At 40.0% G+C, this 144,179-nt stretch overlaps 7 protein-coding genes across 13 annotated transcripts in view; 2 read left to right on the top strand and 5 right to left on the bottom strand.

Annotated features, from left to right (window-relative positions):
• The window catches only part of rpl24 (ribosomal protein L24), a 6,269-nt gene extending 3,338 nt beyond the window's left edge, over positions 1-2,931 (bottom strand). Inside the window, exons 1-3 of the mRNA XM_062068930.1 lie at positions 2,850-2,931; positions 2,648-2,723; positions 2,288-2,398 (exon numbers count right to left, since the gene is read on the bottom strand). Of these exons, the coding sequence (XP_061924914.1) occupies positions 2,288-2,398; positions 2,648-2,723; positions 2,850-2,854 (192 nt within the window). The 5' untranslated portion in view covers positions 2,855-2,931. The remainder of the gene's footprint in view (positions 1-2,287; positions 2,399-2,647; positions 2,724-2,849) is intronic.
• A 199-nt stretch (positions 2,932-3,130) lies between these two features.
• On the top strand, positions 3,131-14,346 carry cep97 (centrosomal protein 97). Its single transcript, XM_062068929.1, is given in 12 exon segments — positions 3,131-3,285; positions 4,620-4,762; positions 4,839-4,997; positions 5,071-5,172; positions 5,253-5,366; positions 5,444-5,610; positions 6,604-6,768; positions 6,867-7,045; positions 8,858-9,410; positions 11,422-11,497; positions 13,633-13,890; positions 13,892-14,346. Coding segments are annotated over 12 exon segments (2,142 nt in total). The 5' UTR covers positions 3,131-3,251; the 3' UTR covers positions 14,084-14,346.
• Positions 14,347-15,222: 876 nt separating this feature from the next.
• Positions 15,223-32,761, top strand: nxpe3 (neurexophilin and PC-esterase domain family, member 3). Of its 3 annotated transcripts, XM_062068920.1 has the most exons (6): positions 19,445-19,829; positions 23,138-23,260; positions 25,921-26,699; positions 30,316-30,386; positions 30,462-30,650; positions 30,709-32,761. In XM_062068920.1, the coding sequence occupies exons 1-6, from the start codon at positions 19,494-19,496 to the stop codon at positions 31,248-31,250; spliced, it is 2,040 nt and encodes a 679-aa protein (XP_061924904.1). In that variant the 5' UTR covers positions 19,445-19,493; the 3' UTR covers positions 31,251-32,761. The 3 variants fall into 3 exon arrangements, with proteins under 3 accessions (XP_061924905.1, XP_061924903.1, XP_061924904.1); XM_062068921.1 differs by lacking the exon at positions 19,445-19,829 and adding an exon at positions 15,223-15,452 and having other exon boundaries at positions 30,316-30,650; XM_062068919.1 differs by having other exon boundaries at positions 19,440-19,829; positions 30,316-30,650.
• Positions 32,762-35,468: 2,707 nt separating this feature from the next.
• Positions 35,469-61,804, bottom strand: me3 (malic enzyme 3, NADP(+)-dependent, mitochondrial). Its single transcript, XM_062068927.1, has 16 exons — positions 61,672-61,804; positions 60,051-60,253; positions 59,610-59,784; positions 56,243-56,376; positions 49,991-50,140; positions 49,826-49,901; positions 49,581-49,742; positions 46,069-46,172; positions 45,897-46,006; positions 42,373-42,470; positions 42,188-42,301; positions 42,021-42,126; positions 40,835-40,977; positions 39,818-39,991; positions 39,415-39,513; positions 35,469-38,503 (listed from the first exon to the last, which is right to left on the bottom strand). Exons 3-16 carry the CDS (start codon positions 59,781-59,783, stop codon positions 38,342-38,344), a joined length of 1,806 nt encoding a protein of 601 aa, XP_061924911.1. The 5' UTR covers position 59,784; positions 60,051-60,253; positions 61,672-61,804; the 3' UTR covers positions 35,469-38,341.
• An 868-nt stretch (positions 61,805-62,672) lies between these two features.
• On the bottom strand, positions 62,673-79,531 carry LOC133664365 (immunoglobulin-like domain-containing receptor 1). 2 transcript variants are annotated; one of them, XM_062068918.1, is made up of 9 exons: positions 79,202-79,531; positions 74,830-75,000; positions 68,157-68,306; positions 67,962-68,081; positions 67,732-67,878; positions 65,132-65,257; positions 63,812-63,981; positions 63,104-63,730; positions 62,673-63,003 (listed from the first exon to the last, which is right to left on the bottom strand). In XM_062068918.1, exons 1-9 carry the CDS (start codon positions 79,248-79,250, stop codon positions 62,965-62,967), a joined length of 1,599 nt encoding a protein of 532 aa, XP_061924902.1. In that variant the 5' UTR covers positions 79,251-79,531; the 3' UTR covers positions 62,673-62,964. The 2 variants fall into 2 exon arrangements, with proteins under 2 accessions (XP_061924902.1, XP_061924901.1); XM_062068917.1 differs by having other exon boundaries at positions 63,104-63,981; positions 79,202-79,529.
• A 3,720-nt stretch (positions 79,532-83,251) lies between these two features.
• Positions 83,252-132,149, bottom strand: LOC133664368 (immunoglobulin-like domain-containing receptor 2). Of its 4 annotated transcripts, none has more exons than XM_062068922.1 (10): positions 132,018-132,149; positions 117,963-118,286; positions 104,476-104,595; positions 99,555-99,611; positions 96,541-96,687; positions 96,302-96,463; positions 92,481-92,597; positions 87,935-88,139; positions 86,090-86,717; positions 83,252-83,625 (listed from the first exon to the last, which is right to left on the bottom strand). In XM_062068922.1, the coding sequence occupies exons 1-10, from the start codon at positions 132,055-132,057 to the stop codon at positions 83,590-83,592; spliced, it is 1,836 nt and encodes a 611-aa protein (XP_061924906.1). In that variant the 5' UTR covers positions 132,058-132,149; the 3' UTR covers positions 83,252-83,589. The 4 variants fall into 4 exon arrangements, with proteins under 4 accessions (XP_061924906.1, XP_061924908.1, XP_061924910.1 ...); XM_062068924.1 differs by having other exon boundaries at positions 92,481-92,531; XM_062068926.1 differs by lacking the exon at positions 92,481-92,597.
• Positions 132,150-139,739: 7,590 nt separating this feature from the next.
• Positions 139,740-144,179, bottom strand: part of LOC133664370 (cell surface A33 antigen-like) — a 16,177-nt gene continuing 11,737 nt past the window's right edge. Inside the window, exons 6-7 of the mRNA XM_062068928.1 lie at positions 140,623-140,746; positions 139,740-140,526 (exon numbers count right to left, since the gene is read on the bottom strand). Coding sequence (XP_061924912.1) covers positions 139,989-140,526; positions 140,623-140,746 — 662 coding nt within the window. The 3' untranslated portion in view covers positions 139,740-139,988. The remainder of the gene's footprint in view (positions 140,527-140,622; positions 140,747-144,179) is intronic.

Below are 144,179 nucleotides of genomic sequence, written 5' to 3'. Positions count from 1 at the left end.
AGTCACGATTGGTTGAGATTAAGGCAAAAAAGTAGGGACAGGCCAATCAGAGGCAAGATGGTCATCGAACCAGGAAGGGAAAATCACAACAGACATCCCAAATGACGTCGAGAGAGTCTTAGAAGAGAAGAGGGAATATTCAAGCGGGCGATTTATATATTAAAAAAACGGGTGGAACATGGCAGAGGGATTCTCTTCTGTAGATTTGTCTTTTAGCGACGTAGACCACGTCCAGGAAACCCACAATGCGCCTGGATGAAACATTATTTTGAGTTGTTTACCATGCAAGCCCAAATCAAAACTGTTCCCGAGATGGCATATTGCGCACGAGAATCGCTGCCAAAAATGTATGCCTAAGTGAGGAAGATCATAGCCGCACAATTAAGTCAAGTCATTTACTTGGCGCTGACCAGAACCGTACATGTGTGACAATCCATTACATCGTCGACTGGAAATTAAAGAGTGCCTGCCTACAAATGTATTTTTTATCTGACTTTGATACATTTTGTGTATTATTTGCACAGCCTTGTTATTTATTTTACGTAGAAAGAATATTTTTCCATTTATGTTGTGTAATTCTGTTTATTTTCTGTGCTGTTAATACCCATCTTGACTAACCGGGTTAATAAAAGTACAACTGACTGTTTACAAGACAGTTGTCATTCACTTCAATTTCAGTGAATCTCGCTCAAAAATGAATATCTTTATATGTATAGTTTCACTGGAAAATACATCAAGATATATATCGAATATCGAGTTTAAGTAAAAATATACCGAGATATACTTTTTCGTCCATATGGCCCAGCCCTAATACAGTGTATAATACTACAACTTTATTTACACAAGTATTTTATTCAAGACAAAAGTTTCAAGGTTTTACTCTATTATTCTCAATGTTGGAGATTATTTATTTGCATGCAATGCTACATTTTGATAACAGAAGTACTTTATTCAAGAGAAGTGTTACGTTTTCACTTCATTAATCTCAATGTTGGAGATTTATTTGGATGCAATGTGCAACGCTACATTTTTGCTGACAGAAGTATTGCCTCCCAGAGAAAAATATTTTATTTAGTTCTTTGAAAACAATTCCATGACATATACAATTTAAATCTGGTCTAAAAAGAGATTATTCAAATTATACATTTTCTAAGAGTAAGATGCAGTGTCGTTTCAAACTACTGTATTTTTCGGATTATAAATCGCTCTGGAGTATACCTCGCACCGGCCGAAAATGCACAATAAAGAAGGAAAAAAACATATACGTCGCACTCGAGTATAAGTCGCATTTTTGGGGGAAATTTATTTGATAAAATTCAACACCAAGAATAGACATTTGAAAGGCAATTTAAAATAAATAAAGAATAGTGAACAACAGGCTGAATAAGTGTACGTTATATGACGCATAAACAACCAACTGAGAACGTGCCTGGTATGTTAACGTAACATATTATGGTAAGAGTCATTCAAATAACTAACATATAGAACATGCTATACGTTTACCAAACAATCCGATTAAATCTTCTTCCTCGTTGTCGCTCCTGGTATGCGCCGCTAGCGTCCTTTCTTTCTGCTGCTCGATCGCCATTTTCTGCTGCATTTTTCACTACGTCCATCTTGTAATCTGCAGTATATGATTTCCTTTTCGTGCCATTTTTGTTCAGCCCTTCTCAGTTTTTAGAAGTTACCGCCAATGTAGAAATGAACCATTTTTAATAGCTACGGCAGTAGCATATAGCAGTTAGCATCCCATGACCCACAATGCACTTCTGCCATGACCCTCCCCCGCCGAACTCTTATTGGTTGACGGGTGTGTGACGATTGCTGACATTTTGCTTCTTCTCTTCCGTTAAATTTTACGGTAATTTGTTAAAAATTTCACGCATAAATCGCTCCGGAGTATATGTCGCACCCACGGCCAAACTATGAAAAAAAACAACTTATAATCCGAAAAATACGGTACTAGTTTTTGATTAAATAAAATACAATCATGTTTTAAATTTCTCTTTCATTTGTACTCATTCATTTCTTTAAAAAGTAGGGGGAAAATGTTTTTATCTTTAGGCCATATGGCCCAGGCCTAATGTATTGATCATATACATTAGTTATACTGTAACACTGACAACATCTACTGTGAAGTTGTACAGTAACATTGTGTACACCATGGAGGGCTAACAGTCTGGATAAAGCAACTGCTATCAGAGAACTGGGATTAGGGTACACACTTAAATGTAACCGTAAAGAAACAACCATTATAAATTAAATACAAAATTGTGCTGTTACTTACAGATTGTCCCTTCTTGTGCTTGCGTCTGTACAGCACAGTCCAGCAGACCTGTCGAGGATTCCTCTTGGACAAAAACGCAGACTCGCACTTGGCATTCAAGAACTGGAACACCTTAGAAATTCACCAAATATATTTGTTAATATTTATTTACAGCGTTGAAATCTGAGCTAGCTGCAAGCTACGTGTGTGCTAGCAAGGATGGACGCTAGCATACAAGCCGCTTGGGCCTGCTTCAGTTTATAAAAGCCAATATACTATGAATGGAATATTACACACGCATATCATTTATACAAAACCACATAAATACTAACAGGGGTAAAAACAGTAGTGTACCAAATGGAGGACAGTGCTAACAATTACCTTCCCGTCTATCCTGGCGTATCGGCGGCCATGGCCGGGGTATATTTTGTACCCGCTGAAACTGCACAAATCGACCCTGGAAACAATAAATGTAGGGCATCGCTGTGAGAAACTACATTATTTGCACAATATAGGATCAATTTGGAGCAATGAAATATGTTCAAAAGTTCAGATGGAAGTTGATTGTAAACCGTAAACTCACTTCATGTCGGCGACGAGAAGGGCGCACAACCGGAAAGAAAGATGGCGGAAGCGGAAGTTGAATTAAGAGGTGACAAGTTTAAAAAAAATGTTTTTATTTTTTTTTGTTTCCGCTTTGTAACATTATTAATTGTGTAAATATATTTTTGTGTAAGATATTACACCCAATTATACATTAATTGTTGTTTTTAGCGTAAAGAAAATGATCGGTGGTGGAAACGACAACCGGAAATGTAGTGCTTCACAACGCAACATACTGTGCGAATTGTATGCGTAAGCACGAGGTGAACTGCATTTCCCATAACCCCCTCTGGTTACACTGTTTGGACTTCTTGCTAGCGACCGATTCAAGAAAGGCTGTAACTAATACAATCTCAACATCAGTCGTTTATGTAGCGGCACGATGGGGGTATCAGACTTAGAATTTGATACAAATGGTGAGCTTGTGTTTTAATCTAATCTCTATTAACATGTTTTGTATTCCGTGGTTAGCTAACGTGCTTTGAGTTCTACCGTTAGCTAGCGTCAGGCGATACAAACCATGGACGAAAACAACGACAGTTTGTATCAGAATATGGTGTTATATTATCCCAAAAAATATAATTTCTAAATTTTGGTCGTTTCTAACTTTATTTAGGTACATACGTTGATATGATCATGCTTGTTTTACCTTCCTAGTGGTTTCAAATACCAACACGACCTAAACGAGATAATTGTTGTTCATAACTCTGCTATGCTAGGTTTTTTTTCTTAGCCCAAAGCTAATATGATAACTAAAAAGTTAAAGTACCAATGATTGTCGCACACACGTTAGGTGTGGTGAGATTGTCCTCTGCATTTGACCCCTAACCCCCTGGGAGGTGAGGGGAGCAGTGAGCAGCAGTGGGGGCCGCGCCCGGGAATAATTTTTGGTGATTCAACCCCCAATTCCAACCCTTGATGCTGAGTGCCAAGCAGGGAGGTAATGGGTCCAATTTTTATAGTCTTTGGTATGACTCAGGGTTTGAACTACCGATCTCAGGGCGAACACTCTAACCGCTAGGCCACTGAGCAGGTCTACGTTTAAAATGCATACCACCCCGTTTGTTATAAGGTAGATCTTTAACATAACATTGACCATTTATTGAAATTCAGGAAGTCTCCAGTTTGAAGATTGGAACCTTAAACTTGTGGTAAATTCCCCCTTACATCTGCGCTGCTTTGATTGATTGAAACTTTTATTAGTAGATTGCACAGTTCAGTACATATTCCGTACAATTGACCACTAAATGGTAACACCCGAATAAGTTTTTCAACTTGTTTAAGTCGGGGTCCACGTTAATCAATTCATGGTAACCGCTCGAGATGGTCTCCTGCTGGCCCCACTATGGACTGGACTCTCACTATTATGTTAGATCTACTATGGACTGGACTTTCACAATATTATGTCAGACCCACTCGACGTCCATTGCATCCGGTCTCCCCTAGAGGAGGGGGGGGGGGGTTTACCCACATATGCGGTCCTCTCCAAGGTTTCTCATAGTCATTCACATCTGCGTCCCATTGGGGTTGTGAGTTTTTCCTTGCCCTTATGTGGGCTCTGTACCGCGGATGTCGTTGTGGCTTGTGCAGCCCTTTGAGACACTTGTGATTTAGGGCTATATAAATAAACATTGATTGCCCCCCGCGACCCCGAAGGGAATAAGCGGTAGAAAATGGATGGATGGATGATTGATTGATTGACATTGTCAAGTGTTAAGTTAGCCATTGTTTGTTTTCTGCCATGCAAAAGGACCTGTGGTGGATCTTTCTGCAAGAGGCATGCAGAAGCTCGACTCCAGTTTTGTCTGCTCTGAGGAAACTCACACTCTCATCCTGGACCAGAACCAAATCATGAAACTGGACCACCTGGAAAGGAACCCAGGCCTCCAGCAGGTGCTTTAACGCTTCATCCCTACCCTTGTGCGGACAGAGTCACAGCAATGTGATGATTTTTCTTCTTGGAATTTAGCTGTCTGTAGCCAGCAACCGACTGGTCAGGATGATGGGTGTGTCGCAGCTTAAAGAGTTGCAAGTCCTCAATCTTCCCAGTAACAGCATTGGCTACATTGAGGGACTGCGGGATCTGCCGAGCCTCAAATGGCTCAACTTGTCTGGAAATGCAATTAAGGTTTGAAAAAAAAGGTGGTGTCAACCCATGGATCAAATATGCATTCTATTGCATTTTTTTTTTTTTTACACAGGTCATTGAGCAACTCAACAACTGTGTTTCACTCCAACACCTGGATTTGTCGGATAATAGCATATCTAGTATTGGGGATCTCAGTAAGCTTGTGGCGCTAAAGGTGAGATAAGGATCATAATATCAACATGATGAATGACAGGACCCATCTTTTTGTTTGTGAATAATTCGCCACTTTTGCAGACACTACTCCTGCACGGAAACAGCATCACAACACTCCGCACCGTGCCTGCCAACCTCCCAGCTCATATGTCGATCTTGTCTTTGGCCTCCAACGAGATAACAGATCTCAACGAAGTAATGCTGAATATTAATAACACCTCCTTACTCGGCCGTATACGTGCTCACGGTTGTTGTCTTACATCCTCACTTAGGTGGCATACCTGGCGCCTCTCCAGGAACTGGAGCAGTTATCTATTATGAACAACCCCTGTGTAATGCAGACTCCTTCGCTGCCGCGTTACGACTATCGGCCGTATGTGACGAGTTGGTGCCTGAGCCTGAAAGTCTTGGATGGCTTTGTAGTGTCTCAAAAAGAAGGGTTAGTACTTTTTGTAAAATCATGTTGCTATTTCCTTTTAAATATAGAATACAAGAAAATAAAAGGGGCTGATGAACACATGTAGAAAATACATAACTAGGGCCGCTAAAAAAGGGACAAGCGGTAGAAAATGGATGGATGGAAGTAGTAGTTGTGGTAGTTGTTTACTAAAGATATAAACATGTAGAATAAACACACGTAGCATATTTCTTTAAATAGTGTAGTATTTACGTATGTACGCGTCATATATGATATATTAAGTGTGTACTAACTTCTCTTGATGCTGTATTTGTCTTTATTAAATGTTTAGATAGCATTTAGTTAAAAAAAAAACAGTTTAAGTAAATTATCACAGCTGTTTGTATATTTTATGGAGAAATGTAGTTACCGTAGATATAAAACTTTTTTTTTAAGTATTGATTTTAAGTCGATTTGAATCAAAAATCCATTTTGAATTGAATCGTGTGGTCCCCAAAGATTCACAGCCCTAATATACACATCATATTTTCTCAAATTTTGGCATATGCTCTTATTAGATGCCATGTGCCAATTAATATCTGATTGGGGAAAAAAAGATAAACAAATGCTGCCCCTTAGGAAAATAAATACCCGGTGGCTGTAACAAACTTTACTTTGACTACTGCTGCCATGTGACCACAGAGCAGAGGTGGAACCTGCAAAGCTGACATTTGGGTTCGAGTTAAAAGAAAAAAATGCAAAAGCGAATACAGTACATTTTTTTTAAACATTGAGCCAAAAATTTTAAAGAAAAAAAGAACAACAAACTAACAATATATATAAATATATGCTTTTCAATGGACAGCAATATAACCATATATATTAATTTTTATTATGTATCATCTTAAAAATATTTATTTTTATTTTCAATTAATCTAAACGTGCATCCCTAATAAATACAGCTCTAATAGACGCTGCTATGTGAGGAGATGTGCTGTTGAAAGTATTCTTTTGAACTTTTGTCACCATCACCAGACTGAAAGCAGAGTGGTTGTACAGTCAGGGCAAAGGTCGTTCCTATCGACCCGGCCAGCACGTGCAGCTGGTTGAGTACCTTTCCACCGTTTGCCTCCGGACCTCGTCGTCGCCCCTGGTGACGGGGGAAGATGCCAAACTGGAGAAGATCCTGAATAAGCAGAGGTTAGAATCTTGTCTTTGGGTTTAATGAAATACACGACAACTTGGCTTTGAATGGAAAATGGTGGAGTGGATCACACGAGGCCATTTGTCTTCTTGAGGTTCCACCAAATGCAGTTGCTGGAGGAGACCCGGGGAGAATGTCCTAGCCCTCCTCGGCCCACTCAGCTGGCTGTAGAGAAGACCCGTCCTTTGCATACATCGCCACAGCGGGGCGCTATAGACAGGAGGAACATGAGCACTCCATCACCAGCTGCTGTTCAATTAGACCAGGAGAAAGGTTAGTAGCAAGAAACGCTGATTAGGCTCTTTTTGCATGAACATTTACTCATATTTGTTAGTACTTTACAACTCGCTTAACTGCGTTTATTCTTGAGGGGTTAAAATGTACCAGCACATTTTTACAATAATGGTAGAATAAATGTTTTAATTCCTGATTGAATATTTTTAATGAAATGCTCTTGGATCAGAAATACTTTCTCTTTTAATGTTAGCTTTTTTTTAGGAGAAGGTGTTTAAAATGGATGAGACCTTTTACTGTCCTGCACCAGTGAATTTTTGTAACAATTGGCCATTTTTGCTAGTACAAAAATAATACATATTATTACTACTCAATAATAATCATGGGTTCCCTCCGGGTACTCCGGCTTCCTCCCACCTCCAAAGACATGCACCTGGGGATAGGTTGATTGACAACACTAAATTGGCCCTAGTGTGTGAATGTTGTCTGTCTATCTGTGTTGGCCCTGTGTTGATGTAGCGACTTGTCCAGGGTGTACCCCGCCTTCCGCCAAAATGCAGCTGAGATAGGCTCCAGCACCCCCCCGCGACCCCGGAAGGGACAAGCGGTAGAAAATGGATGGATGGATGGAATAATCAAGGGCTGGGCAATATGGCTGAAAACTGAATCACCAATTAATGTTTTATATCGGTCGGTATCAATACTTATTGTTTTTTATGACATATCAAGTAAGGGCTAGGAGAAACATTTTATTGAAAATGTAACCTGCCTCTGATTATAATCCACTCAGCTATCAAAGCAGAAAGGAAAATAAATGTCAACACAACCATGGAAAACGCTCAAAACAATTTAAACAAAATTCTAAAATCACATTTGAACACTTAACAACAACCGCTTCAAATGAAGGTGTAAGAAATGCTTAATAAAGTCTAACAAAATAGTGCAAAGTGTGAAAATGTAAAACATAGAAACCTGAGAAGAAGTATTTTCTGCAGGTTCTAGGGCTCTAGGGCAGTGGTCCCCAACCTTTTTGGAACCGCGGACCGGTCAACGCTTGAAAATTTGTCCCACGGACCGGGGGATTTTTATTTTTATTTTTTTGCCTACAAACTGTATTGATATATATTGATATATAATGTAGGAACCAGAACTATTAATAACAGAAAGAAACAACCCTTTTGTGTGAATGAGTGTAAATGGGGGAGGGAGGTTTTTTTTGGGTTGGTACACTAATTGTAAGTGTGTCTTGTGTTTTTTATGTTGAATTAATAAAAATAAAAAAAAAACTTGTGCGGCCCAGTACCAATCGATCCACGGACCGGTACCGGGCCGCGGCCCTGTGGTTGGGGACTACTGCTCTAGGGCAAGCGTGACTAAAGTGGTGTGGTATCACTGATTACGTGCGCCACGGGGTGACTACTGTCCGTTTTTAAAAATCCTAAAAACTGCCTTACTGCCGAGGTAAGTTTTCCAGTTTAATCGACAGTTTCTCTGCTTTCTGCAGCACTCATTTTTAGTTTCTCTTCTCACTCCATGCAAAGAATCAAGCGTGAGATGACAAGATGGCCGCAACCTAACGGGATAGTTGATACCGTTATGTGATTGACTGTTAGTGTGTCACTCCCACTCGCTGATCACTTCCTGCGTTGCTCGGTTACCAGAGAGCGAGTGCTTTCGATTTCATCCGGCCCAAAAATAAATGTCCATCAAATATCGATTACGTGTCAGGGTGTGGCGTTCATTTTTTTAAGTGCCCCGGCGATTCATTGAGGCATGGCATCTATTAGTGCGGAGACCGGTATTTGAGGAAATAGTGTGTTCTAAGTTTGATCGCCCTTCTTTCCCACTTAGCGGCAGAGGTGCTGTTCAACACCTGGGTGAGCTGCAACTCCTCCAGTGCATCACTGCCACACATTTGCAGCCCCATCAAGCTCGGAGAGGAGAGCCTCCTTTGTGTGGAGGACATGCAGACGGAGGAGGACAAACTGAACAGCAGCATTCTCTCCTCGGAGTCATCCTTCACGCCCGACCCGGAAACCCAACCGCCTCGCTCGGACAGCGAGGACGAGACGGAGACGGAGACGTTCGAAGCCGACTCCTTGGCGCCCAAGCGTCCCCCAACAGCAGCACCGCCACAGCGGCCGGACAAGGAGACGCTGGAAGAGGAGTCTGCAACCATCAGCTCGCCGGCGCCACACCTGGAAGGCCCCAAAGGTGAATATCTGAAATTCACGACAAAACAATCAACTTGTGAGGAGGCAAATAGAGCGGCGGTTAAAATCCAGTCGTGGTGGAGGGGGCAGTTCACGCGCTGTTGTCACACCGTGGCCAGAGAGGTCCGTGCTGAGATTCGCCTACGCAGGATGCAAGACCACATCGTCTTCTTGACGGACAAACTGGACAGGTACATGACTACTTACAAACCACAACTCTCTTTTTATCCTTTAAGGTGCCCCATCCTACTTTTCACATTTATGTATGTTGACTTATACTTGACATATGCAGTATATGCTGACTTGTACTTATACTGCATAAGTCAACATACAAGTACTGTATAAGGTACCGGTAGTCAACGTGTATAAGTCAACATATGCTGCACAAATCAACATAAGTCAACGTATAAAAACTGTATAAATTAAATTAAGTGTAAGTCAACTAATACTGCATAAGTTTATACTTATATGTTGATCTTCCACTCCATGTGAGACAGGCCCCTTCTTTGGCTATTTTTAAGACCCTTCTTAAAACCCATTTTTATTCACTGGCTTTTAACCCAGCATGAGACTTTAAACTGTTTTTAACTTTTAACTTTTTTAACTGCTTTTTATCTAACAAAATTGTTCTTAGGGTAATTTTGTATTTGCTTTTTAATGTGTATTTTACTTCTGTTTTAAATTTTATTTTTTAGTCTGTCCTTTGCCTTTATTTCTTTGTGGTGTACAGCCCTTTGTCTTTCAACTGTGGTTGTTTTTAAAGGGCTTTATAAATAAAGTTGGTATGGTATGGTATGGTATACAGTACTGTATACAGTACATGCCAAAAGGTTGGACACACCTTCTCGTTTTAATGTGTTTTCTTTATTTTCATGTATATGTGGGCTCTGTACCGAGGATGTCGCTGTGGCTTGTACAGCCCTTTGAGACACTTGTGATTTAGGGCTATATAAATAAACATTGATTGATTGATTGATGACTATTTACATTGTAGATTGTCACTGAAGGCATCAAAACTATGACACCTGTGGAGTGGAAACCATTTCAGGTGACTACCTCTTGAAGCTCATCGAGAGAATGCCAAGAGTGTGCAAAGCAGTAATCAGAGCACAGGGTGGCTATTTTGAAGAAACTAGAATACAAAACATGTTTTCAATTATTTCACCTTTTTTTTGTCAAGTACATAACTCTACATGTGTTCATTCATAGTTTTGATGCCTTCAGTGACAATCTACAATGTAAATAGTCATGGAAAAAAAAGAAATCACATTGAATGAGAAGGTGTGTCCAAACTTTTGGCTTTTACTGTATGTTGACTTATATATTGAATTATACTTATATGTTGACTTACACATTATAATACTTAAATAGTATATATTGACTTATACAGTATATATACATTTGTACTAATATATGTGACTTATATATTGCCTTGTACTTGTATATGTTGACATACAGTTTATGTTGGATTAAATATGTTGACTTACTCTTAGGCAGCACGGTGTTACAGGGTTTACTGCATGTTACTTCACAATACGAAGGTCCTGAGTAGTCCTGAGTTCAATCCAGGGCTCGGGATCTTTCTGTGTGGAGTTTGCATGTTCTCCCCGTGACTGCGTAGGTTCACTCCGGGTACTCCGGCTTCCTCCCACTTCCAAAGACATGCACCTGGGGATAGGTTGATTAGCAACACCAAATGGTCCCTAGTGTGTGAATGTTGTCTGTCTATCTGTGTTGGCCCTGTGATGAGGTGGCGACTTGTCCAGGGTGTACCCCGCCTTCCGCTGGAATGCAGCTGAGATAGGCTCCAGCACCCCCCGCGACCCAAAAAGGGAAAAGCGGTAGAAAATGGATGGATGGACTTACTCTTATTTATTGAAGTGGGCAGCGATGGAAAGATTTATTTGTTTCCAGAAAGCTAAAGACCTCCCTCAATGTCTTCTTTGGCAACTGACCAATAGCAACAGAGTAGGCGTGGTCAAAGGAGCAGGCTCTAAATTCTGTCGCCCACACAGAGAAAAATGCAGATTGACTGTGTCCAAAATTTGAGATTCATGTAGTCTTATTTCGTCCCCACTTGGACCAAACAATATTTCCCTGAAAAAAGCAGACAATAATTTATGACATCGAATGTGTTGTATCAAATAACATTCTGCACGTTTTTTGACTTGCTCTCAAGTGGTGCATATTTCAAATTTGCAGGGTGCAGAGGCTGTGCGAGGAGGAGAGGTTACAACGGCTGGTACAGGAGGACGCTGTCAGGTTTCTATGGAAACAGGTCAGACAAGTTACGTTTTAAAGGTCCCATATTCTACTACTAGGTTGTGTTTGTCCACGCCTGTCTCAAAAAGCACTATTGTTCACTTTATGCACTTTTTACATCGACACTGTAACACTTGTCCAGCGTGATAGATGCCATATATTATTGTAACATACCATGTGCAACACTGTAACAGTAAGGAGTGGGACAAGAGGACACAACACTAACTTAGCGATGTTTGCTACAATGTAACATTACACTTACATTGTTACATTTGAACAGCAACATAACATTAGGTTAGCCCAGTGGTTCTTAACTTTGTTGGAGGTACCGAACCCCACCAGTTTCATATGCGCATTCACCGAACCCTTCTTTAGTGAAAAACAAAATGTGTTATTTTTTTTTAAAATTCAAGACAAAGTTATGTTTTTTTTACTGGTGCACAAAATGAACCATGCATGAACATCACCTTGTTCAGAGGAACAAAACCAAAACTGCATGAACTCACAACAAATGACACACCTGCAAATCAGTGTGACTTCTGCTGTTGCCGTATCCATAATAAACCGATAGGGAGAAGTTTTTATTTACACAATTAGTCGGGTGTGTCTAGACCTCCGCGGCGGAGGTTGCGCCGAACCCTTAGGGTTCGATCGAACCCATTTTAAGAACCACTGAGTTAGCCTATTCACTAAAAAAAAACTAAATGATTGAACGTTCTGTAACTGACGGAAGAGCATTAGGCTTTATTTTAGGATGTTTAGTGAAGCCTACTTTTTTTTTTTTTTTACAAAGTTATGCCCTGCAAAATATTTATATAGCCCTAAATCACAAGTGTCTCAAAGGGCTGCACAAGCCACAACGACATCCTCGGTTCAGAGCCCACATAAGGGCAAGGAAAAACTCACAACCCAGTGGAACGTCGTTGTGTATGACTATGAGAAATCTTGGAGAGGACCGCAGATGTGGGTGACACCCCCCCTCTAGGGGAGACCGGATGCAATGGACCATCGAGTGGGTCTAGTATAATATTGTGAAAGTCCAGTCCATAGTGGATCTAAGAGTCCAGTCCAAAGTGGGGCCAGCCGGAGACCATCCCGAGCAGAGACAGGTCAGCAGCGCAGAGATGTCCCCAACCGATGCACAGGCGAGCGGTCCACCCCCGGGTCCCAACTCTGGGCAGCCAGCACTTCATCCATGGCCACCGGACCTGTGTCCCCCCCCTCCACAAGGGAGAGGGGGGCAGAGGAGAAAAGAAAAGAAACGGCAGATCAACTGGTCTAAAAAGGGGGTCTATTTAAAGACTAGAGCAGTGGTTGTTAACCTTGTTGGAGGTACCGAACCCCACCAGTTTCATATGCGCATTCACCGAACCCTTCTTTAGTGAAAAATAAAAACTTTTTTTTTTTTGCCATTTACCATTTTCAAATTCAAGACAAAGTTATATGTTGTTGGTAACACTTTAGTATGGGGAACATATTCTAAGTAACAAAGACTTAAAGTAACAAAGACTTAATTTAGAGTTATTTGGTTAGGGTTAGGGCCAGGGTTAGAGGGTTAGGGTTATAATAAGGCCATGCCGAATAAGGCATTAATAAGTACTTAATAATGACTAGTTAAGAGCCAATATGTTACTAATTTGCATGTTAATAAGCAACTAATTAATGGTGAATATGTTCTCCATACTAAAGTGTTACCATGTTTTTTTACTGGTGCACAAAATGAACCGTGCATGAACATCACCTTGTTCAAAGAACAAAACCAACACAGTGTATAAACTCACAACAAATTACACACCTGCAAATCAGTCTGGCTTCAGCTGTTGCCGTATCCGTAATACGCCGATAGGGAGAAGTTTTTATCTACACGATGAGTCGGGTGTGTCTTGACCTCCGCCGAACCCCTGAGCCCGACTCACCGAACCCCTGGGGTTCGATTGAACCCAGGTTAAGAACCACTGGACTAGAGTATACAAATGAGTTTTAAGATGGGACTTAACTTCTTCTACTGAGGTAGCATCTCTAACTGGATGGTGTGTATGTGTGCTTCAGAACACCATCAAAAAGTCAATGTTGCATAACGCAGCTTTTACCACAGTAATGGATCTGTGTGCATTATTAAGAAGAGTGCTCCCTTGTTTGTACCTCTTCCAGGCGCAGTCCATGCTGCAGTGGAAGCAGTCTGTAGAGAAACAGCTGCGGGATCTCTCTCACATCCCCGGTGGTCCGTGCCAGGCGGCGCCGCCGCCCCCTGCGGCTTGCAGCACCACAAACCAAGCGGCCATGGACGTCTCCTTCCCGGACTCGGGCTTCCAGACGACGGGCGAAGAGCTGGCGGCGCGGGAGGACGGCTTCCTGAGCAGCGGGACGGGAGAGTCGGTGACGACGGTGCGAGCGCCCCAGCCCAAGAAACGGCGGTGCGGACAGCACGGACTGCAGCCTGCTCGAGCAGTATGCCTCCTCCCTGCAGCAAAGGGAGGAAGAGGACGAGGCGCAGGAGGTGGTTAGTGATCATTCGGTGACATCGCGGCCTTCCTCGCCTGGAACGACAGCCATGCAAACAGGAGATGAAGTGCAAGACGAAAGGCACGGAAACTTAAGATGAGAAAATACCAATATAAATGATAATAATATCTACTGAACTCTGCACTTGTATTTATTGTTCTGTTGTTCCGCTCACATGCCTTTTTTACTGCACTCATGAAAGGCAAATAGATACTTTGAATGTAACTTTGTTTGACAGAGCATTCATTCATCTGTCAAAGCAAGCATTGTGATGTTTGTTCTAATTGTCTGCATCTACTGTTGCATTTCTTTCTTCTACCTCTTCGCCTTACTGACGTGTGAATAAACTGCAATAAACGCAGATCAGCACGCATGTTTTCACTGCATCGAGCGAATACAGACCATTCATTCATAAACAAAATCTTACTTTGTTCATCTTTGGTTGTGTAAGATGACCTCTGCTTTGAAAGCCTGCACATGCACAAAAGGGTGAAAATGTGTCCAAAAATGTAGCATTACTATGTAGCTTGTGCCATTTGTCTGACAAATATACAACAATTTAACCCCATAAGTCGAATTAACTTGAAATTTCTCACACAGCTCAGTCCTCTCCAAAACACCATTTGTTTTCCCAAAAGGAAATAATGTAAAGTGATATTCTCATATTGTAACTGTCGCCATTATTAAACGTTATGTAAGTGTAATGATGTAAAGTAAATGTAGAGCATTTACAAATAATTTGCGTGTACATTAACATTGTCCAGTCTTAAGTTACCAGCAGAAGTTGATCTTACAAAATAAAAAATATAAATGGGATAAAAAGACACAATACAAAACCTACAAATGTTTAGTTTTATTTAAGGTTGACATCAATACTTTGTATTCATCTAATTCCATCCATCCATCCATTTCTACCGCTTATTCCTTTCGGGGTCGCGGGGGTATTCATCTAATTGTATGTTTTTATTTTTAAGTTAAAAATTAAAAAAAAACTTCAGTAATTTTACTTTTAAAAAATCCTGACGTATCTATAAATATACATCCAGCATGTATGCTTATAGATACATTTTTTATATATGTATATTTTTAAAAAAAGTTCAATCAAATTAATTAAAGGACAAATGTGGAAAAAAAATCGAATTGCGCTGAATCGCGTGCACTTGTAAGACGCTTCTAATTGGTTCAAAGGAACACGGAAGTGGAGTAAATAGCTCCCAATCACGGTCGACGATACTTGAATGGGCGTGGCTTATTAATAAATCTGCAGCCTGACTTGGACTTGACTCAAATTGTCGACCTATTGGCTCGCCTTTTTTTGAGTTTCAACAAACAAAATAGAAATGTGTCTTTTTTTGCCTCCTTTTTCCCCCGAACCAGGCTGTCCTCGTCAACCGAACCCGGGCTGCTTCTCTCCCTGCCCCCTAATGGACTGAGCTCATGCTGCTAAATAACAGACCGGCCATCGTGATGTAAGTTAAATAATATATCTATGTTTATATCTTTGTGTACATATAAATACTGTGTTTTACCATACTTACAATTAATTGAAATGGTTCGACTGCTGCATTAGAGGTTGTTGTTTTTGTAGGGTTATTTTTTGTGTTCGGAAGACAAAACGGTAAAAAAAACAACAACAACCTTAAACTTTAAAAGACAAATGAGCTCAACAAACGTCGCTTTATTTTTGTGTTTATCACAATATTGTTGTTTTAGTTCAGCATTCATGACCATCTTGAATAGAGCGTAGACCTCCCGGTGCAGATAGATATTACCGATACGTGCATCGTGGTTATATGCTTATTGTATATTTCAGACATGTTTGGTTAGTTACATTAAGGAACAGTGGTTACATTTTCACATTACAACATATCTGAAAAGGAGTAGGAAGAAGCAGCCAATGAAACACAACAGGGCCAGTTCTAGGCAGGCATATACACTAAAAGTATTTGGCAACCCATCCAAATGATCCGAATCAGGTGTCCTAATCACTTGGCCCGGCCACAGGTGTATAAAATCAAGCACTTAGGCGTGGAGACTGTTTCTACAAACATTTGTCAAAGAATGGGCCGCTCTCAGGAGCTCAGTGATTTCCAGCGTGGAACTGTCATAGGATGCCACCTGTGCAACAAATCCAGTCGTGAAATTTCCTCGCTCCTAAATATTCCAAAGTCAACTGTTGGCTTTATTATAAGGAAATGGAAGAGTTTGGGAACAACAGCAACTCAGCCACCAAGTGGTAGGCAACGTAAGCTGACAGAGAGGGGTCAGTGGATGCTGAAGCGCATAGTGCAAAGACTTTCTGCGCAGTCAGTTGCTACAGAGCTCCAAACTTCATGTGACCTTACAATTAGCCCACGTGCAGCACGCAGAGAGCTTCATGGAATGGGTTTCCATGGCCGAGCAGCTGCATCTAAGCCATACGTCACCAAGTCGGATGCAGTGGTGTAAAGCACGTCGCCACTGGACTATAGAGCAGTGGAGACGTGTTCTCTGGAGTGATGAATCACGTCTTTCCATCTGGCAATCTGATGGACGAGTCTGGGTTTGGCGGTTGCCAGGAGAACGCTACATCACAGGACTCCAAAAACACAATAAGACTGTAAAGACCCTCTCCATTAAAGAAGAGGATGTACGCCGGCAGTTCTTGAAGCTGAATACGCGGAAGGCCCCCGGGCCGGATGATGTCTCCCCCTCCACTCTCAGACACTGTGCGGACCAGCTGGCTCCTGTCTTCACTGACATTTTTAACACCTCTCTGGATCTATGCCGCGTGCCGTCCGGCTTTAAGACCTCTACCATTGTCCCTGTCCCCAAGAAAGCACGGATCACAGGACTAAATGACTACAGGCCGGTCGCGCTGACGTCTGTGGTCATGAAGTCCTTTGAGCGCTTGGTCCTGCACCACCTCAAGGACATCACCGCCCCCCTCCTGGACCCACTGCAGTTTGCCTACAGAGCCAACAGGTCTGTGGATGATGCAGTGAACCTGGCCCTCCACTTCATCCTGGAGCATCTGGACTCCCCAGGAACCTACGCAAGGATCCTGTTTGTGGACTTCAGCTCTGCCTTCAACACCATCCTCCCTGGACTGCTACGAGACAAGCTCTACCAGCTCAGCGTGCCCGACTCCCTCTGCAGTTAGATTAATGACTTCCTGACAGACCGAAGACAGCACGTAAGGCTGGGGAAGATTGTCTCGGACAGTCGAACCACAAACACTGGTACTCTTCAGGGCTGTGTACTCTCCCCCTGGGTCTTCTCCCTGTATACAAACTGCTGCACCTCCAGTCACCAATCCGTAAAACTGCTCAAGTTTGCGGATGACACCACCCTCATCGGGCTCATCTCGAATGGCGATGAGTCCGCCTACAGGAGAGAGGTAGACCTGCTGACGTCCTGGTGCAGCCTAAATAACCTGGAGCTGAACGCCCAGAAAACAGTGGAGATGATCATGGACTTCAGGAAAGTCACAGCCCCACCATCCCCCCTCACCCTGATTGACTCTCCCACCCCAGTCCCCATTGTGGACTCCTTCCGTTTCTTGGGCACCACCGTCACCCAGGACCTCAAGTGGGAGCTGACCATCAGCTCCCTCATCAAGAAGGCCCAGCAGAGGATGTACTTCCTGCGGCAGCTGAGGAAACTTAAGGTGCCGACCGAGATGCTGGTGCAGTTTTACTCGGCCATCATAGAGTCCATCCTGACCTCCTCCATCACAGTGTGGTTCCCCGGCGCCACAGTCCAGGATAAGAATAGACTGCAACGCATCGTACGTGCTGCGGAGAAGGTGATTGGCTGCAAGCTCCCATCCCTCCAGGACTTGTTCTCCTCCAGGACCAGGAGGCGTGTGGGTCGGATCACAGCTGACTCTTCTCACCCTGGACACACACTATTCTCCCCTCTCCCCTCAGGCAGGAGACTACGCTCCATCCAGACCCACACCTCCCGCCACCTGAACAGTTTTTTTCCCCTCGGCCATCAGGCAAATGAACAAGAACTCCTAACAGCAGCTCCTTGAATTCCTTCTAAGTCTATCTGATAGCTCAGTCACAGCTCTTTTTATACCAAATATGTGTTATATGTGTTTTATGTCGCACGTTTGCACCAAGAAAAATTCCTAGTTTGTGAACCCGTTCTCAAACAATGGCAATAAAACTATTCTGATTCTGATTCTGATATTTACACCAGTGGCGGACCGTGCGTTTCCCACCTAGGCCTTCAGAGATTTCCGACTTCAAAGATTACCTCTCAAAATACCATAAGTGATGTCCCCACATGACCATTGCTGGAGAAGTACATTTACGCCCTACTGGGCATTGGATCACATCAACTGCACCTTGGTACTCCCATACCTTACATATTGTGTTGAAGTATGGGGGAATACTTACCACAACACAGTTAATCCTCTGATCATATTACAGAAAAGACAAGTGCGGATCATTCACAACGTTGTTTTTTTTAGAACATACTCATAATCTGTTTATGCAATCAAAGTTGCTCAAATTTGATGACTTTGTTAAATATTGATTGATTGATTGATTGAGACTTTTATTAGTAGGTTGCACAGTGAAGTACATATTCCGTACAATTGACCACTAAATGGTAACACCCGAATAAGTTTTTCAACTTGTTTAAGTCGGGGTCCACTTAAATTGATTCATGATACAGATATATACTATCATATATACTATCATCATAATACAGTCATCACACAAGATAATCACATTGAATTATTTACATTATTTACAATCAGGAGTGTGGAGGGGGGGTGGGGTGGGGGGGGGGGGGGATATGGACATCAAGTAGTGGACATAGAGAGAGAGAGAGAGAGAGAGAGAGAGAGAGAGAGAGAGAGAGAGAGAGAGAGAGAGAGAGAGAGAGAGAGAGAGAGAGAGAGAGAGAGAGAGAGAGAGATCAGAAGGCATAAGAAAAAGAATCTGCATTTGATTGTTTACATTTGATTATTAGCAATCCGGGGAGGGTGTTAGTTTAGGGTTGTAGCTGCCTGGAGGTGAACTTTTATAGCGGTTTTGAAGGAGGATAGAGATGCCCTTTCTTTTATACCTGTTGGGAGCGCATTCCACATTGATGTGGCATAGAAAGAGAATGAGTTAAGACCTTTGTTAGTTCGGAATCTGGGTTTAACGTGGTTACATTAATAATCTTATATAAAGCATTTAACAGGCATGTGATTTTTCCGTCTAAAGTCGGAATTCCGTCTTTTTTAATCTCGGGGGAAAAAAAAATTATCTCCCGTTTTTCCGGGTTTTTTCCGACCCTAAATCAAGATTCGAGACGTAGTTTATATTACGCCGTAGTTGATTGGTCGATATGTTCCTTGTGACCAATCAGGACATCTGTTATGAATGATGACGTTAATAACGTCATCATTCATAATGGTTACTACGGCCATTTTCCATATGTAAACAATGTCGGTTCTCGAGAGAAAGGACGCTTTACGAGTAAAATAAATTGATAAACATGTCAAGAATAAGTTTCGATGGGACTGGATGGAAAGGGAAATCACTGATACTGTTGGGAAGAAGAAAGTTACGACTTTGTTCGGAAAATCGATCGTCCCGGAAATGTTTTGTGCACGTGGTGTCATGGTAATATTGACTATGGATCACGAGGTTTCAAGGCTTTGGAAGTACATGCGAAACGCCAAAAACATGAAACAACTTGAAGCAAAGAAAACGAACTTTTCACTAGCTGGTACTTTTGGATGTCAACCGAAAGTGAGCAAACCTTACGGACTTCATCCTTTGTTTACATCGACAACTGCCGTAGACATCGAGAGGAAAGATCCACCCACTTCAGTTGCAGACAGGGTTGTTAATAATGAGGTAAGCTAAAAAAATATTTGCTTGCGAAATACGCATGTTTGTTTTAAATATTAACCAATTATTGCTTAGCGAAATATAAATGGGTTTTTCTAAAAATAAAAAGCCACATGAAAATACATTATGAAATTACAGAAATTCAAAGAGTCGCATTATTGATTCCAGTTAACAATTTATTTGAAATAAATTTGCATATAATACTATTTTGTAATATTAAGTTCTTATGTAGTCTGTTGAAACTATTGTCAGTGGTGTAACAATCTTGAAGGTAAATATTTTCACACTTGTTTCATGCAATATGTCAGTGTCATCACATTATTATTTCCTATTTTCAAATATGAGTAAACAATACTAAACATGTTTAATTATTTTCATAAATGTATATCCTATTTTGGCGAAAAGAATGAAATGTTTACATTACAAGAACTGAAGTAATGTGGTAATACTGTAAATAAACTGTAGATAATAACACTGATCAATGTGACACCTGTGGATGTGAAATGAACACAAGATGTAAATATTAGTGACTAAATACTGTTGGGACTGAACCATATACAGTGATTCATTAGGATAATTGGGTTATGTATGTTCTATTAATGATGTTTTCATGTCTTTAAACACTAAAATATTTTCTTCACATGGTGCTGTCTTTGTTAATTTTAGCAAGGTAAATTGGTGAAAAACCAGGAGCTTCGGGGGGCGTTCCCCCCCTTGTCCCCCCACCAGGGACCTGGCTGGGGGCCTTCGTCCCCCAGACCCCCGGAAGTTTTTTCAGTCTTTTTCATTGTGGTCAAATCACATGCCTGATTTAACAAATCATTGCCGCCTAATCTACAACGTTTTTTTATAAGACGAGTGCAGGCTCATAACTTGAGAGGCTTTGGATATTTCTCATTGCTGAGAGCTCAAACCACTCGTTAACGTTTTTGTGTGTCTGTATGCGGAGTAAAACTATGGAACAAACTGGACTTGCAACACAAGCAATGCCAAACTATTAATCGATTTAAACTATTATACAAACATGGGGTCTGGTTCAAATATAGAGATGAGGGTCTTTAATTTGACCTGCTGCTGTACTCTGTCTCAAAGTGTTAACATGTGCTCAATGTTTCCTTACCATTATTGCTATGTTGTCTATTACCATTATTGGTATTTTGTCTATTACCATTGTTGGTATATTCATTCTTCCTACATTGTTGATACAAATTGTTGATCCAGTGTTATAATTATTGTTACCTGTGGTAATGCCCCTATGATACAACATTTGTATTATAATCCTTAAACAAAGTAACAGTGAAACTCAATGGAATAATCACTGAATGGAGAACTGGGGGTGGGATTAAATAAATTATCTTCTTCCCACTCCCTTTCAGGCAAAACTGGACAGTCATGCTTACATACTATACATTGCCTTTTGCACTTTATTAATTTACATTATTATGTATTGTCTACCTTGTACTTTATTTTTATTAAATGTCATTGCCTGAAATAAATGAATAAATGAAAGTGAAAAAATGAATGAAACAGTATACAAAACGTGTTATTTTGTGGCGCATTTAAAAAACTATTAAAACGCATCAGCAATTAAAACATATCTTATGTGGTACTGTCAAAATTAAAATAGCAAAAAACTTTATTAAAAGTGAAAAACTAAAATAATTGAACTCACAATTAATAGGACCTACCGTATTTTTCGGACTATAAGTCAGTTTTTTTCGTAATTTGGCCGGGGGTGCGACTTATACTCAGGAGCGACTTATGTGTGAAATTATTAACACATTACCGTAAAATATCAAATCATATTATTTAGCTCATTCACGTAAGAGACTAGACGTATAAAATTTCATGGGACTTTGCGATTAGGAGTGACAGATTGTTTGGTAAACGTATAGCATGTTCTATATGTTAGAGTTATTTGAATGACTCTTACCATAATATGTTACGTTAACACACCAGGCACGTTCTCAGTTGGTTATTTATGCCTCATATAACGTACACTTATTCAGCCTGTTGTTCACTATTCTTTATTGATTTTAAATTGCCTTTCAAATGTCTATTCTTGGTGTTGGGTTTTATCAAATAAATTTCCCCAAAAAATGCGACTTATACTCCAGTGCGACTTATATATGTTTTTTTCCTTCTTTATTATGCATTTTCGGCCGGTGCGACTTATACTCCGAAAAATACGGTATTTGACGCCGTTCCCCATTTCATCGCCAGAACAGCTGAGCTAGATTCCGGGGTTGCCCGACATGGTCTCACAAGATGTAGTTTCTCTTTAAATATCCTTCCGAAAATGACCTTGCAAATATATATCTGCCACCTAATCAACGTTTTGTTCTCCTTCTCTGCTATCCCCGTCTGGCTACGGCGCAACACTTCCTGCGTGTGAGTATCCGATCACAGTCTCGTTAACATCAGGCTACTTAGATAGGGTACTGTCAACAACTTGTGATCTGATTGGCTATCGCAACTGTCTCTCAACTCTGTGTTCTCAAATTCATCCGCTAACGGTCCCGATGAGTATCCAATCACAGGACGCGTAAATGTCATGTTCAACGTGAGGGCATCTAGAAGGCCTTACTGACAACAACTCGTGATCTGATTGGCTATCGCAACTGTCTATCAACTGTACGTCCCCGTTCACTTACAGTGCACGGACGCCCCCATTGTTGATTCTGAAGACCTCTGGTAGATTTCATAAAGCATAGCAACATAAGCTAGCTAAATTCTGATTGGATACAAACTAAAACTAAAAACGACCGCACTGGAACAAGCATAATATGACATGAAGAGAATATGAATACTTTTAGATATTTAGGGAAAGTACATTAAATTATGATCATGATTTGTGGTTATGTTAGGCCAGTAGAGAAGGCCTTGCTGGCCCTGACGGCCCACCACTGGTTTACACGCTGCTCCATCGTGCTCCAGCACCCCCATTAGCCGCATATTGCAAGCGTTTTTTCAATCATCTTTAGGATAATAAAATAAAATAAAAAGACGTGTGTTCTTGTCTCGTACAGATTGTGAACAGTAGGCAAAATTCCCCCCAAAAAGTGCAGTTAGATCATTGGGTGTTTCTGCCTTCATCCTCATACACCCTCACTAAATGCGGCCATCTGCAGGTTGATCAGACCTGAGCATGCGTCAATCCAATTGAATCCATATTTAATCCATTTTTACCATAACTTTTACATTTTTCATTAAATCAATTTCCTGTTTGAAAGAAAGAACCGTGTTGGGAAAAAATTGACACGTAATAACTTAATGGCGATAGTACATTTGTGGTGTTTTGGTCCTCTTTTTAGGGTGGAATGACGATTATGAAGACACGAGGGTCAACCATGTCGCCAAATGTTTGGAAATACGGCCTGGCCGTCCTAGCGCTGTTGGGCCTCGTCTTCCTGCTGCGCAACATCAGCATTTTGGAGGTGAGGCGGGTTTTGTTTATGTTCATGTCATTGCTTGTAGCCTCTGATTGTTGATCGTTCACTTTGACCATATAGACTTTAACAAAATGAGATTTTCTGCATGTAATATCTACTCAAAGGACAACACTGCATACAAAATTTACAGTAGTACCTTAACTTACAAACTTAATTGGTTCTGTGATGGAACGCTTAAATCAAAACACTCGTATCTCAAATCAATGTTGCCCATTGAGATGAATTGAAATTAGGGATGTCCGATAATATCGGACTGCCGATATTATCGGCCGATAAATGCTTCAAAATGTAATATCGGAAATTATCGGTATCAGTTTCAAAATTATCGGTATCGGTTTGAAAAAGTAAAATTTATGACTTTTTTAAAAATGGGGCTGTGTACACAAACAGGGAGAAGTACAGAGCGCCAATAAACCTTAAAGGCACTTCCTTTGCGTGCCGGCCCAGTCACATAATATCTACGACTTTTTACACACACACACACACACAAGTGAATGCAAGCCATACTTGGTCAACAGCCAGGTCACACTGAGGGTTGCCGTATAAACAACTATAACACTGTTACAAATGTGCGCCACACTGTGAACCCACACCAAACAAGAATGACAAACCCATTTCTGGAGAACATCCGCACCGTAACACAACATAAACACAACAGAACAAATACCCAGAAACCCTTGCAGCACTAACTCTTCCGGGACGCTGCAATATACACCCCACCTGTGGGCAGGTGCCAGATCATGCTGGAGAATGAAATCATCATCTCCATAGAGCTTTTCAACAGATGGAAGCATGTAGTGCTCTAGAAGCGTCTGACTTGGGCTTTGGAAAAGAAGCACTGGACAGTTGCAGAGTGGTCCAGAGTCCTGTTTTCAGATGAAAGCAAGTTTTGTATTTCATTTGGAAGTCAAGGCGCTAGAGTCTGGAGGAAGGCTGAGGAGCGAAATCCAAGTTGTTTGAAATCCAGTGTGAAGTTCCGACAGTCAGCAATGGTTTGGGGAGCCATGTCAGCTGCTGGTGTTGGTCCACTGTGTTTCATCAAGTCCCGAGTCAATGCAGCTGTGTACCAAGAGATTTTAGAGCACTACATGGGGGGGGGTGGTGATTCGGTGAACAAATTTTTTGAACAAATCAATTTAAGGAACTGATTCTAGTGATTCAGTACAGTCAAAAGAACTGCCGATCCCATCACTAGTACCGAACGAGTTTCTAAGCTAAAGCTAAAGTCTTAACAAGCTGCTTTGCTCCTTCTGCTTCTGTCTCAGCACGCAGCATTGTCCCACCCACACAACCATCTGATTGGTACACACACAGCATTATCAGCCAATCAGCAGTGCGTATTCAGAGCGTTAGCAGCCAATTTTTGGTACTAATGTGACGCCATAGCCAATCAGCAGTGGGTATTCAGAGCGCATGTAGTCAGCGCTTCAGCGTCTAGCAGATAGGTGTTTAGCAGGTGAGCATCAGGCAGCGGACTCTCCCCAAATGATAATAAACACCTCCCAGTCAACTACTAGTAACATCACTATGAGCACGTTGACCTTCTAGAAACTTAAACTGGAGCTCAGCTCACTCGCAGTCCTGGCTTGAGGTGAAGGCTAATTAGCTCTCAGTTCCAGCCACATCGACCCCTTCTGAGCGCCTATTTTCAACTGCTGGGAATATTGTAAACATGAAAAGAACCAGAGCATGTAGACATGCTAACCTTTCTTCATTACAACTGTTAGTCACTCACTGGAATGAGTAGAATTGGTTATTGTGTACTGTGTTGGACTGGATGTTTATTTTGCACATTTTAAAAGCAATACTTAATGTTTACAGTGCGCCAGAATATTTAGATTGGCACTTTTTTGTATTGGATGTTTATCTTTATTTTTGCACATTTTAGCAAATAAGCAATACTTTCACTTTTGTTGAAATGTTTCCACTGTTGTTACAGAATATTTCGTTTTGCACTTTTTTTTATTGGATGTTTATCTTTATTTTTGCACATTTTAAAGCAAAATAAGCAATACTTTTACTTTTGAAATGCTTATACTATTGCAGAATATTAAGATTTGCACTGGATGTTGACTTTTATATTTGCACATTCAAAAGCAAATAAGCTACTTTTAATTTTGTTAAATGTTAAAAGTTTTAAATGTTTACATTGTTACAGAATATTTAGTCATGTTGTTGTCAATGTTGACTGAGTGGCCATACTTCTTTTTTTTTTGTAAATAAAAGCCATGCCTTTTGAAAAAACTGGCCTACATTTATTTTTTCATCTTCATTTTGAATAAAAAAATAATCGGCAAAAGGAAAAATAATCTATAGATTAATCGAAATTTTTTTTTTTTTTTTTTTTTTATAGATTAACCGATTAATCGAAAAAAATAATCTATAGATTAATCGATAGAAAAATAATTGTTAGCTGCAGCCTTACTTTGTAGCAGGTTGAAAAGGCTCTGATGTCATTTACGTACCAAATTATATATTGTGATATGTATCGTTATCACAGGAGAATGCAATATATATCGCGATATGGATTTTCTGTGTAGGCATGGATTACATTACACACGTCATACATTTCTATCATATCGAAATGAACAATTCAAAAAGGTGTTCTTACCGCTGCTATGTTGCATGTGTTGGTATGTCTTCAGAACTGGAACTGTAACACGGTATCAGCGCTGTCGCAGCTCCAGAACCGCATCCAATCCTCCTTGTCTGGACCCGTCCCGGTCTACCACCACAATCACTCCTTCTGTGCACATCTGGGCCAGAAACCCTCGCTGGAAGAAGAGCTGGAGGAGCGCTACTTGTTGAGTTCCATCGCCTGGCCCGGGCCACCCTCTGGCTCGGGACCCGTCGCCCTTCTGCAGACCAGCGACCCGGTCCACAGCCTCTTCTCCATCCTCCCCCCTGAGAACGAGGGGCGGCGGTACGTTGGCGAGCAGCTCGAGATCATCGTCCAGATGTACGACTTTAAGGGCCGAGCTAAAAGCTACGGTGGCGATTTTCTTCTGGCTCGACTGCACTCGCCGGAGTGCAGGGCGGGCGTGGCCGGGGTGGTGCTGGATCACGAGAACGGATTCTACTCCGTTCGATTCCCGCTGCTGTGGGAAGGCTCGGCTCAGGTGGAGGTCACCATGGTGCACCCGAGCGAGGCGGTCGCCGTGCTGCGGCGGCTGAGGGAGGAGCGACCCGACAGAGTGTACTTTAACAGCCTCTACCGCCTAGGCCTTCGGTTTGAGACCACCGTATGTAACGTGTGCCTGTCGCCCAACTGGGGACCGCTGTGCGACTACACAGACCCTCGCACTGGCGAGCCGTGGTACTGCTACAAACCTAAGACGCTCGGCTGCCATGCCAGGATCAACCACGCCAAGGGAGGCTACCTCAAAAACCTCACAACAAACAAGGAAGCTCTGCTCTTTCAAAGGTAATCAAATAATCAAGCTAATCATACTACAATGATTGATTGATGTTAGCTACACCTGCACAAGCTACAGGAGGGAAGGGATTCATATGGCCCCCTTCCTGGGTGGCTCTCGCGTGAGAGGAATGGGGGGGTTATTTATTTTGCAATGCAGTCTGCTGAAAATGATGGAAAGCGCCACTCTATACAGCAACAAAACACATTTTAAGATATGTCTTACTCTACTGCCATATTGTGGCCAAAGTGAATAGAGCATGCCCCACAATTGTCACGTTTCATGTGTCAGGTAAACCGTGGCGAATGGGCCCGTGTGAATCCGCTTTCTACTGTAATCATACTATAATCATAGTCAAAGTTTAAAGTAGCTGCACTATTACCGTATTTTTCGGACTATAAGTCGCAGTTTTTTTCATAGTTTGGCCAGGGGTGCGACTTATACTCGGGAGCGACTTATGTGTGAAATTATTAACACATTACCGTAAAATATCAAATATTATTTAGCTCATTTACGTAAGAGACTAGACGTATAAGATTTCATGGGATTTAGCGATTAGGAGTGACAGATTGTTTGGTAAACGTATAGCATGTTCTATATGTTGTAGTTATTTGAATGACTCTTACCATAATATGTTACGTTAACATACCAGGCACGGTCTCAGTTGGTTATTTATGCCTCATATAACGTACACTTATTCAGCCTGTTGTTCACTATTCTTTATTTATTTTAAATTGCCTTTCAAATGTCTATTCTTGGTGTTGGGTTTTATCAAATACATTTCCCCAAAAAATGCGACTTATACTCCAGTGCGACTTGTTTATGTTTTTTTCCTTCTTTATTATGCATTTTCGGCCAGTGCGACTTATACTGCGGAGCGGCTTATACTCCGAAAAATACGGTATGCATAACATTTATTTAGCCTTTTTAAAAGAAGCAGAACAGAATATGATAATTATATGCTAATGAATTGTTGACCACGCCCCTAACCACCACAACTATATTGCAGTGAGTACGATAACAGTTAGCCACACTTGCTCAGTCGCATCCACTAAACTGGAGAATAAAACTCAATTCTATGCTTCTTCATCGCTCACTGGTGTTAATGTTTACGTTTGTGTGCGATTGATGTTCATTGTTCCCATGATCGTAGACACACCGAAAGGAGATTGGCTAAGAATGAGGAAGTGTTGTGTGTCTGAGAATGAAGCACAGAGACGGACGTGTGCGCTAGGGGAATATGTGGTGGAGTTGGTCCGGTTGTTAGCATATGATTGGCAATAAAAGTAAAAAGAGACTTGTATGTGACTTCTTCTGGAGGCTACAATACAATTACTTTAATCCTATTTCCCGGGCTATGGAGTGCATGGGTATTTAAGCCGCACCCAACACATTTTAGAAGAAAAATATTTTGTACATATATAAGCCGCACTAGACTATAATACTGGTACGAAAATTTTTGTAAATGTTTATTTACATACCTTAATTGTTTCCAAACAGTACCTGGACCCACTGGCTGCGGAAGCTAGATCTCCAGTCAACTAAACAGACTCAAAAAGTCCACGGTAACTTATTGGTGAATTTACAAAACTGAAACAATACAAAAAGCATTGTAAGTTAATAATACTAACACAGACACTTGTTCGCATATTGGCTAATGCTAACGACACTAGCTTGATTACGATAGCATGTACAAATATGCATAAAAACACCCCTACAGACATCACACATGAGACGGTTTAGTAAGTATGAATTGTTTTAGTTATATTGTAAAACTTACTAATGTTGCCTGGAGTGATGATGGAAGAATCCTTTCGTGCAGAAACACAATGGACGGTTATACTTCCGGTTCGAGGCACGAAACGGGAAGTACATTTTCAATCTGCAGCACCTGCAGTGAGCGAACTTGTCTTAAAGATGGCGCCATTGCACAAACAATAACACACCTTTTCAGTGTGTCTGTAATATTAAAACTATTTGCTAACGGCCAGAATGTTTTGTATTCAACAAAGAAAAGTCCATAAATTATCCAAACCGTTAAAACTATATAGATTTTTTTTTTTTTACATGAAAACAATATTTTTTGGACTATAAGCCACTACTTTTCCCCACACTTTGGCTTAGCAAGGGTGTCAAACGTACGGCCCGTGGCCTGGATCAGGCCCGCGAACAGGTTTTATCCGATGTTTGCTAAGTATGAAAATGAGCCAACATTTTTGAGTGAAAGAAACTGCTGTTGTAAATGTGTCCACTAGATATCGCAATAGCAATTCTTTGATTATGCTACATTTGTAAAAAAAATAAAAAAATAAAACCACATAATGTTAGTGCACCAGTCGAGGAAAATGAGTACCGTATTTTTCGGAGTATAAGTCGCACCGGCCGAAAATGCACAATAAAGAAGGAAAAAAAACATATACGTCGCACTGGAGTATAAGTCGCATTTTTGGGGGAAATGTATTTGATAAAATCCAACACCAAGAATAGACATTTGAAAGACAATTTAAAATAAATAAAAAATAGTGAACAACAGGCTGAATAAGTGTACGTTATATGAGGCATAAATAACCAACTGGTATGTTAACGTAACATATTATGGTAAAAGTCATTCAAATAACTATAACATATAGAACACGCTATACGTTTACCAAACAATCTGTCACTCCTAATTGCTAAATCCGATGAAATCTTCCTCCCCGGTGTCGCCTCTGGTATGTCTTTTCTTTCTGCTGCTCGATTGCTGTTCTCTGCTGCATATTTCACTACGTCCAGCTTGTAATCTGCAGTATATGATTTCCTTTTCGGTGCCATTTTTGTTCAGACCTTCTCAGTTTTTATGAGTTACCGCCAATGTTGATGTGATCCATTTTAATAGCTTCGGCAGTAGCATATAGCAGTTAGCATCTCCTGACCCACAATGCACTTCTGCCATGACCCTCCCCCGCCAAATTTTTATTGGTTGACGTGTGAGTGACGATTGCTGACATTTGCTTCGTCTCTTACGCGAATGAGATAAATATTTGATATTTTACGGCAATGTGTTAATAATTTCACACACAAGTCGCTCCTGAGTATATGTTGCACCCCCGGCCAAAGTATGAAAAAAACTGCGACTTATAATCCGAAAAAATACGGTAAACTACATAAATAATATCCTGATTGGATTGTGATATTATTTTTTATCTTGATAGATTGAAAATCACATAACATAATTTATTCAGAAAGTATAATTAACGACAAACAAAGATAGAATACTATTACCCGCGACATGTAAGTGTGAAAACCCCCCAACAACATTATGATTTGTAAATTTTTCAGAATGTGCTAGTTCTATTTTTAAACAAAGAAAACAATCTGAAGTTGTCTTTATTTTTAAGTTATCGTGCCGTGATTTAACCAGTCCGGCCCATTTGGGAGTAGATTTTTCTCCCTGTGGCCCCCCCATCTAAAATGAGTTAGACACCCCTGGCTAGGAGTGTTTGTATCAAAAAAAAGAAAAGAAAAACAAACTAATTTTTAAGGTGTGGTGGCTTTTATTTTGCCGTGGCACGCCGCCAAAAACCACGACATGTCGGGGAAACCCTGCACTGTTGTCACGCTGAACCTTCTTGTTTTTGCCGTCAGTGGAGTCAACATCAAAGTTCCCATCCTGGCTTCGGGAAAGAACACGATCAAGGTGCTGCCTTCAAGGACAGGTAGGACCTCCGCTGCGCCGCCCGAGAGCTTGATTGTTTTCAGGTGTTTCCATGCCTTTCATTGCACGGCCGTAGAAAGTGCCATCAACCTGGAAGAGACGTCTGGGTATTACTACCAAGACTCGTGGAGACCTTTAGGCGCCGTCGCCATGCGCCAGTTCGACTCGTCCGCCATCACTCGGTGTTTGAGCAACAAGGTGGTGCACATGTACGGCGATTCCACCGTCCGCCAATGGTTTGAGTTCCTGGTGGAGGCGCTGCCAGGTGAGCGTCCTGGCGTCTCGCTCTCGCCGAGCGTCCACTCATTCTGTTCCCTCCGCAGACTTGAAGGAGTTCAACCTGCAGAGTCCTAAAAGGGTGGGGCCCTACATGGCGGTGGACAGCGGCCACAACATTCTGGTGACGTACCGCTGCCACGGGCCGCCGATACGCTTCACCACCGTCATGGCCAGCGAGATGCGCTACATCTCCAACGAGCTGGACGGCCTGAGCGGGGGTCCCAGCACGGTGGTGGCCCTCAGCATCTGGTCTCACTTCAGCACCTTCCCCGTGGAGGTGTACGTGCGGCGCCTGCGCCACATCCGCAAAGCCGTGGTGCGGCTTCTGGAGCGGGCGCCGGGGACAATGGTGGTGATCCGCTCGGCCAACCCCCAGGCCCTGGACCAGCAGGTGAGTCTGTACAACAGCGACTGGTTCTCCCTGCAGCTGGACGCCGTGCTGCGCGCCATGTTTAAAGGCCTGGACGTCCTGCTGGTGGACGCCTGGCAGATGAGCGTGGCGCACCGTCACCCTCACATCCTCCACCCCTCGCCCGTCATCGTCAAGAACATGGTGGACCTCATTTTGTCCTACGTGTGTCCCTAGAAATACCAAAGATGGCCATGATGGACGCGGGCCACCATTTGGCTCTGGAGTTAAAAACGGCCTAAAACTATGACATCACTGACAAGGATGTACTTTTAGGAGAAAAGTCATACTACTAAAGTCATTTTTACAACTAGTCGCAATACCTGAGGATAGAAAATAGTCATCCCTCGCCACATCACGCTTTCTTCAACATTTTGGCCCTAAATGAAGCACTTCCTAGACTAAAACGCCTAAATAAACTACAAAAAAATGTAAACTACAGTTGTATTGGCCACTAGATGAGAGCAAACCAATCAGATCACGCTGTTCAGTATCGTGGCCACTGATTGGCTCAGCCTCAAGCCGCATTACTATATTGGATTAAACAGTGTAAAGGTGACTAGAGGGTGCTACCGTATTTTTAGGAGTATAAGTCGCACCGGCCGAAAATGCATAATAAAGAAGGAAAAAAACATAAATAAGTCGCACTGGAGTATAAGTCGCATTTTTTGGGGAAATTTATTTGATAAAACCCAACACCAAGAATAGACATTTGAAAGGCAATTTAAAAAAAAAGAATAGTGAACTACAGGCTGAATAAGTGTACGTTATATGAGGCATAAATAACCAACTGAGAACGTGCCTGGTATGTTAACGTAACATATTATGGTAAGAGTCATTCAAATAACTATAACATATAGAACATGCTATACGTTTACCAAACAATCTGTCACTCCTAATCGCTAAATCCAATGAAATCTTATACGTCTAGTCTCTTACGTGAATGAGCTAAATAATATTATTTGATATTTCACGGTAATGTGTTAATAATTTCACACATAAGTCGCTCCTGAGTATAAGTCGCACCCCCGGCCAAACTATGAAAAAAAACTGTGACTTATAGTCCGAAAAATACGGTATTTCATGTCTAGAAGAACTTATTTAGAAGGTAGTTAATACATTTTTTTATGCTCAAACAATGAAAATATTCCATTTATAATTCATAATTCCTACTTTGCAGGAATTCATTTATTGCTGTCATGTCAGGAAGCAATAACAGCGATAGAAGGGGCGATTAGTGTACTTCGTTTTAGGATTACAATTTAATTTACTCCCTCACGCAAATGTTGTTGTTGTTGTACAAGTTACGGGAAAAAAAGGCTCAGACTTATACAAGCGGAGAATTTATCGCAAATGTTGCCGTTCCTCCATTGAAAAGTACAACTTGAAAAATTCAGATTTTTCTGGCAGGAACAGAACTTTTTTGTTGCACAATTAAAGTGTAAAGTTACAGGAAAAAGTTAAAATTTCTGACTAAAATCCATTATTGGGAGGATGAAGATTTAGAATGCTGAAGAAAATTAACCCGGTTTTGTTGAACAATGGATTAATAAGGTAGTCATTTTACGAAAAAAATGTGAGAGAATACGGGAATAAACGCATAAAAAAGGCTGCTTTAGACGTATTTAAAAGTACGACTTCTCGGAAAATTACAACTTTGTTTTTTTGATAATTCAACTTTGTTTTTTTTTAAATGAACAAATAAGTATTAAAACTGCCATTTTACAAAAAAACTGCAAAAATAAACATTAAAGAAGGCTGACTATCACTAATTGTATTTGATTAAAAAATTCATAAATTTGCACATTTGTCCATTTAAAAGTATGACTTCTTGTAGAATTATGACTTTTATTCTTCCGATAAGATTTTTGTTGTTGAAAGGGGTTGAATAGTATGTTACGATAAATATGTCAGGATATTGCGAGAATAAATGCATAAAAGAAGCTGTTACTGAAATTAAGGGGTACAAGAAATGGTTGGGCTAGCATGCTAAGTTGCAGGAACATTCTAGCTCTGTTAGACACGATCATAGACTGTATTGGACAATGTAGTTTACCTACCAAATGTCCATTTCCATTTATTTCAAGTAATAAGAACATGTAAATGCCTGACTTACCTATCAAGGAGGAAATTAGCAAGTTTGGCGTCAGATGAAAATATCTTCTCCGCCATCAATCTTCTCCATCTTTCAAAGGCATCCCCGATACAAATCCTCCTTTTGTTCCTGGCTTTGTCATGAATAAGTTGAGAATCGTAACGACACCTTTTAGATTTACTAAGGTCTGACATGTTTAGTGACTTTACCAGTGGCAGTAGCCAGACGTGGATGGCGGTGCGTAACTGCCAACCTGGATGTGACACACTCACGGACTTTCTAATAGGTCAAACAATGGAGGGCGGGGCATCGAAATGAAAACAATAAGATTTCGGGGCTGTAAATCTTTTTTTGAAATGAGCATATCCCGGCTGAACTACGGTTATCAGTTATAAAGGTATTCGAAAAAAAACATGATTTTTTTAATGCCTTTTGACATATCAGGGCCATTTAATGACTTGACATAAAATTATTACATATGGCTCCTTTAAAGTGCAAGTTCTTGTAGAATAACGACTTTGTCCACTCTTGCGATGATACAACTATTTTTAGTTAAGTAGTAATTTAAAAAAAAAAAAAAAACTTATAACAAGGCTGACCATCACAATTCTTACTAACTTTTTTTAAATTGAACACATTTTACAAAAGATTTAGCAACAAAATCATTTACTTTTACTGTTTAGCATTCGGCTGTTAAAAACATTGACTTATACGATATGATTTTTTTTGTTGAAAAATAAAATATCGAAACTTAAATATTACGTTAATGTTGGGACATGGCGAGAATAAACACATGAAACCGTTTAACTTCAACATGCAATATTTGTTTTTGGCATTTGTCCATTTAAAACTACAACTCCATTCTTGCAATATAATTTTTCTGCTGAACAAAAGAAGTATTAAAGCTTGAATTTTACGAAAAATGTTTTGCAAATTAACGTAAAACAAGGCGGACCATCACTGTGTACGTGTATTAGATTATTGTATTACATAAAGAATGATCAGAAAATGTTACATTTGTCCATTTAAGAGTACGACTTCTTGTTAAAACAGTTCTGATTTTCTCGATGTGACTTTTCTTTCAAAAAGTATTAGGGTTTTTTTTTTAACGAAAAAAATGTTGGGATAAACGCATATAAGAGGCTTATTGTTGTACTAAATTTAAAACGTATATGAAAACAATTTAACTAAAAGTACAACTTCTGCTAGAATTATGACTATTCTCGCGACGATACGACTTTTCTGTTGACAATGAAGTATTACAAAAACATTTTTACTTGTCTTAGGTAAGTCGCAATGTTGCCAATGATTTATTTAAAAGTACAACTTCTTGAAGAATTACGACTTTACTGTATCGGTATTATTTGAGTAACTGGACACAAAAAATGTCGGGATATTGCGACAAACGCATAAAAAGGCTGCTTGTCTTACCTGACATTAGGACGCATAAGAAATGTTGCCATTCGTCCTTTTAAAAGTACAAAGACTTGTAGATGTACGAGAGTTAAGAGGGAGAAACGGTGAAAAATGACGGCATTCACCCTTTTAAAAGTGACTTAACGCAACAGTTGAACCTTAACCAAGGTTATCGTCATGGTGGTGTAATGAGTCATTTACCACTCAGGCCTTTTCTACGTTTGTACAGCAGGATCGAAGATGTTGTCTGTGGACTTTTATGTCGGAACAAGCTTTGTGTCTTCAGTGTTTCGCAATGACATGAAGGAGGAGGTCATCATGTGCCTTTTACTGTCTGACTTGGTCCCGCTTTAACTGAGCTTTGATTGTTCTTTTCTCGCCAATCTCACGAATAAACGTGTGGGAACTTGTCTTCTCAAAACCAAACCTCTTTTGACTCGTCTTTCCCTTTTAAAGAGAGCATGCATGTGATGAACTTGATTGTTCCCCAGTCGGCTGGTCGTCCACGGCAACCACTGAGACAAAGAGTCTTCTTACTTCTAAAGGTCATGGCAAAAGGAGAAAGCACACTTAGCACATAACTCTAGACATGGGCCTTGCCCCCCTTAAAAAAGAAGTGAAAATAAACACTAAAAACAAACGGTAAAATTAATTCAATACATTTTCCTCCAAGGTATAAATATTTACAGAAATATAACTGTCAAAACTTTAAAATAAATAAAAAATATTGAATATTTACATAATCAAAAATATTAATTTATTATTAATATCCACACTTTCCTGTTAATGTGAAACGTTTTGTGTGTTGCTTACCAGATAGATCCAGTCCAACTCCACAAATAAATTATCTTTAATTAGGTACAAGAATCTTTTTTTTTTTTAAAAACATTTTCTATTGTATTTTTAGGAATATCACATATGTATTATTTTTTTTACCTCTTTTCATCAACAAAAAAATTTAAAAATCTATTGACATGTACTTAACTTTAGTGAAGTGAATTATATTTATATACTACTTTTTCTCTAGAGACTCAAAGCACTTTAACCCATTATCTACATTTAAACCGGTGTGGGTGGCACTGGGAGCAAGAGTGAAGTGAATTGCCCAAGGACACAACGGCAGTGACGAGGATGGCGGAAGCTGGAATCTAACCTGGGACCCTCAAGTTGCTAGCATGGCCGCTCTACCAACCGAGCCACGCCGCCCCCAGATTTTACTATTATTTATTATTTTATGTTTAATATCCTTTCTTTACAGTCTTGGGGCATTTCCACCTAAATATACATTTTCAAAAGCAAAATATCCCTAACCCAAAGTTGTATAAATAAGTAAAAAAAATGTAATACAACAATTATAGATTTGTCTATGCTACTCATATTCTTGAATATGTTTTTTATAACTAAATTATTAAATTTAAATGTTTTTTAAATGCTAGTGTTAATATTTTTAAGTATTTTTCCATCATTTAATTTTTTTTGTAATTATGACCGATCATGTTTTATTTGAAAAATTATTAATAAAATATATCAATAAAAAAAAAACATCTATTTACTTTATAATTTTAGGCTTACAGTAACTGAGTACAGTATATCCCAAGCACGTTTGACACACAAAAAGGCAGATTCCTTCAAAATGTGTCGTGTTTCATGCAAATGAAAGCCATTCTCATCTGTTTTATCTTCACTGGACTTCAAACATAAACGTCCACCATATAGCAGGAAATATATATCAATATAGAGTTTAATGTTCCCTTGGAAAACTTACACCAGTCACACTCAAATCAAACACTTTCACCCAAACTTGAAGGCGCACAAGAAAAAAACACACAATCACACTCCCTTGCAGTACAAAACTACACTAACATCACAAACTTGACAAAATCGAGTAGAAGTGGCAAGCGGTTAGCTTAGCATGTGATCGCAGTAAACACGATAACACGCAGGGCTTCTAAGTAGGAGTGGTCGTGGGATGGAGTGTGACCTTGAGAGGTTCCCAGTATGTTGCTCTGCAGCAGGAAAATTAATAGCTAGTTGTTTATGTTGTACAGTATTTAAACCAACATCAGTTGTTTATGTTGTACAGTATGTAAACCAACAGCTAGTTACATTGTACAATATTTACATCAACAGCTACTTGTTTGTGTTGTACGGTATTTAAATCAACAGTTAGTTGTTTATGTTGTACGTTATTTAAATCAACAACTAGTTGTTTACGTTATTTAAATCAACAAGTAGTTGTTTATGTTGTACATATTCAAACCAACAGCTAGTTGTTTATATTGTATGGTATTAAACCAACAGATAGTTGTTTGTTGTACGGTATTTAAACCAACATCTAGTTGTTTATGTTGTACAATACTTACATCAACAGCTAGTTGTTTGTGTTGTATGTTATTTAAACCAACAGCTAGTTGTTGATGTTGTGTGTTATTTAAACCAACAGCTAGTTGTTGATGTTGTATGTTTTTTAAACCAACAGCTAGTTGTTTATGTTGTACAGTATTTAAATCAACAGCTAGTTGTTTATATTGTACAGCACTTACATCAACAGCTAGTTGTTTGTGTTGTATGTTATTTAATCCAACACCTAGTTGTTGATGTTGTATGTTTTTTAAACCAACAGCTAGTTGTTGATGTTGTATGTTATTTAAACCAACAGCTAGTTGTTTATGTTGTACAGTATTTAAACCAACAGCTAGTTGTTTATATTGTACAATACTTGCATCAACAGATAGTTGTTTGTGTTGTATGTTATTTAAACCAACAGCTAGTTGTTGATGTTGTATGTTATTTAAACCAACAGCTAGTTGTTTATGTTGTACAGTATTTAAACCAACAGCTAGTTGTTTATATTGTACAGCACTTACATCAACAGCTAGTTGTTGTTGTACGGTATTAAACCAACAGCTAGTTGTTTATGTTGTACAGTATTTAAACCAACAGCTAGTTGTTTATATTGTACAATACTAACATCAACAGCTAGTTGTTTGTGTTGTATGTTATTTAAACCAAGAGCTAGTTGTAGATGTTGTACAATACTTACATCAACAGCTAGTTGTTTGTGTTGTACGGTATTCACACCAACAGCTAATTGTTTTTGATGTACACTATTAAACCAACAGCTAGTTGTTTATGTTGTTCAGTATTTAAACCAACAGCTAGTTGTTTATGTTGTATGGTATTAAACCAACAGCTAATTGTTTATGTTGTATGGTATTAAATCAACATAGTAGTTTATGTTGTTCAGTATTTAAACCAACAGCTAGTTGTTTATGTTGTATTGTATTAAATCAACATCTAGTAGTTTGTTGTTCAGTATTTAAACGAACAGCTGGTTGTTTATGTTGTATTGTATTAAATCAACATCTAGTAGTTTATGTTGTTCAGTATTTAAACCAACACCTAGTTGTTTGTTGTATGGAATTACATCAAGAGCTAATTGTTGATGTTTTTCAGTATTTAAACCAGCAGCTAGTTGTTTATGTTGTTCAGTATTAAATCAACATCTAGTTGTTCAATAGTTAAACCAACACCTAGTTGTTTAGGTTGTACGGATTTACATCAACAGCTACTTGTTGACGTTGTACGGTATTTAAATCAACAACTAGTTGTTTATGTTTGTTTGTATGGTATTCAATGCACTTTTTTTCTTTGCTGCCTTTCAGACCACTTGTTTCACTTGCGCTGTAAAGATGGCGAGTCAGTAGAAAAGTACCCAGAAGAAGCGCAGCAGGTGTACTGGTCGCACGTGATGACGTCACACATCCTGTACGTTAATGGCTTCCTGCGGCCAAGAGTACGTGTCCAGCGTGAAGGAGTCGTAGTCGGGGCTGTAGATGTGAGAGAGGACAAACGCCTCCTTGTCCTTGGGCTCGGGGTACAGCGACGCCATGTTGTGTGTGTACGCGTGGTTGACCACCTGGAAACACACACACACTTGGAACATCAACATATGTATGCAGTATTTCCTCATATATATGATGGGTTCTACATGTAAAGCGACTTTGGGTACTTAGAAAAGCGCTATATAAATCCCAGGTATTATTATTATTATATAGCAGCAGAGGGGTTTTGTTTACATTCTGTTTGCAGAAAATACGAAAGGTCAAATAAAAGCGAGCTCTAGCTGTCTTTTAATATCCTCCATTGTTATTATTCGTTTTATAATCTCAAGTATTTTTTTTACCAATATAACCGAAATATTTATTCAGTGCGTCACCTTCTACTGTCATCTATTTCAATACTTTTAATGACCAAACACATTAAACAAAAATATAAATGGTATACTTTGTTTTATTATTTTAATACGTATCAACTTAAATATGAATATTATCAGATATATGGATTTATGTTTAATACTTTAGTTTTATAAAACAAAAATGGTAATACATTACACAATTTAATATCTTAATGCTAAGAATAGTTATGTATTTTTGCTCAAATTTCACACTTTTGTTTATTATTTAATATGTACAACCTTAAATATAAATAACATCTTTATCGTACATTTTTTTTACTTTTATTTAATAACTATGCACATTGAACACAACAATTGTATTTATTTTTTAATTTGATGCTTACTAAATGATATAGAAAGAACAACATATGTAATATGGATTTATCGTGTAGGTTTAATTTGCATGCCTTTGTTTAATAACCTTGCACATAAAACAAAAATATTATTCTTTAATATTTACAAACCTAAATATAAATAACATTTATTTTGGATTTATTATGTTTTTAAAACTTTTACTTAGTATATTTTATCATCTGTTATTTTTATGGTAATATTTTTGCTGATGCACTAAAAAATTAATATACATTTTTTACCTTGACTGCAATCTTAAAGGACACCTCCCTGATGGAGTTGAGAGGAGGGTAGAGTCGTCCCTCGGCCAAGTGCTCCTCCGTCACCATGTCGGCGATGGCCTGACAAGCACAACACATATTTTTGTCCATAATGTCTTTATTCTAAAAATATGTATTACATACAGTATGTTATATCCAATGAACACCTCTATTTAATGAGCTGTTGAGTTTCCTCTAATCAGCAAGAGTATTCGACAGAAGCAAATAACCTAAATTAATTGGCATGGTTGTTGTAAAAAGACCCATTAGAAAAGAGTTACATCCTAACAGGTGAGATACAATATCATGCATTAAAATCATAAAAAATAGGTACATCCTAACAGGTGAGATATAATATAATGCATTACAAATCATAAAAAAGGACCTCTGCTGTAGTCAGGAAGATGTCGTCTGATATGTGGCGAACTCCGCAGGCTATGACCCCCAGCGCCACCCCGGGGAAGACGTAGGCGTTGTTTCCTTGTCCGGGGTAAAAGGTGCGGCCGTCGGCCAGCGTCACCTTGTCGAAGGGACTCCCGCTGGCGAAGATGCCTCTGCCCTGATTTTATTCAAGAATAAAACTCAAGTGAAATACAAAATAGGTTTTTAAGGATCTGTCATCGTCCAAGATCCAAAAATCACCCTATTAATTCCATTTCACCTTGGGAGTGGTGGCGCTTGTTCAGGGTGCTCAAAAATGTATCTCTAATGTTCAAGAATCAATTTAAAATATATATATATTTAGCCATTTAAAAAAAAATTGTTTTTAAAGAATCAATGTTTGATGATTTTTCTCTGGGATTGGGTTAGAGTTGCTTTATTTTTATTTTTTTATCAGACTGATTAAAATTCTGTGATTTTTGTAAAAAAAAAAAAAAAAATTTTCCCCCAGGCCAACAAGTTATATCATGAGCCAAGAGGAGCTTTTGTAACCTGTTACCTGTTTTGGAAAGGTAAAATTTATATACCAATTAATATATCAAATTATGTTAATTCGAGAACTGATTCTGAATCTAATCGTCACCCCAAGAATCGGGGTTGAATAGTGAGGTGCCCGAAGTTTCCCACCTCAATTGCTTCTTAAATAAAACAGACAAGTCTGTGTGGAGCAGGCTGGTGCAGTTTCACCTACCAATGAGCGATGAATGTCATTAATAGCGCCTGGAAAAACCCCTGTAAAAATTTCTATTGACAAATGCTAGAAAACCTTTTATGCCAATTAATTTCTAAAAACATTTCTTGCTATTATTGTATTCTATTACAATTATACATTGTCATATTTTATTAAAACATTTGTCATTATTACCCTATTTTTTTTCTCAAGTGATTTGCTGGGAAAATGAACAGATCAATTACAGACAAATGATTATGACTGTACTCCAACCAATGTAGGCTACATCACCTGGGTGAGCGTGTAGCATTGCTCCGCCGTGCACTCGGCCTTGCTGGTGGGGTTACTCAGGGCGAAGATGATGGGCCGCTCGTTGAAAGACGCCATGTCTTTAATGATCTTCTCGGTGAACGCCCCTGCGATGGCGGCGACTCCTTCGCGGCAACACGACACAATGAGGTCTTGCTCGTTTGGCAGTAATACGTTGGTTTATTTACACCGGGATTGGAAAAAGTAACACTTCAAATCAAGTCACTCATGCAGATTATTACGAGTACACAATTACCGGTAGTCTTTTCACCAAATTAAATACCATAGTCTAATACCGTATTTCCTCAAATAGTGGCCTCCGCACCAACAGATGCAGTACCCTCAATTAATTGCAGTCTTGTGCTTGAATAAACACTAACTCCATCAATTACAAAATATCACACTTTTTTTTTTTTTTTTTAAATGGTCATTATACTATATTACATACAATATTATAAAGTAAAAAATACACAATATTATGAAAAATATGATAGTTGTTTGGTTGTTACAAGTATTTTCATTAATTAAAAAAAAAATTGTCTCCAGATATATGTACATTTGGATAGTTTAATTCATTTAACCACATTTTTAAAGATCATTTTATTCAATTTGTAAACATTCTACTACTTATCCTAGTTATAGAGTACCACTGAGCTGGAGCCGATCCCATCTTACTTGATCACAACTTATAAAGAACTATTTATTCAGGAGAACAATATTGATTTTTTGTTTTATTCTGATCTGACATGTAATGATGAAGTGGAAATATGCGACGTACCATATTGTAACTGTTTGCATGTTTCCAAATAAATTACAACCATAACCACTTGGGGCGAGAAGGAAGTACCGGTACATGCTCGTTTTAAACTTTATTTACAAAACATGTTTTTTTAAAACGTTGAATAATAATATAAAAATACATAGTTATAAAAAAATACACATTTAGAAAAGTGCCTGGTTCTCTCTGCAGTTGAGTAAGCCACTATACAAGGAAATAGGGTCAATTACCAGCTGATGTTTAAGAGCAGAGTTGAAAAAAAAAACAAATATCACCTTTAATAAGTTTCTCTGCTTTGCCTCAACTGTTTTTCCAACAAATGGTTGACAAAAACAATGTGAGATGCGCACGGTTGTGTAAAAACCACAATGAGAGACGACTACTACGTACCGATGATGGCGGTGGGTTTGATTGTGTGCACCACCTCCTCTAGGGTCTTCAGGTGAGGATGCTCATGCGCAAACTCCTGCTTCTCGTGGTTCAGATGACTTCTCCCCTAGAAGAGAAGACTTTTCCCTAAGTCTGCTCGGTTTTCGGGATGGAGACGCGTGCGTTACCTTGACGATGAGACCTTTGGAGTCCACCATCCAGATCCTTTTGGCGGCTTCTTCCTGGGACACGCCCTCTTTGGCCATGGCCATTATCAGCAGGTGAGCGATCCCCAGAGCAGCCTGGCGGGAAGAAAGCAAATATATATTTCCCTACTTCCTGTAGGATTCAAGTCTTGGAGAAGACTCGTCACCTCGCCGGCGCCCTGGAAAACGAAGGTGTGGTCTAGCAGTTTGTTTTTGGTGATCTTCAAAGCCGCCAAGAGCCCGGCGACAGCGACAGAGGCCGTGCCTGTAAGAAAAGAAGAACGACGATAAAACAGTCGAAACGACAACATCAACCCGGTTACTTGACCCCAAGCTAGAACTCCTAAAAGCCTTTATAGACGGTGCTTTGTGCGCGAAGAACAGAAACCGCAAGAACCTTTACAGGAACTTTCCCATTTGCCTGGGTAAATAAACTTCCCTCTAGCGTTTCTCCCCAAAACTACCTTCAGGAACTATTTTTAGTTCCTAGGAGCGAGGTGGGACCTTTGGAAATTGCCTGGAAGCTTCGAGGGGGCGGGCTGTGTTGTCAACCGCTGATTGGTTAGACACAATTGGAGCGTTTCTAATACTTAGTATTCAAAGTTTGATCCGCCATTATGCGGGGAAAACTTGTTTATTTCTTATTTTTTGTGTATTAGAAGGTCAAAGTAAATTTTGCAGTGTTTTTCCTCAGCCATAGTCTTTAAACTATATGTTTATTATTTTTTACTTACTTAATTTCAATACGCAAAGCCCCGAGAAGTGGACAGACTCTTTTAAACACATTTACAGAAGAATATGAAATATTTAGCTGAACTTCGACCCCGTAGTTTGGCGAGAAATGTGAAATAAAGTGGAACAAAGGTAAATCAAGGTAAATATTTACTATTTACTTTGTTACATGTTGTTAAAGTAGTCAGTGGCATGTCATTTTTGTATTGTGTTTCGAAATGTAGTCGAGGGTTCTTGAACACACCACAGTTATGTGATGCTGCCACAAGTAGATTGATCATATTTTGACCTTTCTTCTATCGCCTCATCCTTGTTCCAAAATTTGAGAATGCTTAAAGGCGATCTTTGATGGCATTATGACGTCTGTGTTGAGTGAACAGTGAAGTGTTTCATGCTGGGTTTTTTGCTACCAAAAGGAATAAACCATTTTGAAGTATTGTAATATACATGATTTTTGAAGAAGTTTTTTTTTTCATGTTTAATTTTAACATTTCAAAAAGGTGTATGATACACTGGCAGTTATTCAACAATAGCCTAAAGCCAAACAGGACATTAAAGTCTTATTTTTCAAAGGGCACTATACATTTTGGATTCTTTTTGTTTTTTAGTTTTAGTTTTTTTGCTCAGATCTCTCAAACTACTTCAGTCCTACACAAAAATAGCAAACATATTATCATTAGTGGATAATAATTATCACAAGAATACATCATTATTATAACTATTAATGCATCTACTTGGAGTTAAGCCTCCCCTGTCTTTAAAAACTATTGACGCCTCTGTTTCTAACATTAATCTAGGTTGTATAAACGCACTACAGTTATGTTCTTTGAGATCCAAAAGTGAAACTTGAACATAAACTGTGTTCGATGCTGCCACACAATTTGCAATTACAATTTTTTCTAACAATCAATTTTAGTAAAAATCACATTTTATACATTCCATTTTATTGACCACATTTCTTAACTGCTGGATAGTTTGATGACTGCTTTGTTGATTAATACTATCTTAAAATTAGCATCATAACTGCTGTTGTTTCAACTTTCAAGACACTTATGTCTCCAGTCTGTCTGTGTCACGGCTGCATCTATTCAGTGGTGTGTGTGAGTGACAGAAAGAAAAGCTCTGACACACTTGGAATGAAATCGTTCGGCGCACCGTGTTGGTTTGCATGTATTGTAAACATTTCAAAACCATATATATAAGCACTTTGGAGGATTTTTTTCTACCCACACTATTTACCCAGGGTGGAAAAAAATACCATCTTATAATATCAATTGAGGTGTGTGTCTCAATTAGTGCTGTCAAAGAATTATTTTTTAATCGGATTAATCATACTTTTGAATTTTGATTAATCACAATTGTTCCTACAAAAGTGTTGCTTAATTTAGCTGTGGTACTTTTAATGGCAACATTGCTGTGGGTATACTCCGACAATGTAGTTTGTTGTGGATGTACTAGTAGCATTCTTGCTAGCAGCTGCCTCAAAAACTTGTTTTACTTTAGATAGTATTTTAACTTGTTGTGCTTTGACTGTAAGATCATTTATTGCTGCAATACCTGCAAATGACTTTGGTTGCTGGCGTATCCTCACTCATCTTTGCGCTGGCGTATGCATTGACCAGATCACTGACTGTATACCAACCTGAGCCACCTTTCAGGTAACCATCCGCCATTAAGATAAAGGCGCATGTGCGCTCAAAATAAATTGCATGATTAATCTGCGTTTATACATGATTAATGCATGAAGCTCTTTCACACTGGCACTCATCGAGGGCGGACGCTCCCCTTTCCTCTCCCTTATCTCTCCTGCTTGCTTTTTTGTCTTGTCTTAACTTTCTTGTTGCCTCTTTTTGCACTGCTCTCCAAATCTAAACATTGGAACTAATTAACTGGCCTCAACGAAATTGACAAGATCTTGGGTTTGGGGGAACCTGTTTGTCGTGACGGAGCGGTTGTTGCCGGACACACGACGGACTCTTGGGAGAATAAGGAGTGCTGCGTGCCCGGCGAGCCTTTCAGTCAAGGACGTGAAGATATCCATCTATTCGGAATTATGACACCAGGACATCTGCTGATTGGAGTAAGCGTTGCTCTGGTTTGTCGACAAATTGGAAGTTGCTGGCAGTCTTTAAAGTACCCCAAACCTGCCACAAATGATTGGAGGATGCAGGAAGAACTTAGGACACTCTTGTGATTTGGATAACATCGGACTGTCTGCCCCGCAGGATGAATTTGAGGACCACTCATAGACAATTTAGAGTGAAAAGCAACATTTTATTTTCACTCGCATACAAAAAATTCTAACTTGGATTGTTTCCCTGGCTTCGAGACTTTCCCGAAGGACAGTGCGGTGAAGACACAACAAACTCCCTTCTTGTCTCTCATGAACACACACCTGTTGTTGTTGATTTTGGACTGACTGGCAAGAACACAAAGGCCGCGGAACAGAGACACGCGGCAGGCTTACACACATGCATCCACAAAAAATATACACCACACACACATACCCCACCCCCCATCCAACGCCCTTGACGCGAATCCCTTAGGGGTGATGGACGGCTGGGCAGTGCTTGAACAGCTGCAGCCTGCCACCGTAGCCCTCACTCCCTCCCCTCTGTTGCAAGTCTCGAGATGTATGTTGTAATATGTACAGTATATGTGCTTTGCTACGGAGTTTTTTCCCCACTCCAGACTAGGTTGTATTTTTTTACTCATCCTCCCCCAGCGTTTACCTTTTTCTCATCTTTTACGGGGCGCCTTGTGGCGACCCATCAGCGTTCCTGTTCTGCAACCCGGTACACTGTTTGTGTAATCTTGAACGGGTTTGTGCTGAAAATCTAATTTCCCCTTGGAGATTAATAAAGAACTATCTAATCTAATTTTTGGATTAATCGCATGTGTTAACTTGGACAGTCCCAATCTCAATAAATGTGTTCATTTTTATGAGACCTGTGCTTACCTTGGATGTCGTCGTTGAAGGTACAGTAGCGATTCCTGTACTTGTTGAGGATTCGGAAAGCGTTGCTGTTGGCGAAGTCCTCAAACTGGATCAGGCAGCTCATGCCGTACCTGCAGCGTGACAGTAAGACGCGTCAGACGGAGAGCTCGTAACACCTTGCCTTTTAACTCACTTGTCCGTCACCGCCTGCATGAACTCGTCGACAAGTGCGTCGTATTCCTTTCCCCGGATCCTTTTGTGCTTCAGGCCGATGTACAAGGGGTCGTCGAGCAGGTTCTGAAGACATATTGCGTTCAGCTTAACGGTTCTCAAACGTTTTACATCAAGGACTACGACCCCGAGGGTATTTCACTTTGCTAACACGGCTTAGCTTTCAACATGTTAGCTTGTACTTGCAGGTTAATTTGGTTTAGCGGTTTCGTTTAATTTGTGTGCCCATTTCTTTTCTTTTTTTTAACTTAGTATTTTTTTGAGTTTTAAAGGAACACGTGCATTGACTTGACTGAAAACAAAAATATATATCCAAGCTCGAAAAAAGAAAAATAGTGGAATGACTACACCCTACCTATAAATAAAAATACATTAGAAAAAAATATATATAAAAAAACAGAATAATAATAACCATTAATAAACATAACAAAACATGTTTGTGGGAACATACATATTTTTCCAGTAGGTTACTTATCATCTCAAGAGGTATTTCTTTACAAAGAATAAGTATCATGAATGTTTTTCTAAACAAATTATCTACTTCAACCATCTTTTGTTGAACAGGTCTTCCCAAAGATTTAGTATATGAATAATTTTCTCCATTGTCCATATTTAGTTGATAATGTCCAGCCATAGTTTTTCAGTAGGAGGTTCAGGTTTGAACCAGAATCTTGTGATGGTTTTCTCAGAGGCTGTTTAAAGTATCTTAACCAAATAATGACCTTCTGTCTGTACAACTGACACTATGTGTCCCATATTGGAATGGTATATTCCGGCACTTTACACATAACTGACTGTACTTCTTCCCAATATGATTTTAGCTTTGTACAGCTTCAACAAATAGGAGTATGATGTGAATTGAATGAGTTACATTGTCTCCAACATGGCTGAGATGTTAATAATATTTTACTTTGAATCTTATGTCCATCCATTCATTTTCTACCGCTTGTCCCTTATGGGGTCGTGAGGGGTGCTGGAGCCTATCCCAGCTGCACATGGGCGGAAGGGGGGGTACATCCTGGACAAGTCGCCACCTCATCACAGGGTCAACACAGATAGACAGACAACATTCACACTCACATTCACACACTAGGGCCAATTTAGTGTTGCCAATCAACCTATCCCCAGGTGCATGTCTTTGGAGGTGGGAGGAAGCCGGAGTACCCGGAGGGAACCCACGCAGTCACAGGGAGAACATGAAAACTCCACACAGAAAGATCCCGAGCCTGGGATTGAACCCAGGACCCTCGTATATTGAGGCACACGCACTAACCCCTGTTCCACCGTGCTGCCCTGAAAGTATCTTAAAAGTATCTTAACCAAACCAAACTAAACCTGGTAAACCTGAATCTCATTTTCTTCCAATTAAAAACGCTCCATTGTTGTGTTAGTTGAATTAAGCTGGGTTACACACATTTCATACCATTCCTCAGATGTAATATGCACCTCTAATTACCCTCCCATTTGACTTGAAATGCAACGTTGAATCTCCCTTACAGTCCAAAACTCTCAAAAAACCTAGAAATAACTTTATTACACTTAGTTTGGTTTATGTGTACTCAACATCACATCAATCACTGAATTTGTTTGTGTATTTTGCATTTTTACTTCCTTATAATAATAGTCTCTAACTTGTAGATACAGTATCTAAACAGATCGCTGTTATGTAATCCAAATTTGTCTTTCAGTGTTAGAAAACTCTGCAATTCCTTATTTTCAATGACGGTACCTATTGCTTTAATACCTTTCCTTGTCTACTGTTTAAATGTGACATCTCCTTCTCCTGGCTTGAATTGGGTGTCGAAGCCTATCCATCGGAGCACTTTCTATTCTTTCCTTAAATTAAAATGTTTAATAAATGTAAACCACAGTTCCAATACTCCAGAAGTTATTGTGCTTATTTTATCTTTGAAAACTAAGGGAAGGCAAGTTTCGTAATAGGTGTCTTTATGTCTAAGAGCAATTATTTTCTGATTAACTTTCCGCCTCTTTTAAAGCCCTAGCAGCGTTCCTCTTTAACTATTTTCGAACGGCGGACATTTATCCACAAAAATATTGTGAAGCTGCTGATGGACGTGTTTGACGGAGAAGCAGCTTGAAGGAGATACCGTAGAAGTCCACTCTCCAAGGTAAATACTGTACATTAGTATTACATTACTTCTTAAAACTATTGTAGTTGTTAGTACTACAACCTGATGTCTTGTTTTCATGCAATATTTCTGATCTAAAAGTTTGTTTTTTCTTTGAAAAGGCATTTTACATGTTCAAGTTGTACTGTTTTGTAGGCCAAGCACAAAATTAAATTGATTTCAATGAATTTCAATTGCAGACGTTGATTTGGGATACAAGCGTTTTAGTTAAGAGTTCCATCACAAAAACAATTAAGCTTGTAAGTTGAGGTACTACTGTACTCATACCATATTTAGGTCTATTTGCTTACAAAAGGCGCACTGGATTGTAAGGCGCAGTAAAGGGGTCATATTATGATTTTTGTCAACATTTGAAATGCTTTCTTGTGGTCTACATACCATTCTTCAGTCAGCATTCTGCATAAATTATGTTTTACAGACCGTGATGTGACGTCAAACCGTTTTCTGATTGTCTCTTCAGGATGCGCCATTTGGTGGGTGGGTCTTATTTAGTTTGGGGGCTAAACTTCGACAGAGTCTTCTCCCCGACATCTTTTGTTGTCGTTTTAGCACTTCCATATGGAGTCTACTGACAGATAAAGTTAGAACTCACGCTACTTTGTATTACAAATAGCAACAACGGAGGATAAATGCCCCACAACAAGTGGAGAAAAAAAGAAGGCGCTTATACACTACGGCGCGGACTACAATGGCGGATGTGGGCAAATTTTGGGGACTTTTGCAGACCTACACAACGGCAGGTACCAATAGGTAAAAAAAAAAGTTGGTTTTGCGTAATAGGTCAAAACAAAACGCCAGATAATGTGTCTACTTATAGGTGCCATTTTGGGGTCCTTACACGCACAGTATAATAATACCCGTATGTAGAAGCACAGCTGTCTACGGTAGCCGTAATGCTCGAACAACCCATTAAGCTGTGCGGCTTCGTAGTTTACCAAATTTGTACGAAAACATTCTGACAGATTTTTGAGCGCCGTGTGTAATGTTCTATATTCTCAACGACACATCAAAGTTTTGGTCTTACTGGTGCTTTCTATAGTCATTTATTGAAAAGGCTTCATTCAACCTGCAGTCCACACATATCTCTTATGTGTGACTGCCATCTATTGGTCACACTTATCATCACCATGTACCAAATAAAAATTGGCTCCAGGTCCGCATAACCAGAAACAATTCATACACAAGTCGCACTGTCGATTTTTTTAGAAAATGAAAGGATTTTAAGTGTGCCTAAACAAATCTGAACCATTAGATGAAGCAGTTCTCATACCACATTTTGGAAATCCATGGTTAGGTTGATTAACTTCTCTAAGAACAAGCTCACCTGGTTGTCCGTGCCCACGTCCAACAACACGGGAAGGCACTGTTGCGGCCGTACTCCACCGCAGGCCGTGTAGAGTGCCAGCTTCCCGACGGGAATGCCCATGCCGTAGCCGCCCAGGTCGCCCAGGCCGAGAATTCGCTCGCCGTCTGTCACCACGATCGCCTAGACGCACACACACAAGAAAAAAATACAATAAAGTTGACCAACAAGGATGGAAAGAAGCGAGTAGGATGAGGGAGACAGACCTTAATATCCTCTTCAGGCCAGGAGTTGAGCACGGTGGCAATGTGGCCTCTGTCATGAATGGTGATGAAGAGTCCTCTGTTGTCGTCAACAACAACAACAACGTATGATTGGCATTGTAGAGTTCAGTGTTTGTGTGCGTGCGCGTTAGTGTGTAATAGTCTTACCGCGGCCTCCTGAAGGCCAGGCCGTACTGTTGGCAGGCCAAGCCCACAGTGGGCGTGTACACGATGGGCATGAACTCCTCGATGTCAGAGGTCAGCACTCGATAGAACAGCTTCTCGTTCCTGTCCTGCAGTGTCATCAGCAGGATGTACCTGACACATCGATGGAGGGGGAAAAAAATAAAACATTTCAGCTTAAAGTCTTAAAGTGACGCAGGTTAGAGAGCAAGCAGCTACTGTTTCCCACAGGACTGTAATCGGTTTGTGGCAGTGTGTTGGTGTGCCGTGACGCATGTGCATGTCATTTTTATCGATGCTGTTGGAGACAAAAAGTGAGCAAAAAACACAAATATGATTGGAAAAACTAACTGTCTGCTCCTAGCACCCAACGTGTCCTATTGCTTGGATTCAAAATGACGTCACGTCCAGCTCACGTATGGCTCTTTGAATACGTGCGGTGGTCAAGCCAGCGTCTGTTCTCAATGGGTACTAGGTTCCATTTAGCCTTTCTCGAAGAAAATTTCCCTATGCTTGCGTTGTTTTCGAGAAAAGGATAAACGTTTCGTCAGAGTTCCTAGAGAGGTTATCAAGAAAGGCGGGAGAGTGGAAGATTTTATGAAAAAAGACAACAAAAGTACCACACACAAGTTTGCAGTGACCACCTTGTTAAAAGTTTGTTTGATATACCGTACTTTTAACGTTTAGTGTTTCCCATTAAATGGTAAATGGGTTATCCTTGTGTAGCGCTTTTCTACCTTCAAGGTACTCAAAGCCCTTTGACACTATTTCCACATTCACCCATTCACACACACATTCACACACTGATGGCTGGAGCTGCCATGCAAGGCCCTAACCACGACCCATCAGGAGCAAGGTTGAGGTGTCTTGCTCAAAGACACAACGGAAGTGACGAGGTTGGTAGAAGGTGGGAATCGAACCAGGAACCCTCAGGTTGCTGGCACGGCCACTCTCCCAACTGCGCCACGCCGTCCCCCCCGTCTTGATATTATTTGTATTTCTTAAAACACATTTTTGCCACGAGTGTTCCGAATGTCTAAATAAAATAAATCAAATGTGAGCAAAACCTGAAAGAGTTAAACTTTTACCAATTGCAGCGATCCTAAATGAAGCTTTCAGCACACACACAATATTGACATCTACAGTTATATTTTGTTAAAGACAGGGAAAACACACTACTCGTAAACGGCACATGCAACAGCAACAAACATGACTGTCGACACGAAGTTAAATCATGAAATGCAACATTACCCAAGCAAAAACGATGCATGATTTATCCAGGAGAGTCTTGATAATAATTTCCTTGACCCAGCCACACACAAAGAAGTTGCAAACCTCCATGCTTTACCAAGTTTCCATCCGTTTTGTTGTGTAGAATGGCATTTGGAGCACAGTTCGATATGTTTGGGAACTGCACCGACGAATAATTCTTGAAATCAATCGACAAATCTTTTTTTTGATAAAGTATACGGATCTATTCCATTGCATAGTTTGATTGTTTGCTCATGTCTGCTTTTCACAGGAAGATATAGGCCCTTTGTGTACTCAGATGGTGGGCGCGCTGCTTGCTGCACAACAGCCATCTTAGCTTGGTTCACCATAACTGGTTTTCACTTCCGGGAAGAAACCACTTGTCGAAATACAAGCAATTACACAAAGTCACGCAATGTGTCACTAGTCGCCATTTAAAACCCCCCCAATATTTTTCTAAACAATACTTTAATTCAGTCCTTCTCAAATAGTGTTGACCATGCTTTTTTTGCCGTACCAGAATATGATGAAGCGTATGTAACACTTGGCTTCACTGTAACCACGGTGGGGGACGAGGAAAGACCGGTGTGTTTTCTTTAAAGGCCTACTGAAACCCACTACTACCGACCACGCAGTCTGACAGTTTATATATCAATGATGAAATCTTAACATTGCAACACATGCCAATACGGCCGGGTTAGATTAGTAAAGTGCAATTTTAAATTTCCCGTGAAATATTCTGCTGAAAACGTCACGGTATGATGACATTTGCGCGTGACGTCACGGATTGTGCGGACATATTGGGACACCATTGTGGCCAGCTATTTAGTCGTCTGTTTTCATCGCAAAATTCCACACTATTCTGGACATCTGTGTTGGTGAATCTTTTGCAATTTGTTTAATGAACAATGAAGACAGCAAAGAAGAAAGCTGTAGGTGGGATCGGTGTATTAGCGGCTGGCTGCAGCAACACAACCAGGAGGACTTTGAGTTGGATAGCAGACGCGCTACCGTGAGTACAGCTTTGGCTTCCAAACATTTGATCGCTTGCCCGTACGTGCATGCCGCTATGTGCATGTCACGTACGTAACTTTGGGGAAATATATGTGCTGTATGAACTTTACGGAGGTGAACGGTACTTTGGGCTGTGGGATTGAGTGTGTTGTGCGGGTGTTTGATTTGTATTGGCGGGTTATATGGACGGGAGGGGGGAGGTGTTTGTTATGCGGATTCATTTGTGGCATATTAAATATAAGCCTGGTTGTGTTGTGGCTAATAGAGTATATCAGGGGTGCTCACACTTTTTCTGCAGGCGAGCTACTTTTCAATTGATCAAGTCGTGGGGATCTACCTCATTCATATATATAATTTATATTTACTTATTTATGAAATATACGTTTTGTTAACAAGTTAAAGGTGTTTAATGATAATGCAAGCATGTTTAACACATATAGTTAATATTGTTAATAAATTAAAGGTGTTTAATGATAATACAAGAATGTTTAATACATATAGTTAATATTGTTAACATGTTAAAGGTGTTTAAAGATAATGCAAGCATGTTTAACACATATACTTAATATTGTTAACAAGTTAAAGGTGTTTAATGACAATACAAGCATGTTTAACACATATAGTTAATATTGTTAACAAGTTAAAGGTGTTTAAAGATAATGCAAGCATGTTTAACACATATAGTTAATATTATTAATAAGTTAAGGGTGTTTAATGATAATACATGCATGTTTAACACATATAGATTCCTTTCTTTCATGAAAACAAGAATATAAGTTGGTGTATTACCTGATTCTGATGACTTACTTTGATTGGAATCAGACAATGGTGCTGATAACGTCCGCATTTTCAAATGGAGGAGAAAAAAAGTCCTCCTTTCTGTCCTATGCCACATGAAAGTGGTTGGTTTTTGTCATCTTATTTGTCCAGCTTCCATACTCCTTTGTATACACTTTACAAGAAATACATTGGCGGCAAACTCCGTAGCTTGCTAGCTTGTGCACACCAGCTTTCTGAGACTCTTAGCGCAGGCAGGATGAAGCAGAGCTTTTATTGTGAAGGCAGGAACTGTGCAGTCGGTCTTTGGAGTTTTGACGACAGGTACGGCGCCAGAGTCTGTTGAAATAAAAAGTGTTTCTCGCCTTCCTGTCGGTAATTTTTTTCTTAATAATGAGCTGGCAGCAGCCAGCGTCATCTCAGAAGACCCTCGGGTGCCGTGAATGTCAATCAAGTGACGAAAGTGACGTCATAGTAAGTGAAGATTTATGATCGCTCATTTTTAGGACTATTTTTTTAATGCCTGGCTGGCGAAAGACTGACACACCCTCCGCGATCGACCGGTAGATCGCGATCGACGTAATGAGCACCCCTGGAGTATACATACTGTATGTCTTGTGTTTATTTACTGTTTTAGTAATTCCCAGCTGAATATCAGGTCCCACCCGCCTCTCACAGCATCTTCCCTTACTGAATCGCTTCCACTGCCCTCTAATCCTTCACTCTCACTTTCCTCATCCACGAATCTTTCATCCTTGCTCAAATTAATGGGGTAATCGTCGCTTTCTCGGTCCGAATCGCTCTCGCTGCTGCTGGCCATGATTGTAAACAATGTGCAGATGTGAGGAGCTCCACAACCTGTGACGTCACTCTACTTCCGGTACAGGCAAGGCTTTTTTATATCAGCGACCAAAAGTTGCAAACTTTATCGTCGATGTTCTCTACTAAATCCTTTCAGCAAAAATATGGCAATATCACGAAATGATCAAGTATGACATAGATGGACCTGCTATCCCCATTTAAATAAGAAAATTTCATTTCAGTAGGCCTTTAATGTTAATAAGTTTAAAATGTTATGCAGAGGTATAGTTAACTTTAATTTGATAGAAAAATTATACTATTTATAGTCACAGTGGAGAGTGGGGGGCGGGAAATATATCCTTCTTCTTAGGGTGGGCTTAACAGAAAATATTTGAAAAGCACTGCTTTAATTCAACCACGTGATAATAGCAAGTTAAATAAAGAAGCTTTGTTTTGTGACCACAAGATCAGACATGATGCTCTTTTAGGCTAAAATGGTTGAGGAAAGATCCCAAAGCTCTTCAATCTACAGTTTGTACGACAGTTTAGTGATCAGCATGTAATGTACTGTCTTGGATAAAGAAGCCATCAGATGTGAAGCTGTATGTGACAACAACTATAGTTCAATCGTGTGATATGGTACATTCAGTTTTTTTATTTTCTTTTTAGTTTCCTTTAGTTCGTTGAGCAATAGCCGCAAGCAGCATATCATGCACTGTCTTGAATAAAGAAGCTTTGTTTTTGTGCAACAACATCACATGAGATTCTCTATTAGACTACTACAGCTGAGTTAAGCTCCCAAAGCTACTGTATTTGACAGTTCAGTGAGCAGCATATCATGCACCGTCATAAATAAAGAAACCATCAGATGTGAAGCTGTATGTGAGAACTATATTTTAATACTGTGATATGATGATACATGCAGTTTTTCAATGTTCTTTTTAATGTTCTTTAGTTCAGTGAGCAATAGCAGCAACCTGCATATCATGCACTGTCTTGAATAAAGAAAACATCATTGATTGATTGAGACTTGTGATGCTGTATGTGACAACCAGAGTCGTGTGTAGAGAGAGTACGGACAACCCGGTTTCAAGTGATATCCTAAATGATTGGTCAAAAGGCACTCACGTGACTACAGCGCGTCATGTTTAATACCAGTTTAAAGCCACAGGTTAGGGACACTGCACTTCCTCATCATACATTTCTTTTAAATGAAGAGTGTTTGCCCTGCAAACATGCTCTGTTGTGCGGGATGCGCCACTTGCAAAAAATGCAGGAAGCATTTGCATACATTTCGCGCAACCCAGAAAGGACAAAACTATGGGAAGTAAAGTTCTGCCAGGAAGGCTGTAGAGCCAATAACAATAGTTTCTTGTGCAAGGTAAGCAAGCATACATACACATGGGAAACATGGTGTATCGCACTCTCAGTAACAGTGAAGTAACACACTTTGCCTGACTAAAATTTGCTTCAAAATTGCACCTTTTCTGCATGTGTCACTAATAAACCAAACTTAACTAATAAATATTGCAGTAAAAAGCAGCATTGGTTCTGTATTCAAGTTAATATGCTGATAATGAATTCATGAAGCCATGACTTGCCACAGTAAAACCTATGAAAAATATTGTCCAAAGTAAAAGCACAGGCATAAACATATAGCGCAGTGATTACAAACAATAAATTGGCCACCAAAGTTGATATACTTTACACAAAAGACATATTTTTCCATAAGTGTTCGTCCAAAGCTAATGAGGATTTTGGCTAAATGAGGGTAATACGTTTATTTTTGGTTGTTGTGTATTTTCTGGCGTACATTTTGGTGGGAGTGTGTTAGGACGCCTGGACACGAAACACTGCATGAATATAGCGGTGGCGTAAATGGCTGAAAAATTGCCCCAAAATTATTATTATGTATACTACTTTACCTAAATAAAAACATGTTGTATTGTAAGTTTATTAGAACTATATTTAGACTTATTTGTTGGGTTTATTTCGTTAGGAAAACTAACTTCAGAACGACTCACTTGCATGTTTCCCGGCACAGCCGCACACGTCATAGGTACCAAAAACGGCGCCTGTGGTTTAGTTGTCCATACTCTCTCTATACACGACTCTGGCGAACACTACTATAGTTTAATCATGTGATACATGCGGTTTTTAAATTCTCTTTTTCATATTCTTTAGTTCAGGGAGCAATAAAAGCAGGCAGCATATCAGACATTGTCTTAACTAAAAAATAATATGTTTTTTGTCAACATATAGCATCAGCACATGGCACTTTTAAGGCAGAATATAAAACTATTTGTTTTTCCTGAGAGTTGAAAAAGATATTTGTGATCGTCTTGTATTCAGGTCAACATGGAGTGAAGTCACAATATGAAGTTGTGGTCTTACTTGTCCAGAGGATTCGAGCGTGTTTCGTAGCTCTTCATGACACGGAGCACTTGGACATCCTGGGACAGGAAGCAAGGGGGCAGCAGGCCGTGGATGCCCAGCTGTAAGCGCTCCTCTAAGGTGAACGCCATTCCCTGCAGTGAGGAAGTGGAAGTTACAAGGAGTGTCCTGATCATGTTTCTCATAGTCTAGTTACAAAATGCATGTTTCCCCACATGCTATACATTTACATTTTGTTTTTGGTTCTTAAGATAAGATAAGAACCTGTCTGGCTACCTCCTGGGTGTCAGCAGACGTGTGATATTGACGCTATTTATTCTGTCCAATGGCAAGGGAGGTTGAACTCACTCCCCCTCAAATACCCCCTCATGCTCAGAGCCCCTACAACACATATTTACTTCACTGTTGAAAAACGACACCATCATTCACCGTGAAAAGCTGCCAGCCTGCAGTTCCACCATTGGCCAGTGGAGGGCGCAAAGTACATTTTGACACGAAGCCAGTAAAGTCAACACATTAACATTGTCCTTCCATGTAGGCCAGCCATTCTTCCACTTTCTACCGCTTGTCCCTTTCGGAGTTTCAGGGGGTGCTGGAGCCTATCCCAGCTGCACTCGGGCAGAAGACGGGGTACACCCTGGACAAGTCGCCACCTCATTGCAGGGCCAACACAGATAGACAACATTCACGCTCACATTCACACTTGCCACGTCCTTTAATTAAGGACACTTCCACGTCGTCCAATACAGCAACACTTGCACTATTGTGTTTTATTCAATTCAAATGATGCCTTAAAAGTAGCATCCTTCACATCATCCATCTAAAAAGGTCTAATTCTACCCAGAGCGCTTTACATTATATGTCACATTCACCATTTCACAGACTAATGGCTATGTATATCGCTATTGTATCAAAAGGCTGGATCGGGACACCCCTACTTACCGTGTTTATAAGGATGTCCAAATACTTACGAGCCAAATTACGCTTCTTTTTTTTTTTTTTTAAATGCTGTAGTTTCAAAATGGTAAATATCATATTTTTGTGAAACCTTTTAAAATCAAGACAAAAGTCAGCAACTAAACCCCAAGGTGTCTGTAAGTCTATGTCCTGACTCTCCTGTGAGTCACCATTTTAATGCCGACTCCAGCAAGAACATAGTGGCCTTCCTCTTATCAACGGAAAGTAAAAGTAATAATAATTGCTAGCTCTGTCCTGCTGAACACACTAAAATAATAACAGAGAGAGTAGAAAAAAAAAAAAAAGTATTCCCCCCTTTTTTTAAGGTTGGGAAGAAAAACAGTCTAAAAAGAGCTGATGAGTCACTGTGGATGTTTGGTTTGGATCGGTTGTGGTCGGAAAATCTTTGCCGAGAGGAAATTTGTGTTTGAGAGCAGTGTTCTGTACTGTTCGTGTGTTTATAAACGACCCGCCTTTATACTGTACATGCCACACGATATGCACTCCACTAAGACGCCTTGCCGTGTCAAATTTGATATCATAATACACTTCCGTATAGTGCTTTGTTAAACATTCACTAGCCATTAACGTGTACTTTGTTTTAGTACATGTGAATAGTGCTTTTATAGGATCAGATTATTTTTCTAGGCCACAGCTAGGCAGAATTTGTGTGTGTTACAACTACTTGTGCCCCAAACCTAATACAAAACATATTTTGTATCGTATAGCCTAGTTTTAGACACCAGGGCCGCTCAGGGGGGCTAAAAATACATTTCTGTTATTTTACAGTATTTCAGTAATTAGAATGAGAATCAGGTTTATTTGGCCAAGTATACTTGGCCAAATAATTAGTCTTCGGCAGTTGTTAGCTCTCTAAACATACAACAAATAGACAAGTATACATTCACTGAGCAAGCAAGTACTCTAGGTGCATACTTTACAGCAAGACAATAGACAATATACTAGTTACCTATCAATTATTATATATAAGTAAGACTATAACTGTATAATAGTATATTATAACTAATAATTAGTACTTATTTCTTTATTTTTTTAGCATGACACATTTTACTGGATTCTGTATGCTAGCATTTGAAACATGAGCCTTATTAAAACTACTGACGGAATGTTATGCTATTGACGGTTTTATAGTCCCTTGCTTACACACACTTGGGGGGATTATGCCATACAGCAGCAGGGAAAGGGACAGGGAGAGATGGAATGGATATCAAATAACTAAAAAAATGTGTTTTCATTGAGGTCCAGATTACATTTATTTTCGTAATATTTACGTTGTTGTGATTACCACTGTTTTCTGATGGTAAAATCCTGGCAACTTGAGATGCCATTTTTTTAACGTAAAATCTACAGTGAAAAAACGGTACCCCTGTTTTTACTGTAAAATATACGGGTGTTGTTTTTATAATGAAAAACGTTAACACTATCTATTTATGGTAAAATTCTACCGTCTGACCTGCCAGGTTTGTTTTTGTTTTTTTTTAGCGTAAAATCTACGGTTGTTGTCTTTACAATGCATTGCTGTAAATGGAAAAATGGTACCACTGTTTTTTTACGTTAAAATTCTGGCAACTGAGCTGCCAGTTTTTGTTAGCATAAAATCAAGCCGTTGTTTTGGTTTTTTCTTGCTGTAAATTTAAAAAAAAATAACGGTAACACTGGCATTTGAGCTGCAAGTTTGTTTGTTTTTTTTACAGTAAAATATATGTTGGTTTTAAAACGTATCACTGAAAATTGACTAACGGTACAACTGTTTTTTTTATTAACTCTTGGCAGAGGTCATTTTTTATTGTAAAATCTATGTTTGTTATTTTTACAATGTACTAGGGTAAATAGAGAATTGGTACTGTTTTTTACGGTACAATTCTGCCGACTGAGCTACCTTTTATTAACTGGTAAATCTATGGTTGTCGTATTACTGTAAATAGAAAATCTGTGCCACAGTTTTGTTACGGTAAAATTCTGCAGACTGAGATGCTAGTTTATTTTTACGTAAAATCTACGCGTTTTTGTTGTGGTTGTTTTTTTACAGTGCCAATGGCAAAACGGTGCCACTGTTTTTCACAGTAAAACTCTGTCGACTGAGCTGCCAGTTTTTTGTACCGTAAAATATACTATGGTTATTTTTACAGTGTATTACTGTAAATGGAAAAAACGGTACCATTGCATTTTATTGTAAAATTCTGGCGACTGAGCTGGCAGGTTTTTATTGTAAACTCTATTGTCATTTTTACAGTGTACAATTTGATGACTAACTTGCTTTGGAAATAACAACAGACGCCTGATACTCTCTGCAGTTATGTCTAGGACTGGCCAGGCTACAACACAATGGGGCACTCTCCCACTTTGCCCCACATGCCAACATGATGCATGTAATATTGGTGCAGCTTACCTTGTTCAGGTGAGGGTTCCTGGTGATGTCATAGCCGCGCTTCTTGGTGCTAACGCTGCGTTTGCGACTCGCCTCGCCATGGCAGACCCTCACCGCCTGAAAGGAGGGCACACTGGCCGCTGTCGCAGCACGTCTGAAGAGAAGCGACGCGGTCCGTCCTGTAAGGGAATTCATGCTGCAAAAAACAACATAAAAACAAGTCACTCCATCAGTAACATGAAGCCGCGCGCCGTGCTGGACAAACAAGATAACTGTAAGCAACCAAAAGCTATATCCAATTTGTAACATTCATATTTATACCAACAACACTAAATAATAAACATACGGGTATTTTTGGAGGCTGTATAAAAAGATAGCTTGTTATGACAAAAACAGCGTTTTCAGCGCCAAATGCTAGCTGGTCGGCTAACTACTGCTAGTCTCCAGCTATATTCTCCTTACCTGGAAACGGTTGTGCTCTGTGAGTGATTTCAATCCTCATTAGCGGACTTTTCTCGCCGGCTTCCTTATCCCAGTCTCGGCTTTCTCCTCCGGTCTGAGTGGATTTTAGAGGTAGACCGAGCGTATACCGCTGATCCAGGATCATTTGACATTGACACTGGAGATGTTCTACGATGGGAGATAGCCGCCTCCTGTGTAAACAGCTAAAGAGTTGCGACGATGAAGTGGCACGGCTAAAAAGATCACTCGTCCTATAATTACCTAATTAGTAACATTACATATTCTACTGTATTTCATAATTATATATACAACCCGTGTAGTAAAATATTTAACAAAAAAGCACCAGAAGGTCCGCCCTCGACCTACGTCACTTCCGCCTACCAATCCCCTAGCAACCTAGAATTCGTTGAAAACAAACCAGCTCACAGCGGACACAGCATTGACAGAAAAAGCATTTAACGAGCGTTGTGGCTTGGAAGTCGGCGTTAAACGCATTTTTACTTATTCGCATATCGTGTGAAAAAACGAAAATGTATTATTTGCGTCAGACTCGTCTCAGTGAACTTTAAAGCTTCTCAGGCTTAGCTTAGCTTGCTAGTTAGCTTAGCCTGCGCGCTACTAAGAAAGAGACGCGGAAGTTATCAACAACAAGATCAAGTGTTAGTGTATAAAATATTGAGAGATTTGAGGGCTACATGTATTGAATGGCAACATGACAATTATAGGGTTTATTGGTTTTTAAAAACCCAATTGTTAAGTGCAAATTTAAACGAAACCGGTTTTCGAAAATAGCTAGCTAGGCTATAGACTATATAGTATATTACTTACTTAACTTAATCCTCTTCTTCCCGGATGGGAAATAAGGCTTCGACGACTCGACGCCATTCATCTCGCTGCTGTGCTCGTCTCTGTGCCTCGCCCCATGTAAGCTTCATCTCTTTCAGCTCCCCTTCAACTGTTCTTCGCCATGTGTTCTTTGGCCGCCCTGGCTTACGTTTTCCCGGTGGTGTCCATCTTAACGCTGCCTTTGGTATCCTCTCGTTGTCCGGTTTTCGAAAATAGCTAGCTAGGCTATTGACTATATAGTATACCGCATGTTATTTTTGTACAACAACTTCAGCTGTCGAACGTTATAAGGTACAAATTCAACAAGTACAACATTAGCACGGACGTATAGCCAAGTTGTGGTTAAGAAGGTGGATTTTTGTTCCTTATATTTACCAGAAACGAAGTGATCCGAATACACGACCCGCCGGGACTTTGGGGGACTCCAGTGAGAATCGTCCTCGTTTTCCCAGTGTAAAGCTGCGAGCCATTTGTCTCGTCTCTGTGGGCTTTTATCACGCTTTGGCAGAACAAAATACAACCTTTGTTTTCCCTGTTTCCAGTTGTGGTTAGCACAACCAAAAACAACACAGTTTTTCGGCATTTTGGAGGCAGAATGACGGGTTTAACCAGCGTAGGTCGACAGGTTAAAGAGTAATGGCAACGGTTTGTTTTCAACGCCAGTCTGGTTGCTATGGCTCGAAGAACCCGTATGTAGCTCAGTTGCCCGGATGTCGGCCCTCACATTTTTACGGCAGTTCACCACAGCCTATCACCAAATAACTAAAATACTTACTTTACTTGCTTAATAGACGTTCAAATGCGCCTAAATAAGTAACATTTTGCCCATGTTTCCCCCACTCACAATATTTTTCATTGGACATAATTTAACCAAAGTAAGAGGAAGAAGCAATCTTAACTAAACATCTCTGGATCTACTTCCTGGTCAGCACAGGCTCGCTAGACCAATCAGATTGCAGGACGCCAGAGTCAGATCCGCCCTAACCCCGCCTTTATCTACAAGCTACTCTTGAATGCTGTTAAGAGTTACTGTTATTAGAAAGTGCGCATTTTAGCAAGTTACTAATACAATTTGTCGATTCAACCATCTTTAAACTAATCAACGATCTCGAACCAAAGTCGTGGACTATTGTTCCCTCTGCTGTACGTCTGGAGTTGTCCTTGATTTTTTTGACTGATTGAGACTTTTATTAGTAGGTTGCACAGTGAAGTACATATTCCGTACAATTGACCACTTAAATGGTAACACCCGAATAAGTTTTTCATCTTGTTTAAGACGGGGTACACTTAAATTGATTCATGATACAGATATATACTATCAGATATATACTACCGGTATAATACAGTCATCACACAAGATAATCACATTGAATTATTTACATTATTTACAATCCGGGGTGTGTGTGTGGGTGGGGGGGGGGGGGGTGGGGTTAGGTTTGGTTGATTATCATCAGACATCAACAATTGAGAACAGAGAAATGGATATTGGAACAGTGTAGGTCTGACTTGGTAGGATATGTACAGCAAGTAGTGGACATAGAGAGAGAGAGAGAGAGAGAGAGAGATCAGAAGGCATAAGAAAAAGTATCTGCATTTGGTTGTTTACATTTGATTATTAACAATCCGGGGAGGGTGTTAGTTTAGGGTTGTAGCTGCCTGGAGGTGTACTTTTATTGCGGTTTTGAAGGAGGATAGAGATGCCCTTTCTTTTATACCTGTTGGGAGCGCATTCGTCGATTTGTTTGTTCACATGGTTTTACAGCGAATGATCATTGGTTGGCACATCATTTACATAGGTTTTATTCAAAACATGCACAATTCACATATTTAACACTCACTACAAAACATTAAAGTTACAGTAAAGTCCTGTAAGGGCCATATAGCACATGTCTCATGGTTGTCAGTCAAACAATGTTACTCAGACAGATACAGTATTTTGATAACGCACGTCATTCTAAGACTGCCTATTACCTAAAGAATAAAAACGAGTACCCCCTTAGTTGAGATTTAGGTAAAGAATGTCTTCATTTTGCACCATTCAGGAAAGGTTTGAAAAGAAAGAAATGCTTCAGATGACTACGCTGGTGTTGCTACGGGAGCTTCTATCCTACGGAGAGAAGTGACAGACATGGGGTTAGAAAGAGCCCACAGCCAAAAAAAGTGTAATAGAAGAAAGTTGGTCACGTTGAGTGTTGGTGGGTTCTTACAGAAAGAGGGATGTAGCTCCTTCGACCGTTGGTGTGTGCAGTTTGGAGCTCGACAGAGGAGTAGCTGGGAGGCTTCTCGGGCCAATCTCTCCCTCTGCCCCCCAGTCTCCTCCGGCTGTCCTCTTCGTCCGAGCTCGAGAACCCTTTCCGTTGGGTAGGGGAGTAGCTCCTCTCCCTCCGCTCTCGCCGCGCAGTTCTGCTCTGCAGCTCCTCCATCAGGTCGTCGCGGCTGCGTGCTCGAGGCCTGGACCCACCCCGTCCACCTCCACTCTGATCCCTCTCGTTACGGTGGCTCGTTCTTCCTCGCCTCCCCTCCCAATCAGAGTCATCGCTGTAGTCTCGCAGGATCGCCCGTCTTGGTGGAGAGACGTCTCTGTATCCACGAATGTTTCGTTGAACACCTCTTCCAGAAGGGTTTGTGCTCCCACTGGACTCGCTGGAGAAGCGCTGCGCCCCCCTGGCCTGCTCGCCACCTCTGGGGCCCCTGTGCGAGGAGAAGCTGGGCGCACGCTGGATGATGGGAGGCAGGGTGATCACCCTTCTCTCTGTTCCCCTTACGCCCATCTCATCAAGAGCTGACAGCATGCTGGGCGGTCCGGGCGTGTACGGGACAACAGGAGGGGGAGGCTGGGGCTGAGTCGCTAACATGTGCATGTTTTGGACAGGGTGCATCGGCATATGGGGCGCCACAACGTCTAGCCCTCTCACCTGGTTCTCCAAGTAGTCCAACACGTGTCTTGTGTTTTGGACGCGCCCTGAAGCGCTGCCGTTCATGTGGTGGGGTGGAGCGGGCTGCTGCGGTGGCAGTGTCATGGGGGGCATCTGCATGGGTGCCATTGGAAAGTTCGGTTTGCCAGGGTCAGAGTACGTGTACGAGCCTGAAATGAAAGTGGGCTTACTTAAAGTCTTGCTAGAACACTAGCTCCATTAATAGCACATTAAAAACAAAGATTTTAATAGTCCAATCTGATTCGTAACATTTTGCCCAAAGTTGACCATCAGTCGATTTTGTGACGTTTTTTTTTCTAAGAAAGAAACGAAGACAGGGTGACATGTGGTGTTATATACTGACTGGTCACTAGGGGTCAGTAACATCACAGGGATAGGCTCTTGCACCTATACCGTGAATCTTCCATTAATCAATTAATTGAGAGTACTAAAGTGAACAAAATAGAGATCACATTTGCGACTTTTTCAACTTCAAAAAAGGCTAAACCCACTCTAAAAAAGAAAATAAACATGGTAGAGATTGGATAGTTAAGTGATAAGAAGACATCAAACCTGACTAAATAGAGAAAGTAAAAGTCTTCAACTTGCTCAAGGATCATTACCTCTGCCAAAAGAAAGCTACACCTACACACCACCTCACTTTGTACAATTTTCGGCGAGTCCCACAAGTGCCGACGGTGAGATTCAGCCTGCAGGAGGCTGACTGTGGCACGGCGAGCTCCCTAGCTGACAGCAGCACGTCCCCCCATGTAGAAACATCTTCCCAAAACTAATAATAAAACATTATTGTTTGCAGACAAACAGATTTTAATGAGCAAGAGATTTGGGAGGCCAAGCACGGCCAGCTGTTTTTAGACACGTCACACCGCAAAGCAGTGACAAGTCTGAGGAAGGTTGAAGTGACAGTTGCAACTGTAAGCAGGTAAGAAATATCTCTTATTCTGAAAAAATATATTAGTCTGCACACAAGAAAATGTTGAAAATATTTAAAGAAGACATCGATCTATCCTTCCATCACACCTGCTTTACTCAACTCACTTCTTTCCTACGGCGAGACCAACTGGGTTTGATGTCAGACTATTTGACTGCTAGGTGGATAGTTGAATCAAACTCCTACGAATCAAATTGTTGAAACTTCAACTACACTTTACTCCAAGTTAACCTCGACTGCAACAAAAATAAAAGTTTTTTTTACCAGTGTCATTTGCTGGATCTTGGGGGCACTGCCACATTTGCTCCACGTGCAACATTGCCTCAGATTAAAGTAGACAGCCATTCATTGAAGGTAAAGGCGCTCACCTGTGTACAACATGGGGGCGCCCTGGATGGAGTTGTTAGAGCTGATGGGAGCATAAATGGGATGGCCGTTCATCCAAGGCGCCATGGCCCTCTTGGCCTCACGAAGCATCCTGTGTTGCATCACAGCTACGAGCCGAGAGAAGAGATCATCAGACAGGGAAATCTTTTGACGCTTGAGGTTGTCACTCCACTTCCACAGTAATAAGGTTCCTGCATTGACGTCACTAGCAATCAGTGGTGCTGCTACAATGATTGACATGTAGACCACTCAATGACCATGCAATGCAGGAAGCCAGGACTTAAAACCAAAACCGAAGCCACAGTGTAGTGAATAGAGATCGACCGACATTTTTTTAAGGAACTCAAAGCGCTTTGACACTATTTCCACATTCACCCATTCAAACACACATTCACACACTGATGGCGGGAGCTGTCATGCAAGGCGCTAACCAGGACCCATCAGGAGCAAGGGTGAAGTGTCTTGCTCAAGGACACAACGGACGTGACTAGGATGGTAGAAGGTGGGGATTGAACCAGTAACCCTCAGATTGCTGGCACGGCCACTCTCCCAACTTCGCCACGCCGTCCCCACATGAATAGTATACGTCAGTAAACAGCTGGAGTTTTTTTTATTTTTAGAAAACGTCTTACTAGTAGCAACACAATGTTAAATGCAGCGGTAATGTTGTGGTTAATTTAGCAACAAAAAACATCAGGCGGTTTCACAGAGAACTTTATTACCTGTGTCTAAAGTTGCGGGTCAGAGAAGCATCAACATTTCGTAATATCGCAAAAATTCGTTCCATTTTGTCCACTAGCGACGCTGAGATCATTATTCATGCGTTCGTTACATCTCGTCTCGATTACTGTAACGTATTATTTTCGGGTCTCCCTATGTCTAGCATTAAAAGATTACAGTTGGTACAAAATGCGGCTGCTAGACTCTTGACAAGAACAAGAAAGTTTGATCATATTACGCCTATACTGGCTCACCTGCACTGGCTTCCTGTGCACTTAAGATGTGACTTTAAGGTTTTACTACTTTCGTATAAAATACTACACGGTCTAGCTCCATCCTATCTTGCTGATTGTATTGTACCATATGTCCCGGCAAGAAACCTGCGTTCAAAGAACTCCGGCTTATTAGTGATTCCCAGAGCCCAAAAAAAGTCTGCGGGCTACAGAGCGTTTTCTGTTCGGGCTCCAGTACTATGGAATGCCCTCCCGGTAACAGTTAGAGATGCTACCTCAGTAGAAGCATTTAAGTCCCATCTTAAAACTCATTTGTATACTCTAGCCTTTAAATAGACCCCCCTTTGTTAGACCAGTTGATCTGCCGTTTTCTTTTCTCCTCTGCCCCCTCCCTGGGTTATTCCGGTTCCGGTGACCATAGATGAGGTGCTGGCTGTCCAGAGTTGAGACCCGGGGTGGACCGCTCGCCTGTGCATCGGTTGGGGACGTCTCTGCGCTACTGATCTGTCTCCGCTCGGGATGGTCTTCTGCTGGCCCCACTATGGACTGGACTCTCACTGTTATGTTGGATCCACTAGGGACTGTACTTAGAGGGGGGGTTACCCACATATGCGACCCTCCCCAAGGTTTCTCATAGTCTTTCACATCGACGTCCCTTGTGTGGACTCTGTGCCGAGGATGTCGTTGTGGCTTGTGCAGCCCTTTGAGACTTTTGTGATTCAGGGCTATATAAATAAATATTGATTGATTGATTGATTTGCATTTCAAAATATGGGAAATCTCCTGGGAAAAATGGTAAAGATATAGGAATTCTCTACATCACAATAACTCGCCATCTACTCAGTTTTATAGCAGTTTATGGATTTAATACATTGTAAAGTTTTCTCATGAGGAACCCTGAAACTTGAAATATTGTGCTCCTTTAGTGAGCCCATTCTCCGAGAGATGTGGACAATGGCTTGTCGAGCGACTCGATCACTGCAGTAGCAAAAACAAACAAAACGGAACCGAGAAGAAGTCAAAGAAAAAGGACATAAACTGGATTTCCTGGCAAATATTGAAAGGTATTCTGCATACCTTTCAGACGTACTGTAGTAAAGAGAGAAAGTGGCGGGCGTGGACACGTGAGCGCCACTTTGAAAGAAGCTGAGCACACCGGAGAATAATTTTCACAAGAATGCAAATAAAGGCCCTGTCAGACATCAAAACATATTTGGAGATAATTATTGACAATGAGAGTAATTTTTTTCTTCTTAAATGAATAAACAAATAAATTAATTCAGTTAAAAGGGAACTTTTCTCATTCAGGGCAAAAGGACTGGTGCTTGAGCAGTGGTTATAACTATGTACTTCACTCATCTTTTTTGTTTTAATACTAAACACTGGTACCATATGTGTACATATTATATCTGCTGATGTAGTTATGTAATAGTTGTAAACATTTTTTTTTTTTAAAAAGCTGATACTAATACTGTATACGTCAAAATGCCAAATTTCGGCGCCAATAATCAGTCAAACTCTAGTAGTGAATAATACATGCTGACTGAGGCCAGGGGCATTTTGTAGATGAACATTAGCAGCTAAAAGGGGATGTCTGGTTGAAAACGCACATCTAAGAAAGTATGTACCTTTTTCTGGGCAGCAGCACGTCCTCGGACAGCAGGGACAACGCACGTAGCAGCAACACTTCTGTGGGCAGCACTGACAGCAACATATGCAGAGCAGCATGAGGAGCAGGAGGGCGCCCAGGATGATCAGCAGCACCGTCAACCAGTCTGTTACAAGTAGAAGCGCTCATTCGTTTGCTTCCAGCCGCTGTTGTGGAAATGGAGCTTGTGTGTGACAAGTGGAGGCTTACGATAGACAATGAGTTTAATTTCTCGATCCGAGTCCCCAGTGGTGTCGCCGGCAGCATCAATGGTGCAGAAGTACACGCCGTTATCCCACCACATGACTTCAGAAATGACCAGGTCAGCCTCTGATACACATACAAAACCACAATAATGTTGTGTATTCATTACTGAAACAATCAGACAGTGCTTAGTTGACTCACTGTTTTGGATTGTGATCTTGCGGTTTCGGTAGTCCGCACCCAGCATGGGCTCGTTTAGGCCTCTCTTCTGGATCACGGTGCGGAGTGTGCGCTGGCGGTCAGGGCAGTCGTTGGCTGGGTCCTGACCTAGCTGCAAGGCGGCTTGGTAGCCTGGCGTTCGTAAAAAAATTGACTTTAGGCCCCAGTCTACATGTTGGCTGCAATTTGCTGCTCTAACGTGTAGAAATGAGACCTAAGAGAACATACTATAACACCTACATCTTAACACACTGGAAAATATAGCGGCACATAAATTTGTGCCAAAAATTTTCCAAAAGTTGCTGGGACGCTGAGCAAATATAGACTTGTAATTGTAAAATAATTGGACGTCCACATATCTCTCAAAAACTGAGCAAATAGGTTGCCCTCAAGCTGTTTTGCGATGCTACCACAGATGGGCACCAGTTACAGCACAAGGCAAAAGTGCGATGACCATAAAACTGAAAAAAAAATTAATCGCAGCGTAGAAAAGCAGCGTCAGCACCTACGTTTTTTCTGTACTAATTAATCAGAACAATATGGTTGGAGTAACAAAATCAAATCAAATCAACTTTATTTATAAAGCACATTTAAAATTTACCACAGGGGTAGCCAAAGTGCTGTACAATATGCAGGTTAAAAGATAACACAAGAGAAACGAGCAAACACAACACAACACAAACAGAGCACGATAAAAAATAATTAAATAAATAAATAAAACATAGAAACAGGTTCACAGCAGGTGCATTATGGGACGCCATAGCAGGATGGAGATCACAGGAAGAGAGGAGGCCTGTCTAACATGCAAGGGTAAGTTGATCCAGAGCTCGGGAGCAGCAGCGGCGAAAGCTCTGTCACCTCTAAGCTTCAGCCTTGTGTCAGGGACCATCAACAGCAGCTGATCGGCTGATCTTAGGGATCGGGGGCGGGGGGACAGTAAGGCTGAAGGAGGTCGGAGAGATATGTTGGAGCGAGGTTGTTTAGACATTTGAAAACAAATAGTAGGAGTTTAAAGTTGATTGGGTAGCGCACAGGGAGCCAGTGAAGGGACGCTAGTATAGGGGTGATGTGTTCACGCCTGCGGGTCTGTGTTAGCAGACAAGCAGCAGAGTTCTGCTCGAGCTGCAGGCGGGCGAGGGAGGCCTGGCTAATGCCTACGTACAGGGCATTGCAGTAGTCAAGACGAGTCGAGATAAAGGCGTGGATTAATTTCTCAAGATCATGTCCTGACAGAAAATGTTTCACTTTCGCTATTTGGCGTAGTTGATAAAAGCTTTTTTGTACGACGCTGCTGATTTGTTTTTCGAACTTAAAATCTGAGTCGAACTTTACCCCCAGGTTTTTGACAAAGTCACTGAGATACAGGGACAGAGTGCCGAGGTCAACGTTGGGGGAGGGAGAGCAACTTGGACCGAACAATATAACTTGTTTTGTTTTCATTTAGGCTCAGGAAGTTAACTGAAATCCAGGCTTTGATGTCGTGCAGGAAGTCAATGAGACGTTGGACCATGTTATTTTGTGCCATGGGAAAGTAGATCTGGCAATCATCGGCATAAAAATGAAATGCAATACCGTACTTCCTGAAAACAGAACCAAGGGGGAGAAGGTAAAGCGCAAATAAAAGGGGGTCAAGGATTGAGCCTTGGGGGACTCCATGTGGTAGAGGAGCTGTGGAAGACATAAAGCTGTCTATTTTTACACAAAAACTTCTGTCAGTAAGGTACGACCGGAACCAGTTGAGGGCGGCGCCCTTAATGCCCACACAAAAGTTCAACATCAATAAAGGAAGAACAATATGCACACCGCAACAACAAGCCCTTTTTCACCACAGGAACTTTCCCATTTACCTGGGTAGATAAAGTTTCCCATGTGTTGTTATTCAGGAACCTTTCGGAGTTCCTGCCTGCCAGGTGGGACTTTTGGAAGGTTCGCAGAACGTTTTCGGGGGCGTGCTCTGCTGACACACGCTGATGGATTAAACAAAGTTGGGGGCAGCCCTAAATTTTCTTTTTCAAACACACGCCCGCCGCCAGAATCTACGCGGCGACTTGTTAATTTCTTATTTCTTGTGTATTTCTATTACAACAAACATGAAGGAGACAAAAAAGTATTCGAGGAGCTATCGTGTGTGTGCGTGTGTGTGTGTGTTGCGCATCTGCCTATTTAGTTCGACAATGCTATTTGTGAACATAAATAAAAGGCTGGCTTGTTTTAAGACATTCTACCTCCTTCATATCATCTCCACTACTACAATACACTTTACTTCAATCTGCCAGAAAACATTTATGTAGGTAAAAATATCACAGAATAACGATACAAAATATATTTGACAAAGAATGATCGTATTGTAACACAATTTTTCATTGTTTTGTTGGTTAGACCGGATGTGAAGCGTAGCACTATAATTGTGAAGCCGGACGTGTGTGTTTGGTATGAGAAAAGACTTGACATATTTTGATGAAAATCTCAAACTGAAGTGACTTTAGACTCCCTCTCTACTGTCTTTTTTTGTTGTTGAGCTTTTATACCATCTTACTAAAACAGTTTGAGTAACAATGTACATAGTGACTAACAATCTCTGTGAACCTTTTCAATCCGGTTTCAGGGCAAATCACTCTACGGAGACAGCCCTCGCAAAAATGACTAATGATCTATTGCTAACGATGGATTCTGATGCGTCATCTATGTTGCTGCTTCTTGATCTTAGCGCCGCTTTCGATACCGTCGATCATAATATTTTATTAGAGCGTATCAAAACACGTATTGGTATGTCAGACTTAGCCTTGTCTTGGTTTAACTCTTATCTTACTGACAGGATGCAGTGCGTCTCCCATAACAATGTGACCTCGGACTATGGCAAGGTAACGTGCGGAGTTCCCCAGGGTTCGGTTCTTGGCCCTACACTCTTTAGTATTTACATGCTGCCGCTGGGTGACATCATACGCAAGTACGGTGTTAGCTTTCACTGTTATGCTGATGACACTCAACTCTACATGCCCCTAAAGCTGACCAACACGCCGGACTGTAGTCAGCTGGAGGCGTGTCTTAATGAAATTAAACAATGGATGTCCGCTAACTTTTTGCAACTCAACGCTAAGAAAACGGAAATGCTGATTATCGGTCCTGCTAGACACCAACATCTATTTAATAATACCACCTTAACATTTGACAACCAAACAATTAAACAAGGAGACTCGGTAAAGAATCTGGGTATTATCTTTGACCCAACTCTCTCCTTTGAGTCACACATTAAGAGTGTTACTAAAACGGCCTTCTTTCATCTCCGTAATATCGCTAAAATTCGTTCCATCTTGTCCACTAGCGACGCTGAGATCATTATTCATGCGTTCGTTACGTCTCGTCTCGATTACTGTAACGTTTTATTTTCGGGCCTCCCTATGTCTAGCATTAAAAGATTACAGTTGGTACAAAATGCGGCTGCAAGGCTTCTGACAAAAACAAGAAAGTTTGATCATATTACGCCTATACTGGCTCACTTGCACTGGCTTCCTGTGCACTTAAGATGCGACTTTAAGGTTTTACTACTTACGTATAAAATATTACACGGTTTAGCTCCAGCCTATCTCGCCGATTGTATTGTACCATATGTCCCGACAAGAAATCTGCGTTCAAAGAACTCCGGCTTATTAGTGATTCCCAGAGCCAAAAAAAAGTCTGCGGGCTATAGAGCGTTTTCTATTCGGGCTCCAGTACTCTGGAATGCCCTCCCGGTAACAGTTAGAGATGCTACCTCAGTAGAAGCATTTAAGTCCCATCTTAAAACTCATTTGTATAATCTAGCCTTTAAATAGACCCCCCCTTTTTTTAGACCAGTTGATCTGCCGTTTCTTTTCTTCTCTCCTCTTCTCCCCTGTCCCTTGCGAGGGGGAGTTGCATAGGTCCGGTGGCCATGGATGAAGTGCTGGCTGTCCAGAGCCGGGACCCCGGGTGGACCACTAGCCTGTGCATCGGTTGGGGACATCTCTGCGCTGCTGACCCGTCTCCGCTCGGGATGGTTTCCTGTTGGCCCCGCTGTGGACTGGACTCCCGCTGATGTGTTGGATCCACTGTGGACTGGACTTTCACAATGTTATGTCAGACCCACTCGACATCCGTTGCTTTCGGCCTCCCCTAGAGGGGGGGGGGGGGTTACCCACATATGCGGTCCTCTCCAAGGTTTCTCATAGTCATTCACCGACGTCCCACTGGGGTGAGTTTTTCCTTGCCCGTATGTGGGCTCTGTACCGAGGATGTCGTTGTGGCTTGTACAGCCCTTTGAGACACTTGTGATTTAGGGCTATATAAATAAACATTGATTGATTGATTGATTGACATTATCTATGCACTCAACTGTAATGTTAACATGGACATGAAGCTCCTCTTTAATAGCGGCAAAGCGTGCCAGCAGCGTTCGCTCCATTGATGTCGTCTCACCATACTTGCCAACCCTCCCGTTTTTAGCGGGAGAATCCCGGTATTCAGTGCCTCTCCCGACAACCTCCCGGCAGAGATTTTCTCCCGACAAACTCCCGGTATTCAGCCGGAGCTGGAGGCCACGCCCCCTCCAGCTCAATGCGGACCTGAGACTGAGTGGGGACAGCCTGTTCTCACGTCCGCTTTCCCAATACGCTTGCAAGTTCCAAAACGAATGGAAACAAGATACACTTCCCTACTTGGTAAGCAAGCATTATTTTTGTGCCTTCTAAAACGACAGGATGTCAGACACTTTGGCCTGAGGGTCAAAGACGTCGGGTATCTCATTCAAATATCTGACAGACGTGTTGCAGTACTGTAAGGATATTATTGTCTTTCCTAGCTTATTAATCTACTTGTTTATTTCCTCTTCTTAGCTGGTTACTCTCTGCTATAACATGGTTCCTATTAGCATACATTATTTTCTTGTTTCACTACTTCACATTCAAGCTAGCTTAGCGCCACGGCTACCATAGCTTGTCCTCTCCTCCTCCCTACTGCGTGTGTGTCCGCGCTAACCCATCTAAAACATAATGTTAAAAGAATGTTAGCTACTGGTTCTTCCATGGTTAGTTAGAACCAAACCTGGAGCCAACCTTTAGAGAACATTAGCATTAATGCTCCATTTTAGAACCGTGTGTATTATTTTATTTTAACATACGTAAATAATTGATATTTGGACATTTGTTCATCGATTCAGAATTGTCCACGTTCTAATCATGATGCATTGGAAAATCTAAAAAATTTTCCCACATCTATCAAAATAGCAATAGTTTGGTACCGGTATCAAAATGTATTTAGATACTTTTCGATGCTTTTCAAAATAAAAGGGACCACAAAATAATAGTTGGCTTTATTTTAACAGAAAATCTTACTATACATTAAATATATGTTTCTAATTGCAATTAAAGAAGAATTCTGTGATAAAATAAAATAGTGAACATTCAATCTAGACAACTACTCTTATATTAGTCAGTAAGCAAACAAAGACTCCTTATATGGCTGCTGCCGTATGAAGTAACATGTGCAATTTCCCATGCTATTGTTTTGTTAAAATTATGAGGGACAAGCGGAAGAAAATGGATTATTAATCTACTTGTTCATTTACTGTTAGTATCTGCTTACTTTCTGTTTTAACATGGTCTATATACACTTCTGTTAAAATGTAATAAGCACTCATTGCTTTGTTGTTTGGATACTTTACATTAGTTGTAGGTGATACTACACATTTTGGTATCAGTCCAATACTAAGTAATTAAAGGATCATGCATTGGCTATAATTAAACTTTTCCTGTATCCAGGGACATATTTAATTTTTTATATACAATAAAAACAATTACAAAGATTTTGTGATAGTAAAACAATATCGATGTAAACATTGTAGTATCGACTAGATACGGCTCTTGTACTTGGTATCGTTAGAATCGATGTATGTATAGATCCACCCATTTGTTTACATTGAGGAGAGCTAGCTTGCTGTTAGAGGTTAGCTATTGTATCCTCCTACGGTGTGCAGTGAAGCATGTTGAGCTATTCCTCATCCTGCAGGGATGATACTTGTTAGAAACTTACTTTATTTGTCGCCATGGAGGCGAGAATTAGTGATATAGAAGTATCCAAAACACTGCCAACTGCGAATGGATGTTAGCCGCAAGCTAGCTATGTTTTAAAGCACATTCAGTGATTAAAAAAATGTGTCTATTCTGCCGCTTATGTCTCCACACTGTGTCTGCTTGTAAGTACTCAGTATGTGTGTGTTGCCATTACCAGCAATGTCCCAACGTGACGACGGCGCGCCGACATGTCCGTAAAAAAAACAAATGCCTGTACTTTTTTCAGAAGCAGTATGGTATCGTTTTTACTTTATTAGCACAGGTATACCATACAACCCTAGTAGGTACATTTCAGTTTCAGTACACATTAAGTGGTCCTCCAATTTTTATATTTGTAATCCAGTTAAAACGTTAAACAGCATTACAAATGAAGTCTACCCCCCTTTCTCAAATATGCTATGCCTCTATGAGTATCTTCTTTAATACGTGACAATACATCACCTGTGCAGTCAAAGGCTTGATTAATCCCAGAGCAGATTATTTATATTTCCATTATTTCCTATGGCACTGAAGTTGAACTTGTTGAGTGTTTCTTGGCCTATTAAGAAAGATATAACAGGAATACTCACTAGTGGAGTAGTACTCCAACACAGGGTCTTTACAGAAGGATTTGTATCTCCAGGTGACCAGCACATCCTGAGGGTTTGCAGAAGTGGAGAAGTCGCAGCGAAGGGTCACAGACGCAAACAAAGTCGTACTTCTTTCCGTCTCTGAAACAATGACCTGGATGGACAGCAGCTCTAAAAAAAAACAAAAAAAACCCCACAAAAATAGAATTAGTTGAATACAGAAAATTCTCAGGTCAAATGCTCAGTACTCTTTAAATGAAACGACGCCACCCTGTAGTGTTTACTTTGAGATACAGCTCTTACATGCTGAATCTCCACAAATGTGACTTAACAAGTTTACACATATTACACCCTCTCATTAGAGGTAATAACAGCTATCAATCATAAAGGCCAAAGTAGAATTTAGGACAATTAGGTGATAATAAGAAAGCCTGAGCTTGTAGGAAAATGTACTATTAATGGTTTTATGAAATAAACTAACAAGTAAGTCATGTATAATACATGTGTTCGCAGAATTTTAGGGTTGTAATGTGAGTGCAATAGTGCACTGCACAGTAGTGGTAAAAAAAAGCAGACAATGCATTCTGTCAAACAACACAAGAAGTTCAGGACTATTATGTTGTCTTTTAGGCGCAGCGGTTAAACAAACAAATCATTTAGAAAAGAAAGCAGAACCGGTTTCATCAAGCCAAAGCGTCAATTATTTTATAAGCTGCAGCATTAAAAAAATTCTACGGGTGTATAGATTAGTTTTAACAACGATTCAATTTGAATTATAATTTGATGTTGCCGTTACAATTCAGGGTCGATATTAGTTTTTCTAGAACGATACAATACCAAATGATTGAGTGAATTGAAATCGATTCAGTAACTTTGGCAAAAATAAAAAAACAAACAGTGTGACTGTGAAATAAATATTGAACACTTGACACAGAAAGTGAAGTTTCTTATATTCCTGTTATTTCTTGTAAGGGAATTATGTATGCATGAATTATGGATACAAACAAGCAAGTAAACAACAATTACTGGCCACTGCATTTGCATCTTATTTGAATAAAGTGCAACCAACACTTTAGGTTGAATTCCATCCATCCATCCATTTTCTACCGCTTGTCCCTCTTGGGGTCGCGGGAATGCTGGAGCCTATCCCAGCTGCATTGGAGCAGAAGGCGGGGTACACCCTGGACAAGTCGCCACCTCATCGCAGGGCCAACACAGATAGACAGACAACATTCACAATCACATTAACACACTAGAACCAATTTAGTGTTGCCTATCAACCTATCCCCAGGTGCATGTATTTGGAGGTGGGCCAGAGTACCCGGAGGGAACCCCCGCAGTCACGGGGAGAACATGCAAACTCCGCACAGAAAGACCCTGAGCCAAGGGATTGAACCTAGGACCTTATTATTGTGAGGCATAACATACTGTTCCACCGTGCTGCCTTTGGGTTGAATTAACAAATCTTTTTTTCCCCTCACATTTTTTTAACATTTAAGCAATTTTCAATAAAAGTACAGTAACCTACTTTTTAACAGGACATGTACCTGCTGCTTTTGCTGCTGTTTTTCAACATAAAAATGTGATGATATTAAGGCTGAAACGACGCGTCAACGTAGTCGACGTCATCGGTTACGTAAATACGTCGACGCCGTTTTTGTGCGTCGACGCGTCGCATATTTACGTCACACTACCGTCATGGCGGACCGCAAAGCAGACGATCAAAGCAGACGATGCGAGCGGTGCGAGCGAGGGGGGAAAAGCATGCCAAAAGTGGTCAAAAGTGTGGGAGTATTTCAATAAACGGCCTAATAATGTTGTTGTATGCACGCTGTGTCGAGCGGAAATGGCCTATCATAGCAGCACAACGGCTATGAACGAACATTTGAAAAGAAAACCATCAACTAGTCAATCGTCCGCGCGAGCATACGTTGTCATCATTACACAAAAACATGAATGTGTCATTTGTATCTGCTAGGGGTGTAACGGTACGTGTTTTTTATTGAACCGTTTCGGTACGGGGCTTTCGGTTCGGTACGGGGGTGTACCGAACGAGTTTCTAAGCTAAAGCTAACTTTAGCTGCTAAAGTCTTAACAAGCTGCTTCGCTCCTCTGCCTCTGTCTCAGCACGCAGCATTGTCCCACCCACACAACCATCTGATTGGTACACACGCAGCATTGTCCCACCCACACAACCATCTCATTGGTACACACGAAGCATTATCAGCCAATCAGCAGTGCGTATTCAGAGCGCATGTAGTCAGCGCTTCAGCGTGGAGCAGATAGGTGTTTAGCAGGTGAGCATCAGGCGGCGGACTCTCCCCAAATGATAATAAACACCTCCCAGTCAACTACTAGTAACATCACTATGAGCCCGTTGACCTTCTAGAAATATAAACTGCAGCTCAGCTCGCTCGCAGTCCTGGCTTGAGGTGAAGGCTAATTAGCTCTCAGTTCCAGCCACATCGACCCCTTCTAAGCGCCTATTTTCAGCTGCTGGGAATATTGTAAACAAGAAAAGAAGCAGAGCATGTAGACATGCTAACCTTTCTTCATTACAACTGTTAGTCACTCACTGGAATGAGTAGAATTGGTTATTGTGTACTGTGTTGGACTGGATGTTTATTTTGCACATTTTAAAAGCAATACTTAATGTTTACAGTGCTCCAGAATATTTAGATTGGCACTTTTTTGTATTGGATGTTTATCTTTATTTTTGCACATTTTAGCAAATAAGCAATACTTTCACTTTTGTTGAAATGTTTACACTGTTGTTACAGAATATTTTGTTTTGCATTTTTTTGTATTGGATGTTTATCTTTATTTTTGCACATTTTAAAGCAAAATAAGCAATACTTTTACTTTTGAAATGCTTATACTATTGCAGAATATTAAGATTTGCACTGGATGTTGACTTTTATATTTGCAAATAAGCTACTTTTAATTTTGTTAAATGTTAAAAGTTTTAAATGTTTACATTGTTACAGAATATTTAGTCATGTTGTTGTCAATGTTGACTGAGTGGCCATACTTCTTTTTTTTTGTAAATAAAAGCCATGCCTTTTGAAAAAACGGGCCTACATTTATTTTTTCCTCTTCATTTTGAATAAAAAAATAATCGGTAAAAGGAAAAATTATCTATAGATTAATCGAAAAATAATCTATAGATTAACAGATTAATCGAAAAAATAATCTATAGATTAATCGATAGAAAAATAATCGTGAGCTGCAGCCTTAGATGATATGTAGTACTGACTGGTCATTAGGTGTCAGTAACGTCACATGGATGTGCTCTAGCACTGACACATGAATATTTCCAAGTTAATGAAAAGTACTTACAAAAGAAACACAATCATACAATAAAGAGAACAAAAAAAAGATCTAATTTGCTACTATTTCAACCTCAAGAAAAAGCTGAAACACAGTTTGAGAGGTCCAATTTCTGGTGAGTTTCACCGTGGTTGACGGCGGGATTTAGCTGGCTAGAGGTGCGTGATTGTACAATTTATTTATTATAATTTTTTGCTCTCTAAAAACTATTTGCCTGCACACAAGAATATTGAACTAATATTGAAAGAAAACATGATGATGAACGCAATCAATTTATCCTCCAAAACACAATTGCTATACGCTGTGCTATACGCAGTTAAATAACTAAGACTAAGACCTAAGACGCCTCTGGACGGCTGGGGAGAGGGAAGTCTGGGCTTCCCTGCTTAGGCTGCTGCCCCCGCGACCCGACCTAGGATAAGCGGAAGAAGATGGATGGATGGATGGATAATAAAATATGATCCACTTCAAGAAACTCTTCAAACTTAAAGTGTTTACAAAGTACAAAGAAGAACAACCATGATAAACATTCTGAATTCCATCCATCCATTCATTTTCTAGACAATCGTATTTATCTCACCGTATGAAATATAACTTACTTCACAATTTTTTTATTTTTTTTAATGTTATCAATTATGGAGTATATTGTGAATAAATTGAGAACCGTAAGTGAACAAAAGTTTTAGCAACTGCTATGAAAAGGAACAGGGGTAGGATTAAATAAGCTCTGCTTCGCACTCCTTTTCGAGCATGCTGAATAGAGAAACTGGAAATTGGGACGTATCATGTTGTATGCATGCATGTTTGAAATAAAGACAAACTCAACTCATAACGAGTAAGGTCTGTATACTATGTGATACAGTGGATGAAGTGATTGTACACAGTGAGGTCACGTGACGTGTATGGCCTTGCCCTGTTTACTACACCTGTTGATGATTAACGTCGCTCTTTTCAGCTTCGACTGTTTGCTTTTGTGACTTCGCCCTGCATTCACAGATAAAAGACGAACAAAGCGGGGAGGCAAACAACATTAAAGGCTCACCTGTGGGCAGGTTAAGCAGCAACAGCGTCAGCAGTATCATATTTCCCATCACTTCTCTTTGGCTATTACTTCTTTATCCTTACGCGCTTCCTTCTTTCCCTCCACGGAAACGTCGACGTTGGCGTACCTAAATCCAGCCAAAGACCTGCAAAGCGGAGAGTGAGCGTCGTGTAGCGTAGTATAGCGACTTCCCCCCTCGGGAAGACATGTTGTTAGGTAGTTGTAACGTCCACAAGACGAGCGAACTAACACACAACACTGTTGTTCGCACAGGTGCACCGGGAGGAGGCGGAGGAGGAGGAGGGAGCGGGGTCGTTCACTACTACCATCCCCCAACAACTAAGTGACGTCACTGACGCCGCCCCCCTTAGGCAGGTGCAACGCGAAAAAGAAGCAAACCGAAAGTAGGACTTACAGTAAATTAGGCGTTAATTCACCTGAAAAGTAAATGTATAGGTCAGGGGTCGGCAACCCGCGGCTCTAGAGCCGCATGCGGCTCTTTAGCGCCGCCCTAGTGGCTCTCTGAAGCTTTTTAAAAAATGTATGAAAAATGGAAAAAGATGAGGGGGAAAAAAATATATTTTTTGTTTTAATATGGTTTCTGTAGGAGGACAAACATGACACAAACCTCCCTAATTGTTATAAAGCACACTGTTTGTATTAAACATGCTTCACTGATTCGAGTATTTGGCGAGCGCCGTTTTGTCCTACTAATTTTGGCGGTCCTTGAACTCACCTTAGTATGTTTACATGTATAACTTTCTCCGACTTTCTAGGACGTGTTTTATGCCACTTCTTTTTCTGTCTCATTTTGTCCACCAAACTTTTAACGTTGTGCGTGAATGCACAAAGGTGAGTTTTGTTGATGTTATTGACTTGTGTGTAGTGCTAATCAGGCATATTTGGTCACTGCATGACTGCAAGCTAATCGATGCTAACATGCTATTTAGGCTAGCTATATGTACATATTGCATCATTATGCCTCATTTGTAGCTATATTTGAGCTCATTTAGTTTCCTTTAAGTCATCTCAATTCAATGTATATCTCATGACACACTATCTGTATGTAATATGGCTTTTAATTTGTTGCGGCTCCAGACAGATTTGTTTTTGTATTTTTGCTCCAATATGGCTCTTTCAACATTTTGGGTTGCCGACCCCTGGTATAGGTTAATATGCTGGTTTGATCAGGCAGTGGAATTAAATATGAATCATTTTGTTTCTTGTGTATGATTGGTGTCAATTAAACACGTGTTTTTATCAGCTATCTTACAAGTAACACAACTCTGACAATCTAGTGACACAGAGCATGTCACATTTTGTAGAATGATGGCTTTAGGTTAGGTTTAAAAAAAATACAGGAAAAAAATGCTAAAATGTACGTAATTAAATAGAGCAGTGGTTCTCATCTTTTTTTCAGTGATGTACCCCCTGTGAACATTTTTTTAATTCAAGTACCCCCTAATCAGAGCAAAGCATTTTGTCAGCACTATGTCATCAGTTTCTGATTCATTAAATTGTGTAACAGTGCAAAATATTGCTCATTTGTTGTGGTCTTTCTTGAACTATTTGGAAGGAAAAAAATATAAAAATAACTAAAAACTTGTTGAAAAATAAACAAGTGATTCAATTATAAATAAAGATTTCTACACATCGAAGTAATCATCAACTTAAAGTGCCCTCTTTGGGGATTGTAATAGAGATCCATCTGGATTCATGAACTTAATTCTAAACATTTCTTCACAAAAAAAGTAATCTTTAACATCAATATTTATGGAACATGTCCACAAAAAATCTAGCTGTCAACACTGAATATTGCATTGTAGCATTTCTTTTCGACAGACATTTAAAAAAAAATCTCATGTACCCCTAGGCATACCTTCAAGTACCCCCAGGGGTACGCGTACCCCCATTTGAGAACCACTGAAATAGAGTATAAACATCCATCTATCCATCCATCTTCTTCCGCTTATCCGAGGTCGGGTCGCGGGGGCAGCAGCCTAAGCAGGGAAGCCCAGACTTCCCTCTCCCCAGCCACTTCGTCTAGCTCTTCCCGGGGGATCCCGAGGCGTTCCCAGGCCAGCCGGGAGACATAGTCTTCCCAACGTGTCCTGGGTCTTCCCCATGGCCTCCTATCGGTCGGACGTGCCCTAAACACCTCCCTAGGGAGGCGTTCGGGTGGCATCCTGACCAGATGCCCGAACCACCTCATCTGGCTCCTCTCGATGTGGAGGAGCAGTGGCTTTACTTTGAGCTCCCCCCGGATGACAGAGCTTCTCACCCTATCTCTAAGGGAGAGACCCGCCACCCGGCGGAGGAAACTCATTTCGGCCGCTTGTACCCGTGATGAAGAGTATAAACAATACAAAAATATAAAAAAAATCGATGTTTAATGCAAAATATGTATCTCCAAAATGTATTGTCTAAAACAGGGGTGTCAAACGTACGGCCCACGAACAGGTTTTATCCGGCCCGCGGGACGAGTTTGCTAAGCATAAAAATGAGCCGAAATTCTTGAGTGAAAGAAACTGCTGTTCTAAATGTGTCCACTTGAGGTCGCAATAGCAATTCTTTGTATTTTTGTAGATTATGCTACGTATGTAAAACAAATAAACCAAATACACCAGTCGAGGAGAATGAGCAAACTACATAAATAACATACTGTCATTTTATTTTGATATGATTTTTTTATCTTGATAGATTGAAAATTAAGACCAACGAGTTGACTGATGAACATTGTCACATAATTTATTCAGAAAGTATAAATAACGACAAATAAAGTGTAAAATGTAAGTGTAAAAAAACATGATTTGTACATTTTCCGAATGGGCTTGTTCTATTTTTAAACAAAGAAAACCATCTGAAGTAGTCTTTATTTTTAAGTTATCGTGCCGTGATTTTACCAGTCCGGCCCACTCGGGAGTAGATTTTTCTCCATGTGGCCCCCCATCTAAAATGAGTTTGACACCCCTGGTCTAAAACAACAGATTACTTCCTTTTACTTTTAGATATTTAAAATGAATGCAGTACTAAAAACACAAGATGTGACTTTTTTGTATCATAATTAGATGTAATATATATATTTTTCAAATATGTTATATGAAATAAAGTACACAATAGTAAAAAAGATATGTTTATATTTTTTCCTTTTTTAGTTTTGTCTAAAATGACTATTTGGTACAAATATATACTATTACTGCATTTATATTTTTATTTCATGATCTTTATTAATGTTTCAAAAAACATACCATATACTGTATTTTATATTTCAGACCTCAAAATGTAAATATGAAACATTTGGCCCAGTCTGAAGTGTACACACATGTACTGGACCTTCAAATTGTTGTCAATTTTGACGGAAAAACTAATTGCTATCTTATAAGTAACACAACTCTAACAATCTAGTAACAGAACATGTCATATGTTGTGGAATGATGGCTTTAGTTTAGGTTAAACAAATGCTGAGAAAAATGCTAAAATGTACATCATTAAATAGAGTATAAAAAAATCAATGTTTAATGCAAAATATGTACCTCCAAAATGTATTGTCCTAAACAACAGATTACTGCATTTTACTTTTTATGATGTATAAAATGAATGCAGTACTAAAACACAAGATGTGACTTTTTTGTATTATAATTACAAGTAAAATATATTTTTTTAAATATGGTATATGTAATAGTAAAAATATATATGTATATATTTTTTCCTTTTTTAGTTTTGTCTAAAATGACTGTATTTGAGACAAATATATATTAATACTGCATTTATATGTTTATTTCATGATCTTTACTAAAGTTTCAAAAATGTACCATATATTTTATATTTCAGACCTCAAAATGTAAATATAAAACATTTGGCACTGCCCGAAGTGTACACACAGAAAAACTAATTGTTTTTATTTATTTATATTTAAAATATGAATAAATACATTTTTGTAAAAAGCATTTCTAGATTGTGTAACCAACATATTTGTGATCTTAATAATTATAGATTGTTTGATACTGATGTAGCTCATTAAAATACAAACCGGAAACCTTTTTTGGCTTATTTTTTATTTATTTAAGGCATACAAAGATATTCAGCAGAACAACATTTACAGTCAGCTTCAGTGTATCCACTTGAGAAGAAGCACAGTATGTACAGTAGATACAAAAATACAAAATGATCCTGAGTTGCATTGTTGTAATAATAAGACTATCAGTAGGCAGATAAGACACACACATGTTGGCACTGTGAAAAGTCCTTCAATTGCTTCAAGTCATTAGAGTGGTGCAAACCTACTGCACAGTATTTGCATGAAAGTTTGTGGCCTAGTTAAAGGGGCGGAGTCAGTGCGGCAGATGAGGACGGTTGGAAGCAAAACAACCAAGTGGTGATGCGGCTCGTCACACTACCAGTGAATCCCTGCTCGGTGCTGTGCTCTGTCGAGGAAATGCATGTTGAGAGCCACATGTTAGACACCTTGCATTCATGCTAACTTGCTGCAGCCGGGGGAGGGCGTGGGGACTCGCTAAAGTGTCATTCAAAGAAGCGGAGGTTGGGTTAGTCGCACAGTAGTTGATGAGATGACATTGTTTATGAATGAAGGAGGTAAGGGTGGCATGCAAGGGCTGCTTATATTCGTGTGGGGGAGGGAATGGGTCATTTGGCGCCACCTGTTGGTTGGCGTGTATAAACCTCTACAGCTCCAAATTAAGACAAGGAGTGCTTTTTCCTTATTTTCCTTGCGAAAAATTCAGGAATAAAAGCTCTGCATAAGACTTATGAGTATAAGACCCACTAGTCTCCCTATTTAGTTTCTAGGGAAAACATGTTATCTTATAAACTGGAAGAAAAGCTCTGATTTCCTTGGGGAGCAATGGGTCATTTGGTGCTACTTGTTGGTTCACGTGTTTTAATCACCTGAAACTCAAAATAGGACACACGTTTTTATCTATCTTCAGATCCTGAATATAGGACACTTTTTCAATCTCCAGACCCTGAACATAGGACACTTTTTTTCTATCTCCAGGCCCTGAATATAGGACAATTTGTTTCTATCTCCAGATCTTGGAATATAGGACATGTTTGTTTTTACATATCATCAGACCCTGAATATAGGACAATTTTTTTTCTATCTCCATACCCTGAATATAGGACATGTTTTATTCATTTAGCATATATTCATGCTGAATTTCCCCCAGGGATCAATAAAGTACTTTCTATTCTATCTCCAGACCTTGAATATAGGACAGCACACATTTTAATCTATTTCCAGACCCTGACTGAATACAAGACACATTTTTAAATCTATCTCCATACCCTGAATATAGGACATGTTTTATTCATTTAGCATATATTCATGCTGAATTTCCCCCAGGGATCAATAAAGTACTTTCTATTCTATCTCCAGACCTTGAATATAGGACAGCACACATTTTAATCTATTTCCAGACCCTGACTGAATACAAGACACATTTTTAAATCTATCTCCATACCCTGAATATAGGACATGTTTTATTCATTTAGCATATATTCATGCTGAATTTCCCCCAGGGATCAATAAAGTACGTTCTATTCTATCTCTAGACCTTGAATATAGGACAGCACGCATTTTAATCTATTTCCAGACCCTGACTGAATACAAGACACATTTTTAAATATATCTCCATACCCTGAATATAGGACATGTTTTATTCATTTAGCATATATTCATGCTGAATTTCCCCCAGGGATCAATAAAGTACTTTCTATTCTATCTCCAGACCTTGAATATAGGACAGCACACATTTTAATCTATTTCCAGACCCTGACTGAATATAAGACACATTTTTAAATCTATCTCCAGACCCTGCATATAGGACAACACATGTTTTAATCTATTTCCAGACCCTGAATATCAGACAAATTTAAAATCTAGCTCCAGACCCTGACTGAATACAAGACACATTTTTAAATATATCTCCAGTCTCTGAATATGGAATAACACATTTAAAAAAATCTATATTTAGACCCTGAATACAGGACAACATATGTTTGGTAATCTATCTCCAGAACCTGCATATAGGACAACACTTTTTATTTATTTATCTCCAGACACTAAATATAGGACATGTTTTGTTTAAAATATAGGACAATATGTTTTTTTTAAATATCTTCAGACCCTGAATATAAGACAACACCATCTTTTTCCAGACCGTGAATATAGGACAGACATTTTTTTTATCTATCTCCGGGCTCTGCATATAGGACATGTTTTTTTAAATTTGTCTGCAGACCCTGAATATAAGACAACACAATCTATTTACAGACCGTGAATATAGGACAACACATTTTTATACATCTCCAAATTCTGAAAAAGGGGACTAATTTTTTAAAAAATCTATCTCCAGACCCTAAATATAAGACAACACGTTTTTTTTTCAAACCATCTCCAGGCTCTGAATATCGGACCACACATTTAAAAAACATCTATTTCCAGCCCCAGAATACAGTACAACATTTTTATAATCTATGTGAAAATACTGTCTTGAAAATACTCGCTTGATTGTTGTTTGGTTTTCAGGTAAAAAAAAACTCTCATGCTTGGGAATATGACAACTCTGTGAATATAAATATCGTCTTATACTCAGGAAGAAAAGCTTTGTACATCTTCGGCGACCCAACATATGATGACCCATCTTTTTCTAACTTTTTTTCGTTGAAAAAATGAAATATTATATATATCAGGGGAAAAAGGATGGGGAGAAGTCGTTCAGCCCCACCTGTTGGTTTGCGTGTGTAAATCTTCAGACCCCTAATACAAAACGACCAGTCTATTTCAGACTTTCCAAGGTAAATAAAAAGGTCTTACATCCGGGTCAATAAGGTATTCTTTAACTGTCTTTCCAGCTACAAGTAACTCACCAAGTTGTGTCTCCTGTCTGCTTCCTCTCTGCCACTCTGCAGCGGGAGGGTCATCCCCTGCCGAGGTCGCGTATACGAGAAAGGCCTCATGCCGGGCTCTGAGCTGTCATACCCGGTGCGGTACCTGTCCGGGTTCTGGGCGGCCCTGCGGTACCGCTCCGCCTCCCTCTCCGAGTAGGGAGGCAAAGAATCCTCATCTTCTGGACGGTTGCTAGGCGATCGGCTGTAGTAGCTGCTGCCTTTCCCTCTGGAGCTGCCTTTGGAGGGGGTGTCACTGTCCTCATCCGCTCTGCCTCTGTCGCCGCCCGGCCTCCTCGCTTTGTTCTCCAGCACGTGGTTGAGGAAGGCGTCGTCGTAATCTCGGGGGCGGGGCGGTCGGGAAGCGAGTTCGCTGTCCCACGTGCCCCTTCTTTTCTGCGGTAACGGCGAGGGGCCGCGCCGAGCCCAGCCGTCATCCACGTCTCTGTAGGAACGCCTCGGAGGGCTGTAATCACGGACCTCTAGCGTCTCTGGACGGCGGCTACGGGAACCGTACGAGCGGGCAAATTCCTCCAGCTCGTCCAGCGAACCGGTGTGCCCTCTTCTGCTCAGAGTTTTTCTCTGGAGGTGCTCTGAGTGAGTGTTCCATCTGTGGCAATGAACGGAACAAATGGATAAAGACCAACACGCGGTACAGTTTACTTACTATTTATTCATCATTCCATTGGGGTATGTAAGTTTTACGCTCACTAGGGCCGTTTAGTTCCATATGTATACTCTTATTATTACCTTTTATAAGACCTTGAAATGTCGGAGTTGGGAAGGAATTTATTTTTATTTGAGTCAGTTCAACAGTCAGAAAATGTGTTTACTTTCAACATGTTCAGTTTTATTGATTTCCGTTCATGTAAAGATGGAGTTTGTTAATTTTTCTCTCTTGTGAGACGGATATTTATTTAAATTGTACTTCATTTAATGTTACCTGTGTTTTCCCGCTCATTTTGTACATGGTACGCAACTTGAAAGAAATGTTAAAAAGCCAAACAGGGCATATTTCTTGTTTGTGTTTATTATAAAAAACAGTCAAACTGAGCATTTTTTCTCGTTTGGGGGGAAAGTTGTACAATAAGTTATAAACTTAAAAAAAGTTATAAAAAATTATAATAGTTATAAAGTTATAAAATAGTTATATAATAATATATAATAGTTATAATAGTTATATATATATATATATATATATATATATATATATATATATATATATATATATATATATATATATATATATATATATATATATATATATAACTATTATAACTATTATATATTATATATATATATATATATATATATATATATATATATATATATATATATATATATATATATATATATAACTATTATAACTATTATATATTATATTATATATATATATATATATATATATATATATATATATATATATATATATATATATATATATATATATATATATATATATATATATATATATAATAGTTATATATAATATATAATAGTTATAAAGTTATAAAAAAAAAGTTATAAAAAGTTATAAAAATGTATGTAGCAAGCTCTTTTTGCCATGTACACAATACTCTGGGATTAGCTACATTTAATCAAGAGTAACTAATAGCTTAGTTTACTACATTTTCCGAGTAGCTTGCCCATGCCAGATGGTAGGTAGTTAGTGATAAGATTACCATACCATATTTAATTATTACCAGCGCAGAGGGCACGGGCCGCAATTACACTAAAAAAGTTAAGTAGAGAGCCACAAAATGAGTTACAGAATACTATATTCAAAACAACATCACAAAACATAATCCAAATATTCCATAATCTAACCTTCTGTCCAGCTCATCGTCCGAGTGGTTGTCACGATCCCGGAGCCTGTGTCTGCGACTCTGGGCGGACGGGGCCCCTCCCAGCATGGACCGGTCATCGGCGTCGGCGATGGGAGGCAGCGCCTTCATCTGGACGGTCTGGTAGGTGTGTCTGAAATCTGTATTTCCTCCCTCGTGGAGAGAGCTGAGCTCTGATAGGCTACTGGCTGTTTGGACACACGCATTAGATGTTGAATTATGACGTGGAAATGTCGCTAACAATGTACAGTGGAACCTCCAGGGCGGAATTTGTTTGAATTAAGAAACAATCGAAGTGGAGAAAATAATATGTCGCCTTTATTAAAACCGCCAAGCGATTGTAAAAAGAAGCTAACCACAATAAACTGTTCATGTGGAAGTTATAGCACAGCCAATGACTGTCAGTATTTGTGTATGCTAACTATTCTACTTTTGAACTACTGCACACCAAAGTGTCAAATCATGCACCCCTACTATGTTGCCTTTGCTCTTGTTTTTTTTTGACGAATACACCACGTGGTATTGTTGAAAAAAAAACACAAGTTGGATTGACTTGGAATTTCTCCCACAGCCTGATGCGCTCTATAAAACACCGGCTGTAACTTTAAGGTGTTAAAATTGAATCGCACAAAATTTGGTGCACACCTTCTGGGGACTGACGAGCACATTTGTGTAGAATTTGAGCAAGATTAGGTGAAAAACATGGTGGCCATCAAGCAAAAGGTCATGGCTGGGATTTAGCAAAAAAGTGTTCGTAAGCCACTGATCATTTGTCTAATGATTATATAATTTTAAGGATATATATTTTACATGTATGCGAGCATGTTCTCCAAAGCACCACTCACACGGGGCACCACAAATGGGTGGATTGATTGATTGATTGATTGAAACTTTTATTAGTAGATTGCACAGTTCAGTACATATTCCGTACAATTGACCACTAAATAATGGTGACACCCGAATAAGTTTTTTAACTTGTTTAAGTCGGGGTCCACGTTAATCAATTCATGGTAAAATGAATGGACCAAATGTTTTCATGTATATGTGTGCGATCTAGTGTTTCCAATAAGTTCATGCCTGCCACAAATAAATTTAGACCGCCACGAAAAGATTTGGAGCTACACATTCGCTCTTGCTCATTAATATTTTAACGCACCTGGGGCCGTACTTATCAAGCTTCTTAGAATTACTCCTAAGAAGTCTGCTAAGAGTTGACTTAAGAGTAAATAAATTATTCGCTGAAAGCTGCACTTAAAAGTTAGTTATCAAGCGTCTTACTCACACTTTCAGCGAAGTGTAGGACTGAATCTTAAGTGTCACACTCAGAGCTGAATTACGACATTACTATGTGCCGTAAACGGAATTTTAGGTGACGTCATTTCTGTGTCCATAGAAATGACCAATCACGGAAGGGAATCCGTTGTCTAAGAATAAAGAAATATCTTGGAAATATTTAAGTGGACAATGGGAGTGTATATTTTGACAATAAACTACAAAATAATACAAAACAAACTAGTCCCCGCCGGCACTCACGCTACCGCTCCCTCTCTTCTATCGCCCACACACTCACTGACGTCACTCACCTCACGGCCACACACATACGCTACTGTCATAACATTTTCTTTCCAATTCATTAATTAGGCAACTAATTTGAAACTGGTGTGGGTGGCTCTATATATACTAGCCCACTGCAGACACATGCAGAAATCAACAAGGAATCGAAAAGTATTAAATCTGTGACAAAAATAATATCGGCTCTGTCTAAACGATACCGTTTGATCAGCTGCTCGTCATCAAAAAAAAAAAACATTGTTCCGTTCCCTGAACGTTCGCGCACGTCTCTCTCGACTCAGTGCCATCCCCTGCTGGCAACTCCTAACCACTTAAGACACCTCTGAAGGTCTCTTAAATATCGTGGAGAGTAGGAGTGATTCTTAGACTTAAGAACGTTGATAAAAAGCTTTTATTCTTAAGTTTGAGAGTAGGACTAAATTTCGCAAATTCTCAGGACTTAAGTGTAAAATGGCACTCTAAGAAGCTTGATAAGTACGGCCCCTGGTCTTTCTTTCTTTCTTTCATGTTTATTTAGAATATTGTAGACAAAACAAAAACAAACAAATTTTGCAAAAAACAACAAAAAAGCCATTCAAGAATGAATAACAAAAACAATAATAATAATAATAATAATAATAATAATAATAATAATAATAATAGTAATAATAAAAAGCAAAAAGAAACAAGAAATGAAAATAAACATTAATGTAAACATATCCGAAAAGGAGTGAGAAGAAGTAAAAACTTATGTACTCCCACCCCTCTTATTACTTACTATATGTTTAATATTAATAATAATAATAATAATATATAAAAATGTTATGTTATATAAATACATATACATATATAAGTATGTACATATATATATATATATGTATATATATATATATATATCTACAACATACATTCAACAAGTAACTATGAATGTGACACAACAGCGTGTATACATAGTATACATATACATACACATACAAACACAAACCTACTGACTCTTAGTGCAGTTCACTATATCCTGCGAACAATATATTTTTGTACATTCTTTTAAAAACATTGATTGGTCTGCCGGAAGACAAAGCATGAGGGATCATTAGTGTTGCTGACTTAGCTTACTTTTAGTGATCAGAGTCCACCAGATTTATCAAAAAGACGACTTGCTAAAAGTCTAGAGAAGACTTTTGGAGTCTACAGGGACGCCCCGGGCTAAATTGGAGCCCTAAGCAGAATTAGATTTTTAGCCCCACCCATCTCCCCATCACATATTTTTTTCACACTTTTTTATTTATGTGAAACTATTTTCATACATTTTTAATCAAACTGAAATTAAATTATATGCATGTGTTGTCCTAAAATAAATTTTAAAAAAAAAAGTTGTTCAACCATACTTTCTTTTAGTGCAAAAATCTATTTTAACGGCATTAAAAAAATAATAGGTTAATCACAGAAAACTTTTGCATTAACCACCCGATTTATTATGACCGTATATGCTTGGATGGTTACATTAGAGGCGGTGTAGGTTTGTCTTTTCTTTTTTTACAAGTTAATTTAAATAATATAGACAAGTATTTTGATAAATCCGAATTCAAAGGTGTAATTAATCTGATTTTTTTTTTTAAATAATAATTTGACAGCCCTAATAAATGAATAAACCTTCGAAAATCAACTCTAACTAGGTTTCAAACCCAGTACCTCTGCTTTACAAGACAAGCACTCGAGCTGTGCACCACAGGAACAGCACGTGTGTGACACTATGGGATCTCTGCCCATTGTATTATTGTCAGCAACTGTGCAGGAGGCAGCAAGGAATAGTTTGCGGCAAAAATTCACATGAATAATATTTTACGTTTTACATGCTCTTCTTTATGCAAAATGGGGCCGTGTGCGGAAAGCCCTACGCACACCTGCTGTTCTGCCTATAGAGGAGGCAGAGGGTGGCCCTGTGAGTCTGATATGGGTGCTAAAAAAATTGATTCACATTGAAATCGCAATTTTTTATTGTATTCCGATTCATAATTTTTGAGAAAAAATAAAATAAAATAAATTTAAAAAAATATATATATATATATATATACTGTATATATATATAGTACAGGCCAAAATGAACACGTGTGGAGTTATGTACTTAACAAAAAAAGATGAAATAACTGAAAACATGTTTTATATTCTAGTTTCCACCCTTTGCTCTGACTACTTTTTCGCACACTTTTGGCATTCTCTCAATGAGCTTCAAGAGGTAGTCACCTGAAATGGTTTTCACTTCACAGGTGTGCTTGAAGCTCATGGAGAGAATACCAAGAGTGTGCAAAGCAGTAATCAGCGCAAAGGGTGGCTATTTTGAAGAAACTAGAATATAAAACATGTTTTCAGTTATTTCACCTTTTTTTGTTAAGTATATAACTCCACATGTGTTCATTCATAGTTTTGATGTCTTCAGTGACAATCTACAATGTAAATAGTCATGAAAATAAAGAAAACAAATTGAATGAGGAGAAAGTGTGTCCAAACTTTTGGCCTGTACTGTATGTGTGTGTGTATATATATATATATATATATATATATATATATATATATATATATATATATATATATATATATATATATATATATATATATATATATATATATATCCATCTTCTCCCTCTTATATATATATACCGTATATATAAGAGGGAAAAGATGGATATATATAATATATATATTGTGTTTGTACTGTTATTGAAGTTGGCATCTAAAGTATTGTGTTTGTAGGTCTTGTCAACTTTTTGTGCAACTTTAGCATCATTCCCTGATAATTGTGGTATTTAAATGTTGAGGTTCCACTGTACTCTGTATTGTCCTCCTCTCAGTTAGTAGTTACATGTTATGAAATGAATGTGATTAGATGAAACAAACGCAGCATACTAATTAACACAAACAATCATTTTACACACCGACACACACACACACAAAACACAATAGCCTAATCACTGCAGGCTTACGTTGAAGTGCAGCCATCTTGGCGGCATACGGCACTTGAGCCAGCTCCCTCTCTATGTAATAAAGAACTTTCAGTGAGTCCTGGTCCTGACTGCCTTTCAGTCGGTAACCACTGCGCACTGCGGACATGGACACACAACACATTTGCATGCAACGATTGCACATGCAGACACTTATTGGACACTACATTAGGTACACATCTAATACACAAACTATTAGAACCAACTCAGTATGATGCATAACCACAACACATATATTGTGTGTGAATGTAGAGATGATAGATCTTGTGTTGAATATCATTAAAGGCCTACTGAAAGCCACTACTACCGACCACGCAGTCTGATAGTTTATATATCAATGATGAAATCTTAACATTGCAACACATGCCAATACGGCCGGGTTAACTTATAAAGTGACATTTTAAAATTCCCGGGAAATATCCGGCTGAAACATCGCGGTATGATGACGTATGCGCGTGACGAAGTCCGAGTAACGGAAGTTATGGTACCCCGTAGAATCCTATACAAAAAGCTCTGTTTTCATTTCATAATTCCACAGTATTCTGGACATCTTTTGCAATTTTTTTAATGAACAAGGAAGGCTGCAAAGAAGACAGTTGTAGGTGGGATCAGTGTATTAGCAGCAGACTACAGCAACACAACCAGGAGGACTTTGTTGGAGCGCTAGCCGCGCTAGCCGCGCTAGCCGCCGACTTCACCTTGACTTCCTACGTCTCCGGGCCGCCAAACGCATCGGGTGAAGTCCTTCGTCCTTCTGCCGATCGCTGGAACGCAGGTGAGCACGGGTGTTGATGAGCAAATGAGGGCTGGCTGGCGTAGGTGGAGAGCTAATGTTTTTAGCATAGCTCTGTGCAGTCTGGTTGCTAAGTTAGCTTCAATGGCGTCGTTAGCACAGCATTGTTAACCTTCGCCAGCCTGGAAAGCATTAACCGTGTATTTACATGTCCACGGTTTAATAGTATTGTTGATTTTCTATCTATACTTCCAGTCAGGGGTTTATTTCTTTTGTTTCTATTTGCAGTTAAAGCAAGATGCTATCACGTTAGCTCGTAGCTAAAGCATTTCGCCGATGTATTGTCGTGGAGATAAAAGGCACTGAATGTCCATTTCGCGTTCTCGACTCTCATTTTCAAGAGGATATAGTATCCCAGGTGGTTTAAAATACAAATCTGTGATCTACAATAGAAAAAGGAGAGTGTGGAATCCAATGAGCCAGCTTGTACCTAAGTTACGGTCAGAGCGAAAAAAGATACGTCCATCGCTGCCTCTCAAGTCATTCACTGTAACGTTCCTCATCTACGAATCTTTCATCCTCGCTCAAATTAATGGGGTAATCATCACTTTCTCGGTCCGCATCTCTCTCGCTCCATTGTAAACAATGGGGAAATGTGAGGAATACTAGCTCCTGTGACGTCACGCTACTTCCGCTACAGGCAAGGCTTTTTTTTTATCAGCGAGCAAAAGTTGCGAACTTTATCGTCGATTTTCTCTACTAAATCCTTTCAGCAAAAATATGGCAATATCGCGAAATGATCAAGTATGACACATAGAATGGATCTGCTATGCCCGTTTAAATAAAAAAAAATCATTTCAGTAGGCCTTTAAGAGTGTTTAGGTCTACATAATGAACTGATAAATGTACACAATCATGGGTATTAATTGGACATACATGCAGACACATACTACAGTAGACATGCTTGTGTAATTACTGTGCGAAAAGTCTTAGGCCACCACCAGCTTTGTTATTTGAATTACCTCGCCACATGACATAGTAAAACAATATTTACGTTAATTAACCTAAACCTCAAAGAGCTTATGAGTTTCACACTAACAAGCTATGTAGCGCAACCAACATTTTAAAGTTAAAAGTTAAGTTAAAGTACCACTGATAGTCAAATGAACCTCTGCATTTGACCTTGTTCCACCCCCTGGGGGATGAGGGGAGCAGTGAGCAGCATCGGTGGCCGCGCTCAGGAATCATTGTAGTGATTTAACCCCTAATTCCAACCCTTGCTGCTGAGTGCCAAGCAGGGAGATAATGGGTCCCATTTTTATAGTCTTTGGTATGACTCGGCCGGGGTTTCAACTCACGATCTACCAATCTCAGGGCGGACGTGAGTGTAAGTAGAGGTAGATAAAGCTGCTTGATGCAGCTATTGCAATCTAGTGCAGTTATTAAGGCTTCAAATGGCTACAATTATGAATGGGCGATATAGACTAAAATCTATAACACATTATGTATTGAGTTTGTATCCTGCGATAACGATAAATATCATGATATATTATTTGGTAAATAAATGATATGTTTAATTTGGCTGCTGACGTATGCGGTAACATTGCGTAATTTTGGAAGGTTAGTGTCCATCCATCCATCTATTAACTACCACTTGTCCCTTTCGTGGTTGCGGGGAATGCTGGAGCCTATCTCAGTTACAATCGGGCGGAAGGCGGCGTACACCCTGGACAAGTCGCCACCTCATCGCAGGGCCAACACAGATAGACAGACAACATTCACACTCACATTCACACACTAGGGCCAATTTAGTGTTGCCAATCAACCTATCCCCAGGTGCATGTCTTCGGAGGTGGGAGGAAGCCGGAGTACCTCGAGGGAACCCACGCACTCACAGGGAGAACATGCAAACTCCACACAGAAAGACCGAACCCAGGACCTTCTTATTGTGAGGCCCACGCACTAACCCCTATGCCCCAGTGCTGCCTATCAATTAAATGTTTGAATTATTTCTTACTATTAGCTCTGTTTTAATCATTTGGTGGGTTTTTTGCCTTTAAAGCACTCCTGTGTCCAGGTAATTATTTACTGAGTTTATACAGAACAGGCCAAAAGTTTGGGACCCACCTTCTCATTCAATGCGTTTTCTTTATTTTCATGACTATTTACATTGTAGATTGTCACTGAAGGCATCCAAACTATGAATTAACACATGTGGAGTTATGTACTTAACAAAAAAAAAGGTGAAATAACTGAAAACATGTTTTATATTCTAGTTTCTTCAAAATAGCCACCCTTTGCTCTCATTACTGCTTTGCACACTCTTGGCATTCTCTCGGTGAGCTTCAAGAGGTAGTCACTTGAAATGGTTTTCCAACAGTCTTGAAGGGGTTAGCTCATCGAGTAAATGCCAAGAGTGTGCAAAGCAGTAATCAGAGCAAAGGGTCGCTATTTTGAAGACACTAGAATATAAAACATGTTCTATATCAAGAAAGTTTGATCATATTACGCCTATACTGGCTCACCTGCACTGGCTTCCTGTGCACTTAAGATGTGACGTTAAGGTTTTACTACTTATGTATAAAATACTAAACAGTCTAGCTCCATCCTATCTTGCTGATTGTATTGTACCATACGTCCCGGCAAGAAATCTGCGTTCAAAGAACTCCGGCTTATTAGTGATTCCCAGAGCCCAAAAAAAGTCTGCGAGCTATAGAGCGTTTTCTATTCGGGCTCCAGTACTCTGGAATGCCCTCCCGGTAACAGTTAGAGATGCTACCTCAGTAGAAGCATTTAAGTCCCATCTTAAAACTAATTTGTAAAATCTAGCCTTTAAATAGACCCCCTTTTTAGACCAGTTGATCTGCCGTTTCTTTTCTGCTCTGCCCCCCTCTCCCTCGTGGAGGGGGGCAGAGCACGGCCACGGATGAAGCGCTGGCTGTCCAAAGTCGGGATATGGGTATTATTGCTTTGTAAATAACAGATCTGATGATGACCTAACACTTTGGAGCACCATTGGAGATGACAATGAAAGTGTTAGTTGAGATGTCTTTTGTTGTCTGGTACTCACCTCCAGCTAGGTTATTTTCCATAGAGGGGACGGTGACCACTTTTGGGTCCATGTGGGATGAAGGGGCGAGTGGCATCACGGCGGGAACGCCAGGAATGTAGTAGGGATACACGGGGACCGGAGCGGGCGGAGCAGTCTTGGCCTTCTTCCCCGCCTCGTACACTGCATGAGAATCAATACAGCGTTGAAAGACCCATGCGGGCCTCGAATAGACGCAACTTTGATGTTTTGTAACGTACGGTGTCGGGGGCAGCAGCAGGTCTCGGGGCAGCAGCAGCATCGCACGTAGCAGCAGCAGGAGTGAGGACAACACTGGCACCAGCAGATACCCAACAGCAGCAGAAACAGGAAGCTGCCCACAGCCACGCAGCCGACAAACGCCCACTCTGTAAGTAGACACACAAACACTCCAAGTTAGGAATCTCCAAGAAAACTAAAAAAAGCTCCTATCCAACATCTATCTGTAAGTCCAACCTTAACAGCACACTTCCTCAAAGCCCTTCAAGATGGTTGTGGGGGAATTACACATGTATTACTTTAGAGCAGTAGTTCTTAACCTTGTTGGAGGTACCGAACCCAACCAGTTTCATATGCGCATTCACCGAACCCTTCTTTAGTGAAAAAGAATTGTTTGGTTTTTTTTCAAATTCAAGAAAAAGTCATATGTTTTTTTTACCGGTGCACAAAATGAACCGTGCATGAACATCACCTTGTTCAAAGAACAAAACCAACACAGTGCATGAACTCATAACAAATTACACACCTTACACACATTACCATGAATTGATTTAAGTGGACCCCGACTTAAACAAGTTGAAAAACTTATTCGGGTGTTACCATTTAGTGGTCAATTGTACGGAATATGTATTGTATTGTGTAAACTGTACTGTTTCGTATAATGTATTCTCTTCCTCTGCAATCTGCTGGTAAAAGTTTCAATCGATCAATCAAACAACCTGCAAATCAGATGGAAAATTAGAGGGAACATTGTTTGGGGGTATCCATAATACACTGATAGGGAGAAGTTTTTATTTACACGATAAGTCGGATGTGTCTTTACCTCCTCGAACGCCTGAGGCCGACTCACCGAACCCCTAGGATTCGATCGAACCCAGGTTAAGAACCACTGCTTTAGAGATTTGGAGGGCATTAAAAAGTGGAAAACACAAAACGCTAACAAGTACAGTGGAACCTCCATTTACATACCCCTCATTAATTTTCCAATTTTATGTACCACAGACCAAATAGAAATAGGCACCCAGGGAATAGCCACAGCGTTGTAGACACGGCCTACCCCTTCCCCCTCTCACTTTCTTCCCCTGAAAACCAAGAAGATTAACCAACAAGGTAAAGTGTTTTTTATTTTTTATTCCTAAATATTGTAGCGACCTGGCTGTTAAAGTAAAATATTTTTGTGATTTGAAACTGTTTGTGCACCACAGGGATAGTGACTGTGTGTGTACGTGTCGGCAGGGTGGCTGCATAGGAAAAGGGACAGTTCGGCTAGTTGTTGTTTTGACTTTGTTATTAAATAAAGAGTTAATCCATCACCCCCCTTGTTATGTTTATATGATTTACAGCGCTTTATATTGTGTTCAAAGTGTATTAACTTGTATTAAAATATGGACTTCTGCCAAGACTGGAACCTATTATAAATGTTTACATTGTTTCTTAAGCAGAATGTTCTTTATTATACAAACGTTTCTATTTACGAACCTTGTTCAACAACCAATTAAGTTCGTTAATCGAGGTTCCACTGTATATATAACGTGCACGGTACAGCCCAGACTCGATCCCACGTCCACACCTAATGACTGACAAGCAGCACTAGCCAGTAGGCTAAAAGCCCGGGCTATCATCCCACAGTCCAGCACCGCTCCTACGGGCTCAAAGAGTGATGTTTACTCAGGTTACAATCACACAGCCACACAAGCTTACATCTGTTGGAATAGCCCAGGGGTCGGCAACCTTCAGCATACATAGAGCCATTTGAGCCCATTTCCCCTTAAATAAAACCCAACTAGAGCCGCAAACTCTGTTCGATTCCTAAAAAGATGATAACACCACTTATAGTTTCGTTACACCTATGCTATAGAATTTATGAAATCAAACACTTGACAATGATTCACATTTCATTTATGGGTATAAGCAAATCACCAAATTATTTTGAACATTGTAAAAAAAATACACTGGTCCTTCCCTTATTAATGAATTTGAAAAAAATCAAGTCGCGCCAATATTCTGAAGGCATACAACTGCGGCATATTTCATTTGACTAAAAAGGGAAAAGAACAACCTCGTCGTCAATGAAAGCAAATTAATCTGTCCATGAAGCATTAAATGTTCTATTTTCATCAGAAATGTTTCTCTTTTTTGATCCGTCCATTGCTAGCTAAAAACAATACAATTGCTTGGCAGCAAGAGATGACGCGCAGGGGCTGTGACATACGCGAATCCCTTAGGGGTGATGGACGGCTGGGCAGCGCCAGAGGAGCTGCAGCCTGCCAACGTAGCCCCCACTCCCTCCCCTCTGTTGCAAGTCTCGAGATGTATGTTGTAATATGTATATGCGATTTGCTATGGAGGTTTTTTCCCACTCCAGATTGGGCCCTCTTAGGAGCCCAGTCTAGATTGTATTTTTTTCACTCATCCTCCCCCAGAGTTTACCGTTTTCCCATCAGCGTTCCTGTTCTGTCACCCTGTACACTGTTTGTCTTATCTTGAACGGGTTTGTGCTGAAAACAAAGTTTAATTGTACTTGTGCAATGACAATAAAGACCTACCTACCTACCTACCTACCTACCTTCGATCGACAATATATCAAAATGTTTTATTATCATATGATAAGATACCAGAACTCTCCAAAATAACAACTGGTAGATTAAAAATAACTGAATAAATGTAATTAATTAAGTAACCATCATTTGTTGACATTTTGTTTCAAAGCCAAAGGGAGCCACGGCGGTGGCATGAAAGAGCCGCATGTAGCTCCAGAGCCGCGGGTTGCAGACCCCTGGAATAGCCTAATAGTGGGATAAATTGGCCCCGCTCACAGAACCGTAGTAGCTTGGGCCCTGTGCCTAATAGAATTCAAATTCTAAAGAACATCATCAATTTGTCTGCCACCAATTTGGTTGGACAAAGAGTTTAGATTAAAAAGGAAAAAAGCCAGGTGGTTAAATTGATGAGGAAAGCTAGGGAAATGCTGCGCAACAGAGGTGAAAAGTGTTAAAAGGAAGGTGAGTGAGCGTACCTGGCATAATCTCCACATCAAACTCAGGTAGAATATCGTCCTTCTGAGCTGTCCTGCCTGCAGAGATAAGACAGCAAACGTGAAGGCCAGCACAGGAAGCAGCAAGCGAGGAGAGAAAAAGCTCAGGCAAATGGTAACAAACTGCGAGTGAGAGATTTAATTGGTAGCGATCCATGCATCGTTCAGTCATTAAACGGCATTGAAATATAACGTTTCATTTTCAAATAGTGTATATTACGAACACATGGCCCACAAGGCCATCTTAAGAATTCTTTATTGCTGTACTTATTGCTTGGCGTTTATTTGGAAGCTAGTGTTACAGCCACAGATTTTAATGCCATAAAATGTACTAAAATGTCCTTTTTATTTTTTTTTCCAATTAAACTAGAACAGGGCTGCAGGCTGAAAAATCCAAGGAAGCGGGGGCCATTTTGTTGTTTTTCACTTTTTCATTTTTTTTAAAGCAAAAAACAGCCTGCATGTCAACTTTTTATTATTACCATCAACATTTTAACTTTTCCCTGTAACATTACACCCATTGGCTCTTTTATTACACTTTTTATTTATATATGTTTTCGTATTGTTAAGGCTGTTAAAAATTATCTGCGGCCTGCAAATGGCCCCTGGGCTGCAATTTGGACACCCCTGAACTGGAATGACCCTACTTAATATTAGAATGACACTACTTAATACCGGTAGTATAAAGAATAGAAGAAATGCAATGATAATACTGCAATTACAGAATTTCTTGAATGTTTTGTACTTAGATTGAATTTAGACACTTAAACCCTCAACAACCTAAGTAAGAGTAACATTTTTTTTTTAAACTTCTCATACAAAATATGTTAAATATAGACGGTTGCTTTCCAAAGGTCTAAGAAAACAAAATCATCTCTTAAGAGTTTGGGAAATACTGTCAAAAATGTCAACTTAATGAAAATATAATGATGTCAAAGCCCTCCCCCATGCTGGAAAAACCATGAATTTAGGTTTCAGTGTTTTAAAGCACAAAAGAGGGTGTGGGGGTGTCGTCTGTAAACTAGGACACGCATGAAGCAACTTATCGTGGGAACTCTTCTAACCTGACGTCCTATTGAGGCACTAAAGTGAAACAATGCCTCATTTTGTTGTTCTTAGAGAGATAAAAAAGTGACTGGCCAGAATGTACGTGAGGGAGAGTGGAGGAGTTATGCAGGGTGTGGCTGAAAGATGGAGAAATGGGAAAGCAGAAGAAGAGGGAGTAAACGTCAAAGCAAAAAAATGTATCCAAAAGAAAAACGACTAAATACGTTGGTATTTTCATTTTAAACAATGTAGCTGGAAACAAGGCAAAGCAGTGTGAGAGACAACTCAGGAGTTAGACTTCAACCAACACTGTGTGAAAGGGGATTTATGATGCATGTGCAACATGGGAAAGCGGTGTCCTTGTTGCTTAGTACAACAATGGCAATCCTAATGTACGATAAAAGGAATCAGAAAGTGAGCTGCTGTTTATTGATTAGGACAAGTGTTCGTCTAACTCCTGGGTGTCAAACTCTGGCCCGCGGGCCAAATTTGGCCCGCCGTCAAATTTCACTTGGCCCTTGAGGCAATATCAAATTAACACTACAGCTGGCCCGCCACCGCATTCACCACTAATTCTAATACTTGCCAACCCTCCCGGGAGTCATCCAAACTCCAGCCAGCCAGTCAGCCAGTCAGCCAGTGCGACTTCTGCATGCACACACAAATGAATGCAACGCATACTACATCAACAGCGATACAGGTTACACTGAGGGTAGCCGAATAAAAAACTTTAACACTGTTAGAAATATACGCCACACTGTGAATCCACACCAAACAAGAATGACAAACACATTTCGGGAGAACATCCGCACCGCAACACAACATAAACACAACAGAACAAATACCCAGAACCCTTTGCAGCACTAACTCTTACGGGACGCTACAAGGTGTGTGTGTGGGGGGGGGAGGTCTGGTGGTAGCGGGGGTGTATTTTCATTATTGTTATTTTATTTTCAAATGTATTATTAGCCTGTGGAAAAAGTATATTTTGATATTTACCTCAGAAGGCTGCACATAGAAGAGAGGCATTACATTTTTATTTACATTTTATTTGATATGCCATTGATAATTATTATTATTATTTGAAACTGGATTTTGCATGTCACTATAAAGTTATATAAGCCTTGCTTGTTCAATATTCAATGCAAAACTTGTTTGGGTCCCTATTAAAAGGTTAATTTGTTCAACCTTGGCCCGCGGCTTTGTTCAGTTTGAAATTTTGGCCCACTCTGTATTTGAGTTTGACACCCCTGGTCTAACTGGACACCCACCAAGGGAAGGCAGAATCAAGTCGGCTTGTCGATTCAGTACAATATGACTAATGCCACTATAATACACACAATTTGTATAGGTGATTAAAAGAAAGAATACCTTACATACTCTGTATATTCAGGCCCAAAATATAAGGTTTTGGATCATCATTTGTCCCAGTTGGTGCTAAGAAGGATTACACTAAATGCTTCTCAGACGGAAATGTAAAAAATTACAATATGAATGAAGTAGTTGAAAGCTTCAATAAGTATTTTGTGAACATTGGACCAAATCTGGTGGAAAATATTCCAGATCCAGAGTCAGTTGAGGACTTGAATGACACTATAGACAAAAATCCCAACTCGATGTTCCACGAAGGTGTGACTAAAGAGGAAATAATCAATATTGTGTAAAAAATTTAAATCCAAGACCGCAACTGATTTGTAACGGAATTTATATGGAAACGAAAAAAAGGTTATTGAAGAACCTTTAACATAAATCAGCAATCTATAATTTCAAACAGGCAAATTCCCAGATAAAATGAAATAGTAAAAGTCGTACCAATTTATAAGACTTGAGACAAATGCCAGTTTACAAACTACAAATCTTTTTCTCTACTTCCCCATTTTTTTTTAAATATTGAAAAACTGTTTAACAACATATTGGACAAATTCATAAATAAAAATGAAATACTCACAGACAATCAAAAACGGATACAGAACCAACAATTTAAAACATCAGTGGCATTAATCGAAATAACGGAAAAGATCCCCAATGCAATAGATAGCAAAACATGTGTTGCTGCAGTGTTTATAGATTCAACAAAAGCATTTGAACAATCAATCATAATAAACAAATTAGAACGGTATGGCATCAGAGGGTTGGTCTTGAACTGCGTAAAAAGCTACTTAACCAACAGGAAGCAATATGTGAAGATAGGAGAACAAACTTCTACAGAGCTGAAAATATCTTGTGGCGTACCTCAAGGATCAATACTGGGACCAAAATTGTTCAATCTATATATATTTTAAATTGTTCAATCTACATAAAAACGACATTTGAAAAGTTACAAAGTACTTAAAGTTAGTATTATTTGCAGATGACACGACTGCGTTTTGATCAGGAGCGAACACACAGAAGCTAATACAAATAAAAAGAGAAGAAACTAATACATTAAAGAGGTGGTTTGACAAAAACAGACTATCTTTAAATCTCAGTAAAACTAAAATAATACTATTCGGTAACAGTGCAACGGAAAGTCAAACACAAATACAAATAGACAGAGTAGGTACTGAAAGAATAAAAGAAAACACATTTTGGGGTGTAATAATGGATGATAAACCCCGCGACACCGAGGGGAATAAGCGGATGGATGGAAAATGAACTGGAAACCTCATGTAAAAAATATACAACATAAAGGAGCAAGAAACACGTCAATAATGAATAAAGCAAAACATGTTCTGGACCAAAAAGCACTTCATATTCTCTACTGCTCACAAGTGTTACCATATCTGAGTTATTGTGTAGAAATATGGGGAAACAACTACAAATGTGCGCTTTATTCACTAACTGTCACAAAAATGATAAATGAGAATAATACATAATGTTGGATATGGAGAACATAAGAGCCCTTTATTTATTAAATCAAAAATATTGAAATGCAACGATTTGGTGCATTTGCAAACAGCTAAAATTATGTACAAAGCAAAATATAACCTGCTACCCAAGAATGTACAACAATTCTTCTCTACAAAAGAGGAGAAATATAACATTAGAGGAAAATGCAGTTCCCCTAGATTTAAAGGGGATGGCGTGGCTTGGTTGGTAGAGCGGCCGTACCAGCAACTTGAGGGTACCTGGTTCAATCCCCAGCTTCCGCCACTCTAGTCATGTCCGTTGTGTCCCTTGCTCCTGATGAGTCGTGTTTAGGGCCTTGCATTACAGCTCCCGCCATCAATGTGTGTGTGAATGTGGCTTTGAGTACCTTGAAGGTAGAAAAGCGCTATACAAGTATAACCCATTTACCATTTAAATACACTCTAGTGGCACCTTTCTAATTTAAATTAATGGAAAAATACTACAATATATGATCTTTCAAAATAAAAGCCAACAGCACATGGTGTTATTGTCACAATTTCAAGGCCCCCACCCACTTTGTCTGGTGGTAGTAATCTGATTAGTTCTCAGCAGGGTGACGGCTGAATCACTCAAATACACAACGAGCTTCACGGTACACAACTTTTTCGTCACCAGTCACACTGAACACACCCCAAAGCTACTTGAAATACAAATAGTTGCCATGGTGACACATTCATAAGGGAAGCACATGTTCTTGAGACACTTCACTCAACAAATAGTTGGCAAACTTATATCAAGTATGATGGCTGTCCAAAAACAAACAAAAACAAAGGGAGTCCTGCCAAAGACCTTTTTGGCCGTCTCCATGGAAGCTGCTGTGTGGACAACTGGAATGCCAAGACAATAGCAATGTACGCTAAATGGCCACAACATAACTACAGTTGCTGTGGTGTAACTAAATGAATACCTTTGTGTACTGTAAAGGAGGAATCATTTCCTGTATCTAATGAAGTGTCCCTTTTCTTACCGAGCACCAGCAGCTCCAGCTGGGCCTCGTTCTGGCCCTCCAGGTCATTCGCAATGACCACTTTGCAGTAGTACAGCCCGCTGTCGCCCCACTGCAGCTCGCCGATTCGCAGGTCTGCTTCTACAAAAGAAGAGGAGAAATGACTATTACGAGTTAGTGTACACAAGGGACGTGCGGTCAGGGTAGGCAGGTGAGGCGCAGAAAAAAACAACCAAAAGAAACGAATAATAACACCATTATAATAATAATAAATAATAAAATAATAATAATCAATATACTGTAATTCAATAATAAAAACATACATCAATATCTGTCGTTAAACTGTGTCATAAATGTATTGTCTGTATGAATAAAATCACTTTTTAACATTTTATTGAGTAAAAATTGCTAAATTTGCACACAACCCGATCATGAGGGGTCTGAGTGTGGCACCGCTTCAGCTCCTTGAGGACCTACTGGAGTGGAAGACATGTTTACTTCCGTAAACATGGCCGCAACATGGCCGCTGAATACCACTCTGGCGGCCACGCTTGATTCATTTTGATACCAGGGCCGAGGGCTGGGCAATATATGGAATATACTCGCTATATCGCGGGTATGTCTCTGTGTGATGTAGAAAATTACTATTTCGTGAGCATTCGAGTATACGTTCTCATGCAGTTGCTTTTAGCTGCGGGCATAACACTACAGGCTTTCCTCACTCTTTCTTGTCTCTCCTTCTCACAGAGACATAAAACAAGCGCGCCTTCTTACATACGTCACATAATGTCGCACGTGCAACGTCATTGTGACGACCAGGTCCGGGTGTTCGATTCTCTCAGGGATGCAGACGGGCTTCGGACTGATTGATTGATTGATTGAGACTTTTATTAGTAGGTTGCACAGTGAAGTACATATTCCGTACAATTGACCACTAAATGGTAACACCCGAATAAGTTTTTCAACTTGTTTAAGTCTGGGTCCACTTAAATTGATTCATGATACAGATATATACTATCATATATACTATCATCATAATACAGTCATCACACAAGATAATCACATTGAATTATTTACATTATTTACAATCAGGGGTGTGGAGGGAGGGGGGGGTGGGGGGGGGGGGGGATATGGACATCAAGTAGTGGACATAGAGAGAGAGAGAGAGAGAGAGAGAGAGAGAGAGAGAGATCAGAAGGCATAAGAAAAAGAAAAAGTATCTGCATTTGATTGTTTACATTTGATTATTAGCAATCCGGGGAGGGTGTTAGTTTAGGGTTGTAGCTGCCTGGAGGTGAACTTTTATTGCGGTTTTGAAGGAGGATAGAGATGCCCTTTCTTTTATACCTGTTGGGAGCGCATTCCACATTGATGTGGCATAGAAAGAGAATGAGTTAAGACCTTTGTTAGTTCGGAATCTGGGTTTAACGTGGTTAGTGGAGCTCCCCCTGGTGTTGTGGTTATGGCGGTCATTTACGTTAAGGAAGTAGTTTGACATGTACTTCGGTATCAGGGAGGTGTAGCGGATTTTATAGACTAGGCTCAGTGCAAGTTGTTTAACTCTGTCCTCCACCTTGAGCCAGCCCACTTTAGAGAAGTGGGTAGGAGTGAGGTGGGATCTGGGGTGGAGGTCTAGAAGTAACCTGACTAGCTTGTTCTGAGATGTTTGGAGTTTAGATTTGAGGGTTTTGGAGGTGCTAGTGTACCAGGAGGTGCATGCGTAATCGAAAAAGGGTTGAACGAGAGTTCCCGCCAGAATCCTCAAGGTGCTTTTGTTGACCAGAGAGGAAATTCTGTAGAGAAATCTCGTTCGTTGGTTAACCTTTTTGATTACCTTGGTTGCCATTTTATCACAGGAAAGGTTAGCCTCTAAGCTTGCAGGTACAAAAATTATTTATTTAAGAAATAACTACTACTGGAAAAAAACGAAAACATGCTCATAGCACTTAAAGGCCTACTGAAATGATTTTTTCTTTTTTAAACAGGGATAGCAGATCCATTCTATGTGTCATACTTGATCATTTTGCGATATTGCCATATTTTTGCTGAAAGGATTTAGTATAGAACAACGTCGATAAAGTTCGCAACTTTTGGTCTATGATTAAAAAAAACCTTGCCCCTACCGGAAGTAGCGTGACGTTGTCAGTTGTTCACTCCCTCATATTTTCCTATTGTTTTCAACGCAGCTAGAGCTATTCGGACCATTACCCCATTAATTTGAGCGAGGATGAAAGATTCGTGGACGAGGAACGTTAGAGCACACTTGCCAACCCTCCCGTTTTTAGCGGGAGAATCCCGGTATTCAGCGCCTCTCCCGACAACCTCCCTTCTCCCGACAAACTCCCGGTATTCAGCCGAAGCTGGAGGCCACGCCCCCTCCAGCTCAATGTGGACCTGAGTGGAAACAGCCGTTCTCACGTCCGCTTTCCCAGCAGCTTGCCTGCCCAATGACGTCATAACATCTATGGCTTAGTAGAGTGCACAACAAGCAGAGAGAGTTCTTGGTTTCTTATGTGGGTTTATTGTTAGGCAGTTTCATTAACGTCCTCCCAGCGCGGTAACAACACACAACAACAGCAGTCACGTTTAGTCTACTGTAAAGCAGTTGGTCTGCTGTAAACAGCAATGTTGTGACACTCTTAAACAGGACAATACTGCCACCTACCGGATAGCCTGTGCAGAACACTGAAATTCAAGTATGTCTTTTATTTATATGTATAATAAAATTAAAATAAAATATATATATAGCTAGAATTCACTGAAAGTCAAGTATTTCATACATATATATATATATATATATATATATATATATGTATATATATATATATATATATATATATATATATATATATATATATATATATATATATATATATATATATGTGAAATACTTGATTTGGTGAATTCTAGCTGTAAATATACTCTCCTCTTAACCACGCCCTTGGCCACGCCCCAACCACGCCCCAAACACGCCGCCCCCCCACCTCCCGATATTGGAGGTCTCAAGGTTGGCAAGTATGCGTTAGAGTGACGGACTAGAATGCAGTGAAATACTTTTTTTTTTCTCGCTCTGACCGTAACTTAGGTACAAGCTGACTCATTGGATTCCACACTCTCTCCTTTTTCTATTGTGGATCACGGATTTGTATTTTAAACCACCTCGGATACTATATCCTTTTGAAAATGAGAGTCGAGAACGCGAAATGGACATTCAGTGCCTTTTATCTCCACGACAATACATAGACGAAGCTCATGCTAATCAGCATGAGCTAACGTGATAGCATCTGTCTCAAATGCAGATAGAAACAAAATAATTAAATCCCTGACTGGAAGGATAGACAGAAGATCAACAATACTATTAAACCATGTACATGTAACTACACGGTTAATAGATCTCAGCCTGGCAAAGCTTAACAATGCTGTTGCTAACGACGCTAAGGCTGACTTAGCAACTTAGCAACCGGACTTCACAGAGTTATGATAAAAAAATTAGCGCTCCACCTACGCCAGCCAGCCATCATCTGCCCAGCTCATCAACACCCGTGCTCACCTCCGTTCCAGCGATCGACGACGCGACGAAGGACTTCACCCGATCATCCGTGCGGTGGCCGGTTAGCATCGGCTAGCGCGTCTGCTATCCAAGTGAGTAATCCTTGTTGTGTTGCTACAGCCAGCCGCTATACACCGACCCACCTACAACGTTCTTCTTTGCAGCCTCCATTGTTCATTAAACAAATTGCAAAAGATTCACCAACACAGATGTCCAGAATACTGTGGAATTATGAAATGAAAACAGAGCTTTTTTGTATTGTATTCAATGAGGAAGGCATACCTCTGTTCCCCGGGATACGTCACGCGCATACGTCATCCTCCGAAGGCTTTTTCAACCGGAAGTGTGGCGGGAAATTTAAAATGTCACTTTATAAGTTAACCCGGCCGTATTGGCATGTGTTGCAATGTTAAGATTTCATCATTGATATATAAACTATCAGACTGCGTGGTCGGTAGTAGTGGCTTTCAGTAGGCCTTTAAGGTAGAAACAAAAAGAGCTAGCGTGGGAGCTAGAAGGTAAACACTAAACATACAGAGCCTTTAGCGTGGGAGCTAGAAGGTTACCAGAGCAGGAACAGAAGTCGTCAACTGTTGTGTGAAAACAAATAACGATGCAAGACAGACTGAATGGAAAGGCAGGCTTATATAATGACAGTAATGAAAAACAGGTGCGCGTCGGGAATACCCGCGGCAGGTGAAAGTAATCAGTAACTATGGTAACCAAACTCAGAACCAAACAGGAACTAGAAAGAGATCAAGACTAACAGAAAAACACAAGTGACTAGAAAACGTAAACAGAAATATGATCCGGGCAGCGGATCATAACAGTCATATGCCCTCGCCGAGCAGAGAGGTTGCGACATGGTAAAGTTAGCAGTGGCAGGTGGTGCAAGCGGAGCGCTGCGAGTGGTAATATCAGAGAGAGAAGGTGCGAATCTGGTAACAAATGGAGGAAGAATTAATTCCCAAGAAAAACAGCACGGGGTCCATCGTCTGGCGGTGGTTTGGCTTCAAGCGGGAAGATGTTGAACAGACAAGCGTAATATGTCAAGTATGCGGCAGAAGCGTTGCTACAAAAAGTAGCAGCACTACTAATTTGTGGCATCATTTGAAAAGTGACCCGCTAGAGAGTGAAGAGTGCTTGAAACTCTGCATGTCAACATCTCCAGCCGGTGCCACACCCAACAAAATGCAGAAGAAACCAGCACTGACCCAATTGAGCCTGGCGTCTTCCATTTCCAGATCAACACTGTATGAAAAAAATTGTCAAAAACAGGAGATAACATCCACAGGAACCTACCACATAGCGAAGGACAAACACGATTTGATTTCCTATTATGCAGCTAATTTTTATTTTACAGTTTTTGAAAAATCTTGTGTGAGATCATGCACAAAAGTGCACTTTATTTGTTTTAAACTATTGTAGTGGCGTTCTGAACAAAAAGTGCACTTTAATTTAGTGCTGTTTTGATATGTCATCTTAGTGACATCATGCACAAAAGTGCACTCATAGCTTGTTTTAAAATGTCTCTGACAATCTTGCACTTTCTGTTTTGAAACGACATGAATGTTTGTGCCACTGCCTAATAACTGTTTAATTAATACAGTTTTGGTAAATTGACTTAGTTGTGATTTCCCTCTCTGCATGAAAGTTTAAAATTAGCATATATTAATGCAGTATGTCACAAGAATGTTTTATTGTAGACACATAGAATCATCATATTGGTGTGATTATATGCATCAAGTGTTTATTCAAGGCTAAGGCAAAATATCGAGATATACAGTATATTGTGTATCGTGACATGGCCTAAAAATATCGAGACATTAACATAAGGCCATATCGCCCAGCCCTACCAGGGCCCTCTGGAGAATTGAAGGCATCACATGGGGCCAGCAGGTCACGAACCGGACTTTGAGAGACCAAACCCAACAGCTCCAAGAATCCCGTCCCACAACAATGAGGCGGTTACGCTGCCCGTGGAACATCCAACCAGTAACCTCCTAGCTTTCAATCGCCAGCAAGCCGACTGGAGATGACCCAGAGGCGCCCTTTGCACCCGTTGGCTGAATGTAACCAGGACCTTAAACGTGACTCTGGCTCAAGCTCAACTCTTTGCCCACAATAGTGTGCCACGTTACAACAAACATATCAGTAACACAGTGATGTAACGTACATAAAAATAATTAATTAGATTACCTGTTACTAGTAAAAAAAACGGTGTGACTAACAGTGTGAGTAACGGCGTTATTACAAACACTGCTAAGCAGTATTTTGACTCGCAAAATTGGGAAAAGTGAGGCCGATCATGTTAGCAGACGCCTGTCTCTACAATGTTTAAACAGCTGAAGCCTGCTGGTTTTTTCTTTAAACAACTTTATCTATAACAAACATGGCATTTGTAATACAGAAAGCCAGCATTTGTGTTTTTTGTCAAAGGCAAAAACGAATGAAATGGAATTAAATGAATGAATGTGTCTCCCAATGTGGATAATTATACTGTGTATATCCTAGATCAAATACTTTTTTTTTAAAACAGGACTTTAAGACAAAACGGAGACGATCATACTGTAAATGTTCTGTTTTTGCATTGCGCATTGTTATGGTACACTCTTTTAGTGTATTTACGGTAATTCCCAGCATGCATTGCTCTATGCGCGGGCTCCGGTGTTTAGTCTGTTATGTGAACGGCAGTGGCCGGTTTGTTATGGTGTTCCCTCAGTAAAGTATACGTATAAAAAGAAGAAGGTTGTCGTCAATGAATTATCAATGGTAGCAGAGGATGGCTAACAACGCTAACTACAGAGTCCCTCCTGCGTTTGAAGAAAAGAAGTCATATGAGAGCTGGAAAAATGAGGTTGAAATGTGGATACGTGTTACCGATCAGGATAAGGAGAAACAAGCATTAGCTGTTGCTCTCTCACTGAGGGTGAGAGCTAGAGATACAGCTTTGGAAATACCTGCGGATGATTTGAACAAAGATGACGGGATGAAGACCCTTGTAAAGGCATTGGATAATGTATTCTTAAAAGAAGAAAAGGACAGAGCTTATGATGCATACACGGACTTTGACAAGATTCGGAGAGAAAACGAAGTTTCCATGGTGGATTACATCGTTCAGTTCGAGCAGAGGTACAACAAAATGCGCAAATTTGACATGGTTCTTCCCGACGCTGTTTTGGCATTCAAGTTGTTGGATACAGCCAGTCTCGATGTTAAAGATAAACAGCTTGCGCTTACAGCTTGTTCAACACTTACATTTGCAAGCATGAAGTCAGCTTTAAAAAGGATTTTTGGAGACAATGTGCAGCCGCCCACATGCAGCGGGGGAATTCACATGCGCGAAGATGTTGCTTTTTATGTGGATCAAAGGAAAAGAGACGGAAGGAAATTTCGTTCCCAACCCGACCAAAAGAGGGCGCCATTGACTGGCTCAAACCCACTGGATAGGTTTGGCAGAAGATCTAAGTGCGCTATTTGCCAGAGTACATTTCACTGGGCTAAGGACTGCCCAAATAAGGCTGAACATGAACATTCAATAACGAGGAAATGAGGGACATGGCTGAGAACTTTAATATTGAAGTGAAAACCACTGCTGCCTACAGTCCATTGAGTAATGGATTGATGGAAAGACATAACCAGACCCTTACAGAGATCCTGTTAAAAGTGAAGAAAAGCAGTGTTTGTGACTGGAAAACAGCCGTAGATTGGGCCTTGATGGCAAAGAATACAATGAACAATGTGCATGGATTTAGTCCATACCAGCTGGTGTTTGGACAAAACCCGAACCTACCTTCTGTGCTGGTTGATAAACCACCTGCCCTGGAGGGCACTACCATGAGTAAATGGGTAGGACAGCACATTTCAGCATTACATGAAGCAAGGACAGCGTTTACTGAGGCAGAGTGCTCTGCGAGAATCAGGAGAGCTCTGCGCACACAGCTTCGCAGCACAGATGAATACTACGAAACTGGAGATAAAGTGTACTACAAAAGAATGGACTGCAATGAATGGAAAGGCCCTGGGGTGGTAATTGGACGAGACGGGGTGGTAATATTTGTTAGACATGGAGGCTCCTATGTCCGGGTGCATCGCTGTAGACTGCGCAAGGCCACAGATCACTACACTGACACGTCTCGTGACAGCCAAGAAAGCCAGACAGAACTTAATGCAGCAGAATGTGGCATTGAACATGTTGAAGATCTACCCAATACTGTATCTAGTGATGGAGACAGTGTGCCTAACACAGAGAATGCGGCAGGGAGCTCTAATAATGACAGAGACAGCAATGAGCACGATAATGATCCATCTGACAGACAACCTTCTATCATAAGAACAGACCGTAGTATGAATCTAAAGGCAGGACAATTCATTAAGTATGTGGAAAGAGACACTGGAATTTCACACACAGCAAAAGTGCTAGGTCGAGCGGGAAAGGCAACTGGAAAACACAAGAACTGGTACAATCTGGAGTACATTGAGCCAGTTAACCTCACTGGCACAACAAGGTCAGCTGACCTTTCACAGGTTGACACACTGCAGATTCAGTCATTGGACAGGGTGGAACAGCCATCTGATCACGAGGATGTACTTGTTACAAAGGATGTGTCATTTGAATCAGCTAAACTTACTGAAATCAGTAACTGGGAGAAACACGGTGTGTTTGATGAAGTAAAAAACATGGGACAAAAATGCCTTTCCACAAGATGGGTGTGTACACTCAAAGACACACCAGACGGCATAGTTCCAAAAGCAAGGCTAGTGGCGAGAGGATTTGAAGAGCTAAACACAAAAGATCTCCTAAAAGACTCGCCAACATGTGCCTCAGAGTCTCTTAGACTACTCATGTCTGTGATATGTCAAAACCGATGGACACCCCACTCTATGGACATTAAGTCAGCATTCCTTCAAGGAAATGAGTTATCCCGAGATATCTATGTTAGTCCACCACCTGAAGCCAAGAGTGAGGGAACTCTATGGAAGCTAAACAAATGTGTTTATGGACTAAATGATGCATCACTGTACTGGTACAATAGGGTTAAAGAAACAATGTTGCAAACTGGAGGAAAGATGTCACAAATTGACCCTGCTATATTTTATTGGTTGGATAAAGATTGTAATGTGTCTGGGGTGCTTGCTTGTCATGTTGATGATTTCATCTGGGGTGGTTCACAGATTTTCACAACAACTATAATCCCTCACCTGCAATCTGCCTTTCAAGTGGGCAGAGAAGAACATGACAGCTTTCGCTATGTAGGCATGGAGTATGTCACTGCAAATGGAGTAACATGTATGCATCAAGACAATTACATACAGAATCTCCAGCCAATTCACATAGACATCTCCAGAGCCATGAGACGGGATGCTCTTTTGACTGAAAGTGAAATTGATGACCTGAGATCAAAAATAGGTCAACTTCTGTGGGTTGCCAGACAAAGTAGACCGGATATTATGTTTGATACATGTGTCCTTGCAGCTAACATAAAACATGCTACTGTGCAGACTTTACATGACACAAACAAGGTGGTGAGAAAATTGAAATCAGAACATGTGACACTGAAGTTTCAGAACCTGGGAAAAGACAGTTCTCTAAAGCTAGTAGTGTTCTGCGACGCCTCGCTGGGAAACCTTACAGATGGAGGCACTCAAGGGGGACATCTCATTCTGCTGATGGGTGAGGAAGGAAGATTCTCCCCTGTGTATTGGCAGTCAAAAAAGATCAGAAGAGTCGTACGGAGCACTCTTGCTGGAGAAACTCTTGCCCTTGCCGATGCTGTTGACAGTGCCATTTCTTTATCTGACCTTCATGCAGAACTTACCACAGGGAATGTATCACAACATGTCTTACCAATAGTGTGTGTCACTGATAACCACTCCCTTGCAGTCGCCATCAAGTCTACTAAGTCAGTGACAGAGAAAAGGCTCTGCCTTGAAATAAGTGGCATCAAAGAACTTCTTCAGTGTAAAAGAATTCAACAGATTCTCTGGGCACCTACTGGAGAGCAGCTAGCTGACTGTTTGACAAAACGAGGTGCATCCGCACTTCAGCTCCTAAAGGCACTCTGTGTTGGAGAGTGGAAACTGGAATAGAGACTATTCTTTTGTGGACAGTTTTTTTTTGTATAAGTTTTTTGTTGATCACCATGTTCTTACATTTTCATACTTATGGACATTAATAATAGACTGTGATTTTTTGTGTTAAATAAAAACTAAAAAGAAAAAGTGGGAGATTGTAAATGTGTCAAGACTTGATTCTTGGGGTTTGCTTCTCCGGAAGGCAAAGGAAAATTGGCGCGGGCAAGGCGTGAATTTAAATACATGATTTATTTTTTTAACACTAATAAACTACAAAAAAAGGAAGCAAACAAATGGCCAAAACAAAAACATGAGCAGACATGACACATGACCAAAACAAAAACATGAACAGACATGACAGAACCCCCCCTTACGGACAGATCCCAGATGTCCAAAAAACAGGATCAAGAGTCATGGGAGGGCGGGAGGGGGACATGGCGGTGGGTCGCCAGGCCCCGAATCCACCGAGGCATAGTCATATGGCGGCGGCGAGTGGAACGCCGCCGCCACAGGCGAGGTGGGCGACCCGGGAAGGGCCACATGCGTGGCGGACGAAGAGGTGGGCGCACTTGGCGTGGCGGACGACCAGGTAGTGGCCACAACCGTGGCAGACGAGGAGGCAGGCACGTCGTCGTCATTGCAGGCGTGGAAGCCGCAGATGACGCAGGTGGCGAAGCTTGGCGTGGCACTTCAGGCGGCGAAGCTTGGTCTTGGCCGCTTGGAGGGTCTTGGCTGCTTGGAGGGTCTTGGTCTTGGCGAGGGTCTGGGTCTTGGTGAGGGTCTGGGTCCTGGTCTTGGCAAGGTTGGTCTTGGACTTGGTCTTGGTCTTGGCATGGTTGGTCTTGGTCTTGGACTTGGCGTAGTTGGTCTTGATCTTGGACTTGGCGTGGTTGGTCTTGGTCTTGGACTTGGCGTGGTTGGTCTTGGACTTGGACTTGGCGTGGTTGGTCTTGGTCTTGGACTTGGCGTGGTTGGTCTTGGTCTTGGACTTGGCGTGGTTGGTCTTGGATTTGGACTTGGCGTGGTTGGACTTGGACTTGGCGTGGTTGGACTTGGACTTGGCGTGGTTGGTCTTGGACTTGGCGTGGTTGGTCTTGGACTTGGCGTGGTTGGTCTTGGACTTGGTGTGGCGGTGCTTGGACTTGGTCTTGGCTTGGGGGTGCTTGGTCTTGGCGTGGAGCTGCGACTGGCGGCACTTGGCGTCGTGGAGCTGCAACTGGCGGCACTTGGCGTCGTGGAGCTGCGACTGGCGGCACTTGGCATCGTGGAGCTGCGACTGGAGGCACTTGGCGTCGTGAAGCTGCGACTGGCGGCACTTGGCGTCGTGAAGCTGCGACTGGCGGCACTTGGCGTCGTGAAGCAGGTAGCGGAACTTGGCGTGGACCTGCGACAGGTGCCTGGCGTGGAGCAGGTACTGGTGGCGCTTGGCGTGGTGGAGCTTGACGTGGAGCTGGGCGTGGAGCAGGTGGAGGTGGCCTAGCTGGAGGCTGTGGCTTGGCAGGTCGAAAGACTGGTGGTGGCGGCCGTGCTGGTGGCTGTGGCTTGGCAGGGCGATGCTGAACCACCCCACCTGAACAGTTCCTAGCCCTAGCCCCCCCCTCAAGGAGCGGATCCCAGACGCGCTCCCCGCGGTCTGGAACCGTCTTTTGGGGTGGGTGGAGGGAGGTCAGGAGGGGGGCAGAATCTTCCCCTCCAAACTGTCCAAAAAGTCTTTCTTCTTGTACCTGGGATCTTGTGGGTGAAAAAAAAAAGTGTGACTTGGGCGTGGCTTGAGTCCTGGGGGGCAGGGCATGGAATTTGGGTGGCTTGGATTGACAGGATCTGATTTCTAAAAACATGTCCTGGTAATGTCTTATCATGTTTTTAGAGTCTTTGGTTGGAGGCGGATGATCAAAAGAAAAAGAGTTCAGAAAAAAAAAATCCTGGTCTGTGATGTCATTTTGAAGCTGCGGAGCTGGCAGCAACCTGCTTCCGCCCGTAGTGGGAGGAGCCTGCGGGAGCGCCGCATGCTGTCCGCTCGCCTTCCCTGATGTCCTTGGTCTGGAGCGGCGCTTCCGGGACTGCGGTGACGCAGCGCCGTCCTCGGACCAACTGGAGCTCAATGGCACCAGATTTCCATCTGGCCCCCACATCAGGTCTCTGCGCTTACCGGAGGAATAACGCAGCGTCTCTTCCTCCATCGCGCGGAGGACCTCCCACGCTGCCTCGTCAAAATTGTCCAATTTTTTTGCGGAGAAACTCTTCTGCGGGCGTCCTACTGTCAAGACTTGATTCTTGGGGTTTGCTTCTCCGGAAGGCAAAGGAAAATTGGCGCGGGCAAGGCGTGAATTTAAATACATGATTTATTTTTTTAACACTAATAAACTACAAAAAAAGGAAGCAAACAAATGGCCAAAACAAAAACATGAACAGACATGACAAAATGTTCTGTTTTTGCATTGCGCATTATTATGGTACACTCTTTTAGTGTATTTACGGTAATTCCCAGCATGCATTGCTCTATGCGCGGGCTCAGGTGTTTAGTCTGTTATGTGAACGGCAGTGGCCGGTTTGTTATGGTGTTCCCTCAGTAAAGTATACGTATAAAAAGAAGAAGGTTGTCGTCAATGAATTATCACATACAAAGTATGTTTTCACGGCGGAATGATAGTGCAGCTTCAGATACAAATACAGTATGGTGAGAAAAAATGTTTGTATTAATTTTATCAAAGCAAATGATTGAGACCAAGAAGTATTTGATAGCAATGTTTTTAAGAAAGTTAATTACTATATATTTATATATATATGTATATATATATATATATATATATATATATATATATATATATATATATATATATATATATATATATATATATATATATATATATATATATATATATATACACACACGTAATGCAGAGTTATAGCCAGCATATATATATACACATATATATATATATATATATATATATATATATATATATATATATATATATATATATATATATATATATATATATACAGTACAGGCCAAAAGTTTGGACACACCTTCTCATTTCAATGCGTTTTCTTTATTTTCATTATATACATTGTAGATTGTCACTGAAGGCATCAAAACTATGACACCTGTGAAGTGAAAACCCTTTCAGGTGACTACCTCGTGAAGCTCATTGAGAGAATGTCAAGAGTGTGCAAAACAGTAATCAGAGCAAAGGGTGGCTATTTTGAAGAAACTAGAATATAAAACATGTTCTCAGTTATTTCACCTTTTTTGTTAAGTACATAATTGCACATGAGTTCATTAATAGTTTTGATGCCTTCAGTGACAATCTACAACAGGAGTCCCCAAACTATGGCGTATCCGGCCCGCCAGCGTCCAAAATCCGACCCGCGGGAAGCCCCAAGTTTAAAAAATAAATAAATAAAGTTTTATAAATAATAATAATAAAAATCTGTCCTTTCTAATCCATTTTCTACCGCTTGTTACTCTCTGTGACTCCTAGCCGCTCAGGCAAATCATATGGTTGCCACCTTAATGAGCAACCTGTATTAATATACATTTTTATACATTTAAGTTAAAAAAAACAACTCCAAAGGCATCAACGCCTCATCTGGTGTGAAGGTTACCACCGCATGTCACTGGTTGACTCATTTTCAGTTGATAGTAAATCATTACAGCTACAAGCCTATGTGTATTGTATTGTTCCCTGTGAGAAGATATACTGTCATAGAAGCAATTAGAGGACATGTGTTTTCTCTTGATAAGGCTCCAGGGGTGAATAGAAGTGACAAAAGGTGGCATTAAAGCTTTTGGTGACATAAATACAAAAGGGAATGTATCCATCCATCAGTTTGAGAACAGCAACCAGTTCTTCTTCATGGGAATGAATGGATGCCTTACTATTTATGATGGCGATGTCTCGGTTCTTGTAGTGCTCCGACAGTGTCAGGGAGGCTCCTTGGGCCGAAGCGACCGCGCGGACGGTGCGGGCGCTGTCCGGGCATTCCAGTTGGGAACTGGCGCCCAGCTGCGGGGCGTGGACGCTCTCTGGCAGGCCGAAGGACTCTCGGGTGCGGTCCCTGCAGTAGGACTTGTACCACCACTGCACCACCGGGGTATGGGTGGAGGCTGTCTGGTACTGACACGGGAGGACCACTGACTGGAAGAGCATGGCGTACTGCTGGTTCTCACGCACCGTGACGTGCACGCCATCACACGTACAGGCTGAAAGACACAAGGAATAGGAATTCTGCTGGTTGTGTAATGTAAACAGAAAACTTAGAAATGTTAATACCTCTGACGAATAATAATACACCTAATAATGCAGGTCATTTTGTCTTTAAACATGGATAACTTCTTAGCAAATGTACCTCAACTTAAGAGTGCCCCAACTTAAAAGTGTTTTGAAATAAGAACTGTTTCTCAACTAAAAAAATATGAGTTTCAAACATCCCCACCATTAGTTAGCGTAGCAAATGTCACAGTGAACCCCGTAGGACACACAAACATCCGCTCTTACTCGCTAGCTATAGCTAGAGGGGGACATAACTTTGTTTTTCCAACCATGGGAAAAAAGAAAGCGAGAGTGAAGGAAAGCGCTGAGAAGAAAAAGTGGATGATATTCACTGAATTGAAAAAAGAAATCATCAAAAACATGATTGAGCGTGTTGTTGGCGAAGCAATGGCAAAGCATATCACTGCTATAGTCTAAACCAGGGGTCACCAACCTTTTTGAAACCAAGAGCTACTTCTTGGGTACTGATTAATGCGAAGGGCTACCAGTTTGATACACACTTAAATAAATTGCCAGAAATAGCCAATTTGCTCAATTTACCTTTAACTCTATGTTATTATTAATAATTAATGATATTTACACTTAATTGAACGGTTTAAAAGAGGAGAAAACACGAAAAAAATGACAATTAAATTTTGAAACATAGTTTATCTTCAATTTCGACTCTTTAAAATTCAAAATTCAACCGAAAAAAAGAAGAGAAAAACTAGCTAATTCGAATCTTTTTGAAAAAATTAAAAAAAATAATTTACGGAACATCATTAGCAATTTTTCCTGATTAAGATTAATTTTAGAATTTTGATGACATGTTTTAAATAGGTTAAAATCTAATCTACACTTTGTTAGAATATATAACAAATTGGACCAAGCTATATTTCTAACAAAGACAAATCCTTATTTCTTCTAGATTTTCCAGAACAAAATTTTTAAAGAAATTCAAAAGACTTTGAAATAACATTTAAATTTGATTTTACAGATTTTCTAGATTTGCCAGAATAATTTTTTTAAATTTTAATCATAATAAGTTTGAAGAAATATTTCACAAATATTCTTTGTTGAAAAAACAGAAGCTAAAATGAAGAATTAAATTAAAATGTATTTATTATTGTTTACAATAAAAAAAAAATACATTGATTTAAATTGTCAGGAAAGAAGAAGAAGGAGTTTAAAAGGTAAAAAGGTGTATGTGTTTAAAAATCCTAAAATCATTTTTAAGGTTGTATTTTTTCTCTAAAATTGTCTTTCTGAAATGTATAAGAAGCAAAGTAAAAAAATTAATGAATTTATTTAAACAAGTGAAGACCAAGTCTGTCATGTCTGTGTTCATGTTTTTGTTTGGCCATGTGCTGTTTTGTTTTTTGGACACTTCCTTAGTTCCTTGTTTCACTTCCTGGTTTTGTTTGTCACCATAGCAACCATTAGTTTCACCTGTTCCACGTTTGGACTCACACACACCTGTCTCACGTTTTCACAGTCATGTCATGCACCTGTTCACAGTTAGTCACGCACCTGTTTTCACTTATCATGTCACTATATAGGCTTTTCTGTTTCTGTTGTTCGTGCTGGCGACATACTGACACGACTAGGTCTTTGGCGTGGTTTGCTCTCCCCAGATGCAAACGAACTGAAGCAAACATGGCGAAACTAACGTGACAAGGAACTGATGAAGTGTCCAAAAAACAAAACAGCACATGGCCAAACAAAAACATGAACACAGACATGACAAAGTCTTTAAAATATTTTCTTGGATTTTCAAATTCTATTTGAGTTTTGTCTCTCTTAGAATTAAAAATGTCGAGCAAAGCGAGACCAGCTTGCTGGTAAATAAATAAAATTAAAAAAAATAGAGGCAGCTCACTGGTAAGTGCTGCTATTTGAGCTATTTTTAGAACAGGCCAGCGGGCTACTCATCTAGTCCTTACGGGCTACCTGGTGCCCGCGGGCACCGCGTTGGTGACCCCTGGTCTAAACCGTACTGAAGCAGAATAAGGCTGCTTCTACAGCAGTGTTTTTCAATCTTTTTTTGAGCCAAGTCACATTTTTTTCATTGAAAAGGAGGCACACCACCAGCAGAAATCATTAAAAGACGAAACTCAGTAGCCGATAGTGACAATAAAAAGTCGTTCTCGCAATTGTTGGATATGAATTCAAACCATAACCAAGCATGCATCACTATACCTGTAGCTCTTGTCTCAAAGTAGGTGTTCTGTCACGACCTGTCACATCACGCCGTGACTTATTTAGACTTTTTTTGGTGTTTTCCTGTGTGTAGTGTTTTAGTCCTTGTCTTGCGCTCCTATTTTGGTGTTTTTTCCTGTTTTGTTGGTATTTTCCTGTTGCAGTTTCATGTCATCCTCGAGCGCTATTCTCCACACCTGCTTTGTTTTCCCAATCCAGACTATTTACATTGTGCAGACCCTTTCCTTCTTTGTGGGGACATTGTTGATTGTCATGTCATGTATGGGTGTACTTTGTGGACGCCGTCTCTGCTCCACACACTGTAAGTCTTTGCTGTCGTCCAGCATTTTGTGTTTTGTTTACTGTGCAGCCAGTTCAGTTTTAGTTTCGTTTTGCATAGCCAAGCCTAAGGTTCAATGCCTTTTCTTAGCAGCACTCGCTTTATTTTTGGTTTAAGCATAAGATACCTTATATACCTGCACGCTGCTTCCCGCAGTCATCTGCATAGTGTGATCACGACACGACGTGTTCCCGACATCTACAAAGCAATTAGCTACCTGCTGCCACCTACTGATATGGAAGAGTATTACACGGTTACTCTGCCGAGCTATAGACAGTACAGACACTCAACAACGGCACATTATTTACGGATTATAATTACTTGTGTGCAAAAAAATATTTTTAACCCAATTAGGTGAAATTACATAACCTCCCAGGGAACACCAGACTGTATTTCACGGTTGAAAAACACTGTTCTACACTATACAGCAGTGGTCCCCAACCACTGTGTTTTTTTTGTTTTTTTTTAAATTAAATCATTCTGTTATTAATATTTCTGGTTCCTACATTATATATCTATATAGATCAATACAGTCTGCAGGCATACAGTCCGTAAGCACACATGATTGGATTTTTTTAATGACAAAAATAAAAAAATATAATAAAAATAACCCCCCGCAGTTACAAAAAGGTTGGGGACCACTGTTATACAGGATATAACCTAGTCTTATCCCTGTCCACACACACATACACACACACATACACACACACAATGCCATCGTTTAAGACCCCCTCCCCTCTCCGTCCGCCGGCGCAACACCACCGAGTACGCATGCGCGGAAAATGGCAGACACGAATATATATTACGTCATAGTCACCTCTGACCTGGAAGTGTATCTTTACCCAGCAGTCTGGTGTGAAGTATTTCAATGTAGCCTATTGCCACATTTCTTTTAACAGTAAACCTTGCTTGCCTCATCATCAGCAGCTGTTAAGACTATTGTAGTGAATCACACCTGAGCCATCATACATGAATCATATCTTTAATGGACGTGTGAAAATGAACAATGTGATAAAGAACATTTTACAACAATCAATCTAGGGATCTAGATATCTGGTCAGGACACTCCTCACTCTTCTACCTTCACCTTCATTGGCCATTCTAGCAATCCAGCCTGTGCTTGGAGGCTGAAATTGGCGGTTGTATAGAGTATGGAGTACAAAACTAGACGTTGAGACATACATGGCGGACAATAACTGATACAGTCTGCTTTGCCAGTCCGAATGTATTCGCTGTTTTCCATAGTCTTCCCTCGTCGGCCAGGTAATACAAAGCACAAGCTACCTTTTTTACCACATCCAGGGGGGCCCGCATTCTCGTTGTCTCCCCTTCAACAAATGGACGAAGTTTTTTCGCTAAGTAGAATCACAGCTGACCTGGACATCCGAAAGTTCTCTTGCCGTTCCTCTGGCACAACTAAGTCGTTGAAAAACATATCCCACCAGGCTGCCGTTCTTCCAGGCCTCATCCAAAACAGTCTCTCAACATTGCTATGTTGCCGTCTCAGATGTGTTGTATCTCAAATAGCAGCAATCACGCGTTTCCTTCTCCTAAGGCGGGGGTCGGCAACCCGCGGCTCTAGAGCCGCATGCGGCTCTTTAGCACCGCCCTAGTGGCTCTCTGGAGATTTTTCAAAAATGTATGAAGAATGGAAAAAGATGAGGGGAAAAAAATCTATTTTTTTGTTTTAGCATGGTTTCTGTAGGAGGACAAACATGACACAAACCTCCCTAATTGTTATAAACCACACTGTTTATATTAAACATGCTTCACTGATTCGAGTATTTGGCGAGCGCCGTTTTGTCCTACTTATTTTGGCGGTCCTTGAACTCACCGTATAGTTTGTTTACATGTATAACTTTCTCCGACTTTCTAGGACGTGTTTTATGCCACTTTTTTTTCTGTCTCATTTTGTCCACCACACTTTTAACGTTGTGCATGAGTGTACAAAGGTGAGTTTTGTTGATGTTATTGACTTGTGTGGAGTGCTAATCAGACATATTTGGTCACTGCATGACTGCAAGCTAATCGATGCTAACATGCTATTTAGGCTAGCGATATGTATATATTGCAGCATTATGCCTCATTTGTAGCTATATTTGAGGTCATTTAGTTTCCTTTAAGTCCTCTTAATTACATTTATATCTCATGACACATGTAATATGGCTTTTAATTTTTTCGGCTCCAGATAGATTTGTTTTTGTATTTTTGGTCCAATATGGCTCTTTCAACATTTTGGGTTGCCGACCCCTGGCCTAAGGTATTCATATGTGATTTCTACAAGCGCCTGTCCATGTAGAAGAAGGAGTAACACGGGCATGTCTGGAGGACTCGCCTCCATCTTTCTAGTGTTGATTGATTGATTGAAACTTTTATTAGTAGATTGCACAGTTCAGTACATATTCCGTACAATTGACCACTAAATGGTAACACCCGAATACGTTTTTCAACTTGTTTAAGTCTGGGTCCACGTAAATCGATTCATGGTAGTGATTACCTCCGAGTGGAAACCGGTTTTTATGAAGCTGGCTTTGGCATGTTCTTTCTGACGTCACTTCCGGTGTGGGACGCGTTCATTCTGACGTCACTTCGTCGCCGAACTTTGCTTATAAACGATCGATGAGTCCACACAGAGCTAAGAGCCGGAGATTCAAGAAATACACGGCGCAGTTACCCGTGTAAAAAAATATCCAAGGAGGGGAACCTTAAACAATGGGTTAGTGCAGTGGTTGTCAACCTTTTTTCAGTGATGTACCCCCTGTGAACATTTTTTTAATTCAAGTACCCCCTAATCAGAGCAAAGCATTTTTGGTTGAAAAAAAAGATAAAGAAGTAAAATATAGCACTATGTCATCAGTTTCTGATTTATTAAATTGTATAACAGTGCAAAATATTGCTCATTTGTAGTGATCTTTCTTGAACTATTTGGAAAAAAAGATATACAAATAACTAAAAACTTGTTGAAAAAAAACAAGTGATTCAATTATAAATAAAGATTTCTACACATAGAAGTAATCATCAACTTAAAGTGCCCTCTTTGGGGATTGTAATAGAGATCCATCTGGATTCATGAACTTAATTCTAAACATTTCTTCACAGAAAAATTAATCTTTAACATCAATATTTATGGAACATGTCCAAAAAAAATCTAACTGTCAACATTGAATATTGCATTGTTGCATTTCTTTTCACAGTTCTTTTTGACAGACATTTTAGTGAGGGTCAAACCATCATGGCATGGGGGAAACTCTGGGTTTATGGTAATGAATGGAATAGCCTACTTGATTTGATGTTCAGTTTATGAACTTACATTCATATTTTGTTGAAGTATTATTCAATAAATATATGTATAAAGGATTTTTGAATTGTTGCTATTTTTAGAATATTTTAAAAAATTCTCACGTACCCCTTGGCATACCTTCAAGTACCCCCAGGGGTATGCGTACCCCCATTTGAGAACCACTGAGTTAGTGTGGCTGACACGGGGTTTAGGCAAAATAATTCTTCGTTTAAGGAGTTATCCGGTTTAATGTAGGCATGGCCTAAGTCTAACGCCAGCCAAGGATGTTAAAATAATGTCTAAATGGCAGACATTTATCAAGGAACGTATGGGACAGCTGCTGATGGGGTGTTTGACAGAGAAACAGGTTAGAAGTCCACTCGACAAGGTAAATACTAGAGGTGGGAATCTTTGGACACCTACCGATTCGATTCAAATTCTGGCAACAAACAGGTGTTCCTACTGACGGGAACAAACCCGAGTGTGTTTTTTCATCATGGCAGACTTGGTAACAGGCAACGAAGACGACTATTTTTGGACAAAAGAGGATTCACAACCTTATAGTTTTGAAATTGAAGCTGAATAAGATATCTTTGGGCACATACCGATTCGATTCAATTTAGATTTTTGGGGTGATGATTTGATTCAGAATCGATTCTCGATTCAATCTGGTTCTCAAATATATTTTTGATAAACCTAAACCTATATAATAAAATTATAATAAACCTTTTCAAAACATGTTTCTGGTTACAAAGCTCTTCTGGGCTACGACTATGCTTCAAGATCATTCACGCTTTTAATTGGTTTCAGCAGCTGCACGCGTTTGCGCCATCCATCCATCCATTTTCTACCGCTTGTCCGTTTTGGGGTCACGGGGGGTGCTGGAGCCTTTCTCAGCTGCATTCGGGCGGTAGGCGGGGTACACCCCGCGCCATAGAATGAAAATAAGAGGGTGAATTCTCTTGGGAACTGGACTTTTTGGGGAATTTTCGTTCACAATCATTATGATAGACATGAACACACGTCTTTTTTGTGTGTGTGGGGGGGTTTAAAGATGATAAAAAACGTTTAAAAGATGCGGCTAATGGAAGTCATCGTAGTAGCCTTCAAGGCCCTCTAAAACAACTTCAAAACCCTCCATCAACGTTTTATATACAGACTGCAAGTCTATATATAATGTAGTAACTGACACGTTCATAACAATATGTAATATGCACAATATTTACCGTATTTTGGTCATTTTAATCATTGCCGGAACCAATTCCTCTGCACATTGATTTCTGTTTCCATAGCAGCGCACGTCCAACTTCTGGCAACAAATGTGTGTTCCTACTTCCGGAAACAAACACGAGTGTGTTTTCTAATCACGGCAGACTCGGTAACAGGCAACGAAGACGACTATTTTTGGACAAAAGAGGATTCACAACTTTATAGTTTTGAACTTGAAGCTGAATAATAGACTGAGGATGAACTGCTGCTTATATAAGCGAGCACAAAGAAAGGGTGAGACGTTGGCGCAGACGGAAGCTGAGAAAGTGCGGTGAAAGTGATGACTCTATGTGGAACTTGGAGCCAAGCTATTGCGAAATAAATGAATTGCTTACCCTAAATCATCAGGGAAAAATCTTCCCCTGCCAGCTGGACCAGACGAAAAACTATCCATCGAGTCATGCGTGTTATTACAACTACAGTACATACGTTGTCTGGCTAGCAGTGTCCAAACAAAACATATAATGTGGACTAATACTTTACAGATTCTTTAATGATTGTTGATGTTTTTCAGTCAGTACAAATTGGTGTCCTATCAGGGTGTTGTGCATTACGAACGAAAGTGTGGTTAAATACATCGCCAAATACTGTACATGCTGCCATTCAATACTGTTGAAAACTAGCATTTAAAAAAATACTGCAAACCCCCTGTGACCCCGAAAGGGACAAGCGGTAGAAAATGGATGGATGTTTGGCAGACATTTGTCATGTTGTAATGTCACGTTGGGGTTTTCTCACTCGGAATTTGCCAGACTTAAGTTTTTTTTTGCATATGACCTGTTATTACATCTGCTTATACTGTAGTGTTTATATTGTTACTCTGCACTTTTGTTTAAAAAGGTCCTAACTTGATTGTCAGTAAAGTAATGTACAACTGTACCGCTGCCTACATGTTCAATATTGAGGTTCAACTTCAGTGTTTCCCACACATTCATTTATTTGTGGCGGCCCGCCACGAAAGAATTACGTCCGCCACAAATTTTAAAAAATTAAAAATTAAAATTAAAAAAAACTTTTTTTTTTTTTTTTTATATTCCTGTCCAGCTTCTCAGGCAAATCATATAGTTGATGTAGATGCCCATATAGGCTGTTCAGATTTACTTTACAAAAGAGAAGTGTAGGATACTTCTCTTGTTGCCTTATTTGTATTTGACCACTACTGTTTTCTGTTTATTTGTTACTGACTGTGGCAGGACACCTCTGCCTCTGTTTCACTTTATGTTGCTGGTAAATAATATGGTTGTAGTAGTAGGCTAAAGTTAAATTATTTAGTATGCACTAATTAAAGGGGCAGAGCTTTAAGAGACATTTTAGCTTTTATATTTTATAAGATATATTTTTTGTAAGAACCACAATTAATAAATATATTTCAGTGAATAACTTCTTGTTCAAATCTGTATGTAAATATGTACATAAAGTGTTGTAATTATATTGTAAAATGGATGGATGGATGGATGGACATTTAAAACAAAACTGTTATTATTAATTAGTAAGTATACATTTTTTGAGCCTTTTTAGAGAAAATCATATGATTGTAGTAAATTATGCAAATTACTCGATGATGTCATGGTGACCACGCCCATAGCCACGCCCCCACCGCCACAGGTATCTTGGCAGTTTATGGGAAACACTGAACTTTGTTTGTCAATACTTTATTTAGCCATATTATTTGTTTTGGTGGATTACATTTGAGGACCTACAACCCCCTTCTTAACATGATTATTGCTTTTGGTTGTGATTTTTATTTAAGTTGCTGACAAAGTATATTTTATTGTTATTTGTATTCTAATTAACTTGGAGATTTTAAAAGTTGACATTTCAATTACAATTTTAAAATATACGAGAAATCCAAGTTTGATGCATTTGAAAGGATATACAGTACATGTTACGTTCGGGTTGCATTGCTGCGACGGTTGTGTCCTCACGGATGCAGAAGGACAGACAGGAAAGCGGCAGGAGCAGCGTGCAGGTAAGAATCTATTTTATTTCTTCCAGGCAGGGCAAAAAAATACAAAAACTCAGAAACAAGTATAGCCTGGAGCCAAGTAAACCAAAATGTCTCCAGGGGCGAATAGCGTGAAAGTCTTAGATGAAAAAAAAAAACAGTCAAGCAGAGCAAAAACAAGAAAACGTAAATGTCGTGTAAAGCGAGCATTGACCCAGCATCTAAAGGCTTGGAGACAGCAGAATATAAAGGGGAGTGATTCGGGGCAGAAACATGGGAGGACGCTAATAAATAAACAAAGAGGAGGTGCAAACAATTAGTGTCTAAGGCAACCAAGCGTAAACGAAAAAGGAAAGAGGGTAGAGAACGGATTGCTAATAATCAAATGTAAACAATCAAATGCAGATACTTTTTCTTTTTCTTATGCCTTCTGATCTCTCTCTCTCTCTCTCTCTCTCTCTCTCTCTCTATGTCCACTACTGGATGTCCATACCCCCGCCCCCTCCACACCCCTGATTGTAAATAATGTAAATAATTCAATGTGATTATCTTGTGTGATGACTGTATTATGATGATAGTATATATGATAGTATATATCTGTATCATGAATCAATTTAAGTGGACCCCGACTTAAACAAGTTGAAAAACTTATTCGGGTTTTACCATTTAGTGGTCAATTGTACGGAATATGTACTTCACTGTGCAACCTACTAATAAAAGTCTCAATCAATCAATCAAACAAGACTTTAACAGCGGAAAAAAGCTACTAAACATAAATCAAGACATGACCCGGGCAACGGATCATGACATTACATGCATTATTATTATGTATTATCATTACATCACTGGTTAATTTGGTCTCCAAAAATAATGGCAATAATATCGTTTATCGGTAATAATTTGTTGGTCAATGTATCGTCGAGCAAAATTTGTTATCGGCCCCGGCCTACCATCAATAATGGTAAATGTTGTAGACAGTTCCCACTAAACACTCCCGACATATAAGACCATGACATGACTTGTGCGACAATAAGATTGTGTTTCTACTGGCCACAAAGAAAAAAGCCTGCTCCAAAACTTGACATAGAAAAACTCTGAAGTAGCTGGATATTTCCAGATAACCTCGCAGAACTGTTTTGCTGGCCTTGAATCAGAAACCGAGTTCGAAAACATACACAAAGCTAAATGTAATGGTATAAATGATGCCTCCAAGGAAACGCTTCCAAGGAACACTGAAACCATTCTAGAATAAATGTCACAGCAAACCAAACTAGCAATCTCAAAATTAGAAAAGAAAATGGTTCGTCATCTATGCAAAATAAGATAGCTAAAGCTGAATCCGAGAAGCTTGTGAAAAAGTTCAACAACTTTGCACCACATAAAATGTATCATGCGGCATTGAAAAGTTGATCTAGTAGTACGCCAAAGAATCACTTAATTAAATATTCAAACACGGTGTTACTGTTCAAACTGTGTAATGTTACAGTGGCCAACAATAATAAAAATACTTGTTAAATAAAACCTATGCCTACTACGCTACTGTATTTTAATGCTGGTCATTATCGTGGTACTTGGAGAGCAGTTCCAGTCTCCCCATGTACAACGAAGTCACGCACAGACATCCTCCATGGAGGGATACACCCCTACCAGGAGGATCGTCATACTCGTTCGAGTGACCGGCGATGATGATGATGATGACTTGGAGAGCAATATTTTTTCTGAGGTGGTACTTGGTGAAAAAAGTTTGAGAACCTCTATAGGGAACAATGGCACTGGTTGTAATTTAAATGTAAACAACAACATTCTATGCTGTTAAATTAAACTGAGCCTTTTGCACCGAGAAACAAACTTCTGGCACGTAGATAACGTGCAGGAGTTTTGTGTGTATTTTAGCGGGGAGGGTTCCGGGGTCAGGAGGGTTAAATTCCAGTGCGTATGCGTGGGAGGCAGGGGGTAGTCATCACAAGGGGGGATAAAGCAGTGGCAGACACTTGTGTGGGTGCTTTCTGCTGTACATCTACTTAGTTGAATTAAGGTGGGGCAGGAAGTTTCTGTAAACACAACTCAAAGGCAGGAAACAACAACAAATGAGGAGTATTTATCGACAAAAAAAGACTGTCTTGATATACGTCCACCATAAGTGTCTCATTCGGTATCTAAGGACAGGATATGTGAGGATTTTGGGAACAGTAAATCCCTCCAAGTTTCCCCTTTGTTTCATTTGTTATGGGCCGCCCCATTGTTAATAAGCCCCCCCCCCCCCCGCCCCCAGCCCACCACTTCTCCTGTCCCACTTGAAGACCAGAAAGGAGGGAGGAGCTCCCCCACTTCCGACCAATAGGAAGCCGTATCCAGGCCCCAGCTGAGGGAGAACAGACCAGTTGACGGCGCAAGATTTTAACTGTTATATCCTCACGATTACAATCAAGTGTGAGCAGCCGTCATTTCAAAGAGACACTTCAAGTATTGTTTACACCAGGTGTGAACCTATTATAATATAGTAGGGCAGTCCATGGTGCGGCCTTAAGGGCTATTTGCATCCCACAGCATTTTTTTATTGGACCTCGGCATGTTCTGAAAGTACAATGAAACAAATTCAACAAAAAAGAACAAAAAGGTGCTTTGTAAAAGCTGACATTCAGGTTGTTGTATAATTTTCAAAATATAACTTTTAGCTTGTTTTATAAACAATATTTGCAGCCTATAGCTAATTTCGATCAACAATATTGATCAATAAAAAACACAGCAGAAATGAAAATAATGTAACAACAAAGAGTAGAAATGTTGCTACTAATGACTAATATTATGCTTATAATACAAAGCTAGTATTGTCTTTAAATATACTGTTTATATTTCTGTTGGTTTGTATATCCCTGCATTACAGTCAATATTATAATTTAATCGGCCAGATGTGTTCCATGGCAAAAAAAAAGGGAAAGAGTACAAGCAACATGTTTCCTGTCAGTCTTTTCCTCTTCCCGGCAGTCAACATTTCCTGCGTTTACTACGTTGAGCATTCCTAAATATTGACTCACTCCTTCAACAAAAAGTTAGTAAGACTCGACTCCTTTTTACATTTCAATAACATGGCGGGTCCATTTAAAGAAAAGGCGTTTTGTGGTCCATTTTTTGTTTTAAAGATGCAAAGTGCATCAACAACATGTGCACTATATTGCACTTATTTCTGTTTTATTCATGGCAAATGTGCACATTACTATGTCAAGTAATGGATAGTTCTATTGCAGGGGTGACAAACTTGTTTTTATTGTGGGCCACATAGCAATTATGGTTGCCCTCAGAGGGGCGCCTGTAATGTGAATATATATCAATATTTGCAAAGGCAACCCTCTTTGGTTATTATGCCTTACAAATAGATCGATGGATAACTTGTGTTGAAATAGTAAGTCAAGGAGACATGCAGATATTTATGTATTTATTTTTGAGAACCAAAAATGCTTGGAACGTCTTGTTGCATGATCAGTTATATTAAAGTGTAAAACCTATACAACTGCATGCAGAACAAAGACATTTAGCCAGAAAGTGCTTTATTATTTCCAGCCTTTCACAGGCTACATAAAATAATGTGGCAGACCACATAAATGATGTTTTTATTGATGTGGCAATCCAGAGGTCGCCTCTGGGTCTTGTGTTCTATTGTCGTTGTATAAAAAAATGATTACTTTTTTTTTTATTTTTAAAGTGAAGTGAAGTGAAGTGAATTATATTTATATAGCGCTTTTCTCTAGTGACTCAAAGCGCTTTACATAGTGAAACCCAATATCTAAGTTACATTTAAACCAATGTGGGTGGCACTGGGAGCAGGTGGGTAAAGTGTCTTGCCCAAGGACACAACAGCAGTGACTAGGATGGCAGAAGCTGGGATCGAACCTGGAACCCTCAAGTTGCTGGTACGGCCGCTCTACCAACCGAGCTATCACACACAATGTAGCTCTGTGCAATCCACGCCAATCTAAATGCAATCAATATTTCATTATAACATTATTTTCAGATTTGTTTATTATTTGTATTTATTTATAGTTAATTTTAATGTTTACGTGTTTGACACATTCTAATAAGAAAGTTAACGTTTTTTACTACACTAGATAACATTTTTATATTGAAATATTGTTAATATGCTTACTATTTTATATTCCTTTTTTTTTTTACATCCACACAATGTATTTATTTATGTGTACTTTATACATTATTTTGTGGTATTTTTACGACAATCCAATAGTGTTTTATTTTATATTCTATTATTATGCTATTGTATGGTTATTATTTAGTTACTTAATTTGTGCCACACCTATCAGCATTTCTTTGCATAGTATTTAACTGCATATGTGATTTATTATTATTTTTTATTATATTATTTTGCTGTAGTTTAAAACAGAATGACGTCATTATAGGCGCTTACGTCACAAGCAACTCTTAAACTATGTGGGACTCGTTATGATGCTAAAGTATGCATTACATATGGGTCATAGAAACTTTGATATGGAAAGAGTGAGGTAAAAAGCAAAGTTTTAAAGACAATCATCGTTTGGTAGTGAAGAGGTTAACAAACGGTTACTTCAACCTGTTGCGATGCAGCACGGGCGAAGTCATTTCAGTGAATAAGAACAACAAAAACCGACGACCACACTTACCAAAAGCTGCCACTAGAAGAGCCAGGCGATAAAAGTTCATTATTTAAACCCGCTTTGACGGTCAGGAGCAGTTAGTTGGCATATTTTCCCTCCTCTTTGTCGGTAGACTTGAGTGAAGGAGGACTCCCGAGCTAAGTAACCAACTAACGGGACTGTACCACTTTCACAAAGGGAGGGGAGCCCAACCACCACAATGGTAAAAAAAATAAATAAAAAGCTCATCTTTTTGACTCGTTTCTTCGGTCGGGTCCTTTAGTAGTGAAAAGTAAGTATGTTGTCTAAAATAATTTGTTTAAAAATGCCTTGTGTCTGTACTCTGTAGCTTCAATACTAATGAGCTGTTTGTCCACACCTGCTGCCTCAAAATTAAGGATTAACTATAACTCCATAGTGTTTTTAATACACTTTTTTATTAGGGGTGTAAATCTTTGGACACCAAACGATTCGATCCGCCCCAATTCCGATTCCTGGGGTGACAATTGCATTCAGAACGGATTAGGGTTGTACGGTATACCGCTATTAGTATAGTACCGCAATACTAATATATCATATTCGGTACTATACCGCCTTTGAAAAGTACCGGTCCGCAATGTAAACAAACGCCATTGGTGGATCTACACCTGACATCCACTGTAATGATACCAAGTACAGGAGCGTATTTAGTCGATACTACTATGATTACGTCAATATTTTTTGGCATCAAAACATCTTCTTTCGTTTAAAAAAAATATATATTATGTTTATAAACTCAGGAAATATGTCCCTGGACACATGAGGACTTTGAATATGACCAATGTATGATCCTGTAACGACTTGGTATCGGATTGATACCCACATTTGTGGTATCGTACAAAACTAATGTGAAGTATCAAACAACAGAAGAATAAGTGATTATTACATTTTAACAGAAGTGTAGACAGAATGTTAAGAGAGAAAGTAAGCAGATATTAACAGTAAATGAACAAGTAGATTAATAATTCATTTTCTACCACTTGTCCTTAATAATGTTGACAAAATAATAGAATGGAATATGATACAATATGTTACTGCGTATGTCAGCAGCTAAATTAGGAGCCTTTGTTTGCTTACTTACTAGTAAAAGACAAGTTGTCTAGTATGTTCACTATTTTATTTAAGGACAAAATTGCAATTAGGAACATACGTTTAATGTACCGTAAGATTTTTTTTGGTAAAATAAAGCCAATAATTACATTTTTTGTGGTCCCCTTTATTTAGAAAAGTACTGAAAAGTACCAAAAAACTTTTGGTACCGGTACCAAAATATTGGTCTCAAGAGAACACTAATACACACACACCGAGCAATGTAAATCGGCGCCCATGCTTGTGTCCCGTAGTGTTGAGCGAGAGGCGGAAGTCCAAGAGGGGCAGGGCTGGCTCGGAGGTCCGTGAGCAGACGTGAGCTCGAGGGGGAGAAGAGAGGCGTCAAAGTCAAAGTCGGGAGGTCGAGATCCAAGATGCAGCCAGGGAACCAAAGGGAACGCGGGGAGACGAGACACACAGCTCTTTACGTGGGAACGAAGGCAGGCTGCAGGGAGGCAACAAAGAGGACAAGAGACAAATGAACACGACGGCGGAGAAACCCAGAGAGTGAAAGAGTGCGCATTCGTTCTGGCCCGGGATAGCAGGTTGTGCCGGCTTATGAAGGCAGGTCTCATCATCAGCTTCAGGTGTGTTGATTGCCGGCAATTGATTGCAGCTGCTTGCTGCAGCCGGATTGGCACGCACAGCACAACGCACACATGAATGCGCACTGACGTGCGCCCAGGTCATGACATACAGGAGCGTATCTAGTCGATGAGTACGTCAATATTTTTTGCCATCACAACATCTTCTTTCGTTTTTTTTAAAATACATATTATGTTTGTAAACTCAGGAAATATGTCCCTGGACACATGAGGACTTTGAATATGACCAATGTATGATCCTGTAACGACTTTGTGGTATTATCCAAAACTAATGTAAAGTATCAAATAACAGAAGAATAAGTGATTATTACATTTTAACAGAAGTGTAGATAGAACATGTTAAAAGAGAAAGTAAGCAGATATTAACAGTAAATGAACAAGTAGATTAATAATTCATTTTCCACTTGTACTTAATAATTTTTACAAAATAATAGAATGGAAAATGACACAATATGTTACTGCATATGTCAGCAGCTAAATTAGGAGCCTTTGTTTGCTTACTTACTAATAAAAAGCAAGTTGTCTCGTATGTTCACTATTTTATTTAAGGACAAATATGCAATAATAAACATATGTTTAATGTACCCTAAGATTTTTTGTTAAAATAAAGCCAATAATGCAATCTTTTATGGTCCCCTTTATTTAGAAAAGTAGCAAAATAATTTTGGTACCAAAATATTGGTATCGGGACAACACTAGAACAGATTCTCGATTCAATTCTCACAATGTATTATTTCACGGGTTCTTAACCTTTTTGACCTCGGGGCCCAACTTTTCCTCTACAGCGGTATCCGGGACCCATAGGCGCCGATCCCGTTGGTGCTTCGGGGCCCGAGCACCCACGGACAATGCTGAGCACCCACGTAGGATTGATGGCAAATTCTTTGTCACCACCAAGCAAAAACCGCGAATGCTCAAAAAAGTAGCGTCAGATTTACCGCCCGTCCGAGCACCCACTGGCAGAAATGTAGATCGGCGCCTATGCCACTCAAATATTAACACTGAATTAGTAATCTCACTCTTGATTTTTTGTATTCAATAATTATGTTTAACCTACTTAGAGTTTAACAGGTTAATAACCTTGTCAAATAATATGTAAGCATGTGTTAATCACAAAGATTATTATTTATTTAACACATAAACATTAGGCTTAGGTCAAGCTGATAAGTACTAACCAAATATACTGCATAAGAAAGGACTTGTGAATAACTTAAGAAAAATACATTTACACATAATTATGCGGGGCTAAAATAAACTAATTTAATAATAATGAATATGTTTCTTAATTAAACTGTCAATAAAATTAAAGTGCAAATGAAAATACAGCTTCAACACTGTAGTCATAATTTTTGCGCTTAAGAAACTTTTCTACGACTTTAGCTCCAGACCTCTTCTGTTTGTTTGATATTGTCATTACTGCCACAAGTGGTGGAAATGTGTATTACAACTGAGTAACGCTGCAGCCCATACGGACCACAGCTGAGAAACAGATATTTTTTGGCGGGCCCCTAGGAGTTGCTCGCAGTGCAACAAAGCCCTATGGTTAAAAACCACTCTATTATTTGGTATAATAGCTCTAATGAAACTTTTTCAAAACAAGTTACAGGTAGGAAAAGCTCCTTCTGGTTGCATTGAGATGGCCTACAAACGTCTTTTTAAAAATAGATTCTTGTTAAAAAAAAAAAATGTTTCAATCGATATTTAAAAATTAGAAAACAATTTAGAATCGGGATGAATAAGAATCGCGATTTGGATGTGAAACATTTTTTTTGTACAACCTTACTTTTTACACTGTAAGTCTGCACAGAGTTGATAATTGATATCAGATATCACAAGCAACAACGTAACATTAAAGGGGAACTGCACTTTTTTGGAATTTTGCCAATCGTTCACAATCATTTATGAGACATGACGAAAAATGATAGATATAGATATAAATGTTTATAATTTTTACTATATATATATATACAGTATATATATATACAGTATATATATATATATGCACGGTGGCAGAGGGGTTAGTGCGTCTGCCTCACAAAACGAAGGTCCTGAGTAGTTGCGAGTTCAATCCCGGCCTCGGGATCTTTCTGTGTGGAGTTTGCATTTTCTCCCCGTGACTGCGTGGGTTCCCTCCGGGTACTCCGGCTTCCTCCCACCTCCAAAGACATGCACCTGGGGATAGGTTGATTGGCAACACTAAATTGGCCCTAGTGTGTGAATGTGAGTGTGAATGTTGTCTGTCTATCTGTGTTGGCCCTGCGATGAGGTGGCGACTTGTCCAGGGTGTACCCCGCCTTCCGCCCGATTGTAGCTGAGAGAGGCTCCAGCGCCCCCCGCGACCCCGAAGGGAATAAGCGGTAGAAAATGGATGGATGGATGGATGGATATATATATATATATATATATATATATATATATATATATATATATATATATATATATATATATATATATATATATATATATATATATATATATATATTTTTTGCATTCTAAATATTAAATAAATGCAATCAAAAGTTCACTTACAATGGCGCCCATGGGAGCCGTGCAATTCTGCTTATAAAGCCTATAAAGTGTCCCAACTTGTCAGATTATATCCTCAGCCATCTACTTTTCAGGTGAGAGGCGTGATTTATGATCTACAATAAACTTACAGGGAGCAAAGAAGCGAGGAAGCCTGTACTTTTGCATAGTAAATACATAAAATATGTAATTCTCAGGCTCTAAAACAGGGGTGTCAAACGTACGGCCCGCGAACAGGTTTTATCCGGCCCGCGGGATGAGTTTGCTAAGTATAAAACTTTTAGCAAAATATATAAGAAACTGCTGTTCTAAATGTGTCCACTAGATGTCGCAATAGCAATCCTTTGTCTCTTTGTAGATGATGCTACATATGTAAAAAAAAAAAAAACACATGATGTTAGTCCACCAGTCGAGGAAAATGAGCAAACTACATAAATAACATTCTGTAATTTGATATTATTTTTTAAAATCTGATTCAACCCCCAATTCCAACCCTTGATGCTGAGTGCCAAGCATGGAGGTAACGGGTCCCATTTTTGCAGTCTTTGGTATAACTCGGCCGGCGTTTGAACTCACAACCTACTGATCTCAGGGCGGAGACTTGAACCACAAGGCCACTGAGCAGAAATCTGAAGATGTCTTTATTTCTAAGTCATCGTGCCGTGATTTTACCAGTCCGGCCCACTTGGGAGTAGATTTTTCTCCATGTGGCCCCCATCTAAAATGAGTTTTACACCCCTGCTCTAAAATGTACTTTACCTACGAACAAACTTCCAAAACGACATTTTCTTTCATATCAATTTCCAGTTAAAAAAGATCTGTGTACGTGTGATTATTATAACTTTATTAAAAATGTATATTGCAGGTTTTTTCAAAGCATTGTCCAACACAGAATTTGTCAAGGCTGGCCATGTTAAGTGAGTTGAGTTGAGTTTGAGTTTATTTGACAAAAGTGACATAAGACATTGAAGCAATTCAAAGAAATCATTGAAAACATTGTTTTAATTGAAGAAAGAAGAGTTGTGTTATAGCTTAGATTTCTTGTTGAATTTGAAAAAAATAGAGGGTATAAATCTGAATGGAACCAAAATGTTATAGTATAGCTGTACAGTAGTCGTTAAAACAGGCATGTTAAAAACAAAAAGATATATTAAAACAGAATTTAGTGACAATCTTTTACATATGTACTGTACTTTTATTTATCATCAATTAGGGCTGTAATGGTACATACGGTACAAGTTTAGAGCCCTATTTCCCCATTTGCGCTTAAGTGTTTTATTATGTACGGAGCCCCTAAAGCAGTGGTTCTTAACCTGGGTTCGATCGAACCCTAGGGGTTCGGTGAGTCGGCCTCAGGGGTTCGGCGGAGGTCAAAACACACCCGACTCATCGTGTAAATACAAACTTCTCCCTATCGGCGTATTACGGATACGGCAACAGCTGACTGATTTGCAGGTGTGTAGTTTGTTGTGAGTTTATGCACTGTGTTGGTTTTGTTGTTTGAACAAGGTGATGTTCATGCACGGTTCATTTTGTGCACCAGTAAAAAAAACATGGTAACACTTTAGTATGGGGAACATATTCACCATTAATTAGTCGCTTATTAACATGCAAATTAGTAACACATTGGCTCTTAACTAGTCATTATTAAGTACTTATTAATGCCTTATTCGGCATGGCCTTATTATAACCTTAACCCTCTAACCCTGACCCTAACCCTAACCAAATAACTTTAAATTAAGTCTTTATTACTTAGAATATGTTCCCCATACTAAAGTGTTACCAAAAACATATAACTTTGTCTTGAATTTGAAAAAAACAAAACCCTTTTCTTTTTCACTAAAGAAGGGTTCAGTGAATGCGCATATGAAACTGGTGGGGTTCGGTACCTCCAACAAGGTTAAGAACCACTGCCCTAAAGGGACATGGAGGGAAAAAAAATGTTTGCGAGATCTCGCAAAAGTTTTTTTTCCTAAGTCAGTGAACCGGAAGCATAACAGACACAGCGATGGTGAACCGGAAGTGAAACAGACAAAGCTATGGAGTAGCCTACCCATCATCCGTAGGAGAAGTTTATTGATTTCTATTTTAGTATTGGCCTAACATATGATTGATTGATTGATTGAGACTTTTATTAGTAGATTGCACAGTACAGTACATATTCCGTACAATTGACCACTAAATGGTAACACCCGAATAAGTTTTTCAACTTGTTTAAGTCGGAGTCCACGTTAATCAATTCATGGTAAAATATATAAAGACATCAAATCGTATTGTGGTCCCGCAACAGAGCACAGATGATGGGTAGACTCCCGCATGCTCCCGCTCCTCCATCTCTGTGTCTGTTTTACTTCCGGTTCACTGACATAGGAAAAAAACCTTTTGCGAGATCTCGCAAAAAGTATCGCAAGATCTCGCAAAACATCCATGTCCCTTTAGGGCCTCCGTAATTATGCCCTTGAAGTTATGCATGTTTCTTTTATTCATTTCCTCCCATCCAGCTTTCGGACACGCCCACCAATTGCATAAAGTCGTTAACCAATCAATCGATCACAATTAATTTTTTAGCCCTTAACACAAGTATCTCAGAGGGGTTCACGAACCACAACGACGTCCCCTGATCTCAACCCACATCCAAATTGTTATATCTATGATAATATAAATGTTTGAAGGCAGGCTCATTACTAATGAGGCAGACTTTGCCATGACGCCTTTTTTTGGGGTTGTGTGAAAATTGTGGAAAATTGAGTTTAACCAATAATTGAATCTTCTGTAAAAGATAACACTTTAAATTTGGAAAAACTGCATCAGTCCAGTCATGTGTTGTCATGGGGATGTAACAGCCAATAAAAACTTGAATTTACTAAAAATAAAATAATCATTCTCTATTACCGTTGCAATTGTCACAAATCATTAAAGTTAAGCAATTGTATGTTTTGCAGTTAGTTCCCATAAACCGGGGGTCGGCAACCCGCGGCTCTAGAGCCGCATGCGGCTCTTTAGCGCCGCCCTAGTGGCTCTCTGGAGATTTTTCAAAAATGTATGAAGAATGGAAAAAGATGAGTGGGAAAAAAAATCTATTTTTTTGTTTTAGTATGGTTTCTGTAGGAGGACAAACATGACACAAACCTCCGTAATTGTTATAAATCACACTGTTTATATTAAATATGCTTCACTGATTCAAGTATTTGGCGAGCGCCGTTTTGTCCTACTTATTTTGGCGGTCCTTGAACTCACCGTATAGTCTGTTTACATGCATAACTTTCTCCGACTTTCTAGGACGTGTTTTATGCCACTTCTTTTTCTGTCTCATTTTGTCCACCACACTTTTAACCTTGTACATGAGTGCACAAAGGTGAGTTTTGTTGATGTTATTGACTTGTGTGGAGTGCTAATCAGACATATTTGGTCACTGCATGACTGCAAGCTAATCGATGCTAACATGCTATTTAGGCTAGCTATATGTACATATTGCATCATTATGCCTAATTTGTAGCTATATTTGAGCTCATTTAGTTTCCTTTAAGTCCTCTTAATTAAATGTATATCTAATGACACATGTAATATGGCTTTTAATTTTTTGCGGCTCCAGACAGATTTGTTTTTGTTTTTTTGGTCCAATATGGCTCTTTCAACATTTTGGGTTGCCGACCCCTGCCATAAACAAACCGAACAGTGACCTTGAAACCGAGGTACGTAGAAAACCGGCGCACCACTATCATCACTCTAATAACGTAAGCTAGCAGTCGTAGACGTCATCAAGGCGATCCCGACTTCCACCGTAGCGATCGCGGGGTTCGTCGAGCCTATCGCGACTTCCGCCGTAGTGTTCGCGCTGATCGTCGAGCCTGTCCCGACTGTGGCGATTACGCTGCTCGTCGAGCCTGTCGCGACTTCCGCCGTAATGTTCGCGCTGATCGTCCAGCCTGTCACGACTACCCCTGTACTCGTCGCTATTGCCGAGGTGTTCTCGAGGCCCGCCGCGACCGTTACGATCGAGCTGCTCATCGAGGCGATCGCGACTCCCGCCGTACTCTTTCCGGACTTCGAAACGTTTTTCGTCAAGGTGATCGCGACTGCCGCGGCGGGGATCCTGATAACGCTGAGCGCCGTCGCCACCGTTGTTTTCTCTGCCGCTATCGTAACCACCATGATGATCTTCTGTGTTTTGAGGAACAGCATCTTTGTATTCGGCCTTCTCGGTCACGCCACTGGACTCTTCATCCCGGTACTGCCTCACAACTTCAGCAGCGTCTTTGTCGGAAAATTCCATTTCTCTGTGGGGGAAAAAATGTAATGCAACTGTGAATTTTGACAACTAATTCAGGGTATCTGCCATCATCACAAAAACAAACATAAACAACCTGACATACCCTTTAGCATTCTTATCTTTTTTGCCTCTTTTCTTGTAGAAGCAGTAGACGACGATTCCAAGAACTAGCAATCCGGCAAGGACACCTCCAATTATACCTGCCGTAGCTCCCATGTTTGAGCTGGCTGGAAGAAAATATATCTTCTCATTATATAAATCCTATCATTGTGAGAATAATTGTATCTAAGTTATCACAAAACTTTGTGTTACATTGAGTTCAGCTTGCCCGGCGAGAAGACAAAAGCTGTCTTTGATCCTACCAAGAAGAAGGCTTGTAAAACTCCACTGTGTAGGGTGGGAAGCAACATGAAGGTGTTCTGTTTCTTTCATGTATTGTAATCAACAGATCAAATAATGTTTCTCAGTTGGAACATTAAATATCTTGTCTTTGCCGTCTATTCAATTGAATATAAGTTGAAAAGAATTTGCAAATCATTGTATTCTGTTTTTATTTACGAATTAGTGCCAACTTCACTGATTTGGGGTTTTGTAATTGAAAACATGTTTAATTATCTCCCAGCAGGCACAAGACATCGCTACAAGGTTGATTATATGTCCTTTAAAGGCCTACTGAAACCCACTACTACCGACCACGCAGTCCGATAGTTTATATATCAATGATGAAATCTTAACATTATAACACATGCCAATACGGCCGGGTTAACTTATAAAGTGACATTTTAAATTTGCCGCTAAACTTCCGGTTCGAAACGCCTCTGAGGATGACGTATGCGCGTGACGTAGACCGGCGAACACGGGTATGCCTTCCACATTGAAGCCAATACGAAAAAGCTCTGTTTTCATTTCATAATTCCACAGTATTCTGGACATCTGTGTTCGTGAATCTGTTGCAATCATGTTCATTGCATTATGGAGAAGGAAGCTGAGCAAGCAAAGAAGAAAGTTGTCGGTGCGAAATGGACGTATTTTTCGAACGTAGTCAGCCACAACAGTACACAGCCGGCGCTTCTTTGTTTACATTCCCGAAAGATGCAGTCAAGATGGAAGAACTCGGATAACAGAGACTCTAACCAGGAGGACTTTTGACTTCGATACACAGACGCCTGTAGAGAACTGGGACAACACAGACTCTTACCAGGATTACTTTGATTTGGATGACAAAGACGCAGACGTGCTACTGTGAGTATGCAGCTTTGGCTTCTAAACATTTGATCGCTTGACCGTATGTGCGCAACTTTTTTTTGCGTATGTACGTAACTTTTTTAAAATATATAAGCTTTATGAACCTTGGGTTAGGTGAACGGTCTTTTGGGCTGAGTGATTGTGTGTGTTGATCAGGTGTTTGAATTGTATTGGCGTGTTCTATGGAGCTAGGAGCTAGCATAGGAGCTAGGAGCTAGCATAACACGTACCGTACCGTACGTGCGCGTCACGTACGTAACTTTTTAAAAATATATAAGCTTTATGAACCTTGGGTTAGGTGAACGGTCTTTTGGGCTTAGTGATTGTGTGTGTTGATCAGGTGTTTGAATTGTATTGGCGTGTTCTATGGAGCTAGGAGCTAACATAGGAGCTAGGAGCTAGCATAACACGTACCGTACCGTACGTGCGCGTCACGTACGTAACTTTTTAAAAATATATAAGCTTTATGAACCTTGGGTTAGGTGAACGGTCTTTTGGGCTGAGTGATTGTGTGTGTTGATCAGGTGTTTGAATTGTATTGGCGTGTTCTATGGAGCTAGGAGCTAGCAGAGGAGCTAGGAGCTAGCATAACAAACACGCAGGTGTTATTATGCAGGATTAATTTGTGGCATATTAAATATAAGCCTGGTTGTGTTGTGGCTAATAGAGTATATATATGTCTTGTGTTTATTTACTGTTGTAGTCATTCCCAGCTGAATATCAGGTACCGTGAGTATGCAGCCTTGGCTGCTAAACATTCGATAACTTGACCGTATGTGCGCGTCACGTACGTAACTTTTTAAAAATATATAAGCTTTATGAACCTTGGGTTAGGTGAACGGTCTTTTGGGCTGAGTGATTGTGTGTGTTGATCAGGTGTTTGAATTGTATTGGCGTGTTCTATGGAGCTAGGAGCTAGCAGAGGAGCTAGGAGCTAGCATAACAAACACGCAGGTGTTTTTATGCAGGATTAATTTGTGGCATATTAAATATAAGCCTGGTTGTGTTGTGGCTAATAGAGTATATATATGTCTTGTGTTTATTTACTGTTGTAGTCATTCCCAGCTGAATATCAGGTCACCCCCGGCTCTCACAGCATCTTCCCTATCTGAATAGCTTCAACTCCCCACTAGTCCTTCACTTGCACTTTACTCATCCACAAATCTTTCATCCTCGCTCAAATTAATGGGGAAATTGTCGCTTTCTCGGTCCGAATCTCTCTCACTTCATGCGGCCATCATTGTAAACAATAGGGAACTTTGCGTATATGTTCAACTGACTACGTCACGCTACTTCCGGTAGGGGCAAGCCTTTTTTTTTATCAGATACCAAAAGTTGCGATCTTTATCGTCGTTGTTCTATACTAAATCCTTTCAGCAAAAATATGGCAATATCGCGAAATGATCAAGTATGACACATAGAATAGATCTGCTATCCCCGTTTAAATAAAAAAAAATCATTTCAGTAGGCCTTTAATGTCTTGTGCAGTATGTATAGCATATTTATACATAAGATATGTACAGTCATATCAAAAGAAAGAACTGTGAACAGATCAATCAGCAAGCATTTTTGCTAAAAAAATAAAGAAGGGGAAGGATTACATAAGTTTATGCTTCCGCCTATTCTTATTTCTGATTTTTTTTGGGTTGTACAGAGGTTTTCAACTATTTTCTGTCAAATGTACATATATTGTGCGTTGTATTATCCATATGCGTCTGAAGTAAATCATTCATTCATTTATTATGGTTGATTTGAATTCTCTATTTTAGTCCAGAAGTTAGGATTCTTTAGAAAAGTGGAAAAGATTTCAATTCCGGCAAAACTGTCTGATAAGATTAAGCAGTGGTGGGCCCTCAGGGCCAGCAAGGCCTTCTCTGCTGGCCTAACATAACCAGAAATCATGATCATAATTAAATGTACTTTCCCTAAATATCTAAAAGTATTCATATTCTCTTCATGTCATATTATGCTCCTTCCAGTGCTGTTGTTTTAGTTTGTATCCAATCAGAATTCAGCTACCTTGTGTTGCCATGTTGTACGAAATCTGCCAGGGGCCTTCAGAATCAACAATGTCTGTGCACTGTAAGTGAATGGGGACATACAGTTGATAGACAGTTGTGGTAGCCAATCACATCACGAGTTGTTGTCAGTAAGGCCTTCTAGATGGCCTTACATTGAATGTGACATTCACGCGTCCTGTGATTGGATACTCACCGGGACCGTTAGCGGATTAATTTGAGAACACATAGAGTTTATAGACAGTTGCGATAGCCAATCAGATCACAAGTTGTTAACAGTAGCCTATCTAAGTAGCCGGACGTTCACGAAACTGTGATTGGATACTCACTTGTCATTCCAAAGTGAGTATCCATTCAGTTTCAATTTAGCAGGAAGCAGGAAGTGTTGACCCATAAA

The sequence above is a fragment of the Entelurus aequoreus genome, linkage group LG14 (genome assembly GCF_033978785.1).
Source record: "Entelurus aequoreus isolate RoL-2023_Sb linkage group LG14, RoL_Eaeq_v1.1, whole genome shotgun sequence".
NCBI lineage: Eukaryota > Metazoa > Chordata > Actinopteri > Syngnathiformes > Syngnathidae > Entelurus > Entelurus aequoreus.
This window is presented reverse-complemented; position numbering and strand designations above follow the sequence as displayed.

Excerpts from the sequence above, each read along its gene's own strand:
- nxpe3 (XM_062068919.1), top strand. The coding sequence starts at position 19,494 with ATGGAAAGGGAAATCACTGATACTGTTGGGAAGAAGAAAGTTACGACT. Across the intron at positions 19,830-23,137 it reads ACAGGGTTGTTAATAATGAG|GGTGGAATGACGATTATGAA; the intron begins GTAAGCTAAAAA and ends TCCTCTTTTTAG. Across the intron at positions 30,651-30,708 it reads CCTGGTGGAGGCGCTGCCAG|ACTTGAAGGAGTTCAACCTG; the intron begins GTGAGCGTCCTG and ends TTCCCTCCGCAG.
- me3 (XM_062068927.1), bottom strand. The coding sequence starts at position 59,783 with ATGAATTCCCTTACAGGACGGACCGCGTCGCTTCTCTTCAGACGTGCT. Across the intron at positions 56,377-59,609 it reads GGAACCCTCACCTGAACAAG|GGAATGGCGTTCACCTTAGA; the intron begins GTAAGCTGCACC and ends TCCTCACTGCAG. Across the intron at positions 50,141-56,242 it reads CGCTCGAATCCTCTGGACAA|GTACATCCTGCTGATGACAC; the intron begins GTAAGACCACAA and ends TCGATGTGTCAG.
- LOC133664365 (XM_062068917.1), bottom strand. The coding sequence starts at position 79,250 with ATGGGAAATATGATACTGCTGACGCTGTTGCTGCTTAACCTGCCCACA. Across the intron at positions 75,001-79,201 it reads GCTGCTTAACCTGCCCACAG|AGCTGCTGTCCATCCAGGTC; the intron begins GTGAGCCTTTAA and ends GTTTTTTTTTAG. Across the intron at positions 65,258-67,731 it reads GTGCTGCTGCCCAGAAAAAG|CTGTGATGCAACACAGGATG; the intron begins GTACATACTTTC and ends CTCGGCTCGTAG.
- LOC133664368 (XM_062068922.1), bottom strand. The coding sequence starts at position 132,057 with ATGAACTTTTATCGCCTGGCTCTTCTAGTGGCAGCTTTTG. Across the intron at positions 99,612-104,475 it reads GCTGGAGCTGCTGGTGCTCG|GCAGGACAGCTCAGAAGGAC; the intron begins GTAAGAAAAGGG and ends TTATCTCTGCAG. Across the intron at positions 96,464-96,540 it reads CTGCTGCTGCCCCCGACACC|TGTACGAGGCGGGGAAGAAG; the intron begins GTACGTTACAAA and ends ATTCTCATGCAG.